Source organism: Lepisosteus oculatus, chromosome 3 (genome assembly GCF_040954835.1).
Source record: "Lepisosteus oculatus isolate fLepOcu1 chromosome 3, fLepOcu1.hap2, whole genome shotgun sequence".
Classification (NCBI taxonomy): Eukaryota; Metazoa; Chordata; class Actinopteri; order Semionotiformes; family Lepisosteidae; genus Lepisosteus; species Lepisosteus oculatus.
In genome coordinates, this window is record NC_090698.1 from 35,153,184 (window position 1) to 35,283,922 (window position 130,739).

A 130,739-nucleotide genomic window follows, 5' to 3' on the forward strand; every position below is an offset into this window, starting at 1 on the left:
TAAAATAATTAAAAGTCTAAACAGTATCAACTTGAATTCTTATCTCTATTAATATAACTATCAAATGGTATTAAATAAATACAACTTCTTAGTATAGATTACACTTTTCAAAAAAATTATTTAAAAAAAAAACGACTTCAATCTAATCTTTCCACGTGTGATCCCAAGAGGAGTCACAATATGCTCCTGCTTTGTTTAGTGATGGTATGAAAAATTAATCTTAATGGAGAGAAAGCTATGCTGAAAGTTGATTAAGATACTTGGAAGACAAAGATTTACGTTGCATTATCAGATTGTCAATCAATAAAGGCATTTAATTAAACACGCGTTTATGTTTTAATTTAAAATGGGGCTAATGGGGACTATCTTATTATTTTTCTGTTCTCTCTCTTATTGTCAAAACTCATTCAGTTGTGGTTCTATTGGTTTCCGGTTGCTTTCTATTGCAGATGTGCTCCTGCGGAGACTTTTTTTCCTCATAGCACTTTACACTTAGTTAATACTACTGAGTGAAATAGGTTTAATACGGGTGGGTAGCCATGTACAGCATGTATAGTCTGCAAAGGAACAAGTAAATAGGTTTATTTCATGCTGAAAATAGAAGAAAGACAACACAATGTTTCGTCCGTTTCAGGCTGCGCTGTTCTGCTTCCTATAGTGATATACAGGTTTTTTGCACGAAGTCGTATTTCTTGCATTGTGAACTTGTGTACGCAGTGGTCCCCCCGGGTTCTAGTTAGTGCATAATTATGCATCGATGAAAAACCAGAGGTTTAAAAAAGAGAATTATCTCACTGATAGTTTTATTTTGAGGCTGTGAAGATGTTCACAAGTTGTGGTCTTTAAAATGCATTTGGTTTAAGGCTTTCTGTGTTTCCCATCCAAAGATATGGACGGAAGAATATTCAGCGTGATAAAAAAATGGCTTAAAAACGACACATTAAAGGCTGTGAAAACAGCTACATGTATTTTGTACACACACCAAGTGTTTTCGTAACTCTAGGCGTTATCGTGAAAAAACTACAGTCGTGCCAATTGTAATTGTTTTTATTTTTAAAGACATTTTAGAAAAGTGTCATCTATACAAAAAAGTTGCATTTAATACCACTCGATATTAATATATTTACAGAGATAAGCTCTCTCTTAAAGCTCAGATCAAAGATCAAGCACAAATACAACAACAAGATCTCACACACTGGGTGAGATCTGTTATCTGTGATGTGGTAGATTGTGAATTCTGGTGCTCTAGCTGTGCTAAAAAAAAACGGTTGAACAACTCTTAAGCATACTGTAGTTTTTGTTAACACACATATATCAGTGAAAAGACCATGGGCATTTTTCCTCCCCCCTTCATTCTCAGAGTAGAATAGAATTTATTATTAGCACAATTTATTACAGTGCTAAATTTAATATTATTGATTACTAATAGTTTATGCTAACACCTAACTTTCTTAACGCGAGAAATACTGCTCAATACGGCTTTGTGCGAAAAACCTGTATATCACCATAGGAAGCATAACAGCATAGCCTCCAATTACCCAGATCACAAAACAAAGGAATAGTAAGCAGGATTTCAGATGAAAGGCAGTGACCCCAATCAAGCCCAAACCATAGTTAAACCCGTTCAGAGCCTACATTACATTTTAGTGTTTCATTTTGAGCAGAAGACCCTCACACCTGAAGAAGACTTCACAGCCGAAACGTTGCGTTTTCTCTCTTCTCTTTTAAGCATGTGTACGATGCTTTGATACAGTTTCAAATAATTAAGTATAAACAGTACCCCCTTGAATTCTTATCTTTATTAATGTAACTATCAAGTGGTATAAAGTGGTATTAAATAAATGCCCCCCAACCCCCCTCAACAATCCTAGGGAGAACACGAAACAGTCTGTTAATAAAATTTTTGCATAATGTATTGTTAGGAAGTGTCTTTAGTCTACAATGCGTAATATCTGGCTATGTCAACTTTTCCCATTCTTGGGAGCTTCAAAACAAGGGGATGTTTGCTGAGATGTAGAGGTTTGAGATTCAGTGCTTAAAGCAATTGTAAAATGTACAATAATTTGCCTTAAATAAATTCTGGTTAAATTATTTAAGTTCAGTTCAGTTAAATGATCAAAGCTCAGTAACAGAGCATAAAACATGCAGACAGAAGGGAGAAAGAACTGAGGAAGAGAGAGGAAAACAGGAGAAGATAGAAAGAAGGCAAGAACTCTTTGTCCTTATATTCCACAAAGAACTGATTGAAGTATCTGAACCTTGTAAAGAGAGCCTGCTATTCTGTCTTAATTAGGAACTTTAATTCTGTGTAAATAATCCCTTAGTTAAAAGTAGCCTCTCCTGCTTAGTGGGTTCCCCTAAGGGAGAAAGGTTCCCATTGATTTTGTAGCATTGGGCTTTACAGAGAAAGACATTTAACTGGAGGTCATATTCTGTTTGATTTACAGTACATATAGAAAGTCTACACCCCCTTGGACTTTTTCACATTTTGTTGTGTTACAGCATGGAACCACGATGTATTTAACTGAGAATTTTTGCAACTCATCAACAAAGTATTCACCCCCTTGCTTTGACACACCTAAATTACCTCTGAAGGAACCAACTCTCTTCTCCAAGTCACATACTTACTTGACTGTAGTCTACCCTGTGTGCAGTTGAGGTGTTGACATGATTTCAGAATAAATACACCTGTGTCTGGGAGCTTCCCTACTTAGTGCATTTCCAAGGAAACACTACACCATGAAGACCAAGGAACATTCCAAGCAGATCCGAGACAATCAGGGCAAAGATATTAGAAGCTTAATAAATAGAATAGAATAGAATAAAATGCAGGCAAACAGAATGAATGTACGTGTAATGGTTCAGCCTAAACATGGAAAAAGATATCTTACACGGTAGTAAAAACTATCCACTTTCCTTTGTTGAGGTACAAAAATTAAATTTAAAATGGCAAGATATCTATAGTGCAGTTACTGTACATATTTGGTGTTACACTGTTAACATTTGAGTTCCATTCTGTTAGTATTCCATTTGTATATTCATACTGCATGTAAAGCAGCATTTTGCTACACAGAAACGTACCACCTTGTACTCAATTAAAGATGGAAATAATCTACTGGGTTATGCCCCTTTATTACTCCATGGTACTTCACGAATCTGAAGGAAAGGAATCTGACCTATCCAAAAATATTAAATATTATCACCTTGTCAATGCAATGATGGTGGTATTGTTTCTGATTTGTACAAAACACAGCAGTATACCAGGGGCTTCATTTTAACCAAATTAAAATAAACAGAACTTTACTTATTTGTGAATAATTCTTAGTCAAACAATACAGGGGTTCCCACTCAATATCCTGCTTTTATGCCTTGGACGTTTCGTGACCTTTGGACATAAAAATTATCTGACTTTATTTATAAAGGATATAAACTCCACCCTTAAAATACAGAGCGTAAGCAAATGTGGCAAATTTGTAAATTAGCTTATATAAAAATATTATAGATATATTATTACTGTTTTATAACTGTTTATTTTTTAGATGTTTGTCATTTTTATCTCTTCTATGCTCCAAATGCACAGGATCCTAACAAGTTCAGAGAAATGTTGAAAAGTGTGGACTACATTGCTAGATTAGTTAAAATATAATTGTACTCTATACATTATATTTCTCTATCATATAATAAATACATACCACATATATGTACAGTATTTAATGTACATTTGCATATTATATAATACTAAAAATAATAAATTTACACTGTACATTGCACTTCTTGTGCATTGCACTAAACTATCCATTACAATTAAATTTTTACGTTTAATGTTTAAGTAAGTGTAATGTTTAAAAATGTTGTTCATTACTCACACTGCAAGCTTTCATTCATTGCTGATTTTTATTTCAGTTTCTAGAATGTTTCAGACAAGGTTTATGCATTACATTGGAATGATTAATAGGAAAGTAATCATTCTGTTTATATACAAATATGTGGATATTCTGCTTATAGACAGAAAACATTAATGTACAATATCGTTTACTTATGTTGTCATGTCCTGGTCCCTATTACAGTTGAAATGTGTTGATTCTTATGGAGAAATATGTTGCATTTAAAGTCCTTCAGGGAATACTTATACCCTTCTGTTTCCTTTCCACCAATTATTTATAATGGGAAATTATTATTTGCTTAACATCCATGTTTTAAGTACTGTAGTTCAGGCAGGTAGCTGTATCAGCATGTGTAAGCTTCAAAGGAACAAGCAATAGGTTTATTCCATGCTGAAAAGAGAAGAACGAAAACACAACATTTCGGCTGTGCCTTCTTCAGGTGTGATGTATCCATGTTTTGAAGTCCCTATTAAGGATGTTAAACAAGAACCCCTGTATATTGTTATATTTAAGATACAAATAAACCATTCCTTTTCATCAAAAGTCAAGGAACAATTAAACTCATGAAACTCATGCCTTTTCTGAGATATGGAAAAATCTACTGGATATAGAATCACAGTGTAGCTAATGTGTCTTTGACTCTAGTGCACCTCTATTACAATAGGATAATAACAATTGGAATTATAAATGGTATTTATCAAAAAGCAAAAAATAGGGGAATTTTATTTTTTACAAACATACTTTAAGTGGATGAAACATAACATCTGATTTCTTTTAGATAAAATGTCTACTTATTTGTAATTGCATAATCACCATTGATCACTGAACCAATTCAACCATGCACAGAAATGGAAGGAGGTTTGTGAACCTTCAGCAAATTATATTACTGTGAAAAAAAATCTACTTATCAAAAATATCTACTTTTTCAAGATATTTATATATCCATGAAGATACAAGCCTTATTTTCAGATTAAAGTAAATCCAAAATTTCCCATTTTGAAAAAAACAAAACTCATGTGATTAAAAAGGATGCATTAACTTTTAAGCATTTTTTTTAAATGAGTGGTTTCACCACTGAACCAGCAAGGCTTTTCACAACATAACAAAACCACAGGACTGAGTGTAAAAAATAAAAATAAAACTGAAACCTTTTTCTGAAATCTTCACGTAAATCAAATCTAGGAAATCAAGATCATATACTGATGATTATTAAAATGAATATGGGCAAATAAAAACAAAAACAATAATTTAAACACAGAAGTTAAATGATATAACTACTATACCTTTTACTACCTACCAGTTGAGATACTTTAATGTATAGAATTGTAATACCCAATTCATTGAAGGTCTACAAATAATTTACATCTCTTCTGTTCAGATTTTTCTTCAAAATAAGGTACATCCTGAGAAGTATCTCCAGTCTTATGTCTACATGCACTTCCTAAAAATAATGAAATCAGTTATAATGTACTTACTGTACTTACAGACAAGGGAAACTACAGATGCAGCCATTCAAAACGAGCGAGGTATGCTGCGGTACAATGCGTGTCACATCCAAATGCGTCATATCACGTCAAACCGCATTATACCACATGCAAATTGATTATGTTAGTAGTATCCAGAATCACCTTGTAAAACCGCCAGGTGGAACTAATAAAGGTTAACCTCTCAGCATTTGAGCGGTCATCAGAAAATACCAGGTTTTGAATCCCTATCACTGCTGAGGGACAATCTTTATTAAGAATTTAAGTTGTATACACTTTAGACTTTTAATTTTAAACTGTGTATTTAAGCATGTTAATCATTAAACATTAAAAAGTTGGTATATTTTATAAAAGCAAGATTGATCAGTTGGACAAAAGTACACAACCTACCACCTTTATCATAAGTATTTGAATTATGCAGTAATATGTTACTCCAGCGTCACTCAACAGGGATGCAGCCAGTCAAGCTACAGTAAGATCTGCCCTCAACACAAACGGACCAGGTCCCTCCTATTCATATGAAAGGCAGTGACGTTACCGCGCTGGTAAGCCCTCCTTCACCTGACTAGCAGATGCACTGCATCAGAGAGAGTCAGTATAGTTTCTGGGAAATACATTTTTCCTGCATCAAAGTTGAACTCGTTCAGAGCGCCCTGCATTACAAACTCCAAGCCTTTCATTTTGAGCTGAAGACCCTCACACCTGAAGTAGTGTCACGAAACAGTTCTTTCTGGACCCTATGCAGATGACACAATCTGGGGATGAGTGAGAAAAGAAGGGGGGAAAAGTCATGCAGGAGACGGGAATGAAGACAGGGGGCATGTCCTTGGTGCGCTGGTGTACGGGGAAGGTGTGGCCAAGGCAAACAATCCAAAAAATAAGTCCATAGGTGAATGCAAAATACGGGCAAAAGTCCAAGGCCAGGTGATCCATCCAAGACAAAAGATTAAAAACAGGAACTGGGTCGGAACTGGCAAGGGGAACAGGAACAGACATAGAAACTTAAAAACATAACGGAGCCAGGTGCAACCAGGTCCCAGGCTCGCATGATATGGAAACCAATGCAGAGCCTCGAGTGAAGTGAGCGTTTGGCTTTTAAGGGTGAAGTGAAACGGGGTAGGAACAAGGACAGGTGCGGGGAATGAGGCAAACGAGGGGTTTGCAATCGTGACAGAAGGCTTCACTGCTGAAACATTGCATTTTCTCTCTTCTCTTTCCAGCATTGAATAAACATCTTACTTGTTCTTTTGCAGACTACGCAGGCTTGATGTGGCTACCCACCTAAGTAAATGTATTGCAAGGCGCTCTGTTTTATTAACAGTCTGACTCCAGTGTTGTACAGTGATAATAGACGTGGGTAATGTCATCCCCATCAAACAATGTACTTATCGCTCAAATCCTGCAAAACAAAAAATTAAACACAAGGACAATGTTGTGAGTGTCTGGTGGAATTTCTCTGTAAACTGAAGAGTTATAGAGGAGACACATATCACCTCTTTTTACACTTGTAAATGAGAAGATTCCACTCAGTGGGCGATGCATTGTTATCTCAATCACCTGCTAATTTGTTTTACACCACGGAAAGACAGGAGAATGTGACTGTACTGTATCTGTACGGAATGTGTGTTGCGTTTACAAAATTAAAGTGTTTAAAGTGTATATTTAAAAAGTTTTAAAATACTAAAGCTTACACAAAGATTTTAAGATGATCACGAGGAAGGGTATTGCATGTCTAATGGTCTAACCCCATTACCCCCATTTTGATTAAAATCGTAAATGCGTGTTTAATTAAATGCCTTTATTGATTCACAATGTGACAATGCAAACCAGGGTAAAGTTAGCTTGAAGTTCGAAAACGATTTTGGCATGCCTGTAGCATTTTCATGAAACCTCCCAGAATTGTGAGAACACTTGATTTGTGTATAAAGTACATTGTGAATGTTTTCACAACCTTCACTTTGTCATATTTATGCCATTTGTTTGACCATGCACGAATATTCTTATGTCCATATCTTCGCAAGGGAAACACAGAAAGCTTCAAACCAAATGCATTTTAAAGAACACGAGTTGTGAAACTTTTCACAATTCTGGGAGGTTTCATGAAAATGCTACAGGCATGCCAAAATCGTTTTCGAACTTCAAGCTAACTTTACCCTGGTTTGCATTGTCACATTGTGAATCAATAAAGGCATTTAATTGTGAAACTTTTCACAACCCCTGCATAAACGTATCAGTGAGCTAATTATTTTTTTCTGACACTCTGGGAAATTCTGGGTTTTGATTGATGCACAATTATGCACCATCTGGAGCACACTGGGGTGAAGTTAGCTTGAAAATGATTTTAGCACACCTGTAGTATTTTCACGAAGCCTCCTAGAGTTACGAAAACACTTGCTGTGTGTACAAAGTACATTGTGAATGTTTTCACAGTCTTCCTAATGGGATTTTACATTTCTACATTTATACGTTGTTACACAAATATTCTTATGTCCATATCTTGGCAAGGGAAACAGTGCAAATTTTAATACTAATTAATTGACCGCGAGCACTTTCCACCCCCTCTACATTCTCATAGTAGAATAGGCTAACCTTCTAATGAAAGACAGTCCACCCCCCCGCCACCAACAGGAAAAGTGCCCGCAGGCACTTAAACTTAATATGGTCAGTAACAGTAAACAGTAACATGGTCAGAAGGAGCATGTAAAAACGTTTCCGAAATAACCACATGTAAGACTTTGATGTTTAAAATGTTTAGGGAGAAAGTGGAATACTGGTGTATATTATTTCTTTAAAATACCAATACCAGTCATATACAGTTTACATAATATGTTTATGTTCCTAAATTCATATTGTTTATGACTATTAGATGCGTTATGCTACTCTTTTCACTAACGACCAATACACCACGAGTGCCCCTGTCGGTCATTTTGGCCAACCAACCACATACCACGGTATGCCGCGGTGGCTTGTGGGTAGTTGTGTTAGGGATTTGTACTGTGCAGTTTGAATGGTTGCATCTGTAGCTGAATGTTATGCACAGTAGTGAGTAATATTGCAAGCTTTGAAACAATTAATATAAAAACTACATATCTAAAATACATTAATGACAACCAAGCATTGTGTCAACACAACCTTTTAACAATAAACACTTTATCAGAGAATCAACAGAATGAACAAGGTTGAAATTTTAAGTTTTTCTTTTCAATTAAAAAATACAGATTTGTTTCAAAGTACAAAGGAGACAGTTAAAATTCAATGAGCGAGGTATGCTGTGTTGCAACGCGGTGGATGTGGCACAATATACTGCATCATACCGCATTTTTTTTTAAATAGAATAATAGCATCCGGAAGCACCTTGTAAAACTGCTAGGTTTCAAAGCATTCCAAAAAAGCCTAAAAAGGCATTATTATACTTGGGAGGTCTACAAACTCTACAAGGATATGGGTGGGGAACACAGACATTTAAAACAAGGTACTGAAATGAAGAAGGCAGAGGTACAGTAACAGGACTCATGCAGAAAAGCCAGAAGGGTGAGATTGCTCAAATAAACCGTAATAAGTTTTTTTTTATTGTTGATGAAGTTGATTAGTATGACTGCCTTGTTTATTGTTTATAGACTGGGTGTTGCTGGAAGGCAGCATAGACTGGTTAAGTCAGCAGCATTGTGAGACATTCTAGCAGCCTGGCACTGAAAGACAGACTAGAATAGGTGACATCTGGAAAAATGAACTACTAAGCTTGGCACGTGTCACTCAACAAATACAGGACCTATAATCAAATTTAAAAACAGGTAGGTCTAAGCTTTACCGAACATAAAATGGCATTCGAACTTAAAATATTGTATCGACCGCGGGTTTCGGTATGGAATGGAGCAGGCGTGGGACTCAGGGAATGGGGTTGAACAACACATTTATTAACTCGAATCAGGAAAGGTACACACACAGGGACAGGGGTTACAGTGCTGCACCTACACTAACAGACACACACAAAAGGAAGAGACTGTATCCCAAGGTGCTGTTCTCAGCCTGCCCTGTGTGGTGCTACATTGTATTACATGTTACATGTTTCACGTTCTTTATGGAATTTAAATACAATTTAAACCCCACCCCAAAAGTACTAAAAGAGGGAGTATAATTAAAACATTTGACTTATGAATATGAAATTTACCCAAGATGACTAATAAATTAATTACTGTATAAATAAATGTTCTTTTTTCAAATTTTCCTCTTACATAGTACAACAAAATATCAAAATCCTTAATATAAAATTTGAGTATTCTATATTTCCAGAGAATTCCCATGACGTGAATTGAATGTGCTCTTTCTGGCGATCTCTGTCGTTAAGGTTGGCGCAAGAGGTAGCCAGTTTAAGAAGCACTTAGTGATTAACGAGTGGGTCGGGGAGCATGTAGATTACAATGGATTTAACGTTCTACTTTAGTTACGATAGGTTTTGGGAAACACTCGTAAATTAACGATCGACCTTAAGAGCAAGTTTACGATGTTCTTAGCGCTATGATGCTTTCGGGAAACTCACCCCAGACTAGTTAAGAGAACGTTGGAAGTTTGTGGAGTGTAGCGGCCAAACTTAATACCTGTACTTTAATAAGCCTGGCCGCTACATATCCCCCCTTTTTGAAGGTCATGAGGTCCGGAGACGTTGTTGTCTTCAAACCAAAACAGGGTTAAGTGATGTCCCTTGTTTCATTAGAACATTAACCTTAAATGTCCACATTACTCCTCGAGAATTCATACAGAAACCAGCATTGGATACAAGCATGATGAATAACATCTGGAGTATGTATAAACAAGGTAGGAGACATCATATCTGTCTAAGCATTACACATCAGGAAGTTCACTGTCAATATCTGATACCTCTGTAGCAGGCAGATATTTGGGAAGAAGTCACTTCCTTTCTTTGACATGCTACCTTTGACTCATTCATGCTACCCAGAGTACATGTTCATGTAAGAGTACAGCATCCAGAGTACCCCGCCAGTCATGATCCAGCTACCCAGCAGAAGTGTTAGAATAACCACAGTTCCTGTTCCCAGCCCCCTGATGAACCACAACACTGTATTTGGTACCTACCAGGGTGGTTTGGAGGTTTGTTCCATTAAAAGCCTCTTCAAGGCTACTGTTTCTTGGATTTCTATCCAATTCAATAGGGTGGCACCTGAAGGCATCCACAACCTCAAGTTTGGTCTTATTTCTCTGGTTCCAGACCGTAGAGTGTTAAGTTACCAAGCTGCACTGTGGCCTCCTCGGGAACTTACAGGAAAATTGTTTGATTAGGCAACTGCATTGTGGTAGCTGTATCATGCCTGTCATAAGTCATAGTGACAGTTAAATGTGGTGTGCTGACTAGCCATTTACTTCCCACCTGCTCTCCATGGGGTTCATTAACCTCCCTCTGTTAGTACCTTTACACCCTTCATTGGTTGATCAGTTAGACACAGCCAATGGATAGCTTTGGTAGCCATACCCATCTCAATATTTGGAACTGAATTCAATCTTGGATCGCCTTCTGGGTGAGCTATGAGAGAGGGGGTAGTTAACGTCACATGCTCCTCTACTGAGAAGAGTGGAATCAAGTGGGTTGGGAATTGTGCCATGGCTAGACTGACTACAGTGGCACTAAGCTCCCTTAACAAGTCTTGTGTCAACATTCTGGCCTGTTGCACACAAGCGTAAACCCACTGTATAACACCGACAAACATCTCCACTGGGTGGGGGATAAGATTCAACACTGTTGCATAGAAAGTTGCCTGTAGAGTTTTCCCTAGGCTTTCCAGCTTTTGCTGCTGTTGTTACAGCCTGTGTGAAATAGCGTGTAAAAAAGTGGTAGTGGTAGTTGAAATAGTGGTAGTGGTAGTGAAATAGCGTGTAAAAAAGTGGTAGTTTTAAGCTTTTCTGCCAATATAATATGGAATCGTGTACCTAAAAGAAATTAATAACTATATATTACTAGTACTATATTACTAATAACTATATGGACTAGTAACCCACTGGTTGTGTGTTCAAATCCAGCCGGCGCCGCGACTTTTCTTTTAACAAAGATTTATTTGAAAAAAAAGAATAGCAATATTATGGACAATTAATTGACTTTTTATATTTCTAAATATCACAACATGATCGAATTTAAGTCAATTTTAATAACAATGAATAGTCACCTTCTTTCCTTCTGACAACTGTCCCTGCTTCTGCTTCCTGCTTCTATCGTGTGTGTGTGTGGGGGGGGATACCTTTAGATCTCCCTTCAGATTTAAAAGGTTATTAATCATATCTTTGGTGTCGCATCTTCCCAGTGTAGATGATCTTTTGCTGCCTGGGAAAACTATCACAAAGCTTTAGAGAACTTAACATTTCTATTATTAACAAATTGTAAATACAACGCTTACATTGGCATTATTAATTTTTCACTTGAGTGTATGGAGGATTGTCAGCTGTCGCTGAGAGTAGACCCCCCCCCCTCTTAGGCTGCGCAAATGATTGTTTAACTTTTATAGAGAAATGGAGGCTGTACAGTATGCGTTACAATATAAACATTTATATTGATTTAAATCGCGTTTTGATTTAAATCGCAAACAAGTGTTTAATTACCTGTAAAGCCCTTTGAGTGGAGTGTCCAGAAAAGCGCTATATAAGTGTAAGCATAATAATTATTATTATTATTATTATTATTATTATTAATTATATGTGTTTTTTTGATTCACAATCAGACAAATGCAACATAAATTGTTATCTTTGTCTTCTAAGTATCTTAATAAACTTTCAGCATAGCTTTCTCCCCATTTAGATTTATTTTTCTTGGGATTTTGGGATCAAACGTGGAAAGATTAGATTGTAATCGTTTCTATTTTTTAAATGCATTTTAGGAAAGTGTAATCTATACTAAAAAGCTGTACACTACAAGCTATATAGATACATATTGTATGTTTAGATATTTCGATATTTAGATCCGGCGCGGTACTGAGAGAGGGAGGAGGCGCGGAGCTCAGCTCTGCTGCCTGGGGCGCTTAATACATCAATCGCGTCTGCATTTATAACTTCATTTTTAAAATTAGTCAAGCAATATGAAGCATCTCTTAATTATCCCCTTAATTAGTCCTTTAATTATCATTAAGCACAGCTTTCTCACCACTTAGACTACTTTTTGATACCATCCTTAGACAAAGCAGAAACTTGTTGTGCTTTCTAATGACATACAAGTGGAAAGATTACATATTTTAATCGTCTTTAATTTTGTTACGTTATACATCTTAGAAACGTTTCATCTATACAAACACCACAAAACTATTCTCAATTGTATTTCTGAATGTTATGTTACACTTAGTTCATTGTTTTAAATACATCTTATTAAGAAAGTTAGGTGTTAGCATAAATTATTAGTAATCAATAATATTGAATTTAGCAGTGTAATAAGTTGTTGCACTTTCCCCAGCATCTTGTAAAAATATATTTTCATTATTCAAATATACATTCAATCTGACTATCATATAAGAAGTTTAATACAAAACTAAAGAAAAATAGGGTAAAATATAAATAATATTTTGCTAACAATGTTAACTTTTTATAAATAATAAAATGTATTAACCAAGGAGAAGGATGGCACAGTTGTTAGTATGCTTTTTGTTTTGTTTCTTTTTCATAAATACAACAGTAGTACCTGATGTCTCAGTGGCTTTCAAAATTAAATTATGCATGCAAACCTGTGAACTAGAAAGATAACTAAAATATCCATCCATTTCAAATGGTGACGAGGTGGTTAGCATTGCAATCTTGCAGCACTGGGGTCCTAGGTTCAATTCCTGCCATCCTGTGTGGGTGGGGTTTGCATGTTCTCTCTGGGTTACATGGTTTTTCTCCATATGTGTGATATGACTCCCTCTCGCACTCCAAAACATACTGGTTGGTTAATTGGTTTATGGGAAAACTTGCCCTGGTGTGTGTGTGTTTGTGTCTGTCTGTCCTGTGATGGACTGGCGCTATGTCCAGGGTGTATTCTGCCTCGTGTCCGTTGCTTACTGGGATAAGCTCCAAATCTTCTGTACTGGATAAAGAGATTAGAAAATGGAAGGAAGTAAAGGCACTGTGTGGATGGAACTATACACACTGTTAGAAACCCACTATGAAATGGCCCCATTCCTTCAATTCATGTGCATCCAACACACAGTTCAATGCTAGCAACTACACAAAATCTAAAATACAATCCTCATTTCAGTATCTATGTAAACATACAGTCTGTTAACTTCATCATCTTCATCAAAAGTATGCCTAACCCCATTAGGAAGAGTTCTTGTTATCAGTGTATTCCTCAACTTTCCCAAAATTATCTATTAATTATTAGTCAGGCACGTAGACCAGCAGGCTACTGGGGAAGTCACATCAGCAGAGGTGAAACAACCCTGTCACAGTACACGAATATAATTATTTGTTATTAATTTCTTTAGATACGCGATTCCATATTATAATAGCAGAAAAGCTTAAAACTACCACTTTTTTACACGCTATTTCACGTTAGTTAACGACTTCGATGCTTATAATGTTTAGGGAGAAAAGGAATACTGGTGTGTATTTTTTCTTTAAAGTACTGAGACCAGCCATATACTGTATGTTTATGTTCCAAAATTAATATCGTTTATGGCCTTCACACACGTTACAGTATGGTCCTATTCTTTTTATGCTCAGCTACTAAGATTTCCCTTCAGTGGTAAAATTACATTCAATACTAAAACAGGCACAGTAAAGACATTTAAATCTTTCTAAACAAACCAACGCACCACGAGTGCCCCTGTCGGTCAACCAATCACGTACCGTGGTATTTTGTCACGATGCACGAGGACGTAGCCAATTACCCGCAGTATGTGTCTGTACCGTGCATTTTGAATGGCTGCATCTCTATATTTATATAGTTTAAAGTAATAATATTCTACTCAATGTTCTTATATACATTTGCACAACAAGACATAAGTAGAAAAGCCATTTGGTAAAGAAGGTAAAGAAAACAAGGCACTCTTGCTCAGCCCACCACCCATGGATGAAATGCAAAAAATTAGAACATGTAAACAAGAAATAAAAGGTAATTTATTTACCTTTAAGGAACAACTCCCAAAGCTGAGATTCTCCAGCAACCCTAATAAATGGTCATCTCTGGTGCCTCACTGTCTGGGAGATTCCAAGGAAAGTCTCATCCCAAGTTGTTTACAACTCTAAGTTCAGAGTGCATTGTTACCCATCATCAGCCAATCACGAACAGGTAGGGCAGGTTAACTCCACATGGGTCTCGGATGCCCATGAAACTTTCAACCAATGAACGACCGTGGTTCCTCCAGGTAAAACATGCAGCACCGAGCTAGAGAGCACCTCCTGGACATTCTTGACTGAGCCCTCCTGGACATCCTCAGACTCAGATCGGACAATCATGTAACGGCCAGTGTGTCCAAGTGCAGGACTTAACTTTTGTTCTAAGAGTCGAGAACTGAGGTTGCAAGCGTGTAACCAAAGGATCCACCCGAGGTTAGCTCCAGCAGCAAGCCTTGTGAACCCACCGCTAACGCTCACCTGATCAACAAGTGAACTACGGTCGGAACTGTGGACAGCTAAATCTAAGTATTCAGAACTAGCGCTACATTAGGAACGAACCGGTCTTCTTCCTGCCTAAAGAGTGTGACCTGCTTGGACCCACTGTCACTTTTCTCCTATGCACAAACTCTGCTAGTGAAACCAGAACTAACTAGCCGGTCTTCAGAGAGCATCAGCAGCGCACCGTCGCAAGCTGCACAGCACAGCCTGGCATCAAGCCAGAGAGCGCGGATTGGACAGCAACAAGCCTGCAACTGTTTTTTTGTGCCCGCAGGAGATCTGAATCCCTAAAGATTGGATGAGTATTCAACTTCACTGCATTACAGCTCGAGAATTCAATTGTTATCCAAACCAGTTGATATCAATTTAATTCCTAAGAGTTATGTACTTGTTTTGAGTATCTAATGTAGAAGGTATAACCAAGTTCATTAACGAAACGGTCTAAATGAATGATATACCGAACGTATGTCCTCTTGATATGTGTAGCTCTTCGTAACTGAATGAATATATATCTTTTGTATTCTGATAACCCTCACAATAAGATCTGTTAGGTTTACATGCATATTCTATGTATTAATAAATGTATCCTCGTGTATTAGTACCCGTGTGTGTGCATTGTTTGAGTTATATCGCATGGTTGGATTCTAAGGCCATTAAAAGAATTAATTTCGTGATTTACTGCCACAATTAATAATTGTCCCAGTAAATGCCCAAACCTACAGAACTGGTGCCTCGTGAGAGCACACTACAGCAGAATATCTTATGCATCAAAGTCTTTACTAATAGTATTAATAATGAATGAACTTGGACAAGCTGTAAACTCAAAGTATTACCCTGGTCCACATTCTTTGTAACCATCTTTGTAAACGAAAAGACATTCACAAAAAGTAACACCACAGCATTTCGTTGATCCGATTACACATTTGTTTCCAATCATACAAAGTAAGTCTTGGGAATCTCCTATTCACCATGCCTTTCTCATGCTCATAAAAGATATTAATTTAGGAACATTCACATAACACTGTATGTAAACTGTACTGTATATGGTTGGTCTTGGTAATTTAAAGAAAAATTACACACGTGCGTATTAAAACGTGCACAGTAAAGACATTAAATGATTAAATCTTTCCACGACCGACCAATGCACCACGAGTGCCCCTGTCGTTCATTTTGGCCATCCAATCACGTACCGCGGTATGACGCGTTATGACGCTCTGTGACATAGTGAGTTGCCCGCAGTACAGGTCTCTACCGCGCGCTTTGAATGGCTCCATCTGTATGTGAATAGATTTGTGTCAGTGTACAGATGAATGATAGCAAAATGGAGCCCTGGTGTATTAAAATGAGTATTCTCAATAAAGTGGAAGTAAGTGTTATACACTTCCATACCGCTGGTAAAAATGCATGCCTTAAGCAACAAATGTTTCATGATGCACTAGTCCAAGCCTAAAACATGTTTATGTCAGCTCAATCTATTACAGTGTTTTCTTGTAGATATATTCTCTCTCTGTGAAAGGCACATATTTTAGTACGGTAGGACTAGGTAGATTCAAACAATTCTACGGGAATAAAAATGTATACTTAATCAATTTTTAGGAAACTACAGACCAAATATTTTCTTATTAACTGTTTTAACTTCAACACCCCAACTCTGAGCCCGTCCAGATTCTTACCGGCAGCTCTCAGCTGCTACCACCACCGAAATGATATCACAAAACAGTAATATTGATGACTGAAGTAACAAAAACAACATTTAAGGGCTGTATCCAGAACAAAGAACAGAGAATTTGTTAACTCACACTTAAAGAAGCATAAACATGGATTAAATATCAGCACAAGTTTTTCTGATTTCTTTATTTATTAATTCAGGTTGGTAGCTGCGTCAGCATGCGTAGGCTGCAAAGGAACAAGTATTAGGTTTATTCCATGCTGAAAAAAAGAAGAAAGAGAACACAATGTTTCGGCCTTGGAGCCTTCTTCAGGTGTGAGAGAGACAGGGCAGTAGGCAAAGGTAAAGTAGCGGGAGAACAAAGGTTGGGAGGGAGGAGGAGTGAGAGGCGGGAGCAGGGGACAGAAAGAGAGGCCAATCAAGAGGTGTGAAGTCAGAATGGGTGCAGAGAGGTGTGAAATGAAACTTCCAATGAATGGAGAACATTTAAAAGAACAGTAGTCTGTCGTTAAGAGAAGGGCGAAGGTGTGATCCTAGCTGCAGAATGATTTTAGTTTCGGTGGTCTTTCTGATGTATGAATTCGGAAAACCGTCTTTGAGAACACAGACGGAGAGATTAGAGTGGTCGTGGCTGTCAGAGGTGAAATGAGAAACAATGGGGTTGGAGAGATCTTTAATCTTCACAGCCCTGATGTGTTCTCTGAAGCGGTCTCTGAGTCTCCTTCCTGTTTCTCCAATGTAGATGGCTGGGCATTTACTGCAAGAGATAGAGTAAGTAATAATAATTGCTTACACTTATATAACGCTTTTCTGGACACTCCACTCAAAGCGCTTTAAAGGTAATGGGGACTCCCCTCCACCACCACCAATGTGCAGCATCCACCTGGATGATGCGATGGCAGCCATAGTGCGCCAGAACGCTCACCACACATCAGCTATTAGTGGGGAGGAGAGCAGAGAGTAATGAAGCCAATTCATAGAGGGGGATTATTAGGAGGCCATGATTAATAAGGGCCAATTGGAAATCTGGCCAGGACACCGGAGTTACATCCCTACTCTTTTCGAGAAGCACCCTGGGATTTTTAATGACCACAGAGAGTCAGGACCTCGGTTTTACGTCTCATCCGAAGGACGGCGCCTTTTACGGTATAGTGTCCCCGTCAGTATACTGGGGCATTAGGACCCACATGGACCGCAGGGTGAGCGCCCCCCTGCTGGCCCCACTAACACCTCTTCCAGCAGCAACCTTAGTTTTTCCCATGAGGTCTCCCATCCAGGTACTGACCAGGCTCACACCTGCTTAGCTTCAGTGGGCTGCCAGTTGTGAGTTGCAGGGTGATATGGCTGCTGGCCATATCAAATAAGGCCTTATTTGCTTGTACCTCAGCAAATAAGGTTGCTGGAGGTACAAGATGCTGTCTGGGTGATCCAGAATTGTCCTGAGAGGCCTTGAATGAGTGTGGTGATGGATGTGTACTCCTCCAAATGCCTTCCTCCAAATCTTTTTCTAGATCTCTTCGTCATACCTTCTCTTCCTCCCTGGGCCACTTGCCCGCTTCTCTCACTAAACCAGCATTCCGTCTCTTCACAGCTATCTGTTCCAAGACCAGGCTTTCTAACCACCTTCTATTCCTTTACAGATGTCGTCGACATAATATCATCCCTAAAGGATTTCGCCTTAAATTTAATACCTTTTCTTTTGACTCTGATACCACCCAGAGTAACACTCAGAGACTTCTAAAACAATTTTCTAGGAAACTAATGCTCTCTACCATTTTCTCCCTCAAAAAACAGATTATCCTTTCCGACAACAACATCAAAGAGGCTAAGGAATTTCTTTGGCTGACAGCTCCACATCATCTTCCCTTCATAACTAACCTCATTAGATCTCTCAACTCTAAACAGTTTCTCACTACAGAGAAGGACAAAAAACTCAGTCATCTTCTACAGAACAAAACCATCAACACCCCGAACACCCTCACCAACCCTAACCTTGTTGTCACCATACCTTCTGACCTTTCCCTTTCACAGGATGAGCGATCCCTCCTCAACAAAGGGCTCCGTTTTGTATCAGTTCCCAGGAAGCTGGACATCCCCCAGACCAATGTTGACCTTAACCGCTTTTACCGCAGGATCCGTCTCAGAGCACATTTTGCTGACAATTCCTCTTCACAGGCAGCTGATAACAGCCCGGTTATTGATGTCATTAACAACATTAATCCCAAACAGAGCTGTTGGACTCCCCCCTCTGGCCGTTTTCCACGAGTTGATTATTTCATCAACCAATGCACTAATCAAGGAGGCGCTGTTGTGCTGTGGCGCAAAGATCTATCTATCTTTGAAGCCTCTAGACAACTAACTGACACTTCTGCCTACCTCCCTCTCCAACAGGACCCTACCACTGACTACCAAAAGGAAGTGGTATCCACCATTTCTCTTTTTATCAGCAGTAATAAGCTCCCCCAGGTGGCGAACCGGCTCAACATGGAACATCCACAGGTATCTCAATTTTACCTCCTCCCCAAAATTCACAAACCAGACACCCCTGGACGCCCCATTGTATCAGCATGTAACTGTCCAACTACTTACATCTCAGCCTTTCTCGACAGCCTAATGAGACCACTGGTTGAAGCTTCCCTCATACATCAAAGACACCAACCACGCGCTCCAACTTTTTAATGATTTCCAATTTCAGGGTACCGAATGCTACATTTTTACCATGGACATCAAATCTCTGATCTCAAACGCACAGTGCTGGATCCACCCACCCACACCCTGGTACGCCTTGCAGAATTCGTCCTCACACTGAAAGCATTCTCTTTCAATAATCTTTTTTACCAACAGGTCAGTGGAGTTGCCATGGGCACCAGAGTGGGACCCAGTTATGCCAATATTTTTGTCGGCTGGGTTGAAGAACGCTTCTTCACTTCCTACACTGGCCCTGACCTCTACAAACGATATATTGATGACTGCGTCGGTGCTGCCACATGCTCCAACGATCAGCTTGAGTTCTTCCTGCACCATTTCACCAACATCCGCCCGTCCCTAAAATATACGGTTAACATATCTTCCACTACTCTTCCGTTTCTAGACATCAACTTCTCTATCAACTACCCCCGACTGTCCACTTCAGGTTTATTACAAACCCACTGATTCACACAGCTACCTCCTGTACAGCTCATTTCACCCCAACCACACTAAAAACTCTCTTCCTTTTTCACAGTTCCTTAGGCTAATACGATTATGCAGCGATGACATCGACTTCGAGAACCAAGCCCTCAAAATGTACTCCTTTTTCATCAACAGAGGATACCCCAGTGGTGTGATTGACAGGGCCCTTGCCCGAGCCAAAAACAGCCCCCGGACCATCAACCAGATCAGGAACTCCCGCTATAACAACCGCATTCCTTTGGTGCTTCCTTACCACCTAACACACTTCCTATCCCCAGGACCATTAACCACAATTTTTCCATCCTACAGGATGATCCCTCCATTGGGGCCCTCTTTTCTGATCGCCCTATCATCTCATATCGCCGACCACCTAATCTGCGTAACCTCCTTGTTCACAGCTCCCTTGACCGCCCTCAACAACCATCCACACTAGGCACTTTCCCTTGCAACAGAGCTCAATGTATCACCTGCAAGTACACATCCACCACCACACTCATTCAAGGCCCCTCAGGACAATTCCGGATCACCCAGACAGCATCTTGTACATCCAACAACCTTATTTACTGTATCTCTTGCAGTAAATGCCCAGCCATCTACATTGGAGAAACAGGAAGGAGACTCATGGAATTATTGAAATGAAGGATTATATCAAAAGTACGCTGACAGAGCGCGTTAAGATGAGCAGATGTTTTTCACTGCAATTAGATGAGTCTGTAGTTGAATGGCCAATTTGCTCGTTTACGTTAGATACGAGTTTGAGGGTACGTCCCGTGAGGATTTTCTGTTCTGTAAGCCGCTACCAACAGGAACTACAGGAGAGCACATATTTCAGCTTCTGAATGAATTTATCAAAGAGAATGGCATTGACTGGATAAAATGTGTCGGAGTTTGTACAGACGGTGCTAGAGCAATGACAAGCCAACACAGCGGTGTAGTTGCACGAATTAGAGAGGTTGCTCCAGAAATTAATGGTTTCATTGCAACATCTACCGCGAGACCTTTGCCGTCAAGAAAATGCCTGACGATTTAAAATCTGTTAAGACTGTTGTGAATTGTATGAAGGCTCAAAAAATGAATTCACATCTGCTTTGTTTGACTAAACAGGCTCACCCCTCTCACTGAAATGGTGCTTTTTTATTTTTATTTGTTTTTTTTTTTCTGTAAAACACTTTGAGAAGCCACATTTTAATATATCAAACAAAGTTTATGATTATAATATTTATTATATGTATGTGTGAGTGTGTGTGCACATGCGCTCATGTTGGTCATTGAGACTTTCTGGGGTTCCTATGAGAAGATGACTTGTAGGTGGTACTTGGATGCTTTGGTTGGATTAGGGGTGGTACTTGGTCCAAAAAGTTTGAGAACCACTGCTATATACTATATACAAAAAAAAAAACATTTTTAGACTCACTGATTTAATTCAGTCTTGACAAATTTGCTTGTTATAGCAATGCTCACATTGGCTTAATATGGAATGTATGGTCTAAATGAAATATATTCTTTGATTACATAGAATGTACAACAAAACTGTAGGATAAAGCACAATGATTTTTTAAAGCAAACCCTACTGTAAAGCTTTTGTATTGACACTGACTAAAGAAAATGCAAAATGACCATATTCTTGTTGCCTTAGATACAAGCCATTCACAATACCTCAAATTTAAAATTCTTTACTTGATACAGTAATAAGGCTTTTTTTTTTCCTGGGGTTTGTCGATGCTTATCTACAGTGCCTTGCGAAAGTATTCGGCCCCCTTGAACTTTTCAACCTTTTGCCACATTTCAGGCTTCAAACATAAAGATATAATTTTTTTATTTTATGTGAAGAATCACCAACAAGTGGGACACAATTGTGAAGTGGAACGAAATCTATTGGATTTTTGAAACTTTTTTAACTAATAAAAAAATGAAAAGTGGGGCGTGCAAAATTATTCGGCCCCTTTACTTTCAGTGCAGCAAACTCACTCCAGAAGTTCAGCGAGGATCTCTGAATGATCCAATGTTGTCCTAAATGACTGATGGTTATAAATAGAATCCACCTGTGTGTAATCAAGTCTCTGTATAAATGCACCTGCTCTGTGATAGTCTCAAGGTTCTGTTGAAAGCGCAGAGAGCATCATGAAGACCAAGGAACACACCAGGCAGGTCCGTAATACTGTTGTGGAGAAGTTTAAAGCCGGATTTGGATACAAAAAGATTTCCCAAGCTTCAAACATCCCAAGGAGCACTGTGCAAGCGATCATCTTGAAATGGAAGGAGTATCAGACCACTGCAAATCTACCAAGACCTGGCCGTCCCTCTAAACTTTCAGCTCAGACAAGGAGAAGACTGATCAGAGATGCAGCCAAGAGGCCCATGATCACTCTGGATGAACTGCAGAGAACTACAGCTGAGGTGGGAGAGTCTGTCCATAGGACAACAATCAGTCTTACACTGCACAAATCTGGCCTTTATGGAAGAGTGGCAAGAAGAAAGCCATTTCTCAAAGATATCCATAAAAAGTCTCGTCTAAAGTTTGCCACAAGCCACCTGGGAGACACCCCAAACATGTGGAAGAAGGTGCTCTGGTCAGATGAAACCAAAATCGAACTTTTTGGCCACAATGCAAAACGATATGTTTGGCGTAAAAGCAACACAGCTCATCACCCTCAACACACCATCCCCACTGTCAAACATGGTGGTGGCAGCATCATGGTTTGGGCCTGCTTTTCTTCAGCAGGGACAGGGAAGATGGTTAAAATTGAGGGGAAGATGGATGCAGCCAAATACAGGACCATTCTGGATGAAAACCTGTTGGAGTCTGCAAAAGACCTGAAACTGGGACGGAGATTTATCTTCCAACAAGACAATGATCCCAAACATACAGCAAAATCTACAAAGGAATGGTTCACAAATAAACGTATCCAGGTGTTTGAATGGCCAAGTCAAAGTCCAGACCTGAATCCAATCGAGAATCTGTGGAAAGAGCTGAAAACTGCTGTTCACAAACGCTCTCCATCCAACCTCACTGAGCTCGAGCTGTTTTGCAAGGAAGAATGGGCAAGAATTTCAGTCTCTCGATGTGCAAAACTGATAGAGACATACCCCAAGCGACTTGCAGCTGTAATCGCAGCAAAAGGTGGCTCTACAAAGTATTAACGCAAGGGGGCCGAATAATTTTGCACGCCCCACTTTTCATTTTTTTATTAGTTAAAAAAGTTTCAAAAATCCAATAGATTTCGTTCCACTTCACAATTGTGTCCCACTTGTTGGTGATTCTTCACATAAAATAAAAAATTTATATCTTTATGTTTGAAGCCTGAAATGTGGCAAAAGGTTGAAAAGTTCAAGGGGGCCGAATACTTTCGCAAGGCACTGTATATGAATCATTTAGTTACAATAACATGGGTATCAGGAGTGCTTATGTGTCTTATGAATTATATCCCTTTTCACATTTCTTCCTTTCATTCTATATATACTTTATATGTAATATTTCATCATCACAGAGAAAGAGAGAATGTCTTTCATCCATTCACATGACATGCAAGTAGCAACAGGGGACTGTGAAATTCCATATTGCCATCTTTTGGAAAACCTCCCAATTATCTCAAATGCAAGTGTGTCATCTCCCAGGGAAAAAGTCTGCCAACTCCCCTTTGTGTCAGCCTTCAGTTTGGCAAAGTGCCAGCATACCAGCTGAAGATTATATGATTTGACAGAAATTTTAACACCCAATGATTTAAAAAGGCAGCCATTTCTAACCTCATTTCCATTACTTTCCAACAGACCACTCATCTTTAGGCAGGAAATAACACCTGAGCCTGCTGACATAAAAAGTATTGTTTTTTTAAAGTGGTGAACCCCCCCAAATGTCTTGCAGCTTTCACCAGAGCCTCTTACTAATAGTTTATGCTAACACCTAACTTTCTTAACGCAAGAAGTACTACTGTAAGGAAAAAAAAGGGGTTTTGGAGGGGGGGCAGTATTTCTTGCGTTGTACAGCTTTTCAGCTAAATATATTTAACGCTTATGCCTGACATTTGAGGTGCTTGACATTGGATTTCCCTCTGAATAGCTACTGAATAGGCAGTGAAAACATTTGTCTGTCTTTCTGTGGGGGGAAGTGGGACTGTCTTGATTGGAAAGCACAACTATTCTACTCTGAGAATGCCCGTTGACTTTTCACTGATAAACTTGTGTTAACAAAAACCACAGTATGCTTAAGAGTTGTTAAACCGGTTTCTATTTATTTTTCGACACAGCCAGCCGGCTGTCAAGTGGTCACCGCGCAGGCGGGCACTTCAAATGTCAGGCGTAAGCGTTAAATATATTTAGATCTTTGAATTAATATCGTTATTGATTTCTTTAGCATCACAGCATTGTCCAATAATACTCTTCTTGTGTCTAATTTTTAATTAAGCAGGATTTGAGCTACAGACCATAAAAACCACGCTTTTTGACCATGCTCGAATATTCTTCTGTCTATATCTTTGGAAGGGAAACAGAAAATCTTCAAACCTGTTAAGTTCTCTAAAGCTTTCTGTCAAGTATGATAGTTTACCCAGGGAGCTGTGTAAGCATGCGTAGGCAGCAAAAGATCAGCTAAGCTGGGAAGATGTGACACCGAAGATATTATTAATAACCTTTTAAATCTGAAGGGAGATCTAAAGGGATCTTAATACTCTTAATACCCTTTATTAATAGGGATCAAGTGAATTTGCGCCCTACCACTGTGTACATACAGTACGAACATGTTGTGACATTTAGAAATATAAAAAATGTCAATATAATGCCAATAATATTAGCTCTCTGGCTCCGTGCCAGGCTGTGCTGCTCGGCTTGCAACGATGCGCTGCTGATGCTCACTGACCGGCTAGTTAGTGTTGGCTTTAACTAGCAAAGTTTGTCCTCCGGAGAAAAAATGACTGTGGGTCCCAGCAGGCCAGGAAGAGAACCGGTTCGTTCCTGATGAAGCTAGTTCTGAATACTGATTCAGCTGTCCACAGTTCCGACCTGTTCACAAGGTTTGCTGCTGGTGCTAACCTCGGGTGGATCCTTTGGTTACTCGTGGCAACCTCAGCTCTAGACTCTTAGAACAGAGGAAAGTTCTGGCACTCGGGCACACTGGCTGTCCATGGTTGTCCGGGCTGAGTCTAAGGATGGCCAGGAGGCGTGCTGCGAGAATTTCCTGCCCTTGGGAGCCTTTCTGCTCCTGGGCCGTCCTGCCCTGGAATTCTTTAGAATAGTCTCGCACCCCTGGAATTCTCCCTCCAATTCTTCTCTGTGTTGCCAGTTTTTACCTGGAGGAACTTCAGCTCATTCATTGGCTGAAAGTTTCATGGACATCAGAGACCCACGTTACTTGGCCCTACCAGTCCCTGATTGGTTGATCAAGGTGAGATATAAGTCACTTACTCCTGACACTTAGGAATGCAGTCCAGATGTCCATCTGGCACTCCCTAGACAGATAAGCGCCAATGGATGACCATTGATCATGATAGCCAGGCTTACCTAAGTGCATCCCCATTTGGGAGCTGTCCCTTATCAAAAGAAACCTTAAATCAGCCTGCATGAATAGCTTCTCTGTGGCTGCACCACAGAGATGAAGAGAGAGATTGGGCCTCATTTGGGAAAGCACAGCAACACTTAATTCTGTCTTATTAACAAGCATTGCCGCTACAGTAGCTACTAAAATTTCCCTTCAGTGGTAAAATTCCATATAAATATTAAATTCTAAAACATGCACAGTAAAGACATTACAGTAAATTAAATCTTTCCACTACCGACCAATGTATCACGGGTGCCCCTGTCGGTCATTTTGGCCAACCAATCACGTACCCCAGTATGATGCTCTATGACGCATTGTGACATAGTCAAATGCCCGCAGTACGTGTTTGTGCCGTGCACTTTGAATGGCTGCATCTGTAACAAGCCCTTCTATATTAAAACGATCATTCCAAACAAAGTGAAACTTTTTTGGCTTCCCCCTAACCCAAAGAGCGTCTGTATCAAGCCCTGCAGATGCACACAGGCAAGCTACTAGACACTGCTTTTTTCTATCTACTGTCACGTTTGTAAAACCCTCCTCTTAAGGACGCTCCAGCCCTTCCTTGTTTTTTACTCATCTCCCACACCTGCTCCCTGTTCCAGCCCCCTTTTCAGTTCCCCTGAAAAGCCAGAAGCTGACTCTGTTCCGGGCTTTGCATTGGCTCCCGTACCAGGCGAGTCCGGGAGCTGGAAGCACCTGGTCTCGTTAAGGTTTTAGTTCCCGTTCCCGTGCCAGTCCTGACCTGGTTCTTGTTTTAATTTCGTCTGTCTTGGATGGATCGCCTGGCTTTGGACTTTTGCCCCGTCTTGAATTTCCCCCTTGGACTTATTTCTGGATTGTTTGCCTCAGCCACACCTCCCCCGAACACCAGCGCACCATGGACACGTCCCCTGTTTTCATTCCCGACTCCCGCTTGCTTTTTCCCCGTGTTCTGCTCACTGTGCCCCAGATCGTGTCATCTGCATAGGGTCCTGAAAGAACGTTTCGTTACATCTACTCCATTTGGGTTTGGTGTTCAGTCATGGTTACATACTTTAATGTAACATTTTACAACATTTACAACAACTCTACAACATTCTCTCACACCTGAAGAAGGCTCCACGGATGAAACAAGCAAAAGCCAGCCTTGCAGGTTAGTAAATCACACCAAATGAATCCCAGGAGATGAAGACCCAAAAGTACAATAAGTAAATGTCAAAAGTTAATAAATCTGAATGTAAGTAAAAAATCACAGATGTTGAGAATGCTAACTTAGGATGTACTAGTTTTCATTACAAATGAGCTTCCAATATCAGTTGATGGGTTTTACCTGAGTACAACGTTTAACATCACAAGAACGGCCATTTGTCTGGATAAAAAGTGAATATGAATGCAGGGATGTATATCTATTTCAGGCTGACTGTGTTGTAAAGATTACCACACACTAAATTATATATTAAAAAGTACCACAGTGATAATTGTCAATAATGTAAAAGGAACAAACAGGCAAATAAATTGTCAAAACAACTTGCCAAAATGACATAGCTTGTTCAATCCAGAAGAGGGCATCTGTTGTCTTCCTCAATAATGTCTGTTGAATCAAACATTCAGTTTTGGATTTCACCATATATTATTATTTTTTTAACATATGTGCACACCATTGAGCAACAAGGATCTGCAAGTCTGTACTTCAATGTTTTTCACAATACAGTGCATTACTAGACTGTCATAAAATGTACCAAACAATCTATAAACTGTTGGTGATCTCTGGATGGAAATGACTATATTCTTAACTTTCCAGCATGGAATAAACCTTTAACCTGTTCCTTGGCATGACTATATAGAATGTATTATTATTAAATTATTATTATTAATACTCTTATTCTTATTATTACTATGGATTTAGAAATCCTTATAGAAATATTCAACTAAATGTAAGATTTCCTTTTTTAATTGGTGGTACATGCAGAATGTCTAAATGTTTACTGTTTCAAATGTGATCAAATAATTAAAGTCACCAATAAGGTGCAGTAGAAAAACAGACAGTCAATGTAGACAAAATGTAAATAATTATTTGGTTAAGGCAGATTTGTATTTCTCACCCAAGCACTTCTGACGTTCTTGCCTGATGGTGGGTATTAATGTGAATCTCATGCTCAATGTAATAGCACAGTAAAATGACTCCTTCAGACATCCTCACACAGGTAATCTAAAGGCGATCTAAAAAGGATCTATTTCACACAATATACTTGGTAGATATGTATACATCTCTTATCCACATGGAAAAGTATCAATGTTAAAACCAAAAGGAAATTGAAACTATTAAAATAATTGAACACTATAGTTTCATAAGGTGTCATAAGCCATACAGTGTATACTCATTTTGTTGAAGTTGATCACGCAATTACCTCTCTTAGATACTGTACAGATCCAGCCATTCAAAAAGTGCAGAGTACGCTGCGTTAAAAGATGGAGCTAATAAAGCTTAACGTCTCTTATATAGCACTTGAGCTGCCCAGTTTCGAATCCCGGTCACTGTTGAGGGATGATCTTTTTCCAATTAAGAATTTAAGTTGTATACTCTTTAGACTTTTAATAATTTTAAACTGTGTATTACAGCAGGTTAATCATTAAACATTAAACATTAAAAAGTCTGTATATTTCATAAAAGCAAGATTGCTCAGTTGGTCAAAAGTACGCAACTTTCCACCTTCATCATAAATATTTTATGCATCAAAGTCTTTAACTTTGTAAATTACAGTGGGTTCTGGGTTCAATGTGCTTGTTCTAACATGTGCTTATACTCTCTAATTCATAAAAAGTTATAACGTTTTTTCCTTTTCTAAGAAAAACACCACTTGCTGTTATTGTAAAAAAATGGTGTAGTGATTTAACATCACTTGATAGTTATATTAATATGGAATCATGTAACTAAGCAGCTAAAGTATCACAAATGGACGTTTTGGAAACATTTTGACATTTGTTTCTTTTTAAAAAACTTTTATTGTCTTTGTAGTGGTAATGCACAAAGCACTGCACCCAATGATTTAAAGCACATTCAGAGTATTATTTTGGTTTGTTTCTTATATAGTGAATACATAAAAATAGTCCACTATTATAGCTTGTTGTTGGCTCTGGCATGAATTTGAATGAATATGAAGTTAAACAAAGGAGGGAAGAAGGGTTATTTTTACAATTGGCACTCCGAGATTCTGAGCGATTTAATTCCCCTCATTTAGCTGAAACGGATAAAGAAATCATGCAGTAGTTATAGGTATTGGAAAGCGCTCTGTTTTATTAACAGACACTCAGACTCAAACCTGTGTCATACAGTGATATAGACTTGGGTAGTGTCATCCCCCATTTAACAATGTGCTTATCGTGCAAATCCTGCTAAACTAGAAGGATTGCAGAAGGTGATGAACTGTACATTGTTTACTGGAGTGCAGTTGAGTTCAAAGAAGGAAGTCTGTGAAGCCCCCCCTGTTTATTGGTACCAAACATTGATGAGACATCATGGTTCTATACAGATTACAGAAAAGTGAATGCTGAAACTCCACCCGACATTATAATGTACTGTTTAACCATAGTCAAGGGCTGCTGTTCCCTTTTGTAACAGAGTTACTTCCTGGAAATTAGACACAGGAAGAGTATTATTGGTCAGTTTTGTTTTCTCTGTAAACTGAAGAGTTATAGAGGAGACACGTTGTGTATCGCCTCTTTTTACACTTGTAAGAACATTCCAATGTGCGACAGTGTTAACTCTACTTCACACCTGCATGTCAAGATCATGGTTTCAAAATAGAAAAAAACATCAAACCTTTGATTGGACAACTGTCTTGATTATTTCTCTAGGATGTGAAACATGAAAATTTGTTACATTCACCATCAGCAGAAAAAAAAGTTTATTTTTTATTTATTTGTGGCTACAGTTGAACCCTTTGCAACGGCTGGATTGGGAGATGTCCTTGACAGCTGACACTCCTCCATACGGTTAAGTGAAAAATTAATAAAAACACCAATGTAAACATCATATTTACAATTTATTAAAAATAAAAATGGTTGTAAAGTTCTCTAAAGCTTTCTCAGTCAAGAATGAGAATTCACGTGGGGAACTGTGTAAGCATGAACAGGCTGCAAAAGATCAGCTGAATAGGAAAGAAACACTTTCAGAGAAAACAGTTTCAGGTGTGAAGAATACAGATCCTCAATTCAATTGTAGCCTAAATGTTTCCCCACACACCCTGCCCCCACTGAGATTGGAATATACACAAACAAAGCACTGAAAACCTCATAATAGATGGTCAGGTGTTATGTAGGAATAGTGTGTAAATATGGCTTTATGAATTCACATCTGGGGTTCGATTAATTCAAAATAAGTTGTATTTTTTTAACTGAACCAGGTAGTAGATCTTGTTTCCATAAAAGTTATACTTAAATAAATGACAAGAACTACCACCTTTTTTCCCTTCCCTCTGGCACGAGATGATAATGCGCTGGCTGGCATGAAACATTCCCTCCCATTTTTAAGCATTCTGCGTTTGAATCAAAGCAGGTGAGATAGAGTAGGAAGAGACACAGAAAAAAGTGTATCCTGTCTTAATATCAAATTATATTTTTTTACTTTATAAGTTTGTATTTTACTTATTTTTTATAGTAAGATTCAACATATATTTGAACAAATTCTTTTAAATGTTAAAAACATTAGGAAAAGTTTTATCTACAGTATACAAACTCCACAGACTATTCTATATTGTTTTTTCTGAATGTCACACTTACTTCAATATTTTATTTACATATAAATAAAAAAGTCAGGTGTAAGCATAAACTATTAGTAATCAATAATATTACAATTTGCAATGTAATAATTTGTTGTATTTGTTCTACATCTTGTAAAAACATTAATTTACCTGATCTCGAAGTCAGATTGAAACCATCCCCAATCAAACTAATGTTTTTAAAAGAGGCTGTAGAACAGTCTTTACGGTTAGTGGACAGTGCGCTATTATGTCAGTTACCTGCTAATCTGCTTAACACCTGTAGAAAACGATTTTATTTATATTTTTTAAAAATTAAAGTGTTTAAAATGTATAATTAAGAAGTAAAAAGGATTTTGATACAGTATAAATAAATGTATTTCCCATAAGCTGTACTGTAGTGGCTTTAAAACTATACAACATTGCGTTGTTTGCTTGTGGCACGTCTTTATTCAAATTCTAAAACTACAGTATGGAAAAATGAGTGTTAAAAAAAACAGGACATTTGATTGCTGGTTGCCTTATGTTAAACAGCAATGACTGGTGCAGCAGCGACTGATTTCCAGAACCAAGCCTTCAAAATGTACTTTTTTTTCATCAACAGAAGATACCCTAACAGTGTTATTGACAGGGCCCTTGCCAGAGCCAAAAACACCCCTCGGACCATCAATTCGAGCAGGAACTCCCACTGTAACAACTGCATTCCTTCGGTGCTTCCCTACCACCCCAACACACTTTCTATCCCAATGACTATTAACGACAACTTTTCCATCCTACAGGATGATCCCTCCATTGTAGCCTTCTTTTCTGACCGCCCCATCATCTCATATCGCTGACCACCTAATCTGCATAACCTTCTTGTACACAGCTCCCTTGACCGCCCTAAAAAAAAACATCCACACCAGGCACTTTCCCTTGCAACAGAGCTCGCTGTATCACTTGCAAGTACATATCTAAACCACACTCATTCAAGGCCCCTTAGGACAATTCTGGATCACTTAGATGACATCTTGTACCTCCAGCAACATTATTTACTGTATCTCTTGTAGTAGGGGAAACATTGGGGAAACAGGAAGGAGACCCGGAGACCGTTTCAGATAACATGTTTAGAGCTGTGAAGATTAAAGATTTCTCCAAACCTATTGTTTCTCATTTCACCTCTAATGGCCATGATCACACTAATCTTTCCGTCTGTGTTCTCAAAGATGATTTTCCTAGCTCCTACGTTTGAAAGACTACAGAAACTGAAATGATCCTGCTGCTAGGATTACACCTTTCCCTTTCTCTCAATGACAGACTTATTTTCTTCTAAATTCTCTCTATTCTTTGTTGGTTTCATTTCACACCTCTCTTCACCTATCCTGAATTCACACTATCTGACTGGCCACTCTGTCTGTCCCCTGATCCCACCTCCCGCCCCTCCTCTCTCCCTGCTTTTATTCTCCTATGCTACATTACCTTTGCATACTGCCCTTTCTCACACCTGAAGAAGACTCCACGGCCAAAATGTTGTTTTCTTTCTTCTCATTTCAGCATGGAATAAACCTATTACTTGTTCCTTTGCAGTGTACACATGCTAATGTAGCTACCCACCTGAACTACTTCATACTACCAGCTATATAAAGACATATTAGATCCTTAAATTAATATTGTTATTAATTTCTAGATAAGTGATTCCATATATATTCCCTATTTAGCGGATTCTAAAAAGTATGAGGTTTATTACTGCGATAACGAGCACAAGTACTCATAGAAAAGGATAAAACATTATAACTTTTTATGAAGCATATAAACTTAATATAGTTAGAAGGAGCAAGTAAAAACCTTTTTCAAAATTACCACAGTATGTAACCAAATAAAAGACTTTGATGCTTATGAAGAAAGTGGAATACTGGTGTGTATTTTTTTATTTAAACTACCAATACCAGCCATATACAGTTTACATAATAGGTTTATATTCTTAAATTAATATTGTTAATGATGTTCAGAGACGTTATGCTCCTCTTCTTTTTTTGCTCAGCTATTAAAATTTCCCTTTAGTTGTAAAATTCCATATTATATTAAATATTAAGCAGATTTAAACATGCAGAGTAAAGTGATGAAATGAAGGAAACGTTTCACTAACAACCAGTGCACCACAGGTGCCGCCTGTTGGTCATTTTGGTCAACCAATCACGTACTGTGCTATAATGTGCTAAACTGCAGATAATTTCGCGCAGTACGGGGCTTTACCAAGAATTTTGAATGGCTGAATCTATATTTAGCAACATCTGATGTGCTTATATTTTCTGACACATTTGTGTTTGATAAAATATGGAAAATCAGCATATTATGAGCATGCATTATCAAAAAAACTATGTAAAGCCAATTACGGTCATAGCTGAATGATAGAAAAATACAATTAATCTACTATAAATAGGACTGCAACTTTCACTTGTACTTTTGCTCAGTAGATTTTAAAATAGTTTGTTTAAAAAATTGCCATGTAATCTGCAACATAGTGGAACCAAAACATTGAAGACAAAACAAAATGAATAAAAATTCACATTGTTTAAAGTACAAGCACAAATAAGATAGGTAGCTGGTTTCAAGGCAGATGGTGCTACTACCTTACCTTGATATAAAAAGTTTCCAGACAATGCTTGAAAAAAAAAACAACAAATAAAAATTACATAACTTTTTTCTTAAATAAAATCTAACAGCTGTTAACAAGGATTAACATATTAAAATAACACTGCCCATCGAACATTTTGGGAGTTCTGTCTTTGCAATTTCGTATATTGTGGGTCTGTGGTGCACAAACACTGATTCTCATAGCCCTTGCAGCTCTGCCCTGAGCTCCCAGTAACTGTGGTTAATTGAAAAAAACACAAGCTAAATGGAAGAAAGCAGGAATTGTTACATGATTTTAAGCAGGTGTCACCTTACAAATACCCATAAAACCTATCCTCCAGTAAAACCAGTTTTCCCATCACTATTTTAGGCAGTGCTGCTACTAGATATTTAAAAAATAGGCACATATAAAAGTGAGAGAATATCATCCAAAATGTATGTTAATTTAACAGTACAAATGATTGGTATTTGTGCCATGACTGGTAAAGACCAATGGGAAATTTGGCCAGGATGCTGGGGAAACACCCCTATTCTTTTCGAGAAAAGCCCTGGGGCTTCTTAATCACCACAGAGAGCCAGGACCTCGGTTTTATCTCATCTGAAGGACGACACCGTTTTATGTTATAGTGTCCCTGTCGCAACAATGGGGCATTACCCACACAGACCGCAGGGTTAGCATCCCATACTGTCCCCACTAACAGCTCTTCCAGCAAAACCTTCGTTTTCCAATCCAGGTACTGGCCAGGCTCCATCAGCTTAGCTTCAGTGGATTGTCAGTATGTGAAACATATGCGAAATCTAAAGCAACTGCTATAAATTCTCATGTACTTGCATGATTCCAGATCAGAATGTTTGTTGTGTACAATTTATTTAAGTTTAGCCTGCAGTATCTATGTTTTTTCTCATTTCATCTAGCCTGATTGTCCAATTTTAAATAAGGAAAAACAAATGATATGATATGATATGTCAGTTGTAAAGGCAAATAAATGTACAAATCACTGCACATATGTACATCTTTCTTTGTAATTGCAAATTATTTTATTATATATCTTCCTAATTGTTTTGCCTACTTCGCCAACTCTTTGGCAAGACACTGTCCGACATGGTGGATGCTGCACATTGGTGGTGGTGGAGGGGAGTCCCCATTACCTGTAAAGCGCTTTGAGTGGAGTGTCCAGAAAAGCGCTATGTTAGTCTAAGCAATTATTATTATTATTATTATTATTATTATTATTATTATTATTATTATTATTATTACATGGAACAGAAATGTATACATCCTCCTGCATTTGGCATTTACAGGATCTGCAGGACATTGAGCTCAAACAGGAAAAGCAGCTTTCTATGTACTTTTGTCACTGCAAGTCAACAAGGGCATTGCACAGTGTGACAGGAACCACTGTCTGATGGAAAAGTTGACAGACCTCAATTAATTTCTATCCTTCCATTACTGCTCAGTCTTTTGTGTGGCACTGTGGGATCAATGACCCCAATGTGCTCTTCAAGTGAGTGCCTTTATTGGTTCAGCCATTTGGAATTTCCTGAACAAATTTTCATGATCCATATTATATGTTTGTTTTACTGTACAAACGCAAACAAAATCCATATCTTGTTCTGTGCATGAAATTAAAAACTTGTAATTTGTTTGTTTTAATTTGTTTAGGAGGACAACTATTTCTTTTGAGAAATGCACCATGTGACTTGTTATAAGACACAGAGTGCAATATGTAGTGGGGAAAATCCAAATAAACAACCTCTTACACTAACAATTATATTAAAAATGGCAAAAGAAAGTAAATCTTAAAATGAGTACAACACATTCCCCATAGATTTTCTGTAGCAATAATTAATTATAAAAAAGAAAAAAACACTGTCTCTGTGGTTCATATACAATCATTATGGGTAAAGTTCAAGTTCCACAGTCTACAAAAATACATGGAGTGAATTATAGGCAGAACATATGACCACAATGCAGGTTTAATAAGTTTTACGTGAAATCACAGGCTCTATTTGTTAGAAGTGACATTGAAGGGGAGGGAATTAACTAAAAGTTCTTACTAAAAGTTTGTATTATATTTTGTTAACTATGTATCTTTTTACTTATATTTAACTAAATCTGTCTCAGGATATCTGGTCTCAAAAGATAACATAGCCACATGATGTCTTTATGCACAGCTGACATAGTTCTCAGGGAAATGACTGAGTGACCTCTCCTGGAACAAATGGTCTATTCAGCAGAAGGGGCTGCTTGTCACGCAACCCAGTAGTAAAGAATATATATGTACTGGTCAGCTTTTTAGAATGATCATACACAGTGCCTTGCGAAAGTATTCGGCCCCCTTGAACTTTTCAACCTTTTGCCACATTTCAGGCTTCAAACATAAAGATATAAATTTTTTATTTTATGTGAAGAATCACCAACAAGTGGGACACAATTGTGAAGTGGAACGAAATCTATTGGATTTTTGAAACTTTTTTAACTAATAAAAAAATGAAAAGTGGGGCGTGCAAAATTATTCGGCCCCCTTGCGTTAATACTTTGTAGAGCCACCTTTTGCTGCGATTACAGCTGCAAGTCGCAAATGTCCAATGAGTTTTATTTTTACTTCAATTGTCAATTATCCTACGTTACCTTCTTAAAATACAGACTCTATGATACCTTCTATAACAAAGACGTTTTATTCGTAAGATCAAAATTAGAAAGAAAAAATCTGAACAGATTAAAAACATTGGTTTGATGCCAAGATTATCACAAAGCAAAAGTAACCCCAAAAGTGTAAGAAAATATTTTTGGCTAAACTGTATTGCTGTAGAAGCTGAAATTCAAAACAAAAACAATCCCCCAACTGAAACTTTCTAGCTGTTATGGTTGGGGGGGTTAACATTTGTGCTTCAAAGCAATGACAAGACAGGTTGGCAGAAGCAGAGAGAGAAAAACAGACAGAAAAGGAAGACAAAAGAAGAAGAGAGGTGTATCAAGCAAGGGGACCTTGTTCGCATCAATCTTGGAGACCAGATATAAGCTAAGTTTCTGGACGTTGTTCAAGAGAACTTGCCATTCTGTTATTGCAGGAAATTTCAAGCTAAAGATGCTCTTTCCAGGTTAGTGATGCATTTTTAGAAGAGGAAGATATCCACTCCATTCACTTAGGAGCATCCGAATTTATCGGGAGATGTTAGCTCTACATCATATTCTTCTTTATTTAGGACACAGGCTCTCTTTCCATAAATCTAGATGCCCCAGATTGAATGGGAATCTATCTCATTAACCTGGAGTGAACATCTTTATTTACCGAGGAGTTAATTAACGAGGATAAAAACACTAAACCCTTTGATCGTCTCCACCTACCTACCACCCAGTAAATCTCCCAGCCATAACACAGTTGAGACCATTTAAAAAGAAAATTACATTGTTGTAAAATCTGAATAACTGGCTCATTTATTCATTAGATCCTATATTTCTACAACCTCGGTAACAAATCACATACAAAAGCAAAGCATGTTCTATTGTCCACATTAATAGATTCTAATAATGTGTTCACATCCAAGCTGACAACATTTTTAATATACATATCAACTGTACTAAAATATCCATTATTTGTGAACAATGATAAAGTGTAGAGTAACATTTTCTTCTTTATCATACTAATGCTGGATATTAAGTGAACCTTCAAAAAGAAAGATTGCGAACATTTCTAGTTACCTGAATAATTATCAAGTACACTTTAGATGCCATGGCAACTATTTTGATTACTGTGGTGTATAGAATTTAAACCTATTTAAATGTGTTCAAGGTGTAGTAAGCCTCTTCATTAAAAATGTCCCAAAGATAAGACATAACAGTGTTTATTTCATTGTTGATAAAGTGCCCTTTAAAGCTGAATATTGATTTAACTTCACTTGGGAAAGACAAAAATTGGAGAGAAGAACTCCTTTGCTGGAAACCTATTAGACAATTTTTCTTTTTCATTAAACTGCTACAATTTCACCTCACAAGACTGCAGTAGTGAAAATGGTCTGCTTTATTCTCACACTGCTAGTAAGTAAAAATAACATGTAAAAATTGCATAGCATATAGAAATAGACACTGAAAGCAATAAGAAAATGCATTTTTTCTTAGCAAGTAGGGTTGGAATCTTAATAGTTATTGTTTTTCCAAGCATACTGGTAAATCATTTGTTTTTTATCTAGAGTAGTAATACAGAGGAATTCATACAAGTTCCAAGTCCTTTTTTCTCGAAATAATATTCTAAATGTGGATTTCATGGAAACGTGCCCATGTTATTGTCAATAAAAAGCACCAATAACTAGGGCAAATATATATAAATATTATTCCCTTTACTGTAAATTAAAGTATTGACATTAGTTATTCAACGCAAGCATGTTTTAGGATTTTTAAAAAAAGAATCCCATTCCTAATTTGGTAACAAGCTTGAAGAAGAAAATACAATGCAAGTTCAAATATTAAAAAGGAGTTGACTACCAAAAATCAGTTAGAAGGCAATACTTCACTCTTGCTGTTAGTTCTGCATTTTGACTTTACATCTGTACATATCTGTAGGGAGAGGCTCCAGTCTTCCCGGTTAGGCTCCACTACCTCTGGATGGGCAGATGCAGGCCATTGACAGATGGCAGGCGTGGATGGAGCTCGAGCTGGGTCAGCAGTGTGAAGTGGTCTGAGGGGATGTGGGGGTGAGGACAGCCTGTGATGATGTTGTCTATGAGCCACTGAGGGTCCAGGGGTCCCAACAGTCCAAGCACACTCATGTGTGTGCTGGAGTAGAAAATGTAGTCAATCACACCCTAAGAATACATATGGAGAGAGTGTTAAGGTAACTTCAGGAATATACATGAACTATGGTACTACAGTTGGTTAAACCATTATGATGCCTGAAAACTAATGAAAATATGATTTTTTTTAAATCAAAATCTTTTGGTTGATTGCTTAACCTAAGGTGATGTTATTAGTGGAGGTGTACCAGAAATATAGGAGGAACAATCACTGTAGAAGCTGTAAAAGATGTACTGTAGACAGAAGACTGGGCAAACACCTGGATGATTATGTTTAAAGAAAGAAAAATGGAAATTAACCTGAAGAGGCCAAGTATTAAAAAGACCTACAGAAGATGTTTAAATGGATAATTATATATAGTTTCTAAAGGGTCTCTCAGGAGAGAATACTTTGAAGGAAATGGTAATGATAAATTAAATTGTATTTTTTATCACCTTAGTTATGTGGTGGTTTTTATTGGATTTTTTATATCAATATGCATTTCCAGCTCCATTTAAATTCTACCTAGATTAATTTTGATCATACCAATAAAAAAATACTTCTTGTAATGAAAAAAATGTCCCTTATTTACATTCACTCATATTACAGTATTGCACCAAACTGACTGTCCCTATTCAGATTACTTCAGTATTGACTTGTTTATAGTGAAATATATATTAAATGCTAAACTATAAAATGAATAGATGATTAAGACATGGAATGTTGAAATGAACAATTTCAAACAGTAATGGAAAATATTGAAATGTTATAATCTAGCCAGCAAGAAAGTAAATAAAATATTGAGCTCGCAAGATGAGAACACAAAGGCTCTTGTGTTGGCCTCAATAAGTGAGGAATTAATGACACACATGGTTGGGCACCATGCTTGGGAATAAGGCTAGAAAAGTGAAGTGTGTTGATGATCTTAATGACTGAAGCAAGTTATCAAAAAAAAATATTTTGTTCTACAACTAGACGAGTACAGATGCAGCCATTCAAAATGGGTGAGGTATTTCGCGGCATACCCCGGTGGGCGTGTCACAGTATCACGCAGTATCACGCGGTATCACGCGTTTCACGTGTGTCACGTGACTAACTATCCGGCGTCGCCTTGTAAAACCACCAGGGGGAGCTTAACCTCTCATGTACAGCATTTGAGCCTTTAATTTTGAACTGTGTATTACAGCATGTTAATCATCAGTCATTAAAATGTTGGTATATTTTATGAAAGCAAGATTGCTCAGTTGGACAAAAGTACACAACCTACCTTTATCAGAAATATTTATGCATCAAAGCCTTTACTGAAGATATTACTAATAGTATTAATAATGGATGACTTTGGACAAGCTGTATACTCAAAGTATAATTTCTTTAGCACATTTGTACAAGCACTTGGAATCTGTCCAAGCCATACTTTGTCAGGCATTTTGTTTTACTTCAACGGGGCATAAAAACTTCCTTGCTTTTAACAGGGCGTTTCATAATTTCTAGCTACGAAAATGATTTAAAATGCGACACCTATCATTCAACTAGAGCTTAAAATATCACAAGGAAAAATACACACCGGTATTCCATTTCTCCCTAAACATTGTAAGCTTCGAAGTCTTTAACTAACGTGATACCGGAGTCAACAAGCATACTTTTAGAATTTGATTAAAAGGGAATATAATATGGAATCGCGTATCTAAAGAATTTAATAACGGTATGATTATATCCGTGTACTGCGGCAGAGCTATGTAGGGCTGTTTCGCCTGCCTGATCATGCGAGCTCTCTTGTAGCCTACTGGTCTAGGTGCGTGACTACCAACTGGCAGGTTGTGTGTTCGAATCCAGCTGGTGCTGGACTTTTCTTTTAACAAACATTTCTTCTAAAAAATAGGTAAGCGATATTATGGACAATCAATTGACTTTTATATTTCAAAATATCGCAACATGATCGATATTTGCGATATTTTGAACATATCTTCCCTTCTGACAGCGGTTCCTGCTTCTATTGTCTGTGTGTGTGCAACAGTAAATTTTTATAGAAAAAATGGAGGCTGGACAGTATGCGTTACAATATAAACATTTATATTGATTTAAATCGTGTTCTGATTTAAATCGCAAACGCGTGTTTAATTATGTGTTTTTTAATCATGATCAGGCTAATGCATTTCTACATTTTCTGTATGAACCAGCTTAGAGGTTCATACAGAAAGACAGCTTGTGTTTAAATTGAGTGTAAGGTAATTTATGCTTCTAAAGTCATGGTCAGTATTGTTGTACTGTGCTGTACTGTCACATTATTTTATAGCGTTTTTATTGCGTTATTAAATCTGGTGGCGCTGTGTTAGTTTCCTGACTCACATTATTTAAACTGCGACACTGATCATTCATCTCTAAATAAACTTTATTTTATATAGCGTTTTAAGCGAATAGGTAATTAGATTGCTCATAAACCTAATCACTTTTTCTACATAAACACAGCGTGATTGCTCTCTGAAAATGCTTTTCCTTTATTTTTAAAGTAGGCTCTGATTTCAACTATAGATCGTATTATTATAAACTTTCTTGGAAAAAAGTATTTTATGTAAACCATGTTTGCTATTAATTCATTTAGGGCTAAAATACGTTCATTGTCTTCTAATCGAGTCGAGTTGACATTGGAAGCCTGCCACACCCGGACCGTTAAACCAACGCATTAGCACGTCAAAGCCCATTGAGCCAGTATTGGCTTTAGTATCCCCCCCTTCTCCCCTCAATTCAATTCAATTCAAGGTGTTTTATTTGCATGACAGATGGGTACAAGCAGTGTTGGGTACTGTATGTATATTGTAACGCTTACGGCAGACAGGCACTGTGTAGGAGCCGACGCACCAGAGCAGTGCCTGCAATTTTTATATTTATAACTTAGTTTTTAAAATTAGTCAAGCAATACGAAGCATCTCTTTTTACTTAGTGCCTGAGCATACTGCAACTTAACTTAAACATACAGTATATGGCTGGTCTCGGTACACACCGAAGAAAGAAAACATACACACCAGTATTCCATTTCTCCCTAAACATTTTAAGCATCGAAGTCTTTAACTAACGCGATACTGGAGTCAACAAGCATACTTTTAGAATTTGATTAAAAGGGAATATAATATGGAATCGCGTATCTCCAGAATTTAAAGACCAGACAATCGCAAACTCGTTTTCAATAAAAGTATTTTATTCATTCAGCAGTTTGTGAGAGGGACATCCAGCAGGGAGAGACACACACACCGGTTTTCATTGACAACATTGGTTTTTTTTCCAATTCCTCTTGTCTAACAGGAATGTTTTGTTTGTGGACAGACTGTTAGACAAGAGGAAAAGACCGCCTCCTCCTACGAAGCATTTCGTTGATCCGATCACGAATTATTTTCCAGTCGTACCCAGCAAGGGTTGAGAACCTCCGATTCACCATCGTACTAATGGTTTCCCGGAGATTGGGTTAAAAAAAAAAAAACATACTAAAAACTGTGCCATCCTACTCCTTAGTTAATACATTTTATTATTCATAAACAGTTAACATTGTTAGCAAAATATTTTGAATTATATTTAACCCTATTTTTTCTTTAGTTTTGTATTTAACTTATTATATGATAGTCAGACTTAATGTATATTTGAACAATGAAAATATATTTTTACAAGATTTTACATTAAGCACTTAAAATTAATATGGTTAATAATAGTAAACTGTAACATGCTGTAACAAGATCGGTTAAACTGCGAAGAAAATGCTTTCAGAGAAAATGTTTCAACCAAACCTGTTCCCACACACCCTCCCCCCACTACCATTAGAATATACACAAACATTTTAGCGTTTCATTCTGAGCAGAAGACCCTCACACCTGAAGAGTGCTGGCTGTGACGAATTAAACCGGTTTTACAGGTTTCAATCACAGACCATGTGACATGGTAAACTACAGTAACACCGTATTTGATAACGCTTTAAAAACGCTATAAAATAATGTGACTTGGCACAGAACAAGTTTACAGCACAGTACAAAAATAAATGCTGACCATGACTTTAGAAGCATAAATTGCCTTACACTCAATTTAAACACAAGTTGTCTTTAGCCCTCTAAGCTGGTTCATACAGAAATGTAGAGATCTAGGCTCAGAACACACAGCTTCATTAGCGAATACATATGCAGGACAACTAGAGAAGACGTTTTACAGAGGATGGATTTTTAGAAACATCCCATCAGACATCCCATCATATTCACAACGTGAAATCTAGAAAATAATATTACGTAACCAAAATCCGCAATATGGAAACAGAACCTGTGTAATTGTTGATAGATGATGTACTCGTAACATTTTTTCAAGACGAACTACAACATTTAAAAAATGACTTGTATGTACTTGATATCTCTAATCAATCCACGGGTCCCAGCACAAAACGAAAGTAAAACGCATACCGTTTCGCGCTTCTTATTGCTCAAAAGTAATTTGACCGTATGAAATGCATAATATAAACCTAGAAACATATACGTAAGCAGTACTTAAGCACTGTAGTATCGGTGTTAAGACATACCTCTCAAATACTGTAAATCAAGTTAAAAATATCTCAAGACCGATTCTGGTCGTAATGAAACCATGCAAGGGAGTTTTTATGTCCGTTGCAGTTCTTTTGCAACATGAATATAATTATATCGTTATTAATTTCTTGAGATACGCGATTCCATATTATATTCCCTTTTAATCAAATTCTAAAAGTATGCTTGTTGACTCCGGTATCACGTTAGTTAAAGACTTCGAAGCTTACAATGTTTAGGGCGAAATGGAATACCGGTGTGTATTTTTTTCTTTAAAGTACCGAGACCAGCCATATACTGTATGTTTATGTTAAGATTTCCCTTCAGTGGTAAAATTAGATATGAATATTCAATACTTAAACGGGCACAGTTAAGACATTAAATATACATATACATATTGTATACAGTACAGTTTGCATACGGTAATATGTTTATGTTACGCGATTAAAAAATAAATAAATAAAACAGGAAGGTCCAGCACCACCATTATGTTTATATGGTTGTTTTTGTTGGTTGGTTGTTATTATGGTTATTAATAATACGATCTATAGTTGAAATCTGAGCCTAAATAAAAAGAAAAAGCAAGTGATTAGGTTTATGAGCAATCTAATTACTTATTCATTTAAAACGCTATATAAAATAAAGTTTATTATTAATTTGCTGGACAGAGCGGTGAACATTATTAGGCATAAGACAAAGATAACGATCCTGATCAGTTTAGAAATCTGTGTACGCTGTAAGGTTTTTACTTCTTAAACTTTTAAAATACACGTTTTGAATAGAAAGAAATCCTCTTCCTGGTAGTGTGTATAGCAAACCAGCACGTCTTTTTTCTCCAATCAGAGGGGTGTCAGATAGTGTCAGCCAATCACCATTCTGCGTTGGGTAGCAACGGGTGACTGTTCTCAGGCGGAAGATGTAAACAGCTTAATGTTCGTGTTAAATATTTTTTTTTTAATTCAATTAAACGGGCACAGTTAAGACATTAAATATACATATACATACTGTATACAGTACAGTTTGCATACGGTAATATGTTTATGTTACACTGGATTCGAACACACAACCTGCCAGTTGGTAGTCACGCACCTAGACCAGTAGGCTACAAGAGAGCTCGCATGGTCAAGCAGGCGAAACAGCCCTACATAGCTCTGCCGCAGTACACGGATATAATCATACCGTTATTAAATTCTTTAGATACGCGATTCCATACTATATTCCCTTTTATTATGATTAAAAAACACATATAATTAAACACGCATTTGCGATTTAAATCAGAACACGATTTAAATCAATATAAATGTTTATATTGTAACGCATACTGTCCAGCCTCCATTTCTCTATAAAAATTTACTCTGTTGCACACACACAATAGAAGCAGGAAGCAGAAGCAGGGACCGTTGTCAAAAATGACTTAAAATCGATCATGTTGCGATATTTTGAAATATAAAAGTCAATTGATTGTCCATAATATCGCTATTCTATTTTTTCAAAGAAATGTTTGTTAAAAGAAAAGTCCAGCACCACCTGGATTCGAACACACAGCCTGCCAGTTGGTAGTCACACACATAGACCAGTAGGCTACAAGACAGCTTGCATGAACAGGCAGGCGAAACAGCCCTACACAGCCCTGTCGCAGCACACGAATATAATCATACCATTATTAAATTCTTTAGATACGCGATTCCACATTATATTCCCTTTTAATCAAATTCTAAAAGTATGCTTGTTGACTCCGGTATCACGTTAGTTAAAGACTTCGAAGCTTACAATGTTTAGGGAGAAATGGAATACTGGTGTGTATTTTTTTCTTTAAAGTACCAAGACCAGCCATATACTGTATGTTTACGTTCCAAAATTAATATCGTTTATGGCCTTCACACGCGTTACAGTATGCTCCCATTCTTTTTATGCTCAGCTACTAAGATTTCCCTTCAGTGGTAAAATTCAATATCTACAACGGGCACAGTAAAGATGTTTACAGTAAGTCTTTCTATGACAGACCAACGGACCACGAGTGCCCCTGTCGGTCAACCAATCACACACTGCGGTATCGCGTCATCATACCTGCGGTATCTGTACTGCGGTGTCTGTACCGCGCACTTTGAATGGCTGCATCTGTATATGGCACTACTGAACTCGATAATATTTAGTGTCAATAATATTTATTGTCAGTTATAATATCAGTAGCAGTAGTACACTTCTTATGGGTGGTCGACCAGGAGTGTACCAGGAGCCAGACTGGTAAGGGCACATGCCAGAGACCAGCCCAAACGTAGAGTGTAGGGCAGACTGTAGGAAGACCGGTCCAAAAAGTACAGTAAGTGGCTGCCTGCTTCTTTTGGAGTAGAGTAACTACAAAAGTCGCAGCAGTGTTTGGCTGTACCATTTTTTCGCCATTTTTTTTACCACGCACATATATTCTTATATGAACAAATAATAAACAAAGAGATGAACAAATAATTCAGGCACACTTGGTTAAACAAATATTTATTAAAAATGAACATACACACTAAACAACAGACAACAACAACATAATAATAATTGCTACACTTATATAGAGCTTTTTCTGGACATTCCACTCAAAGCGCTTTACAGGTAATGGGGACTCCCCTCCACCACCACCACAAATGTGCAGCATTCCACCTGGATGATGCGATGGCAGCCATAGTGCGCCAGAACGCTCACCACACATCAGCTATCAGTGGGGATGAGATAATGGGTATTATTAGGAGGCCATGATTGGAAGATCCAATGGGAAATTTGGCCAGGACGCCGGGGTTACATCCCAACTCTTTTTGAGAAATGCCCTGGGATGACCACAGAGAGTCAGGACCTCTCATCCGAAGGACGGGGCCTGTTTACAATATATGCGCATAAGGACCCACATGGACCGCAGGGTAAGCTGTGGGCACGATCAAAGTCTTTTAAATCAGGTAATCTGGACCTTTATAAGATGGCAAGGTATGACCTGCAGAGAGCCATCAAGAATGTTAAAAGGCAAAATCGAAATAAACTAGAAATACAAGCTGCCTCTTTCAAAGTGTGCCACATGTGGCGGGGTATTCAGTCTATAACAAATTGTAAAGCTAAAATAAGCAGTGTTATATCTAGTGTTAAATCAGTATTTCTCTTTAAAGGATGAGCTGAATGCCTATTATGTTCGGTTTGAGAGGGGAATCATGGAACCACCGGCGCCAGTGTTCCCAGCCACTGATGATATGGCAGTGTCTGTCACAGAGGCTGAAATCAGGGCAATTTTCAGAAGAGTGAACATATGGAAGGCGACCAGCCTGACAGCTTTTCTGAACAGGTCCTTGAGTCCTGTGCAGATCAATTGGTCATGGCTTTTACAGATATTTTTCATCTTAAACGTTTACAATTTTCCGCTCCCATGTGTTTTAACAGGACCACGATCGCACAAGTAAAAGTACTGCAACCTTTTTTAACAATTGCAGACCGATAATGCTCACATCTACCATAATGAAATGCTTTGAAAAGGCTAGTTACGAGGCATGTTAACACATACCTACGTAACAGGTCCAATGAAGATGCTATTTCCCTGGCTTTACACACTGCCATGGCTCATTTGGATGATAAATACACATATGTCAGAATGCTATTCATTGATGAAGTCAGGAACCTGATGGACTGGTGCTTTGACAATAATCTCTCCCTCAACGTCAGCAAAACCAAAGAGCTGATTATCAATTTCAGAAATCAGGGCACACATTCACATCAATGGGGTGGCTGTAGAAATGGTTAGCAGCTTCAAGCTCCTGGGTACCTTTATTACTAGTGAGATAGTGTGGTCCCAGCATGAAACTGGAGCTACAAAGAAGGCAGAACAGCTCCCTTAGTTCATTAGACATTTGAAAAAGTTGGTCTATATTCAACTATCCTTACTACATTTTACAGGTGCGCTATTGAGAGTGTGCTCACGGGTGGTATTACAGTGAGGTTTGTGAGGAGTTCATCAGGCCTGCACAGTCCATTATTGGAGTACAGTGGCTTCTGTTGTGGACATTTTTACTATTCACTCTCTCAGGAAGGATGGAAGTCTTGCTAAGGATAACAATCATCCTGGTTACTCGCTTTTATCTTCCCTGCCCTTTGGTAAGCATTATAGGAGCATAAGGCATGTACCTCCAGATGCAAAGACAATTTATTCCCACAAGCTGTCAAATTATTGAACTCTATCTCTACACCTGACTCACACTGAAGTTTTTTTTTTGTCTCAAACTGCTTGTGCTGAGTTGTTTTTCAGTTATTTTAGCTGTATTTTGCATTTAACTTTGTTGTTGTTATTGCTGCTCTGTGTTTACATTTGTGGTATTTCTTTAATGTCTTTGCATTGGAGCATACAATGCAAATAAGCATTTCAGAACACGTTTACAAATTATTACTATTAATTTCTTACTTATAAATGATTACTACAAATTATTTAGAAATGCTTATTTCTAAAGATTTGCATTTATTTAAACAAAACCATCATGTTAAAGCAAGTTTTGGAACAAATGCACAAGAGATCCATGTGAAAGATCAAGATCTTCACTTAATCTAATTTTTTATTACATTATACACAAATAAAATAACTTACTACAGAAATAAATAATTATGTAAATTTACATTTACATATGTAATTCACATTTGGCATTGTCTTGCCTTTGCTAGAATTTAATATGGAACTTCAGATGTTAGAAATCTTAAGAGCAGTACCATTTATGGACATCAATATTTATCAATGTTGGCACATACATAACTTTGAGCTGATGTGGAAAAATACTGCAGTGCACTTACTCCAGAAGCCACATCAAGAATATTGCAATAACCTAGCTCAGAGTTCCTTGTAGATGTACAAGTAAAAAAAGTAAAACAGTGGTGGGCATAGTGTTATAAGGAGGGAAATGTTATGTGTGAAAAACATTTTAAATTACGCTATTACTGGCATTAATAAGAAGCTTCTTCTTATTCTAAAATTACTTTAAGGGATCTATGTCAACACATAAATGTTAAATAGCATAAATGTCACATGGCCCAGCATTACAATAAACATAAACTGGTTAACAGAAAAGGAAAAGACAGCTTTATAAAACTTTTGATGGGTTTTCCCCCATTGAATCTGCATGTAACGAAAGATACCAAATCTTACCTTGAACACATAAGTATAATTGGTATAAGGCATCAAATTACTTTCATAAGCGCTCTTGAGCTGGAAGTTGTGTGTGAAACACCCATCTGAGTTCCCATTTTTTCCATTGCAACTGAAGTTCATTAGACATTCATTGTATCTTAGCTCCTTGAAATCCTTGTGATTTTCGGCTACTCCACCATTGCTCAAATATTCAACAACACCTTAAGGAAAAAAATGCACAAATTTGGCTGTTTCTTAATTCTACTATCAAAACATTAGTAAAACACTATAAAACTATAGTCTTTCAGCAATAATGAATGTAAAAAAATTACAACTAGATATTTATGAAATTAGAATACAACGACAGTATTAAAAAGTTTTCTCTTAATTTAAAAGGGTTCTAAGACAGCCAAGACATTTCATTCAATGCCTGAGCTCTGTGAAATTCATTGTTGTAACCATTAAATCATTTTTTGCTCAACCATTTAGTTAAATTGAGCAGTTTATTGTGGGAGGACTGTACTGCTACTGTCAAGTTACTCAAACTTCGGAATCAATATGTTTGTCCTGACGTTTTAACTTCTTCTTTGCCTAACATACCTGAATCTGGCAGTGAATTGAGATCTGCACAGAGGACTATTGGGATGGATCCAGGGTCACAAGCAGAGTCTGACTTTGCAGAATTGGAGGCCTTCTTCACAATGTTCTTCAGTTCAGAGATGAACATCATTGTCTGAATCAACTTCACATCAGAGTACTCAGGGTCCCAGTGCATGTGCGCATTAGCCACTAGAAGGAGCTGTTTCTCAGGAAAAGGTTCCATACCTATTTCCAAAAATCAGTGCAATAAATCAAATAATTAAATGACTCAAAAAATGAACAAAACTTTAAAATGTGTTATCTTTAACATTTACGCCATCAACTTTTATGTATCTCATTTGGGGAAATCTAAATATAACTATTAAACTAATAAATGAAAATGGAAATGTTCAAAAGTTTGACATTTTAACTGACTGCCTCACCATAAAAAACAGAAATATGTTAATACGATTTCAAAAATTTAAAAAAAGCTCTAAAAATACACCTAGCCAAACCCTGTCCCATTAACTTACATTCTTCTGACTCATCAAAGCTACCATAGTAGTTTTCATACCATGTTAAATCAGTATTACCGTCTTAAATGAAAGAAAAAAAATCCTACCTCCTACAAAGATTTCCTTCACCTCCAGCAATACAGCAACACCAACATTGTCTTTCGTCATAACTCGATTCAACATTACTTCAGAGCCTTCTGAGTTTGCCATGGCTACCTGATTGAACTCTACTGTGTGTTTCTGCACAAGTGTAAATCTGAAAAACAAAATTTATCAACTTGTGCACTGACATGAAACAAAGTACAAAAATCTTTTTCTAGGATGAAAATAATCCAAAATAATTATTTGTAGAAATTTTGCTGATGACAAGATAGGATGGTAATTAAGTTCATAATAACATAATATGTTGCTAATAAAATATATTTTAAGGTCTTAAAACAAAAATAAAAATATCAATGCTGTTTTTCTTTTGTACCACGTCATGTATGCACTTCTATTGGAGGGTACAATGTCCACTGTTAAAAATCAAATCAAACTATGGTTTATAAGCTTAAATTGTCTATGCATCACTAGTGATCCTCAAATATGTCTTCCAGTAATAGTTTACACTAATAGTTCTTAAAATATTTAATTATTTATACAGTAAATCCCCTTTATTTGTGAGGGTTCGGTACCTTGAAGACTCTGTGAATTGCATTTAATACCTTATGGAGAAAATAAGGAATGCCTTACAAATCAAGCATTTTCAGGCTAGTATTTTTCCTATAATTATTTCAGAAATAGTGCTGGGATTTTCTGATAGGATGTTAAATAGAAATGTATAATGTAAACATAAAACAAAACATTGTTTTCCCACCTGTAAAACAAGTTACTGCATGTGCAAACAAATAAATTAGATGACTGTTCTGATATTATAACTTATCTTATATACCTTGTATTAGAGTTATTTTCTTACTATAGTGCATTTTCTGTACTTTACACATTGCTAGAATTAGGGGGGTTATGAAAATAGAGAACTATTAGAAAATTACCAAGCAGATTAATAAATACATAAATAGTCATAACCCCCAACTTTTTTTGGCCAAGAATATACCTGAGTTGTCTTTATAATTAGAGGCACGTGAGCTCTTTGTTCTATGAAACAGCTTGGGGGGTAAGAGTATAATAATTCAGGCACACTGGGATAAACAAATATTTGTTGACATTGACAATACTCACACTAAACAACTCAGTACATAAACATACAATACACAAAATGGAATAAATGGCAACTCCTCTCCCCACTAACAAAGGAGAGACCATTTTAAAACCAAGGGATTGTTCACACAGGAAAATAAAGTTCCTAACAACAGCAGAATAGTAAGCTCTCTTAACAAAGTTCAAATACTTAGCTCCAATCTGGTCTTTCCAGATAATAAGAAGCACTTGCCTTCCTCTTCTTATACCTCTCCCTTTTCCTCTACCTCTGTCCATCATCTCCTGTACCTGCCTGTTTTATGCTGTCTTCCTGGACTGTTCATCGACACTATTGACACTAGCCCATTGTATCTAGATTGACTTAATAACATGACTTCATCTTGTTTTTATTCCTATAATAAACTTTATTATATGACAGTACTGCTGCATTTATTACAGCACAGGGATAACAGAATAGAAAGTAAATTAAACATACTCAGTTCCCACTCATTAAAATAGTTTCTGAAGTGTACAGATGCAGCCATTCAAAATGCGCGGGCGATACCGCATTATTTACCGGTACGCTGTACGCAGTCTACCGCAAGCTTCAGGTAAATACTGCGAGTTACCGGTAAATACTGCTAGTTACCGTAAATTCTTCTATAATACGACAAGCAAAATAATAGTATCCGGAATTTCCGCAAGGTGGAGCTAATAAAGCTCAACCTCTCATGTTTGAGCTGTGGCCATCAGTCTTTAACGAAGATATTACTAATAGTATTAATGATGAATGACCTTGGACAAGCTGTAAGTGTAAACTCAAAGTATTGCCCTGGTCAACATTCTTTTTTTCATTGACCGTCTTTGTAAAAGTAACACCACAGCATTTCGCAATCACGCATTTGATTCCAATCATGCAAAGTACAGTGATTCACCATGCCTTTCACATGCTCATAAAAGAGATTGATTTAGGAATATAAACATATTACCGTATGCAAACTGTACTGTATACAGTATGTATATGTATATTTAATGTCTTAACTGTGCCCGTTTAAGTATTGAATATTCATATCTAATTTTACCACTGAAGGGAAATCTTAGTAGCTGAGCATAAAAAGAATAGGAGCATACTGCAACGCGTGTGAAGGCCATAAACGATATTAATTTTGGAACATAAACATACAGTATATAGCTGGTCTTGGTACTTCAAAGAAAAAAATACACACCAGTATTCCATTTCTCCCTAAACATTTTAAGCTTCGAAATCTTTAACTAATGTGATACCGGAGTCAACAAGCATACTTTTAGAATTTGATTAAAAGGGAATATAATGTGGAATCGCGTATCTAAAGAATTTAATAATGGTATGATTATATTCGTGTGCTGCGACAGGGCTGTGTAGGGCTGTTTCGCCTGCCTGTTCATGCAAGCTGTCTTGTAGCCTACTGGTCTATGTGTGTGACTACCAACTGGCAGGCTGTGTGTTCGAATCCAGGTGGTGCTGGACTTTTCTTTTAACAAACATTTCTTTGAAAAAATAGAATAGCGATATTATGGACAATCAATTGACTTTTATATTTCAAAATATCGCAACATGATCGATTTTAAGTCATTTTTGACAACGGTCCCTGCTTCTGCTTCCTGCTTCTATTGTGTGTGTGCAACAGAGTAAATTTTTATAGAGAAATGGAGGCTGGACAGTATGCGTTACAATATAAACATTTATATTGATTTAAATCGTGTTCTGATTTAAATCGCAAATGCGTGTTTAATTATATGTGTTTTTTAATCATAATCAGGCTAATGCAACATAAATTGATACAGTATCTTTGTCTGCTAAGTATAAACTTTCAGCATAGCTTTCTACCCGTCAAGATTTATATTTCTTGGGATTTTGGGATCAAACGTGGAAGGATTAGATTATAATCGTTTTTATTTGTCAAATACGTGATTGTATTTCTGAATGTTATGTGACACCTACAGTAGTTCACTGCTTTAAATACATCGAATTAAGAAAGTTATGTGTAACTCTTTTTTCGGAACCAGGGAAAATCTGATCATGTTTCTCTATAACAATAATAAAAAACTTTATTTTACATATTGCCTTTAAAAGTGGCATCTCAAAGCAATACAGTAGATCGAAAAACAGTTAAAAGGGAACAAATTAAATACCAGACAATTGCAAATGCGTTTTCAATAAAATTATTTTATTCATTCAGCAGTTTGTGAGAGGGACATCCAGCACACACCGGTTTTCATTGACAAAATTGTTTTTTTTCAATTCCTCTTGTCTAACAGGAATGTTTTGTTTGTGGACAGACTGTTAGACTAGAGGAAAAGTATACAGAGTATACAAAGAGGCAGAGTTTCGAAAGCTCCTCAGAGTTTCGAAAGCTCCTCCTACGAAGCATTAATCGCGTATCTAAGGAAAATTGCAGTATACCTTTGTTCATGCACATCATTATACAGTATCTCGATAAAAAAAATCGTTTGCCCAGCCACTACTGTTGTTATTGTTTTTATCCTGTAAAGCGTTTCCTTTTTCTGCGTTTTCCATTTCCTTTTTCTGATCACTCGCTTTCTGGATACACATCTCATCTGTCCTGTTCTTTGTTTTCCTGGTTTGCTGATTATGCCTGCTGCGGTCCACTCCTACCCTCACATCTAAAGAATACTATTTTAAATTTCTTGGCGCAGTTCATTAACCCTTGTATGTGCTGTCCGCGCACAAACTGCAATTAAAAAAAAGTCAAAAACCGCGCTCAAAATGCAATTTAAAGCTTAATAAAATACACTCCACAGGCAAAATTATAGACATAATTAAAGACGATTAAAATCTGTAATCTTTCCACTTATACTGTGAGTCATCGGACAGTTTCTGCTTTGTGTAAGGATGGTGAGAAAGCTGTGCTCAATGTATTTAAGGGACTTAAAAGTAAAAGGAGATGCTTCATATTGCTTGACTAATTTTAAAAACTAAGTTATAAATGCAGGCGCTCCCTCGGTGTGCTGCTCTGGTATGCCGGCGCTTACACAGTGCCTGTCGACAGTAAGCGTTACAATATACATACCCAACACTGCTTGTACCCATCTGTCATGCAAATAAAACACCTTGAATTGAATTAAATTCACACACGTTGCAGTATGCTCCTATTCTTTTTATGCTCAGCTACTAAGATTTCCCTTCAGTGGTAAAATTAGATATGAATATTCAATACTTAAATGGGCACAGTTAAGACACTAAATATACATATACATACTGTATACAGTACAGTTTGCATACGGTAATATGTTTATGTTCCTAAATCAATCTCTTTTATGAGCATGTGAAAGGCATGGTGAATCACTGTACTTTGCATGATTGAAAACAAATGCGTGATTGCGAAATGCTGTAGTGTTACTTTTACAAAGACGGTCAATGAAAAAAAGAATGTTGACCAGGGCAATACTTTGAGTTTACACTTACAGCTTGTCCAAGGTCATTCATTATTAATACTATTAGTAATATGAAGACAATACTGCCAGTTATAATTCAAACGGAATTAAAAACTACACATCCCAGTTACCATGGTGGTGCTTGTGATCATTGCGTTTAACCAACAAAAAAGGGCGAAAAATCAGTCACATGACTTTGGGGCAGAGTTTCGAAAGCTTAACCTATCAGTAACAAAGCGAAATTTACACGATAGGCTACCTCAAACTGTCAGTTACACGACTTTTAAGTCCCTTAAATACATTGAGCACAGCTTTCTCACCACTTCAGATTGCTTTTGATACCATCCTTACAAGGGATACACACTCCATAGGAATCAGCGTTTTTATACAGTATATCGCCTTTAAACACATATATTTAAACACGCGTTTACGATTTAAATCAAAACGCGATTCAAATCAATATAAATGTATATTTTGTAACGCATTGGTGACTATCCATTGTTATTAAAAAGACTTAAATTCGATCATGTCGTGATATATAGAAATATACATTTGTTTGGTGCGAGTGAGGTTTTATTTAATCTCTGACCAAGGGAAACGTTTCATTTTTTCAAAGAAATGTTTGTTAAAAAATAAAGTCATAGTTCCATGGGATTCAATCACAGACCATGTGACATGGGAGTCAGGAAACTAACACAGCGCCACGGGATTTAATAACGCAATAAAAACACTATAAAATAATGTGACTAGGCACAGAAAAAGTTTACAGCACAGTACAATAATAAATGCTGACCATGACTTTAGATGCATAAATTACCTTACACTCAATTTAAACACAAGCTGTCTTTCTGTATGAACCTCTAAGCTGGTTCATACAGAAAATGTAGAAATGCATTAGCCTGATTATGATTAAAAAACACATAATTAAACACGCGTTTGCGTTTTAAATCAGAACACGATTTAAATCAATATAAATGTTTATATTGTAACGCTTACTGTCCAGCCTCCATTTCTCTATAAAAATTTACTCTGTTGCACACACACACACAATAGAAGCAGGAACCGCTGTCAGAAAGGAAGAAGGTGACTATTCATTGTTATCAAAAATGACTTAGAATTGATCATGTTGCGATATTTTGGAATATAAAAGTCAATTGACTGTCCATAATATAGCTATTCTATTTTTTCGAAGAAATGTTTGTTAAAAGAAAAGTCCAGCACCAGCTGGATTTGAACACACAACCTGTGCGTTGTTAGTCAGGCACGTAGACCAGTAGGCTACAAGACAACTCGCATGAACAGGCAGGCGAAACAGCCTGTAGATTAAGCCGACTCAGGGACGCCAAATAATGTAGGGAAAACCGGTTCAGGGACGCCAAATATGTAATCATAGTGGCTCTCTGAAGGCACCAGTTCTGTAGGGTTTGGGCATTTACTGAGACAATTATTAATTGTAGCAGTAAATCACAAAGTTGATTCTTTTGATGGCTTTAGAATCCAACCATGCGACATAACTCAAACAACGCGCACACACAGGTACTAATACACGAGGATACATTTATTAATACATGGAATATGCATATAAACTTAACAGATCTTATCGAGAGGGTTATCAGAATACAATAGGTATATTCGGTCAGTGACAAAGTGTTACACATATCAAGAGGACATACGTTCAGTATATCATTCATTAAGACCGTTTCGTAAAGTGAACTTGGTTACAACTTCTACATTAGATACTCAAACAAGTACATAACTCTTAGGAATTAAATTGATATCAACTGGTTGGGATAACAATTGAATTCTCGAGCTGTAATGCATTGAAGTTAAATACTCATCCAATCTCTGGGGATTCAAATCTCCTGCGGGCACAAAGAAACAGTTGCAGGCTGTTGCTGTCGAATCCGCGCTCTCTGGCTCCGTGCCAGGCTGTGCTGTGCGGCTTGCGACGGTGCGCTGCAGATGCTCACTGACCGGCTAGTTAGTGTTGGCTTAAACTAGCAAAGTTTGTGCACAGGAGAAAAGATGACTGTGGGTCCCAGCAAGTCAGGAAGAGGACCGGTTCGTTCCTGATGAAGAGCTAGTTCTGAATAGTGATTCAGCTTTCCACAGTTCTGACCTGTTCACGAGGCCTGCTGCTGGTTACTCTCTGGCAACCTCCGCTCTAGACTCTTAGAACAAAGGAAAGTTCTGGCACTCGGACACACTGGCCGTTCCGTGGTTGTCCGGGCTGAGTCTCAGGATGGTCAGGAGTCGCGCTGCGAGAATGTCCTGCCCTTGGGAGCCTTCTGCTCCTGGGCCGTCCTGCCCTGGAATTCTCCTTTGAATTCCCTTTAGAATCTTACTGAATCTTGTTGAATCTTCCCTTCTGAATCTGAATCTCTATCTGAATCTCTCAGGCTCTCTGTGTTGCCTGTTTTTACCTGGAGGAACTTCAGCTCATTGATTGGCTGAAAGTCCCATGGGCATCAGAGTCCCACGTGGGTTACTCGGCCCTACCAGTCCCTGATTGGTTGATCAAGGTGAGATATGAGTCACTTACTCCTGACACTTAGTAATGCAGTCCAGATGTCCAACTGGCACTCCCTAAACAGATAGGCGCCAATGGATGACCATTGATCATGATAGCCAGGCTTAGCTAAGTGCATCCCCCTTTGGGAGCTGTCCTTATCAAAAGAAAACATCTTGCATGAATGGTTTCTCTGTGGCTACACCACAGAGATGAACAGAGAAATGGGGCCTCATTTGGGAAGGTCAGAAACACTTAATTCTGCCTTATTATTAAGCCTCGCCGCTACAAGCCCTACACAGCCCTGTCGCAGTACATGAATATGACCTTCACACGCGTTACAGTATGCTCCTATTCTTTTTATGCTCAGCTACTAAGATTTCCCTTCAGTGGTAAAATTCAATATCTACAACGGGCACAGTAAAGACGTTTCCTGTACAGTAAGTCTTTCTACGACAGACCAACGGACCACGAGTGCCCTGTCGGTCAACCAATCACGCACCGCGGTACCCTGCGTCATCTTACGTCATGATACACGACACCGCAGCCAATTACTTGCGGTACGTGTCTGTACCGCTCACTTTGAATGGCTGCATCTGTATATTCTTCAAATGTATTTTCTTATTAACTGCCAGATACAGGAAAACTGAGACTGATAACTCAGGGGCCAGTGGAGGTTTTAATTGTAAACATTGCTTTTAAATTACATAAAGGCATAATTCTCATAATAGTTCTACACACAACAAAAATCGAATGATTTCGTGATCGAACCTGAATAACTAAAAGCATAATCCATGAAGGACTTCTACATAAACATTAACTCTTTGCTAACAGAAGTCGAAGCAGACGGAACATGAGCAAGGGGGCATCCACATTTACTCTCCTTACTGCGCAGCCTACAAATAGGCAATTTTAATCTGCGAATGCAGAAAAAATTGTGAATGCAGAACTCACAAATATTAAGGTTTTACTATAATCCAAAACCTCTTTCAATTCAAAAGTTCACAACCAACACTGCGATATGAAAAAAAAATAGACAATGAGTTTTCATGCTGTACAGCAATAAGTTTAAAAACTAGCACAAGGAGCTCAAGAAATACGCTACTGTTATGCTAAACATAATGCAACATATTTCTAAACAATACATTGTTTTCATAATGGCATGCACTAAACTGGAACTACAAATCTGAATTTTTGATCAACTATATCCTACAGAATATTTAATAAACAGAATTATTCATAATAGGTAAATCAGAAAGAAGTGCAAAAATTCGTTTAAGAACATTTTTAATCATAATATGCATATGAAATGTCTCTTCTAATTTTTGTTACTGGCATAAAAACATTTATTTACAAAGTACAAACATTCTTACTTTAAAAACATTAAACATTGTGTTTATCATGGTTATTATTCATGATAAAATGCTACTGAGGGTGGTACACAAGACAAAAACATCTGAAACAATGCTCTATCACCATTCTAAAAATCAATACTATAAAAAGTATGGAGTATATAGGAAAAGGAAAATTAAATATTGATTTTTACTCACTTGTCTGTTTTGAAGAATATCGCACAACCATCCACGTGTTTCCTTTCCTGGTCCGACACCAATTTGGCACGAGATTTTGGACAAAAAAATCCATCATATCCACGTTCCTTTAATGCTTGCAAAAAAAGAGTGTAGTATTGCTCTGTTTCAACTTCCTAGAAAACAAAGCTGTTAGTCAGTCAGTGTTCACATTCATTTAAACAAAGTGTAAACATAGGCTAAAATAATCACCTTTAAAAGCACATTTAAGTCACTACTGAAAAAAGTATATTGTGTGGAACTAGAATCATACCTGTAACCATACTATAACTTGCTTGAGAAGACCCAAAGATGTCTGTTTCAGGAGCACAATCAAAATTTTAAACTCCGCTATTGTGAAAAAAAGATTAACTACTTAAGGGAGAACACTGTAAAGCATGAGAGCTATAGAGGTCAATTAGTGTAAATCTCTATAAAGATAATATATGAATCAGAAAAAAAATACATCTGATTGTGCATCAAAACTGTGCCTGTTTTTAGCTTAACAATTCTATTTAAAAGCAAAGAGTAATTTTATTTTTCTCATTTAGGGACAAATTTACAAACATGGAAATTTAGTCTAATATTTCAACCAACTTTTGCCATTCCGGCTTAAGCGGTATCTTACCTGAAGACTTATGATATCTGCATCAGAGTTGACCATTTCCTCCATAATTCCCTTTTTTCTGTACTCCCAATTCAGTGCCCAGGAAGGACAGTAGCCATATAGCTGCCTTGTGGCATATTTGTCACATAGCACATTGTAACACATGACTGTGAACACAGCTGTATGGTGGGAAAAAAAAAGTGTTCCAATTCTCTTGCACATGTAAGATGCAATGAAATTATTATACTTAATGTGAGATTTGTCATGTTGTCAGAGAAAAAAGAATATATGGTACAACTACCAATAAAAGCACCATTCATTTATGTAGCGCTAATCTTTACAAAGAAATCTAAAGCACTTCACATTCAGGAAGGGCTTCAACAAAATGTATCTCTTGTAAGAGGTGTGACGCTATTACATACCTGCAATTCCCTTCACAATAGAACAGTCTGAATAAATGAGGAATTCTGGATGTCAAACTGAGATACCCTGAACTGGGATACAAGCAGGGCACTGGGTTAACAGCCTGACTCTTCTGAAATGTGCCAAGGACAGGCTTTAGTTTAACATCCCAGCCTAAAAAGACTACCTCCTACAGCCCAATGTCATCAAAAATACACTGATATAGAGATGTGAATCTTCATTTCTAGGGTCTTGTTCTAACCTGAACAGTAAATTCAACAACTTAATTACTTTAGAGACTAGATAAATTTACTGCAGTTAAGTTGGTAATTAAATCAAACAGACCAACTATGTAACTGACAGCTTGGGTATAACAAAAACCAGAAGACACTAGGCTAGGGGTGTCAAACGTACAATCACAAGGTGGGTCCAGCCTACCTAGTGTTAGGATAATGTGTCAGGTAACTTCAGAGGATTAGTCTGGATTCAATTCACACCTTTTCTGAGCCTTCATAGGCCACATACCAGGCAAGTGTCTTTGGTGTTATAATTGCATGCTTTGCCAACACAACACTCTCTGTAGTTTTCTACCATTATCCTTATGCTCCCTGTTTGATACTGTCAGTAAACTACTCTGACTGGGGTATGTCCTTACATGAAAACACTAGGAATAAATGGTACAACAAAACCTGGCCACTTCCTTTAAACTAATGCTAAAAGATTCTGGAGTATCCTCACTGACTAAGTCACTGTGGGTGAAACTGAACCTAATGGGTTTTTATGATCACAAAAGAATATTTCTTGAACACAGGGCTTTCAAATTTGCAATGCGGTTGAAGAGAAATGGAGAAATCTATATTTACCTGAATGGAAAGTGGACATTTGACATGTACAACAGGTAGATGTTGTCAAAGACCAATAGCAATAGTTGTACAAGTCAAAGTCATTCCTCTTTTATATTAAGAATGTCTAGCAAATGTTCATTTCTGGTGTTTATTTCATATTGTTAGATATTCCTTTAACCTGGCCTTTTGATTGTTTCATTTCAGTTAAAGTGCTAAAAACCTGTTAAGAAACAAGTTAAGTGAAAAAAATACTTCTCACTTGTCATCACAGCCCCTATGTTATTTGTACCAGTCCCTCAAACCTTACAGTAGATTTCTGATTACTAATCCCAGAGCCAATATAACTCTTGAATCAAATCCTATCGATAACAATTGATAACTAGAGACCTTTAACTCTGTCATCTTTTTGTGTTAGTTCCTTAGTTTCTTACATTTACATTAGGATTTTTTTCCTCTTATATATAGACCATACTTATGTTCATTTATTATTGGAAAAAATAAATATTAAAAATGGTATCACATACAACAATGAACAGATGTGAACAATCAACATGGTACGGCAGACTTGGTACCTAAACAAACTGTATAAGCCCAACACTGATATTAAAACAGGAAAAGAAGAGAAGAAACAAAAAAATAAATCAGGGGTGTAGAAGAGGAAATCAAAGAAGGGAAAAAAAATGCAGTGAAAGGACAGAAGAGGGAAGCCACAGTCCTTAAAGTCTGTCAAATGTCTGGGTCAAACTGCAAGCTCTTAAAGTGCTGCTAGGCAGAATCTTTTTTTTTTTCCACGAGGGCCACAGAAGGAAAACCTAATTCTTTCAATTTTTTTTTCCAAGGTGGAGAAAGCGCATCATATCCCTTACCCAGTGAGTGAAAGTGGGTGCAAAAGGTGGTTTCCAATGGAGCAAAATCTAACATCTCTTAGATAAAATTAAAAGGGACACCAAAGAGAGCAGTAAGGCTCAAGAGGCCCATATTAAATTTTTTAAGATATTTAAATCTCTTTAAAAAACTTTAGATTTCTAAAATGGTTGCAGTGCAGGACAAGACCAGTATATGTGGAGGAGAGTAGCAGGGGCCTGCTTGCCCTTATCAAACTTAGGATAGATGTTTGGGGAAATTTTAGCCAGTTTTACCTTACAAAAGTAGGTTTGGTGAACTATTTTGAACTCTATTAAATAAATTCTTGAACAAATAGATGAGGAATGTATTCAAGGCTATACCTTTCCATATCTCTTACAAAGTTCAAATCCTAATTCCTGTTCCCACAAAACGTTTACCAATGAAACCAACGTAGTGCAATCAGGAGACAATATAGAGAAGTACTGTACATTTGGGAAATTTGGCACTTTGTTTCGGACAGTGTCTGATCGAAAGGTAACAAAAGAAGTGTGATTTTGGTAGCTTAAATTTGGCTGATAGCTGCTCAAACAAAGCAAAACAGCCATCAATGATCTCTACAAGAGGTAACACCTCTACTGCTCCAAAAGAGGAATGCTTGGTCTATAACAGAAGGAGGAAACAAATGATTTACACAGAGAAGAGCACAAACACTGGAAGACTGAAATCGAAAGTGTTTCCTAAACTGTACCCAAGTGCTGATGAGACTTCCTAACCAGGTGATTACTGATAAATTGGGAAATCGAGAGAGGAAGGGAGGGCAGGTAGTAATGAGGAAGAACAGGAGGAAACTTCCACATGTAACCAAGATGGGCAGTGCAACAGGGAATAGGAATGCATCCAGTAAGAGGTCACCCATTAATCAACAAAAATTTGGGTAATATAAGGTCACCATCCTTTTTTGATCTTTGATGAAATCCTTTACATGATCTCAGGGACTTACTATTCCAAATAAAAAAGATGTATTTTGATCACGAGATCTTAAAAGGGATTTGGGAATAACTATTGGGATGTGCTAAAATAAACATTTTGGTAGGATGCTCATCTCAACAGTGTTTATGCAACCAACTAAGGACAAAGGAAATGGTAGGCCAATGAGCCAAGTTCTGTTAAGTGCATTCTAATAAAGGCACAAAAAATTGATTTAAAAAGGGGGACAGACTTACCTTTATGAACCATTTTTCATAATTCTAAAAAGAAACTAAGAGGGCACTTTTAAGAAGTTGGGTTTATAGGAAACAACTTACAACTAAACAACTACATTTATAACTAGATGGAGATTTCCCTGTGTATATATTGAAGTCATGGGCGTACCCGTTTGTGGCATCAGCCAGCACGAAACATCCGGAGCCCCATTTTTTGGGCTTGTTTTTCATGTAGTGTATGAACCCAAATCTGCCTTTTGAGGACACCAAGCATTCGTCAATGGAAAGGTTCTGTCGGGGTTGGTAGAATGCGCTACAGGTCTAGAGCAGGGACTCCAGAAGGCGTTTTAGATGGAAAAGGGGATCATATTATGGGGCTTCTTTTTTCTGGTCATTCCATCTGTCCTCCGTGGGGTCGCTGATGTGCAAAGTCCAGGAGATGGCCTCAAATCTCTTTCTGGGCATTACACTGTGGCAAAAAGGAAGTGCATACGGCACACGGAGACTCCAGTAATCTGTGACATGGTGAGTTGTAAGAGTCCTCATAAAAATCTAAATGACAATTAGAGGATACATGTCCATTATTGTCACTGGATCCCACTGGTATTTTTTGCCATGTGCGTTCCTCTTTTTGCCATTGCTATTTGTGTTTGTGGATAAGCTTCAGATGACACCAAAATACAGCAAAAAACAAGCTGGGCAAGGAATATTGTTTTGTAGTGTCCAGGTGTGCTCCCGTGCCAGGAAGCAGTGCTATACCAATTCTATATCCTCTTCATGCTCACTCCCCTATCTCTCTTTAGGGTATTTGGCTGGGGGGGGGGGTATGTGTGTTTGCTGTCCTGTGCACCATTGATTTTGCAGCCTGGAGTGGGGTACTATGTGGAGGAGGGGTGGGAATCATTCTCCTTCTTTTCCCAGAAGGGACATCTGCATTCTCACTTGTAGAGGAAGTGATGGTTTCTTCAAGAATCTCACGGTAAATAATAAAGAAAATTGAGAAGAAAATTATGAAAATAAGATCATAGAGCTACAAGACAATCTGGTTTCTAGACTGAAAACATCAAGCTCTTTTTTTCTCCAGTTGACAAAGAAGAAAATTAACATCTTTATAATCACTGAAAAGAGAGGAAAATGGTAGCTCTGATAACCTCTCCCATCCCCCCCCCAGAAAGAAATTTAAATTGAAAAACAAATGTTTTGTGCATTACAATGACTGTACCTGCAAAAACCATACTTCTATGGAGACCAGGAGAATAAAACTGTCAAAAAAATAATAATGTAGAATATTTTACAATTATTATAATACTTGTAAACAACTACTTACAAATTGAGAAGTGAATCCAAGCCTTCCTCAAAGGCTGCCTCTGACTTGGAATCAGGACTGTCTGGTGCAGAAAGTGCATCATCGCTCGAAGTCCCAAAAAAACTTCAGCAATACTTAGAAGTCTTCCCTTGTTCAACTCCTTACATGCCATTTTTTTCTGAGTAGTGGCAGTGAACAAATAGAAGTGCTCCTGTTCTCTCTATTGACATGTGCCGTTAGGGTAGTGCGCAATCATAGCAGTTGGAAGGTTAGTCTATAGACCACCTTTAGTTCGGTTGCTTTTGACCTCCACTGAATCTCTAATATTTTCAGATTTTACTGAATGACAGCTATTTTTTCACCATACACAGCATGAAAGCTCACAGCAATTCTAACTCTGTATTGGACAGAGCTGTAATAAACAAAAACAAATAGACCTCTTTATTGGTCAGACTTGTATAGACTAGTCCATGAAAACATTTCAAAGCAATGGTGGGGTGCTTATAGAAAATGCACTCACTTTTTCAAGGTAAGAATGCTGAATTATTTATATTTAGGCACTTTTTTTACTGAAGTCATGTCAATAAAGTCACATTTATTTGTGGTATACTGAAGAATGCATGTAAAAAATGCCTCCTATTCCCATGCTCATTGGAAGCCTCCTGCTCCCTCACGACAGCCACTGGTCCACTGATGACAAGCCTGTCCTTGGACATCCAGGTCTGCTTCCAACCTCTGACGTCCGCATTTGATGCTATCAGGCTGGGTCTTATATACAGTCTCCAATGCCTCACTCCTGCACTCAGAACTCTCATTTTAAAAAATCTCCCTCTCAAACTAAGACTCAATATACTTTCTCTCCTTAAAATGTACACAAAACCTCCCTAGCACCTAATTCACTTGCCCCAGGCTGTGTATTTGCCATTGCTGGCACACCATGAAACTGTGCCCTGCCACGACTGCATCATCTCACACACAGCTGGCACACTTTGAACCCATGGCCGACCACCACTGCCTTTTGACCAGAGGTGTGGTGCCAAATCCAAAGCCGTGGTTCCCAATGCAATGCATCGCTCTCTATTGAGAGCTCTGTTTCTCCACCGAACACACCCCTATATTCTCTTAGTATTTTAATACCTAGTATTTTACTTGCCTTTTTATTTGCTTCATTGTCTTAAAGATGTAAATGACATGACAAAAGCACCAAATTTTAAATACTATACAATCATCCCTTGGTTTATGAAGGTAATTGTTCCTAAAACACTGTTAGCAATGTGAAAATTTGTATAATGAAAATTAAATGAATCCAGGGTATATACTGTCTTGTACCCATTGCTTGCCGGATGAGGCCCTACTACCTGTATTGGATAAAGGACTTAGAAAATTGATGGATGGATAGAAATTCCCATTACTTTATATGTAAGAGCTTATGACTCATTTCCATGTATTAAAAATCACTCAATATTAGTCAAAATGAATGATCAAACTAAGAATTCTATTGCATGTGTATAATAGCAAAAACAGTTAACAAGACACACAAATGTGTAAAAATTCTAACTTTTTGAATATCAGCATAGTGCAACTAAGTTAATAGCTATGCAAATGACTTTCAACCCCTCTCATTTTTAATCCTTTAAGCCTGAGAAATGCTTTCCTTATTTTTTTATAATATCTAAATCACTTGGAATATACTGAATACTAATACTGAAAATAAGGAAGACAACATTTTCTACAACTAAAATTGTTAAATAAACAAGATCACAACAGAAGCAGCCATGAAGGGAAGCATTCCTATACCAAGGTGTGGATATATATAGTAGCACTTGTTTTAATGGATGTTGAGTAAGATATATTGACAATATTCTTTTCAACACAAGACAGATTTAAATAGTGTACGATGACAAATATATTTTAAATAATTATAGTTAATTTAGCTAATATTGCACAGGATGGAATGAGTAGGTTTTCGCTAAACCATTTAAATCAAATCTGCCCCACCATAGCAAAAGAGTTTGACACCCCTATACTAGGCCCTTCAGGAACTGAGTAACACCACAATTTCAGAACTTTCAGCACTGTCTTGAAGGAAGTGGGTCACCTAGTAGTTCAATTTACAGCACCAACTGTTTCACCATCCAAGTACTGACCTACGTAATACTATATATTTATATTCAAAATAAGGTTTATGTCTAAAAATGATATACAATACACTTTAAGACATAACATATAATGCTGTAATGATGATATGTACTCCATATCATCACTTAATATAAAAATATAACAATGACGTGATAATTAGACTATTTTTTACAATAATGTAGTACAAAATCCTATATTTCGAAACTCAAAAATTATAGCAACGTTATACATTACAACCCAGTTCCCCTTATTGAAGTACAACTGTCGTACTGCTTCTTCTGGTCAGAGGATATTTACCAACCAAATAGAAGATATTTGGTGAAAAGATAGATAACCACTCTTTGTCTAATGAAATACATATAGGAATGTCATAAATCTATTTACATACACAGACTTGGTAGTCGAACAAAACATCAGACTGAATAACTGTGCTACAGAACACAATTGCCATAATAACATGGTATGTTAAACAGAGTGAATAAAAATACTACGACTTAAAAGCAGTAATGATATGCTCCCAAAACAAAATGAATAACATTGTACCCCCAAAACTAAAGTAAAGTCTAAAAAAGTCAGGAATTTTTGTTTAAAGGTCCTGTTTGTTTTGCTCCCATTGCTACCAAACATTTAAAATTAGCTTATCATGATTTGCTAAATCTTGTCCTGATTAAAGCAGGATTTAAAAATGAGAAGTTGGAAAAGCAGCAACTGCTGCAGCTTAACTGTGTAAACTCCTAGATTTCTTTAAAAAATAGTATGGAATACCTATGTGGCAAAATATGGCAGCAATCCAACATGTATAGTGGGGAAAAATATTACAGATGTACAGATCCAGCCATTTGGAATGAGAAAAGCATATTGCTTCATAAATGCTGCATTACAATGCATTTTAATGCTCAACACCATTTTATTTTGTTAAAATAATGTGATGCAGGACTGTACTACTTTCCAAAACCATCAGGCGGTGCAGTGAATGCTTAATGTTGCATGTGGAAGAATTCTGGGCTGTCAAACGAAACACATGGGCTTGAATCCTGGCAATTGCCCACCTTTGTCCGATAATTAAAAAAAATAACTTGCATATCATATAAACGTTGAATTTGATATATCATAGTGTAAAATATTAAATTAATATTAAAAATAAAGGTAGGACTGTTTCACTTAGCAAGATTTCTCAGTTGGATAAATAAAAATCTTTTTTTTTTCTTCATTCTTTCTTTTGTTTCTGTTCTTAGTCCTCAGTTTCCCTCTCCACAATGTTCACGTATATAAATTATGATCCACAAACACTTTTAGACATCAGAACAAGATCCGCAGGACTATCACTTAGTCTGGAAGATCTAGATTGCATCAGCTCGTACAGACTTCTCCGACAAGGCCTGGAAACCACGGTATCACCTGGACAAGGTAACCAAGCCAGGAAGCGTCGCAAACAACGTTAACGAAAACGGAAACGCGGTAAGCAAGCTGGGCTACAAACAAGACTAAAGACCGAACAGAACAAACATCCTTTACCAACCATATTACTCGCCAATGTCCGATCCCTCAACAACAAACTCGATGATCTCAGACAGACTCTACACACAATGACACAATGAAAAATTAAAGAATGCTGCGCTTTTATTTTTACTGAAACATGGCTAACAGACAGTATTACGGACGCGGTGATACACCTAGACAGATTTTCTGCCTTCCGCATGTACAGAACTACAGAGTCCGGTAAAACCAGGGGTGGGGGAGTGTGCATTTCTATTAACAACGCGTGGTGCAACAATGTATCTACCATCATGAAACACTGCTCACCTGCTCTGGAATCACTACATTACTCTGTTTCTCCTCCCGGCATACAGACAGCTGCACAGGCGAGTGAAACCAGTGGCCAGAATGATGAAACTGTGGCCTGAAGGAGCTGTATCAGTCCTGCAGGACTGTTTAAAATGCACTGACTGGGGTGTGTTTAAAGAGGCTGCCACACAGGGATCATACACCGACGTACAGGAATATGCACTGTCAGTCACTAGTTACATCAGGAAATGTTACGACGATGTTACACTCACAAAAGAAATAAGAACCTTTCCTAACCAGAAACCATGGATGAAAAGTGAGGTTTGCAGCCATGAAGGGATGCAGCATTCAAATCGGGCAATCAATCAGAACTAAGGTCAGCCAGAATCAATCTAAACAATGGTATTAAACATGCAAAAAACACACTCAAACAGGAACTAGAGGAACACTTCACCACTAATGACCCAAGGCGCATGTGGCAAGGTATACAGGCCCTCAAAGACTATAAGAGGAAGAACATCTGTGCACCTGCCGATGATGCCTCCCTGCCTAACGAGCTCAACACCTTCTATGCTCGGTTTGAAGCCAGCAACACACAACCAGTCAACAGAGCTGCACCCTCCGCAGCTGACCAGCTGCTCTCACTGTCTGCAGATGAGGTGAGGAGATCTCTGCTAAAAGTGAACACACGCAAGGCTGCAGGACCCGACGGCATACCCAGTCGCGTCCTCAGAGCCTGCGCCAATCAACCAGAGGGTATAATCACAAACATTTTCAACATGTCTCTGGCCCAAGCCTTAGTCCCCACTTGCTTCAAGACAACCACCATCATCCCAATACCGAAGAAAAGCACAGTGACATGTCTTAATGACTACCGACCGGTGGCACTAACACCTGTCATCATGAAGTGCTTCGAGAGGCTGGTCATGAAGCACATTAATGACACCATTCCAAACACACTGGACCCGTACCAATTTGCCTACCGGCCCAACAGATCCACAGATGACGCAATCTCCATTACCATACACACTGCCCTATCCCATCTGGATAAAAATAACATATACGCAAGACTACTATTCATCGACTTCAGCTCAGCTTTTAACACTATCATTCCAGAGAAACTTGTCAAGAAACTCAGTCCACTGGGTCTCAGCACCACCCTCTGCAACTGGAGAGTTTCTGACAGGCAGACCAGGCTGTCAGGCTTGGAAACCACACCACACTAACTCTGAACACTGGGGTCCCCCAGGGGTGTGTGCTTAGTACATTGCTCTACTCCCTCCACACCCACGACTGTAAGGCCAAACACAATACCAACCTCATCATCAAGTTTGCCAATGACACCACAGTTGTAGGTCTGATCACAGACAATGATGAGAGGGCCTACAGGGAGGAGGTCAATCTCCTTACAACGTGGTGTGAAAACAACAACCCCACCCTCAACGTCAGCAAAACCACGAAGCTGATCGTTGATTTCAGGAAAATGCAAAACGGGCATGCCCCTATCCACATCGACGGGACTGAAGTAGAAAGGGTCAGTAACTTCAAATTCCTTTGCATCCATATCACCGAGGACCTCACATGGTCTCTCAACACCACCTGTCTGATCAAGAAAGCTCAACAGCACCTGTACTTCTTAAGACGGTTGAAGAAGGCCAAGGTATGTCCCCAGATCCTCACTAACTTTTACAGGTGCACTACAGAAAGCACACTGACAGGTTGCATCACAGTGTGGTATGGCAATTACAGTATTGCTGACCGCAAAGCCCTACAGCGGGTTGTGAAAACTGCCCAGTCCATCACTGGGGTTGCCCTTCCATCTACAGTGGTGTGAAAAAGTGTTTGCCCCCTTCCTGATTTCTTATTTTTTTTGCATGTTTGTCACACTGAAATGTTTCAGATCATCAAACAAATTGAAATATTAGACAAAGATAACACAAGTAAACACAAAATGCAGTTTTTAAATGAAGGTTTTTATTATCAAGGGGAAAAAAAATCCAAACCTACATGGCCCTGTGTGAAAAAGTGATTGCCCCCCCTGTTAAAACATAAATCAAATGTGGTTTATCACATCTTTAGAAAGCTGAGTTCAATTTCTCTAGCCACACTCAGGCCTGATTACTGCCACACCTGTCCTCAATCAAGAAATCACTTAAATAGGACCTGCCTGACAAGGTGAAGTAAACCAAAAGATCCTGAAAAGCTAGACATCATGCTGCAATCCAAAGAAATTCATGAACAAATGAGAAACATAGTAATTGAGATTGATCAGTCTGGAAAAGGTTATAAAGCCATTTCTAAAGCTTTGGGACTCCAGCGAACCACAGTGAGCCATTATCCACAAATGGCAAAAATATGGAAGTGGTGAACCTTCCCAGGAGTGGCCGGCCAACCAAAATTACCCCAAGAGCGCAGCCACGACTCATCCAAGAGGTCACGAAAAGCCCACAACAACATCCAAAGAACTGCAGGCTTCACTTGCCTCAGTTAAGGTCAGTGTTCATGACTCCACCATAAGAAAGACTGGGCAAAAATGGCCTGCATCGCACAGTTCCAAGACAAAAACCACTGCTGAGCAAAAAGAACATAAAGGCTCATCTCAGTTTTGCCAGAAAACATCTTGATGATCCCCAAGACTTTTGGGAAAATACTCTGTGGACTGACGAGACAAAAGTTGAACTTTTTGGAAGGGGTGTGTCCCATTACATCTGGCATAAAAGTAACACAGCATTTCAGAAAAGGAACATCATACCAACAGTAAAATATGGTGGTGGTAGTGTGATGGTCTGGGGCTGTTTTGCTGCTTCAGGACCTGGAAGACTTGCTGTGGTAAATGAAACAATGAATTCTGCTGTCTACCAAAAAATCCTGAAGGAGAATGTCCGGCCATCTGTTCGTGACCTCAAGCTGAAGCGCACTTGGGTTCTGCAGCAGGACAATGATCCAAAACACACCAGCAAGTCCACCTCTGAATGGCTTAAGAAAAACAAAATGAAGACTTTGGAGTGGCCTAGTCAAAGTCCTGACCTGAATCCGATTGAGATGTTGTGGCATGACCTTAAAAAAGCGATTAAGGCTCGAAAACCCTCCAATGTGGCTGAATTACAACAATTCTGCAAAGATGAGTGGGCCAAAATTCCTCCACAGCGCTGTAAAAGACTCATTGCCAGTTATCGCAAACGCTTGATTGCAGTTGTTGCTGCTAAGGGTGGCCAAACCAGTTATTAGGTTTAGGGGGCAATCACTTTTTCACACAGGGCCATGTAGGTTTGGATTTTTTTTTCCCTTAATAATAAAAACCTTCATTTAAAAACTTCATTTTGTGTTTACATGTGTTATCTTTGTCTAATATTTCAATTTGTTTGATGATCTGAAACATTTCAGTGTGACAAACATGCAAAAAAATAAGAAATCAGGAAGGGGGCAAACACTTTTTCACACCACTGTATACAGGACATTTATGACAGACGGTGCTTGAGGAAAGCTCTAAGCGCCATCAAAGACCCCACACACCCCAGCTACAGACTGTATGACCCTCTACCATCTGGAAAACGGTACCGGAGCATTCGGGCCCAGACTACCAGACTCGGAGACAGTTTTTACCCCCGCACTAGCAAACTAGCAAACTCCCAGCCTCTCTCACCTCACCTCTCACCTATGATCTGAACCTCATAGTGCCTTCTTTCTTACCAAAAACTCAAATACACATTGAAATCTACCTCTACCTTACATGTCAAAAAGCTCACTCCCCATTATTTCTATCCTTTTATTTCATTCTGTTGATGCATGTTTTTGCACATCTGATGTTGTTTTGCACATTACCTGTTACCTTTTGTTGTTTTGCACACTGCCTCTTGTCTCTTTCTTTTATTATACAATTGTATTGTTGTTTTTTTGTACTTCTTATCATCTGAGAGCTAGCTAAATAGCATTTCGTTATACCATATACCTGTATACGAGTATAACGACAATAAACCTGAACTTTTTTTTACCCTTTATGGTGACACTCCAAATTGAGCTTCATAGTTCACAGTGCATGGGAGAGTAAAAACCAAGCCCTGAAGTCCAAGGAACTCTCTGCAGACCTCTGAGATAGGACTGTGTCAATCTGTCAATCTGGAAAATGGTATAAATAAAATTGGCAAAGCATTGAAGGTACCCAGGAGCACAGTGGCATCCATCATTGTCAAATGGAAGAAGTATGGAATGACCAAGACTCTTCCTAGAGCTGGCCGTCCAGCCAAATTGGGTATTTGGGCAAGAAAGCTATTGTTCGGGGAGATGACCGAGAACCCAATAGCCACACTAACAGAGCCTCAGAGTTCCAGTGTAAAGATGGAAGAATCTCCCGGAAGGACAACCATCTCTGCATCACTCCATAACTCAGGTCTCTATGGTAGAAAGGCTAGACGAAAGCCACTCCTGAGTAAAAGGCATATGACAGCACACATAGAGTTTGCCAACTGGCACCTAAAGGACTATGAGAGCATGAGGAAAAAAATTCTCTGGTCTAATGAGACAAAAACTGAACTCCATATCTGGCAAAAACAAGGTACCGCTCATCATCTGGCTAATACCATCCCTATGGCAAAGCATGGTAGTGGCAGCATCATGATGTGGGGATACTTCACAGTGGCAGGGACTGGTAAAACTGGTCAGGATTGAGGGAAAGATGAACAGAGCCAAATACAGAGAGGTTCTTGAAGAAAACCTGCTCCAGAGCCCGCACAACCTTGGACTAAGGCGAAGATTCACCTTTCAGCATGACAACAATCTGAAACACACAGCCAAGACAGTGCTGGAGTGGCTTCGGAACAAGTCTCTGAATGTTCTTGACCCAGCCAAAGACCGGACTTGAACTCCACACAAGATCTGTGGAGAAACCTGAAGATTCCAGTTCACCAAAGCTCTCCATCCAATCTGACAGAGTCTGAGGGAATCTGCAGGAAAGAATGGGAGAAACTGCCCAAAACAAGGTGTGCAAAACTGGTAAAAGCATACCCAAGAAGGCTCACAGCTGTAATCGCTGCTAAAGGTAGTCCTACAAAGTACTGAATAAAGGGTCTGAATACTTATGTAAATGGGAGATCTCAGTTTTTAATTTTTTATAAATTTGCAAAAATTCCTAAAAACGTGTTTTCACATTGTCATTATGTGGTATTGTGTGTCAATTGATGGCAAAAAAGAATTAATTCATCCATTTTAAAATAAGTCCACAACACAAAGTTTGGAAAAAGTGGAGGGGTCTGAATACTTTCTGAAAGCAATGTATATGGCATATACTGTATATTTATATACCAATTAGATCATACTGCAGCTTATTTACGTGTTTGGTAATGAATGGTTATTTGTGGATAACTTCATGTGATTTGTGTGCGTGGCAGGTAGGAAACTGTAGTCTTTGTTCAAGTATTCGATTCACATTGCCGACATTTTACATTCTACAATACACGCTGTGAAGGAAATTGACTGTATCTGACTGTACCTTTAACTATACAATCTTACAGTGTTTGTGCTGCTTTCATCTCAATATATAACTGTTATAACCAATGTTGTACTGCTTAATACAGTGCCAAAATAATACATGAAATTACGGTATACATTGTTGTCATTAAGTTTAGTTTCTAAACTAACAATTATTAGTGCTCTTTTTGTGCTGATTTGTGCCGTTTCCATTTCCGATTTTGGGGGGGGGCTGGGGGAGAGGGAGATGTCACTTAGCCATGCTATAAAGGCGCAGGAGAACCAAATAATTCTCATTTGTCAGTGTTGCATTTGTCCCATTGAAAGTAGTTCAGTGGAAATGGTTCATTTCCAGGGGTACTCTCTGTGTAGAGTTTGTATGTTCTCCCTGTGTTCGTGTGGATTTTCTCCTACAATCCAATCCAGAAAATGCTTGAATGCCAATGCAAAACATCCACCCCAACCCCTAGTATTTTAATATTTAACATACTAAAGCATGATCTGTCTCTCTTTTTTCATTTTTGTCTATCACACAGCTCCGTGAACTTGCCCCACCACCCCCATCTTCTATTTCAGGCTGTGATATCACCCTTTGACCATTGAGTTAATTTGATCACCAAATCCTAGCGGTGTTTTTCATTGTTCAAAAATAACCCTCTTCATGCACTTAAGGGGGTGACTGCCATCAGTTGAAAAGTCACCCAATGCTTTTGCGTTAAGTTTTTTCAGATACAGACGTAGTAGAAACTTTCCACATATTTGGTACAATACAACAATCAAATAGTGCCAGATTTAACTGAATTAGAAATTCCCAAGTTAATAAGCACACACCTTCAGCACTTTTCCCACCAAATCATCAGGTTCTTTGAATTGCCTATTTAAAAAGGATATAGTGAGAAAAGGATTACTTCTTCAGTTCTAGAAAGTAAAAAAACATATATTTTGGAAAATATTGTCAATTGGTGGCATTAAAGAACTGGAGATTGTTGGTCTGATCCGGCTGGTAGAATTGGGTTTTACTCTTGCCATTGTCTGTATTCACTTTTGTTCATTCACGTTCATGAAGTTTTTAATATTAGTTCAGGTAGGTAGCTGCGTCAGCATGCGTAGGCTGCAAAGGAATAAGTAAAGGTTTATTCCATGTAAAAAGAAGAAAAGAGACACAATGTTCTGGCTGAGGAGCCTTCTTTGGGTGTGAGAAAGAAAGGGAAGTCAGCAGTTGATATAGCATGAAAGAACAAAAGCCAGGAGTGGAGAGGGGGCGGGAGCAGGGGGGAGGCTATTAATATTATTTTCATATCTCCAAATACATAGTGATATATAATTAATAAAGATTTTAAAAATATTATATACATTTATTTAAATATTACATGAAGAGTTTTTATTTCTTAAATGTACAGGTAATGTTCTTCAACAAACACAGGACCTTCTGGCTCTCAGACAACAATGCTACCACAGAACCAAATCATCACTCAGTTTGTTTGGACAAGCTTTTCATTTTCCATTGCAACAATCACGACAGCCAAAATATTGTCAATGACATTCAGACACTTTATTTTCAGCTACCCAAATTTCTTTGGTTACATAATTCCACATTAAGTGGACTTAAAAAAAACTTTTTTTACAACAATGACGACAGTGAGTATTCACAGAAAAGGTTAAAGCTTTATAGTGTTTTATTAAAGTATAGCAAATTTACAGTCGGAACATGCACATAAAAAAAAATCTAAAATAACCACAGTAAGTGACAGAGACCTTGATGTATGAAGGAAGTAATACTGAAGGAATATTCTTGTGTATTTTTTTAATTTTGAGCTACCACTACCAGCCATATACAGTATGTATACTATATTTATATTCCTCAATTAATATTGTTTATGACGTTCAGAAATTATTTTTATTCTTAGCTACCAAGACTTCCCTTTAGTTACATAATTCCTAATTAATATGTCATATTAAGTGGATTTAAAGAAGTACTGTAAGAAAACGGATTAAATGAAGCAATCGTTTCACTAACATCTAATGTACTACAAGTGCTACCTATTGATAATCCTTGGCCAGGCGAGGTATACTGCACTGTGCATTTGTTTTGTAATAAAATAACAAAACTTGTTTACCTGTTGGGATCATTTGGTCTCGTTCTTTCACTGTGATCCACGGCCTTTGAGGAAGTTGTTCTGGGTAAACTAATGAAAAAATAGGATACACGGATACCTCGGACAACTCAGGAACATTTCTGACTGTTCACAAATTGCTGGCATTTCTCTTACTTCAAATATGGACCAGATTTTTAACATTACATTTTTAACAATTTTAATTTTTGAGTAATGATTTTAAACAATTTTCAGATGTACTGTTAGGTTTGTCCATAGTCTGGCCCTTTTCCTCATCAACAGTATATAACAGCAATCACAGCAATAATAGCACGGCTTTAAAAAGATGTTAACTCACAGCAAACATAGGGACAGATTCAACACAAAAAATTCAAGTTCTGAAGCATATAAATATAATTTAAAGATTACCCCTTGAAACTAGAAATGTAATTATTATATTTTTGTTAGTTGTGCGGTTTACAATGTTTAGTGATGTACACTCCTGTAGTACTGATTTTTTAATTGAGATGTTAAGCAAACTCATTCACCTCACAACATGCGAAGTAAATCAATCAGTTTTCTTTATATTAAAAATTAGCAAGAAAAACACTGTAGGGTATTTCTCAATTCAGATATTTATAATTTAATGAAGGATGCAAAAAATCAGCTCTTGATTCTAAACATGAAATGAATACATACCTGCTAGATTATCAAGCATATAATTCAGTAGCTTTCTTGTTCCATTGGGTTCTTGGTATAGGTTAAGAATATCCTGTGACAAAGGATTACCTGGAGCAGATTAGAAAAAAACACTTAAGTTTTCAAATAATTCTTAAGAATGTTTGCTTTTTTTTAGTAATTGTTTTATACTTACAAATATCAAATACAATATTATATTGCTGTTTGTATTATTTTTGTAGTTTAAATACTGGATAAGGTCATGGTCTATGATCTCAATCAGTATTTGAAAAATAAAAACAAACTTAAAATATTTATTGGTTTTAAGTTTTGTTTTCCTGTTTTGGTGAAATAAAAGAGTAGCAAAGATGTGAATAAAATGATACAATTGTGAATTAAAATCTACCATAGCTCCAGTGATTAATAATACAATAGTATATTTTTAATATACATGCTGAATTTTACCATTGTTCCAGTGATCACTAATAATACATTAATAAACTTTTAACATACAGGTTGAATTTGTTTAATAAGCACCCATTACCTTCTTATTAACACAGCTCAAGCAGTTAATATGAAGCTCTCCAATATTCTACAACCATACTGGCATCACTGAAAACAACATCATGATAAATCAAATGAAACGTGCCCACTTCATTAAAGTTATATTGTGTAGCACTGAATATCAGTCTCTTCCGTCTTCTAGGCATTAATGAAGCTGTCTCAAGTGTGTCACTAGCCAAATTTATCCTGTTTTTGCTAGGAAACTTGTTAAAGTTTTACGTGATAAATTACTTTTTCACATTTAAATTACTTATTACTTTATATAAATTACTTTTTACATTACAATGTAGGATACTCATTCAGCCCAGTTTTAAAACTTTTGTAGTAAAAGTATAACTTAGTGTTGCCAGTCCACTGAAGACACAAATATCTTAATGGGGGCAATAAGATCCAACCAAGATGGAATGAAAAGCAGAACTAAATACAGCAACAGAGCGCAAGAACTACCTAATCCAGCTTTAGTGCAGGAAAGAATAGTAATATATTGCCTTCCTGATAAGTGATTCTATGGGAGGGGCAGTCAAATTTGTTACCTGGATTACATACCAGCAAATAATTACGGCATTCATCTTCTATTACGGAGTTCAGCACTTCTGAAATGATGTCTTAACCTACAGATGCAGCCATTTAAAGTTCGCGGTACAACCCCGTACTGTGGCAACTACGCGTGCGCATCCGGGCCGTACCACAGTACGTGATCAGCTGGCCAAAATGACTGACAGGGGCACTCGTGGTGCTTTGGTCGGTAGTGGAAAGATTTAATCATTTAATCATTTTAATGTGCACGTTTTAATCTGGTTAGTATTGAATATTTATATGGAATTTTACAACTAAAGGGAAATTTTAGTAGCTGAGCAGAAAAAAAGAGGAGCAAAACGCATCTGAAGGTCATAAACGATATTAATTTAGGAACATAAACACATTATGTAGACTGCATATTGCTGGTCTTGGTAGTTTAAATAAAAAATACACACCAGTATTCCACTTTCTCCCTAAACATTTTAAGCATCAAAGTCTTACATGTGGTTATTTTGGAAACGTTTTTACGTGCTCCTTCTGACCATGTTACGGTTTACTGTTACTGCCTGCACTTTTCCTGTCTGTGGGGGGGGAAGGGTGGACTGTCTTTCATTAGAAGGCTAGCCTATTGTACTCTACTAATGTAGAGGGGGTGGAAAGTGCCCGCGGTCATTTAATTAGTATTAAAATTCACACTGATTCCCTTGTGAAGATATGGACCTAAGAATATCCGTGCGTGGTCAAAAAATGGCAAAAAAACAACAAAGTGAATGTACTTTATACACAAAGCAAGTGTTCTCACAACTCGAGGAGGTTTCATGAAAATGCTATAGGCCTGCCAAAATTGTTTTTGAACTTCAAGCTTACTTTAACCCGGTTTTCATTGTCAGATTGTGACTCAAAAAAGGCATTTAATTAAACACGCGTTTGCGATTTTAATCAATTACTGTATTAATGGAAACACATTCCGTACAGATACAGTAAAATCACATTCTCCTGTCTTCCCATGGTGTAAACGAATTAGCAGGTTATTGAGATAATGCATTGCCCACTGAGTGGAATGTTCTCAAGTGTAAAAAGAGTGATAACTCTTAATAATTCTGTGTCGCATTAACTCTTCAGTTTATTCCGCCAGACAGTACATGAATATAATTATATCGTTATTAATTTGCTTAGATACGCGATTCTATATTATATTCCTTGTTAATCTAATTCTAAAAGTATGCATTTAAGCTGATAACGAGCAAATTCACAGAAAAGGTAAAAGACTATCACTTTTCACAAAGTATATAATCTTAATATGGTCAGAAGGAGCACGTAAAAATGTTTCCGAAATAACCACATGTAAGACTTTGATGCTTAAAATGTTTAGGGAGAAACGGAATACTGGTGTGTATTTTTTCTTGAAACTACCAAGACCAGCAATATACAGTTCAGTTTACATAATATGTTTATGTTCCTAAAGTTTATGAGCATGTGAAAGGCATGGTGAATCAGAGATTCTCAAGACTTACTTTGTATGATTGGAAACGAATATGTGATTGGATCAACTAAACGCGGTGGTGTTACTTTTTGTCAATGAAAAAATTTAGTCTTTTCGTTTACAAAGACGATTACAAAGAATGTGGACCAGGGTAATACTTTTATTTTACAGCTTGTCCAAGGTCATTCATTATTAATACTATTAGTAATATGTTCAGTAAAGACTGATGCATAAAATATTTCTGCATAATTAAAATATTTATGATAAAGGTAGGTTGTGTACTTTTGCCCAACTGAGCAATCTTGCTTTCAGAAAATATATAAACTTTTTAATGAATGATGATTAACATGCTGTAATACACAGTTTAAATTTAAAAGCTCCAATGCTGTACATGTGAGGTTAAGCTTTATTAGCTCCTCCTGGTGGTTTTACAAGGTCATTCCGAATACTTTTATCATCATCTAATTTACATATGGTAATTTCCGGAATGACGTGTTATACCACGTTATACCACAGTGTACCCCGCTTGTTTTGAATGGCTGCATCTGTATGTGCTGCAGAAAAAAATGTAAATAATTAAGGATTCGATGAAGACTTGCAACTGCATAGAATCCAGCTGTCAATATTTAGTACCTCAGGTCCAGAGATCGTTGTGTTGAACAGAAATTACCAATGTTTTTCATTCTATTTGATCTTAAATATCTTATTGAAGCCTTAATTAAACACAAATTGCTTGATTGGAATATTTGAAATATTTTTCTACTCAAAAAGTTTGGACTTTTTAAAAATAGCTAGAAGGCAACCTCCAACATGTTTAAAAGCTGAAAATGAATCAAATTTATTAGGGCAATTAAGATTTCAGATTGTGAAACACATTTTTCCTGGGGCAAAGTCCAGCAGGTTTATGGGCCTCCAAGTCCAAGATTGGAAACCCCTAGTGTAGATAAATCATCAGAATTGTTCTGTTCACAGATGCCCCCCCCACCACAAGAATCCTGAAATTTTGAATTGTACTGAACATAGTTTAAAAGGTGCACTAAATTAAAAAAATATAAAAGATAAATACCTTTCAAACCCAAAGTTTGCAACTGGAACAGCCGTCCAAGTTCATAAGGCAAAAAACGTAACAGATTGTTATTTAAAAGCAATTCCCTGAAAGAAAATAAAACTTATGCGTGACATTTGTGTTTTTCTTTAGAACAAATAGCAACAGAACCACACATGGGTGTTACACTTTTAAAACCATAACAGCTATGTTTTATACAATTTCCCTACCTCTATGTAATTATATAATTTATATATAATTTAGGCTACCAAGTAAGAAAGTTTGCAGAGTTTTAGAACACAAGAAAAGTTACGAATGGGAGGAAGGCAGTCGGGTTACCTTGCTTTTTTAGTTACTATTAGTGTAATGTTTTCAGAACTTCAGCTTTAAGAACTTACTATGGAATTAAGAATTCCATAGTCAGGTTTATTTCCAGAACTTGAGAACGAATCTCTTTCTGGCTTGACTTTTCACGTGCAATCTTGGAAGGAGATAGAATTGAATACAAAGATATTAGCTACTTTTTCTACATTAAGAGTAGTTTGCAGGATGTTTTAGCTATAGGCAGGAAGGTTAACAGTTTTTAAGCCATTTTTAATATTTTTGCTTCAGCTGGATGCACAGAAATAGGATGTGGTAGTATTTCAACAAAAACAACCACAGATTTTCTGTTTTGCTTATTACCTTACTCTTTAAATTTATTGTGCAGATACTTTAACTATGCTGGATCCAATAAAGACCTTGTATCAGTTGTAACCACATGGGACTCCCTGTCACTAGTACATATAACTATCTATGCTTCTAGTAATTGAATCCCCTACTATTTCTGATTCTTCTGTGTGTACCTAAAATAAGTAAAAGTACATAAAAAAGTAAAACTATAAAGGGCACAATAAAATGTTTCAATACAACTGGAAGATTCTTAAAATGCTGAACTACTGGACATAAAGAATGGGTTGAGATCCAGACGTTCTTGCTAGTTCCTCTATTTGAAAAAAGCTATTAATGTAACATGGCAAATTCAGTAAACCAGTTTATTAAGCCATACAATTAGGAAAGAATCTAGACAATTATTTCAGATTTCACAAATTTTAATAAGATTTATAACTTCAAATTATACAAAATATAATAAAAGGAAACGCAATTTAGTTGTTTGGCTGATGTGTAGACCTTTATGAGATGAGGCGAGACGATAAAAAAAAATGTTACGATGCAAGGAAGGGTGCTGCAAAGTGAATGGCTCTGAGGTTTTTCTAAATATTCAGAGATCTCAGGTCTCCCCATTGGTCCAGCCACTAGGAATTTAACAAACTTAGAAGACACTAAGGCCCCAATGGTCACTGTACACCTCTAACCCTCAGAGCTCAAAAGGGCTCAAATGATTCAATTCCTTGAGGAATTTCTCAAACCACAAGAACCCAAAAACCTATTGCTCTGGAGACTGCAAAGGGGCGTTTGAGTACCAAAAGCCTCAAGCTTTAATAACCTTCAATCCTTAAGGCTTTGGGGAACATTTTGCACCTCATCAAACTCAAAGTCCTGAAACTAGTGAGTAAACAAGGATCCTGAGACTGACACACCTAACAAATTAAAACCAGACTGAATACCTTGAAATCTAAGAGCCTAAGACTAGCATTCCAAGCCTCTAGGACTCTAGTATTCAATCCTGGGTGGTTCTAGACTCACAGAACCTCACAGATCCCCAGATGTCACAGATGGATGTATCCCAGGCATCTTGCAGAAATGTCACTCCAAGTTTGGAGGGATTCAACAAACATACAAGGTGTTCCAAGACACAAACAACTTTCCCTATTTGCACAGAAACAGTCCTAGCTCCACTCCACCTCCAGCAGGCTTCCCCCTTCCCCGTTCCATCAATGATGGACTCATCTCCTCCTAAATCTTCTTAATTCATGTGCAGATTTTGGCTTTCCACTCCTCTCCTCCCATTCTCCCTGAGTTTGGACACTCATTTTCAACTGCCCATTTACTCCCTGCACCACACCACACCCTCACTAGTCTGTCTTTTGTTCCTTGATGCTTTACTTATCTGATAGTTTACTTCTCTCCCTCACACCTGAAAAAAGGTTCCATAGCTGACACATTGCATTTTTTCTTTTCCTTTCAGCATGGAATAAACCTTTACCTGTTTCTCTCCAATGGGTTTGCATACTTAATAATTCAGATAACTGACACCTCCCATAATACATCAGGCACTCTACACACAGGTGTTTCATATGCTCTTGCACCTGATGGATCATGAGCTAGCAGTGAACTGGAGGAACAGCTACAACACCCTCACAAAGCACCTTAGGTACATCCCTATTTTCCACATCAATGATGTAAAGTTGATTGCAGCTCAAACGCTAGGTGCTCCCCGCTATCCTCGTGCTTCAAAATCAGCCCATTTCTATGAACCTTCCATTTTTAACAGTTGCTTGGCTTGATAATGGCAAACTGCCAGATCCCCCTATCTTACATGTGAGCTCACACATTGTGGCTCAACCAAAATTACAACACTACACCACTGGGTAATTATCACCTGCTCCACAACCTGGGGACGTTTTGCACAAAACTTGTAGAAGGCTTCTTGGAGTGGTGCACACAAATTAATGTGCTGCAGTTGGGAACAATTGTTCTGGTGCTCCTTCTGGACCTTGCAGCTCCTGTCATTCCAGTAGCTTGTGTGCCAACTTGAGCGAGGCAGAAGGTACTCTGGCACCTGTGACCCAAGATTTTCAAGCTCAAGACCTCTAAAGATCAGTACTGAGGGCTCTCCATCCTCCAGTATTTGCATGAATAGGGAATATTTGTCTCCTGCTGCACTATCAATATCTATTGGTGTGTATTCCTAATGATTACCTCTGCATGTTACAACAAAGGGTAAAGGGAGCCTGCTTGCTCATTATCTTGATGCCTAGTTTTTCAGTCCCTGTGAGAGTAGCCTTTGGAATCCAGAGGCCCTTTGGAATACAGTTCTTTAGCTCTTTTTGAGCTCTTCCAAGAAGTACAATGCCACAAATCCACAAATACAGCAAAGTAAAATCTTATTTTTGCTTTTTAGTCAAGCAATTTGCATTTATGGTCATAATGTAAATAAACACAATATAAGTTTAATCCTATTAGATAAAAAATACACCAGTGTTTTTAAGATACTATAAACATCAGAATACCTTCATTTGAAGTTCAGAGTATAAAAAGTCTTGTTTGCATATCCATTTAAGAAAATAACTGCACGAAGTTTGTGACCCATTGAGCTTACCAAACAATTTGAGATGCTGTTTAGCAGGTACTTTTAATTTCTTGTCTACTCGTGAGGTGTTATGATTTAAATTATTTCTTCAGCATTTAAAATGTATGTTCAATTGCATTTAAATCTGAAGACTGAATTATCCAGTGTAAAATTTCCCAATTCTAAACTCCACGGTTACACTGCCCATATGGTTTTGGTCATTGTGATTCATAGTGAAGTACAAGTAAGCATGGAAGCATTTTGGTTTACAAAATATGTCTGGAAACTTCAGAGGTCATGCTGCTGCTACTACCATTAGTCATATCATGAGTTTTGGATCGCTATCATTCAGGTCATTTTAAGGTGATCTCCAGATTCACAACATTGGCAAAAAGTTATCTCTGACAGCCAATCTTAAGTCTTTTGAGGGGAAGAAGAGCAGAACTAGGTGCTGTGGCAGAGTCCAGCAAAAGTTTTGTATACCGTCTCAGCGATAAAGCAGTGACATAGCATTTCCTATTGAAGATGACTATTCCTTTTCAAGGAACCAAACGTAATGATAACAAAATAACAGTTTTATAAACATCTCACACACTAGTGGATATTAAATAAACTAAGAAGCATTTAAAAAAATGTTAGTAATGCTGTTTTCCCCACTACCCCACTCTGGTACACAGAATTCCACATGTATATTACTACATAACTACATCTTCTGACAATATAGCAATTCAAGGATAACGATGTTTCCAATCCCCGACAAACTGTAATCAAATCGTTAGGAGTTGGTATAATAACTAAAAAAACATGTGTAAATGCAAATATTTAAATAACATGTAAAACTAGGTGTTTTAATTTATGGAATTCTACCTCAGAGAGCACCATTCAACAGGTCACCATTGAAAGATCTCCCAGCAAATATGCTAATATATCCATCATGAACAGAGAAAAATATTTTCTCACATATATTTAACCCTGTAAACTTCACTGAAAAAAAACAGAATGGCCATGTCACTTGGGATACAATTAGAAATTTGAAGACATCATTTTATACAGATGAAAATGCTTTGAAACTCATTAACACATCACCTATTAATTACACCAGATTAGTGTCATTTAAGCATCAAGCTGAAGATCACCATTTCAGATAAATTCCTAAATGAAAAGAGCATTTTAAATAACATAAGGTAAACTGCATTATCCTTTTGAAAAAATAAAGGGTTACAAATAAAAGCTAGAAACTGAAGCTGTCAAATGTTTAACTTCTGAAAATTAATATACAAAATCGGCGTTTGTTCTTTAAACGATCTACTGTAAATTTATTTTTCACCAAATAATTTAATTTTATATGTGTAAATTTCAAAAATCCCTTGTGTCTCTAAATCTTAACCCAAATACTTGCATGAAAAATTGTCTTGATTCTTGTCATCTTGAAAGATAACAGATAATGTATTATAAAAATAAATTTTCTTCATGAATTTGACAGATATGCAGTTCAATTTCTTTGGGTTTCATTGCTTATTCTACGCTTACCTGAGAGAGACCATATTTCCAAGTTCTGCTGGAAGACTACGGAGTTTATTAGACGACAAGTTCAGGTAAACCAAGTTTTGGAGCTTAGCAATGTCTGGTGGAATGCGGGTAAGGCTGTTGTCATTCAGATGTAGTGCAGTTAAATGTGTTAACATCCATAGTGAGCTACTCAAGCTCCTCACCCGTCCTGTAATTATAAAAAATGGTTAGTTTTTACATATTTAAATGGTGCATAAAGACTAAAAGCTATATTTCTGTACTATTTATTAATAAAAAAGGCTAAACAATAATGGGGAGTAAGAGCATTAGTAGGATCCAAGGTGAAACTCAGGAATGCACTACTATTGCAAAATTGCCTACAGACTCAAGGCAGATACGGACTGTCTGATGACTATCAGTATACAATTTCTGATCTTAAGGTCAGTGTTTTTTACCCAGGACTTATGATTACTACAGTATAAGAAACTGTACTACACAGCACATAGAACTGAAATACTATGTACTTTATTGCCAGAAAAAAAAACTACTAATTTCCTACTCACAGGTAAGTCAGCTAAACGTAGTCACTTAAAAATGGGATAATCATCTTGTGAGGTAAGTAAGACCTCAAGTGGTGGTACAGTTTTATGCATACTGTATGTTTGGGCACCCCTGGCCAAATTACATGTTTTAGTGATTTTCTAAGTGAAAAGAAATTAACACAACCTCTGTAGCAAACAAACTTAAACTTGACATATTTCTGCAAATGTTAATGCACAGTTACTTTTTATTTGCTAAATTTAATAGATTGAAGAAAATAAAACATTAAATGTGGCATGTACAAAAGTTTGGGCACCCTTCCAGGTGATCCACTAGTGTTATTTGTTTGTAAAGTCTCAGAACTTAATTGACTCATTTGACTTAATCCAAGCCAGGTGATGACAATTACAGAACTTGATAAATTCTCTGACTCTTTGAACTTCTCGGGGTGTCGGGCTTACACTCAACAACAACAGGCTCCTCTAAGCAGCTGACTGAGGATTAGAAAATAAAGATAATTGACTTTTACAAAGCAGGGGAAGGCTATAAAATATATATATCTAAATGCTTCCTGCTTGCAATTTCCACTATCAGAAATGTCATAAAGAAATGGAAGTTAAGGGGAACAGTTGAAGTCAAGACAAGATCCGGAAAACCAAGAGAAATCTCCAATAGAACATTTCCAGCAGCCATATCACCTTGCAACACACTGAAGCTAAGCAGATGTGAGACCTCCTGGGAAACACTTAGGTTGCTGTTGAAAGAGCACTTGGCGGCACGCCACGTACCACTGCCGGTACGCGTACCACAGTTTGAGAACCACTGCTATACTGTAAAAGGCGCCGTCCTTCGGATGAGATGTAAAACCGAGGTCCTGACTTTCTGTGGTCATTTAAAATCCCAGGGAGTAGGGGTGTAACCCCAGCGTCATGGTCCTTACCAATCATGGCCTCCTAGTAATCCCCATCTATAAATTGGCTACATCACTCTGTTCTCCTCCCCACTAACAGCTGATGTCTGGTGAGCGTTCTGGCGCAATATGGCTGCCGTCGCATCATCCAGGTGGATGCTGCACATTGGTGGTGGTGGAGGGTAGTCCCCATTACCTGTAAAGCGCTGGGAGCAGAGTGTAAGTGTAAGCAATTATTAGATTATAAATTAAAGGTACATTTGGAGGAAAAAAAGGAGAAGCACCTTACCAACTGTTAAGTATGGGGGTGGATCTGTTTTGCTTTGGGGTTGTGTGGCAGGCAGTGGCACAGGAAATATTGTGTGGGTAGAGGGAAGAATGGATTCTACTAAGTATCAACACATCCTGGAAGCTAATGTCCCACAGTCAGTGAAGAAATTGAAACTGAAAAGAGGTTAGATATTACAACAAGATCAAAATCAACCATTAACTACTTCAAGAAATGAAAGATTAAGGTTTTGGAATTGTCTTCACAGTCCCAAGACTTGAATATTACTGAAAATCTGTGGGTAGATCTCAAACATGCAGTGCATGCAAGATGACCTAAGAATATTTCTTAACTAGAAGCGTTCTGCAAGGAAGAGTGGGAAAAAATTCCAAAAGGAAAAAGGCTGTGATTTTTGCCAAAGGGGGTGTTACTAAGTACTGACAGACAGGGTGCCCAAACTTTTGCACATGCCACATTTACCATTTTATTTTTTTTACAATCTGTTAAATTCAGCTAATAAATAGTAACGGTGCATTTAAATTTGCAGAAATATGTCAAGTTTAAATTTGTTCGCTGCAGAGGTTGTGTTAACTTCTTTTCACAAACAAAATATGTATTTTGGCCAGGGGTGCCCAAACTTTTGTATACAACTGTATGTGAATACTGCTTAAAGGAGTTGCTGAATATAGTTAACGTATTGTTGTAAGCACACCTGCAAACACAGGTGACCCACAATACAGAAAAACAAAAATAATAAAATATATCACCTGGGCCAGATGTACTAAAATAAAAAGGGCTCAATCTGATCTGCTGTGGGTGAGAACTTAATCTAAAAATGTTTTTAAGAATGTGAGGGAAGTTTAACTGATCTGTGCGATACATCCTTGCAAAGTAAAAGTAAAAATGAAACATATCAAAATTTAAATAAAGGTCCCGTGGAAGTAGATCTTTTGGTGAGGTGAACACATACATACTCTATAGATAAACACCTTCAACAGTTAATATAACAGAAGTAAACAAGTTTGTAATATGTCATGATGGGCGCAAAGGACGGCACAGCGATTTCAGTGGTCAGCATTAAATCATCAATTAAATTGGGGTACTATCAGCATGGAATGTTTACAGATGCAGCCATTCAAAATGCACAATACAACCCCATACAGCGCAAATTTATCTACAGGTCAGCACGTTATACCACAGTACGTGATTGGGTGGCCAAAATGACCAACAGGCGGCACTCGTGGTGCATTGGTTGCTTCATTTAATCTCTTTACTGTGCATGTTTAAATCCGCTTAATATTGAATGGCGCTGCACCTCAGTCGGCACCAGGGCCCAGAGGAACGCCTGGAGCGTTATCTCCCAGTAGGCCTCCTCCGGGAGAGCAGGGTAACCCTGGCGGACTAAGTAGGCCACGTCTGCGGCGACTGGACCCAGTGGCTCTCCTGCTAGGCAGCAGCGTTGGACCAACCTTGCCCACAGCAGTCACCTCCCCTCTCCTGCCAAAAAGCCTCCAGAGGGCCGCTGCGGCCAACGCCGCGTAGTTGTACCTCTGGTCCCCAGGTACAACCAGCAACGCCTGGCAGGCCTTCCCCTCCATGACGGCGGCAAGGTGGCTCATCTCCACCTGAGACCAGCCGTTTGCCCAGGCCGCCATCTGGAACTGGGCCTCAAAAATCTGCCATGGGATCTCAGGTGCCATTATAACGGCTCGGTCTCACCGGCGCAGGCTGGAGCAGGGGTGGCGTGCTAGACCCCGCTGGTCTGGTATCTCCTTCCTGCCACACGGCCTGAGGCAACCCGGGAAAGGGCCCCCCTTCCGCTAAGTAGGTCACTGTGGGGTAGCCCTGATAAGGGCTGTGGCCACTGGCAGTGCTAAGGGGTCATCCCAGCCCCTGGCGGCTGCTGCTCGCTCCCAAAATGTGCTTTAGGGGATCACTCGGCTGGTGGGGACACTGGCGCTTCTCCGACTCCAAAATCATCGGCCGTTCACTGTCCATCCTCCCGCTTCTGACACCAATGTAATGAATTTGGGTTCGTTGAGGATGAACAGAGACTCAAACTTGTGGAGTTAAAAACTGTGCTTTATTTCTTCTCTGTCACCACCCGCCAGCAGCACTCCCGCACCCAGACGAGAGAGAAACACAAGACAAGCCCGCCAAGAGCGCGAGTCCGAGAGAGAGAGAGGCAGAGACCAAGGGGGTGCGGAACCAGGGAACTATTTACATGGAAAATGGGTGATCTCCCCAGACTGTACGCCTGTTTCACCTGGATACCTCTTGGGGGGAATATCCTCTTGGGGGATATTCTAACAAGTGATTATAAGACGATCTGTCAAAGTGCAATGAAATACAATATGATGGACAGTATGCTTCTCAAAGCGCTTTACAGGATAAAAACAATAACAACAACAATTTTACAAGTACTGGGAGGAAGAATATCATCAATATTAATAATAATAAACTTTATTTTATATAGGGCCTTTAAAAGGTGGCTTTTTTTAAAATGCATTTGCACACAAAGCAGTGTTAACTTGAACATGGAGATGCCATACTGAAAAATTCCTGCACACAACCATTGCAGCGGAATTTGCATGGTTTGGCAGGGCTATGATTCATACAAGTGGTGGTGGATTTGGAGACAAAATGTATTTACATTGGGTTGCTGTAAGTGGAGCACTAATAATATGCTGGGCAAACGTCCCGAGATCGAATTCTTCCGCGACGACGGCACCGAAAATTTTTGGCGCGCCCTCTCTTTAAAGCCCTGGCCAAATACGAAGACAGTACGTACAGTTATAATTCAAACAGAATTCAAAACTACACATCCCAGTTACCATGGTGGTGCTTATGATCATTGCGTTTAACCAACGAAACAGGGCGAAAAATCAGTCACATGACTTTGGGGCAGAGTTTCGAAAGCTTAACCTATCAGCAACAAAGTGAAATTTACACGATAGGCTACCTCAAACTGTCAGTTACACGACTGTGTATGTCGCTTAAGCCACTCCTATTTGGCATTTTAGTTATGGAGGCGAGAAGACGCCCCCCCTCTGGGTGTCTGATTTGCCGCCATGTTTAACCGTCCGTGTCCGAATCGCAGTAGCTACGCGTACGAAATAAAGTTCATCCCAGCTACAAAACATATATATTTTTGTGGTAAGAGGGCGCAAAACATCAGTATTTACTGCTATTAATTACTGTACGATTTATAGTTGAAATCTGAGCCTAGATATAAAGTTAGATATAAAGTTTAAATCTCGACAAAGCAATGTAGGAAATACAGAGAAAAGAAATCCTTTCTGACAAATCCTTTCTAAAATCAGTTTCGATCAAGGTCTCTTAAAATGAACAAGAAAAAGAGGATTTTCGGAGGGCAATAACGCTGTGTTTATATAGGATAAGTGATCTATGAGCAATCTAATTTCTTGTTCGTTTAAAACAGTGAAATGTCAGCTGCAAAAGATCGCACCAGAAACAGCACTCTCTCTGCCTGTCATAGACGTTCAGGAAAGGCTGAATGAAGTCATGTCAAGAACAATAATTCGGTGATCAATAATAACAGTTGTAGGACAAGAAACAAAAGATAATGAAAACTTCTTTAGGCTAAAACTCAAGTTCATTCTACAAATTAAGGCAAATGAAAATTCAGGATGTTAAAGTGCTAGAGGTGTAAAAAATACAAAAATGCACATGAGTAAAAAGTTTTAGAAATGGAGCAGGTGTTGCTTTGAAATAAGCAAACAGAAAAAAAGCCATGACTAAAGTGCAGAAGAGGGATGCAGGAACACTTGCTTAGATATACAAAAAAAATCACAAAAAGGTGTATGTTACAAAAGAACATGCAAACATGTTCATCATGTACATCAATTTCCCGTCACGATCAATAAAGTCTTATCTATAAACATGAAACAGAGTGAGGAATCAGAAAATTAGCATGCATAAAAAACAGCAATTCTGTCAATAAGCCCTAAATGAATTAATAACAATCATGGTTTCATGGAGGGCTTCTCAGATAGTTGGGCATTCAGGTAGATTGCCAGGTGAAAGGATTTGTAAACATACTTTGTTAAAGCAAGTCAGTTTTTTCTGCAACACATAAAACACATTTTTCCAAGAAAGTTTAGCCTTTGTCACTAATGAAACCACTAAATAAAGACATAAATATAGAAATCTTAAGATTTTGTTATTCAATGTTGGTAGCAGGATGAACTGTGCTAAGTGTATATTTTGTCGCAGCGTTGCTGCAAGATGTTAACAGTGAAAAAAGGTATTTAGAAATGAGTTATTTCAAGAAGAAAATGTTCAGAATAATTTCAAATCTAGCAGGATAGAGAAAGCACAGAAAGCAGGCAGTTAGATTGATCAGATTAGTATGAAAAGTTATTTAGCAAAGGGAATGAGAAGAGTGACAAACTAGTATGCTTTAGATCTTTTTATCTGGACCAGGGAAAACTGATCATGTTTCTCTATAACAATAATAAAAAACTTTATTTTATATATCACCTTTAAAAGTGGCATCTCAAAGCAATACAGTAGATATAAAAACAAATAAAAGGACCACAGATTACAAAGTAAAGACATATAAGAAAGACAAGCAGTTAGAGGTGCTACCAAAATTAGAAAATGAAGCAGATACAGACACTAAGTCTTCTGAAAAGAAAGGTTCTGAGGTTAGATTTAAATGCACTCAGGGTACGTGACTGATATCACTGGGAATACAAATTGAGAGCTCTGGGGTGCAGCTAGAGAAGACCCTGTCACCCACAGAATGTAGATGTTCTTGAGGACAGCTAGAAGACCAGAGTCAGACGGACAAAGGTGGGGAGTAGACAGATAATAAGCCATATACTGTAGGTACTGAATGAGGATGAGGATTTTGAAGTTGACTCGAAACCTGATAGGTAACCAATGCAAGAACTTGAAAACAGGTGTAATGCATCCCTGATAGGATTCTCGCTGTCATATTCTGAACATATTGAAGATTGCTCAGTGTGGATTTAATTTCCCCAGTGAACAGGATGTGCATTTATTAATTCTAGAAAAAAAACCCTTTCTTGATTTCTCTAGTTCTTAGTTTCTCTAGTTCCCTTTAAAATAAACTATTATCCCACAATGCAGAGTATTACATGGACAGTATTTACACATGATATTTGTGATTTAAAGAAATGAACACAAGCAGCTTTTTGAGATTTAAGTGTTGGCTGAGTTATTGCAGGATAAAAAACTAGAGATGTTGGTAAGAAGATAATTTTGGGATAGCTGAGGAATACACTGATAACAAGAACACTTCCTAATGGGGTGAGGCATACTTTTGATGAAGATGATGAAGTTAACTGACTGTATGTTTACATAGATACTGAAATGAGGATTGTATTTTAGATTTTGTGTAGTTGCTAGCATTGAACTGTGTGTTGGATGCACATGAATTGAAGGAATGGGCAAACATCGCTGATGCGGATCCACAGAGCCAGCATATTAAGATGTTTATAATTAGAGGCAATTTGTTTAAATAACTAGGTATGGATACTGATGTGCAAGAGAGGTGGAAAGGCTGTTTCCTTAAGCCAGCACTATAAAATATTTTATTCTCAGTGAGATGCTGCCATTTCATAGTGGGTTTCTAACACTGTGTATAGTTCAATCCACACAGTGCCTTTACTTCCATCCATTTCCAATCTCTTTATCCAGTACAGAGGATTTGGAGCCTATCCCAGTAAGCAACGGACACAAGGCAGAATACACCCTGGACATAGCGCCAGTCCATCACAGGACAGACAGACACAAACACACACACACCAGGGCCAGTTTTCCCATAAACCAATTAACTTACCAGTATGTTTTGGAGTGCGAGAGGGAGTCATATCACACATATGGAGAAAAACCATGTAACCCAGAGAGAACATGCAAACCCCACACACACAGGATGGGACCTGGGACCCCAGTGCTCCAAGATAGCAATGCTAACCACTTTGCCACCATTATAAATGGATGGATATCTTAGTTATCTTTTTAGTTCACAGGTTTGCATGCAAAATTTAATTTTGAAAGCCACTGAGACATCAGGTACTACTGTTGTATTTATGAAAAAGAAACAAAACAAAAAGCATACTAACAACTGTGCCATCCTACTCTTTAGCTAATACAATTTATTTTTTATAAACAGTTAACATTGTTAGCAAAATATTTTGAATTATATTTAACCCTATTTTTTCTTTAGTTTTGTATTTAACTTATTATATGATAGTCAGATTTAATGTATATTACAATGAAAATATATTTTTACAAGATGCGGGGGAAAGTGCAACAAATTATTACAGTGCTAAATTTAATATTGATTGCTAATAGTTTATGCTAACACCTAACTTTCTTAATTAGATGTATTTAAACAGTGAACTAAGTGTAACATACCATTCAGAAATACAATCGAGAATAGTTTTGTGGTGTTTGTATGGATGAAACGTTTCTAAAATGTATAACATAACAAAATTAAAGACGATTAAAATCTGTAATCTTTCCACTTGTAATGTCATTAGACAGAACAAGAAGTTTCTGCTTTGTCTAAGGATGGTATCAAAAAGTAGTATAAGTGGTGAGAAAGCTGTGCTTAATGATAATTAAGTGACTTAAAAGTAAAAAGAGATGCTTCATATTGCTTGATTAATTTTAAAAACTAAGTTATAAATGCAGACGCGATCGCTGCCATAAGCGCTCCAGGCAGTAGAACATTCGTTCTGTACTGCTGCGCTCCGCGCCTCCTCCCTCTCTCGGTGCCGCGCCCCTCTCTGACGGAGCGCAGTGGGCGGTACGCTATTTTCAGAGCCTCTGATTGGGAAAAAAAGACCTGCTGATGAGTTTCACACACCAGGAAGAGAAAAGAATGGGATTTTTTCTCTTCGAAACGTGTGTTGTCTTTATGAAATTTGTGTATTTTAAACGTTTAAATTAAGAAGTAAAAACCTTACAGCGTACACAAAGATTCTGAGCTGATCACGAGGAAGAAAAATCACCCATTTTTCGCGCATAAAAAGTGGTTTTTAACTCTCGAAACCTGTTTTTATATGTTTTAAAGTCGTGCAATGTCTAAGTTAAGCAGGAACACATCATTATATCTCATTATTTATTTATTTTTTTAAAAATTTAAAAATCGTTTGCCCAGCCTACTAATAAGCCCAAAGCTCTACTTATTATTTTACAAGAGAATGCACCTAACAAGCTGGACAGTATGCTTCTCAAAGCGCTTTACAGGATAACAACAACAATAACAACAACAATTAACAAGTTCTGGGAGGAAAAATATGATCAATATTAATAATAATAATTTATTTTATATAGCGCCTTTAAAGGTGGCTCCTCAAAGCTCTTTACAGGATAACAACCGATGAAACAACAGTGGCTAGAGGTTGGAAATACCTGTGAAACCGGTTGGTTCACAAACAATGTACTGTAGACACAGAGACTCAGTAGCAATAGCAATTAGCAATATCAAAATAGCAATATTATGGACCCAATTGACTTTAAAAAAAAAAATTGACAGCTGTTTTTTGTTGACAGCTTGACAAGTTTACCAGTGAAAAGACCAAGGGCATTCTTCCTCCCCCCTACATTCTCAGAGTAGAATAGAATTTATTATCAGCACAATTTATTACAGTGCTAAATTTAATATTATTGATTACTAATAGTTTATGCTATCACCTAGCCTTCTTAACGCGAGAAGTACTACTGTAAGTACAGTATAGTAAGTACTTACTGTACTGTACTTAAGTACTACTACTGTAAGCAAAATAAAAGGGTTTTGGGGGGTGACTTGCCCCCTTCTACTTTGAAAATACCTGTGAAACCGGTTTAATTCGTCACAGCCAGCACTCCCGCAGAGAGTGATGAAAACCGCGCAGCGTCAGGCGAATGCACCTTAATATGTTGGACTTTTAGGTTCGGGTGGATTTGCACCCTACAGTGCAACCTGCGGTACCGCTGTGTACTGTACATACAGTACGAACATGTGTTATTTTGAAATATAAAAAATGTCAATATACTTTAGGAGAAATTGAGTATTGGTGTGTATTTTTTCTTTAAAATACCAATAACAGCAACATACAGTTTACATAATATGTTTATGTTCCTAAATTAATATCGTTTATGACCTTCGTTATGTTCCTCTGCGTTTTATGCTTAGCTACTAAAATGTCCCTTTAGTGGTAAAATTCCATATAAATATTCAATACTAAGTGGATTAAAATGTGCACAGTAAAGAGATTAAATGATAAAATCTTTTCACTAACGACCAATACACCACATTATCTACCGTGTCACATTAACAGTGGAATGTTTTTTTTTTACAAGTGTCAAAAGAAGCGATACACAACCTGTCTCCTCTATAACTCTTCAGTTTACAGAGATGTTCCACCTGAGCCCCACAACATTGTCCAAAACTCTTCTCGTGTCTAATTTTTAGTTAAGCAGGATTTGAGCTACTGACCATAACAGACCAAAAAACAGAATCCACCTGCGATTCGGGTGTTAACAAAACATGTTTACAAAGAAAGTGAAATAAAGTAATACTACCAGCTATATAGATACATAGATTTAGAAATTTAGATCCTTAATTAATATCATTATTAATTTATTTAGATACTTGCTTACATATAAAACAGATAATTCCGGTTCTGGAATCTGACTAGCTGACACCCTTCTGAAGCGATACCATAATCTCTGGTATACTGATGCCCCTGAAATTTGACTTGTTACTGTGTGATACATTTTAAAGACATAGATAAAAAAGCTTGGATTCTCATGTATCTGGTACAAATATCTTTTAAAACAGTCTTTGTTGTGCTCTTGAGGATCCTTGTGATATTTTGAGCTCTGGTTGAATGATAAGTGTCGCAGTTTAAATAATTTTCGTTGTTAGAAATTATGAAACGCTCTGTTAAAAGCAAGGGAGTTTTTATGTCTGTTATACTAAAAGAAAATGCCCAACGAACTAGGGATTGGACAGTTTTTCAGTGCTTGTACAATCGATGGAAATGTTCAAATAAATGTGCTAAAGAAATAAACAAAAAAAGTAATTTATTCCTTTATCATATTGGCTAGCTAATGTCCCGTCCTTGTTAGTTAGATCAACGAAATGCTGTGCTGTTACTTTTTGTCAATGAAAAAATAAAGTATTTTCATTTAAAATGACGGTTACAAATAATGCGGACCAGCGCAATACTTTGAGTTTACAGCTTGTCCAAGGTCATTCATTATTAATAATATGAGTAATATCTTCGGTAAAGGGTTTGATGCATAAAATATTTCTGCATAATTAAAATATTTATGATAAAGGTAGGTTGTGTACTTTTGCCCAACTGAGCAATCTTGCTTTCATAAAATATACCAACTTTTTAATGACTGATGATTAACATGCTGTAATACACAGTTTAAATTTAAAAGCTCAAATGCTGTACATGAGAGGTTAAGCTTTATTAGCTCCTCCTGGCGGTTTTACAAAGTGATTCCGGATACTTTCTGGTATGACGTCAAATGACGCGATACACCGCGTGATACTGCGTGCTACTGCGTTTTGATGCGACACGCCCACCTGGGTATACCGCGAAATACCCCACCCGTTTTGAATGGCTGCATATGTATAAAGTTATAAACACATACACAAGAGATTATAGTGGATGTAATTTTGCCGTTCTCTTTGGAATTCATGCAATATTAGATTACATGTGTGGTGTGAGCTACCATTCAAGAGGTCACTAACAAAATTTCCAAACTTTGATACCAGTCCAATTAAACTTTCACGAAGAGAAAATCCTGATAGCCACCCATGATTCTCCAAATTGTCAGCTCCACATCTTCGATGTATTATGAATTGAGAACAGATTCCATCATTTCTACTATATTTGTGATTGGATGACTGAAGAATTAAAATTAAAATGTACTGCAAATTGTCTGGTTCAACCCTAAATCATTTCCATCTGGTTGATATGCATTTGATTCTAATTAACATGTTTTGGTTTCAGGTTGCCATGTGTGTGTTTCCTACATTGTACTGATGCAGCCATTCAAAATGCGCGGTAAAAACCCGCGGTACAGTAACCTACCCACAAGCCACCGCAGGGCACCGGAGGGCACTACGGTAAGTGATTGGCTGGCCAAAATGACCGACAGGGGCACTCGTGGTGCATTGGTTGGTAGTGCAAAGATTTAATCATTTAATGTCTTTACTGTGCACATTTTAATCCGCTTAGTTTTGAATATTTATATGGATTTTACCACTAAAGGGAAATTTTAGTAGCTGAGCATAAAAAGAAGAGGAGCATAATGCATCTGAAGGTCATAAACGATATTAATTGAGGAACATAAACATTACTGTATGTATGTAAACTGTACTGTGTATGGCTGGTCTTGGTAGTTTAAAGAAAAAATACACACCAGTCTTCCATTTCTCCCTAAACATTTTAAGCATGAAAGTTTTATGAAATGGTACCCAAATATGCGATTGCTGTATAGAATTAATTTTAATTTAAAAAAATTATTTAACACGAACATTAAGCTGTTTACATCTTCCGCCTGAGAACAGTCACCCGTTGCTACCCAACGCAGAAACACAGCCACTAACTAGCAAAGAGAGGACATTAGCTACCCAATATGATAAAGAAATAAATGATTATTTTGTTTATTTCTTTTGCACATTTATTTGAACATTTCCATCGATTGTACAAGCAATTGGAAACTGTCCAATCCCTAGTTCATCAGGCATTTTACCGGTCTGGCGCCGATCTGTCTTCCAGGATATAATGCCAGCGAACTCTTGTTTTTATGTCCACTATAACAGACAACCTCCTTTTCTTTTAACCGAGCGTTTTAATAATTTCCTAAAATGAAATGATTTACTTTATTTCCCCCACGGGATCAATAAAAGTATCTATCATCTGTCTAAACTATGGGACAGAATTCTGGGGTCTCCCCATACCAGAGATTATGGTAGGGCTTCAGAATGGTGATTGGCTGACACCATCTGACACCCCTCTGATTGGAGAAAAAAGACGTGCTGGTTTGCTATACATACTGTACCAGGAAGAGGATTTCTTTCTATTCAAAACGTGTATTTTAAAAGTTTAAGAAGTAAAAACCTTACAGCGTACACAGATTTCTAAACTGATCAGGATAGTTATCTTTGTCTTATGCATAATAATGTTCACCGCTCTGTCCAGCAAATTAATAATAAACTTTATTTTATATAGCGTTTTAAACGAATAAGTAATTAGATTGCTCATAAACCTAATCACTTGCTTTTTCTTTTTATTTAGGCTCAGATTTCAACTATAGATCGTATTATTGATAACCATAATAACAACCAACCAACAAAAACAACCATATAAACATAATACCAACCAAAAACATAGATAACAACCACAATACAAAATCAAATAATCAAACCATTTTACTCTCGCAAAGTCCTCCAATTATCATAATCCCGCCCCTTATGCAAAACCAAACCTTCCTCCCATCCCAGTTTATCCTGTTTATCATAAACAAAATCCACCTCAATTTTCAACATAAAGCATTACACAAAATCAATACCTCAACACTCCATACTCAACAACGATAATTCACAAACAGCCAGAACATGTAACTACACATTCCCAAATAGACCTAATTTCCATAGCCCCGCCCCTTATGCAAAACCAACATCCCTCCCCTGATCTCTCTCTCCCCTGGCGGTTGTAATTGTTTTTATTTTCAAATAAATTTTAGCAAAGTCATGTCTTTTAAAAATCTTAAGACTTTTATATTTATGTCTTTATTAAGTGGTTTCATTAGTGACAAAGGCTAAACTTTCTTGGAAAAATGTCTTTTATGTAAACCATGTTTGCTATTAATTCATTCAGGGCTAAAATATGTTCATTGTCTTCTAATGAAAGAAGGGTTCCTTTCGCCTTAGTCGGGTAGAAATTAGAAGCTTGCCACGCCCGGACTGTTACACCAACGCATTAGCATGTTAAAGCGATTTCATTGAGGAGCCTAGCCTTTAACTAGTAAGTACTGTACTTACTGGGTTTTTTTTGGGGGGGAAGGTGTCTTTCGCTGGAAATCTCGCCTCCTATTTTCCCAGCCTAACAGTATTGTTTTTAACCTGTAAAGCGCTTTGAGGAGCCACCTTTAAAGGCGCCATATACAATAAAGTTCATTATTATCACTATTGTAAATTTGCTGGACAGAGAGGTGAACATTATTACACAGAAGACAAAGATAGCGATTTACGTTGCATTGTGTATCGTGCTGCTTTAATACAGTTTTAAATAATTAAAAGTCTAAACAGTATCAGCTTTATTTATGGGTTTTAAATAAAGGTGATTTAAACGCGATTTAAATCAGTATAAATGTTTATATTGTAACGCATAGGTGACTATTCATTGTTATTAAAATGACTTAAATTCGATCACGTTGTGATATTTAGAAATATACATTTGTTTGGTGCGAGTGAAGTTTTATTTAATCTCTGAGCCATACTGATTCGTCTGGAAGCCAGTTTCCGCCAGGGAGTAAAAAAAAAAAAAAACACACTATGGTATTCTCTCCAATGCAATGCAGTTAAAAACATACCTCTGATGCTGCTCCTAAATGAATATCGTTTATGACCATCAGAAGCTTTATGCTCCTTTTCTTTTTTCCAGTGGATTGAACAGGGAGAGGCATTTCATGATGTACTTTTAGCTGATGAAACAACAGTGGCTCTGGAACAGTTTTCAACCATGTCGTTTTATAAAAAGGGGAGATATGTACACGTTACTGAAGCTAAAAGTTTAGCCTTTGTCACTAATGTAACCACTAAATAAAGACATATAGAAATCCCTACGTTACAGACTGTATACGGCTGGTATTGGTAGTTAAAAGAAAAAATACACACCAGTATTCCACTTTCTCCCTAAACATTTTAAGCATCAGTCTTACATGTGGTTATTTCAGAAACGTTTGTACGTGCTCCTTCTGACCATGTTACTGTTTACTGTTACTGACCATATTAAGTTAAAGTGCCTGTGGGCACTTTTCCTGTCCGTGGGGGTTGGACCGTCTTTCATTAGAAGGTTAGTCTGTTCTACTCTGAGAATGTAGAGGGGGTGGAAAGTGCCTGCGGTCATTTAATTAGTATTAAAATTCGCACTGATTCCCTTGCGAAGATACGGACATAGGAATATTAGTGCGTGGTCAAAAAATGGCATAAAAACGACAAAGTGAAGGCTGTGAAAACATTCACAATGTACTTTATACACAAAGCAAATATACCCCCCCCCACCTCTCAATTCAATTCAAGCTGCTTTATTAGCATGACAGATGGGTACAATCAGTGTTGGGTATTTACTTTGCTTTGAGATGCCACTTTTAAAGGTGATATATAAAATCAAGGCTTTAACTTGCTTTAACTCCGCAAATCTGAGTTCTTGTGTCTGTCCTATCCGAACCCGAAAGTATTACAATATTTATCTTTATAGCAGGTGGTGTACAGCTTTTTAGTATAGATTACACTTTTCTAAAATGTATTTAAAAAATAAAAACGATTACAATCTAATCTTTCCACGTTTGATCCCAAAATAAATCTAAACGGGGAGAAAGCTATGCTGAAAGTTTATTAAGATACTTAGAAGACAAAGATATCAATTTATGTTGCATTTGTCTGATTGTGAATCAAAAAACACATATATTTAAACCCGTATTTGCGATTTAAATCAAAACATTATTTAAATCAATATAAATGTTTATATTGTAATGCCTAGGTGACTATTCATTGTTATTAAAATGACTTAAATTCGATCATGTTGTGATATTTAGAAATACAAATTTGTTTGGTGCGAGTGAGGTTTTATTTAATCTCTGACTCAGTGATGGCCTGGCATGGTGAGGTGCGCTGGCAGCTATGTGGTGTTACGCAGTGGTGGCCTGACACGGTGAGGTGCCCTGGCAGCTGTATAATGCAGTGGTGGCCTGGCACGGTGAGGTGCGCTTGCAGCTATGTGACGCAGTGGTGGCCTGGCACGGTGAGGTGCGCTGGCAGCTGTGTGATGCAGTGGTGGTCGTGTATGTAGAGGTGCACTGGCAGCTGTGTGTTGTGACGCAGTGGTGGCCTGGCACGGTGAGGTTCGCTGGCATATAATGAATATATTTCCATGGATATAATACAACTGTTATTATTGATCACCGAATTATTGTACTTGACATGACTTCATTCAGCCTTTCCTGAACGTCTATGACAGGCAGAGAGAGTGCTGTTTCTGGTGCGATCTTTTGCAGCTGACATTTCACTGTTTTAAACGAACAAGAAATTAGATTGCTCATAAATCACTTATTCTATATAAACACAGCGTAATTGCCCTCCGAAAATCCTCTTTTTCTTGTTCGTTTTAAGAGACCTTGATCGAAACTGATTTTAGATGTCAGAAAGGACTTATTTTCTCTGTATTTCCTACATTGCTTTGTCGAGATTTTAACTTTATATCTAACTTTATATCTAGGCTCAGATTTCAACTATAAATCGAACAGTGATTAATAGCAGTAAATACTGATGTTTTGCGCCCTCCTACCACAAAAATATATGTTTAAAAAAATGTCATGTTCCCATAAAAAAGTCATGCCTTGGAGTATAGACCCCCAAAGGAATGCCATAGACTCAAACTGCAAAATAAACACATACAGAAAGAAAGTATTTGTATTGTAATTGCAAATCCTGGTACTGTATGAGTGATTGGTATGACTTTCCTCATTACAAATCTCTTATTAGAATTTAAATTTCTCTGTAACTCCAGGTCAGAACAGAGAAAATGTAACTGCCTTAAGGAGTTTACGATTATGAAAAATAGAAGAATAAGCATGATACGTATGTCTTCTGTCATTTTCTAAGTCATGTTACTGAGCACCAAATCTTATTGAGAATATGAATCCATTTAAGGTTTATACCATTAAAGTAACGGTTTATTCTATGCTGAAAATGTTTGTACCAGACTTTTTTGAGGCCTGTTTAATTGTGTCTGAAGTCTGATGTTGTAAATTTTATTGTTAAAAAGATCCATGAAAATGTCAGTACTAAAGTTAGCTGGTACTGTTGGTATTGTAAGTGGCAAGTAGAGCTCATATTTTAGATTTTGTGTAGTTGCTAGCGTTGAACTGTGTGTTGGATGCACATGAATTGAAGGAATGGGCAAACATAGCTGATGCGGATCCACAGAGCCAGCATATTAAGATGTTTATAATTAGAGGCAATTTGTTTAAATAACTAGGTATGGATACTGATTTGCAAGAGAGGTGGAAAGGCTGTTTCCTTAAGCCAGCACTATAAAATATTTTATTCTCAGTGAGATGCTGCCATTTCATAGTGGGTTTCTAACACTGTGTATAGTTCTATCCGCACAGTGCCTTTTAATTCCATTTCTAATCTCTTTATCCAGTACAGAGGATTTGGAGCCTATCCCAGTAAGCAACGGACACAAGGCAGAATACACCCCGGACATAGCGCCAGTCCATCACAGGACAGACAGACACAAACACACACACACCAGGGCCAGTTTTCCCATAAACCAATTAACTTACCAGTATGTTTTGGAGTGCGAGAGGGACTCATATCACACATATGGAGAAAAACCATGTAACCCAGAGAGAACATGTAAACCCCACACACACAGGATGGCAGGAATTGAACCTAGGACCCCAGTGCTGCAAGATAGCAATGCTAACCACTTTGCCACCATTATAAATGGATGGATATCTTAGTTATCTTTCTAGTTCACAGGTTTGCATGCATAATTTAATTTTGAAAGCCACTGAGACATCAGGTACTACTGTTGTATTTATGAAAAAGAAACAAAACAAAAAACATACTAACAACTGTGCCATCCTACTCCTTAGTTAATACATTTTATTATTCATAAACAGTTAACATTGTTAGCAAAATATTTTGAATTATATTTAACCCTATTTTTTCTTTAGTTTTGTATTTAACTTATTATATGATAGTCAGACTTAATGTATATTTGAAAAATGAAAATATATTTTTACAAGATTTTACATTAAGCACTTAAAATTAATATGGTTAATAATAGTAAACTGTAACATGCTGTAACAAGATCGGTTAAACTGCAAAGAAAATGCTTTCAGAGAAAATGTTTCAGGTGTGAAGAACATAGATCTCCAATGCAATTTCAACCAAACCTGTTCCCACACACCCTGCCCCCACTACCATTAGAATATACACAAACATTTTAGCGTTTCATTCTGAGCAGAAGACCCTCACACCTGAAGAGTGCTGGCTGTGACGAATTAAACCGGTTTTACAGGTTTCAATCACAGACCATGTGACATGGGAGTCAGGAAACTAACACACAGCGCCACCGGATTTGATAACGCTATAAAATAATGTGACTTGGCACAGAACAAGTTTACAGCACAGTACAAAAATAAATGCTGACCATGACTTTAGAAGCATAAATTGCCTTACACTCAATTTAAACACAAGCTGTCTTTAGCCCTCTAAGCTGGTTCATACAGAAATGTAGAGATCAAGGCTCAGAACACACAGCTTCATTAGCGAATACATATGCAGGACAACTAGAGAAAACATTTTGCAGAGGATGGATTTTTAGAAACATCCCATCAGTGACATCACTGAAGTCAACTCCTAGGTACTGTAACTGTCGTGTGGGTAGTTTCACAAGAATCAGACAAAGGTTTAAGCATCGCTTGTTCTAGATAAAACTGCAAAAAATGTACTTCTTTGCGGCTCTGTTTGCCCAAATCATATATTCACAACGTGAAATCTAGAAAATAATATTACGTAACCAAAATCCGCAATATGGAAACAGAACCTGTGTAATTGTTGATAGATGATGTACTTGTAACATTTTTTCAAGACGAACTACAACATTTGAAAAATGACTTGTATGTACTTGATATCTCTAATCAATCCACGGGTCCCAGCACAAAACGAAACTAAAACGCATACCGTTTCGCGCTTCTTATTAGTTGCTCAAAAGTAATTTGACCGTATGAAATGCATAATATAAACCTGGAAACATATACGTGAGCAGTACTTAAGCACTGTAGTATCGGTGTTAAGACATACCTCTCAAATACTGTAAATCAAGTTAAAAATATCTCAAGACCGATTCTGGTCGTAATGAAACCATGTTTCGTGTATGTTTTCTTTTTCATCTTGAAATAACTCATTTCTAAATACCTTTTTCACTGTTAACATCTTGCAGCAACTCTGCGACAAAATATACATTCTGACAGTTCATCCTGCTACCAACATTAAATAAAACAAATCTTAAGATTTCTATATTTATGTCTTTATTTAGTGGTTTCATTAGTGACAAAGGCTAAACTTTCTTGGAAAAATGTATTTTATGTGTTGCGGAAAAAACTGACTTGCTTTAACAAAATATGTTTACAAATCCTTTCACCTGGCATTTTCGTAGTTAGAAATTATGGAACGCTCTGTTAAAAGCAAGGGAGTTTTTATGTCCGTTGCAGTTCTTTTGCAACATGAATATAATTATATCGTTATTAATTTCTTGAGATACGCGATTCCATATTATATTCCCTTTTAATCAAATTCTAAAAGTATGCTTGTTGACTCCGGTATCACGTTAGTTAAAGACTTCGAAGCTTACAATGTTTAGGGAGAAATGGAATACTGGTGTGTATTTTTTTCTTTAAAGTACCGAGACCAGCCATATACTCTATGTTTATGTTCCAAAATTAATATCGTTTATGGCCTTCACACGCGTTACAGTATGCTCCTCTTCTTTTTATGCTCAGCTACTAAGATTTCCCTTCAGTGGTAAAATTAGATATGAATATTCAATACTTAAACGGGCACAGTTAAGACATTAAATATACATATACATACTGTATACAGTACAGTTTGCATACGGTAATATGTTTATGTTACGCGATTAAAAAATAAATAAATAAAAATGAAAAGTCCAGCACCAGCTGGATTCGAACACACAATCTGCCAGTTGGTAGTCACGCACCTAGACCACTAGGCTACAAGACAGCTCGCATGAACAGGCAGGCGAAACAGCCCTACACAGCCCTGTCGCAGTACACGGATATAATCATACCGTTATTAAATTCTTGAGATACGCGATTCTATATTATATTCCCTTTTAATCAAATTCTAAAAGTATGCTTGTTGACTCCGGTATCACGTTAGTTAAAGACTTCGAAGCTTCGAAGGGAGAAATGGAATACCGGTGTGTATTTTTCCTTTAAAGTGCCGATTCCTGGAATCTGACTGGCTGACACCCCTCTGAAGTGGTTCCATAAAATCTGGTATACGGAAAAGAAAGCGTTGATAAATACAAGTGTCTTTTAATACACTCTTTGCTGTGCTCTTGAGGATCCTTGTGATATTTTAAGCTCTAGTTGAATGATAGGTGTCGCATTTTAAATCATTTTCGTAGCTAGAAATTATGAAACGCCCTGTTAAAAGCAAGGAAGTTTTTATGCCCGTTGAAGTAAAACAAAATGCCTGACAAAGTATGGCTTGGACAGATTCCAAGTGCTTGTACAAATGTGCTAAAGAAATTATACTTTGAGTATACAGCTTGTCCAAAGTCATCCATTATTAATACTATTAGTAATATCTTCAGTAAAGGCTTTGATGCATAAATATTTCTGATAAAGGTAGGTTGTGTACTTTTGTCCAACTGAGCAATCTTGCTTTCATAAAATATACCAACATTTTAATGACTGATGATTAACATGCTGTAATACACAGTTCAAAATTAAAGGCTCAAATGCTGTAAATGAGAGGTTAAGCTCCCCCTGGCGGTTTTACAAGGCGACGCCGGATAGTTTCCAGCAGAGCGTCAAATGATACGTGACACCACGTGATACCGCGTGACACCACGACACGCCCACCGGGGTATGCCGCGAAATACCTCACCCATTTTGAATGGCTGCATCTGTAAATAAACTGCACTTGGTTTGTACCTTGTGTGTCTGTTTTAGGCCTGCATTTTTTAAACTCCCATTACCACACACCCAGTATGGTCTCACAGAGGTTACTTAACTGCAGTATTTGATTTATGAAATTGTAGAGGCAAGACATTACAACACTGTTATTAAAGATTTCTAATCTTTCAGTAGACCAGACAAAAACTCTGTGTAAAGCATTAGAAATGCAGCAGAAAGTGATATCTATGAGAAACAGGATGTTCTCTAACACAGAACACTGTAAATTCAGTCCATTTTAACACTTCCCCTAAATAAATACACAACTTGACCCTCAACTCCTCTTAGTCTGGAACACACCAAGAGACATCTGGACTGAGACCCTGGTTCAAAAGACCAACCAGCAAGGAAAATTCAGGGTGGAGAAGAACACTGCCTGATGACATTACCTGAAGCCATAGGTAATGTCAATTTATGCCTGAAGCTATAAATTCTGTTCATTTTCACTTCTCAGTTCTGCACTCATAATCAAACCCCGGCAATCTGACAACATAATCAAACACAAAACCTCAACCATTGCTATCCAAGTCTCAGGACTTTTCTCCAAGATGCCAGGCTGAAAGTGAGACCATACAAAAGTAGAATCTTTCTCCAAATTCTCACTACACAAGGAATATTTTAAACTAGCTATTTGACTGTGATTTTGCTTTATCACTGCATTCAATATGGATAAATTTTTGATGACACACCCTAATATTCACATTAATATGTCCATGATCTGAAGTAACAGCTATTTCTCTCCACCTATCTGATTTGGTTGGACTAAAGTTAGGGCTGGGTGATATGGCCAAAAACATTATCACGATAAAAATGTTCATATCAGTCGATATCGATAATTATCACGATAAAAGTCAAATCATTATTTCTTTCAAGTTTAAAGGCAGATTTTTTCTCCCGAGTGAAAGTTGAAGAAACCAGACAGTTAATTGGTCAATTAAACAACTCTTTATTCTAAGAACACAACAAACACTTGCCAAACAGCAGAAACATTAAACAAATCTGAGGTAGAGAGCATTCAAGTCCTTTTATGTCAAAATATGCATGAGTAAAATTTACAAAATAAATATCTTAATAGAAAAAATAAATACTGCACTGTGATAAAACACAAATAGAAGATGGCTCAGATAGACTGCAAAGTTTAAAGTGCTTTAAAGGATCATATCAGAAGTAGTGGCAAAGAGTGGCACCTTTTGCAACTGCCGCTCTACCATCTCCCTACACTCTGCATACAGCCAGGGAAGTGCAGTCAGTGCAAAATGTTTCCGACCAGGTAGCTCGTATCTGGGGTCAAGGACTCTGATAAGCTTCTTGAATCCCTCATTTTCGACAGTGCTAATGGGAAGCATGTCTTTTGCAATGCAATATGCAACTGCATTTGTGATGTCTTCATGTCTTTTCGTTTTTTTGTCGTAAGGCACGGTGCTCGAAAGTGATGCTACTATGGTTTGCTGCTGTGTAGTCGCACTGAATACTGGCCTGGTGCTTATAGATGGTCCCCTTACACTAACAACACTAGTTTGTGACTATAATTTTTTACTTTCTGCGTGTTCTAACGGGTGATGTTGTTTAAAATAGTGAAATAGGTTCGTGGTGTTGCCTATCTTTGCTGGCACGGATCTACGGCACAGTTTGCAGTGCACACCGCTCTGTTTTATGTCTGATCGTAAAAAGCCAAAATATCTCCAAATTACCTAAGTTGAATGACCTTTTCTGTCGACGATGTCATCGTCCTTCGAGCTGGTCGTCGGCAGCACTACATTTGCTTCAGTGTCGCTCATTTCTCCACTCTAACTACAATCCTGTCAGCCACCACGGTGTGGGTAAACACCACCACGTTAGCTGCCCAGTCTGCAACACGCACACGCATATCATGAGCAAAGCATAAACATATATTGAACATTTATTGAACTTTTGTTAAAATTATATCGAGGAAAATTATATCCCGATAATTATCGTTAGCGAATTTTGCCCAGCCCTAACTAAAGTCAGAACTTTAGTGCAGAAACTACTGAAAAGCCAAACTACTGGAACTCAGCAAAACAACTAAGCAGGAATTGCTTACAAGAACTATATTCAGCACAAAGCTAACAAACACCCTTTCTATCTACGTCTCTAAACTCTGCAAGAAGGAGACTGTGACACAGTAGTTCACTTTCTTTGGTGCTAAAAAATCACCTGGCTTTTCAATAACAACACACAGATCAGCTAAACAATCTGCTTAGATTATTTGTACATTTGTACATTTGCATTAATTTGCTAATGCATCTATCACATTTCCTGGCGTATTGTGTTAATTTTCAGTATTTTATATTCTGTTCAATTCCAGTAAATAAACATTTCCTAGATATTAGCTCGTCAGTATAGTACACGTTTATCTGTACCATTTGTCGGGACAGACAATTTACTGCACTACAGCTTTGGTACGGAGAAAAACTATGGCCAAAATCAAGAACACTCTCTCACACCAAATAATGAAGAGGAAAAGTAACGGGAAGCTGAAAAGAGACAGCTTGTGAAAACTGGGTGAAAACTCCAGCTGAATCCCCAGACATAAAAGCAATAGAGACGGTATGGCATTCCCTACTCAAACAAGTGTTGTACAGTGATACAGACTAGGGTAATGTCATCCCCATTAAACAATGTACCTATAGCGCAAATCCTGCTAAACTAAAAATTAAACACAAGAAGAGTATTATTGGACAATGTTGTGAGGCTCTGGTAGAATTTCTCTGTAAACTGAAGAGTTATAGAGCAGACTACTGACTTATTTAGTGTCCATCTCTGCTTTTTCTAACTTCCGTAGCACTTCTAACTGCTTCTTTTTCTTATATGTATTTACTTTGTAATCTGTGGTCCTTATAACTGTTTTTACACCTACTGTTTTGCTTTGAGATGCTACTTTTAAAGGTGCTACGTAAAATAAAGTTTCTTATTTTTGTTATAGAGAAACATGATCAGATTTTCCTGGTTCAGAAAAAAATCTAAAGTATACTAGTTTGTCTTCTCACACCCTCTTTGCTAAATGGCTTTGTATTCTAATCTGATCAATCTAACTACCTATTTTCTGTACTTTCCCTATCCTGCTAGATTTATAATTATTCTTAAAATATTCTTGAAATGAGTCATCTTGCAGCAACTCTGCGTCAAATATACACTTAGCTCAACCTGACAGTTCATTCCGCTACCAACATTGAATAAAAAAATCTTTAGATTTCTATATTCATGTCTTTATTTAGTGGTTTCATTAGTGACAAAGGCTAAACTTTCTTGGAAAAATGTATTTTATGTGTTGCAAAAAAACTGACTTGCTTTTACAAAACATATTTACAAATCCTTTTGCCTGGCAATCTACCTGAATGCCCAACTATCTGAGAAGCCCTCCATGAAACCCTGTTTGCTATCAATTCATATAATTCACAGAATTGCTATTTTTTATGTGTTTTTTTGACGACTGCGCAGCCAGAAATTCACCTGATTATTCAAGCCCCCCACTCTGCCAAATCTATTTAATGTTTGCATGTTCTTTTTTAACACACACCTTTCTGTGATTTTTTTTTGTACGTCTAAGCTTTTGAAAGTGTTCTGGCATCTCTCTTCTGCACCATGTCTAATCATAACTTTTTTCTGTATGCTTATTTCAAAGTAACACCTGCTCCATTTCTAAAACTTTTTGCTCATGTGTATTTTTGTATTTTTACATTTACACCTCTAGCACTTTAACATAGTAAATTTTCACATTTACTTTTTAATTTTAATTTGTAGACTGAATTTTAGTTTTAGCCTTAAGAAGCTTAAGTTTTCTCTATCTTTTGTTTCTTGTCCTACAAATGTTATTATTGATCACTGAATTATTGCACTTGACCTGACTTTCATTCACCCTTTCCTGAACATCTATGACAAGGAGAGATAGTGCTGTCTCAGGTGCGATCCTTTGCAGCTGAAATGTCACTGTTTAAACGAATAAGTAATTAGACTGCTCATGAACCTAATCACTTATTCTACATAAACACAACGTAATTGCTCTCTGAAAATGCTCTTTTTCCTGTTCGTTTAAAGTTATACTGGGCAGAAGTGAATGGTGTGCTATTTTGTCAGCAACCTGCTAATCTGTTTAACACCTGTAGAAAGCATGATCTTATTTCTGTATGGAATGCATGCTGCATTTACAAAATTAAAGTGTTTCAAATGTTTAATTAAGAAGTAAAAAGAACTTACAGCTCTTAAGTAATTTCCAATAGCATGCAATGCTGTCATTGTTAAGGAACAAGTAATAGGTTTATTCCATACTGAAAAGAGAGAAAACAATGTTTAGTCTGTGAAGCCTTCTTCAGCTTTTTGCAAACATTCCCGATACATAACCATTTTATGTATGCATTGTTGTTGTTCATACTGTGACAGGAGAATACACACTATTAATTACTGTTGTTGCTGGGCTTCGAGCTTTGAGTCGCCTACTTACTTCTTCGACTAGCTTGCAGAGAAAGTCATTGCTCTGCTTTTTGTCTATCCCACTGCATTCTGGGGAATGTAATTTTGACAAGAAACCTCCATCTATCACTCTCACAATTCAATATGCGTGATTGAGTCAAATTAAAATACAAAATGTTTTTACAAAGAAAGTGGATTACAGTAATACTACTAGCTATATAAATACATATATTTAGATCCTTAAATTAATATCATCATCAATTTCTTTAGATACGTGATTCCATATTATATTCCCTAATAATTAAATTCTAAAAAGAATAAGTTTCTTTTACTGCAATAACAAGCGCAAGTAGTCATGGAAAGGTTAATCACTTAACTCACTTAATTTTGAACATTTTGGGATATTTAGAAATGCCAACAAATTCAATATAGTATCAATATTTACTATTTTAAATAAACATTTCTTTTTCTACTAGTTAAAAGAAAACTCATGGCGACAGCTGGGTTCGAACCCCCGACCTCAGGCATGTAAGGCACATGCCTAAGCCATTATGCTACACATGTAGGAATAAGTTAAACTGATGCAGACATTTCCAAAGAAAGTGTACTACTGTGATAAGTTGAACTACAGTATATGAATATAATTATATCCTTATCAATTTCTTTAGAGACACGATTCCATATTATATGCCCTATTAATCAAGTTCTAAAAGGTATACGTTTTTATGAAGTAAACTTAATAAAGTCAGAAGAAGCACGTAAAAACTATTAAAAAAAAAACAGTATGTAACTGAATGAAAGACCCTGATGCTTAAAATGTTTAGGAAGTGGAATAGTGGTGTGTGTTTTTTTTTAACTACCAATACCAGCCATATACAGTTTACATAATATGTTTATGTTCCTAAATTAATATCGTTTATGAGAAATCTCAGAGAACCCATTATAGGGATGGTGAATCGGAGATTCACAAAACTTGCTTTGTATAATTGGAAACACACATGATCGGATCAACGAAATGCTGTGGTGTTACTTTTTGTCAATGAAAAAAGTCTTTTCATTCACAAAGACGGTTACAAAGAAATTGGACCAGGGTAATACTTTGAGCTTACAGCCTGTCCAAGGTCATTCATTATTAATACTATCAATTATATCTTCCGTAAAGACTTTGATGTATAATACATTTATTCATAATTAAAATATTTATGATGAAGGAGGAAGGTTGTGTACTTTTGTCCAACTGAGCAATCTTGCTTTTATAAAATATACAGACTTTTAAATGTTTAATGATTAACATACTGTACACAGTTTAAAATTATTAAAAGTCTAAAGAGTATACAACTTAAATTCTTAACTGGAAAAAGATTGTCACTCAGCAGTGACCAGGATTCGAAACCGGAAATTTTCTGGCAAAAGCTCAAATGCTGTACATGAGACGTTATCATAACTGCGGTATAATGCGTTATGATGGGTTGTGATGCACCACGCCTATCGCGTTTTAGTGCAGCGTACTCTGCGCATTCTGAATGGCTGGATCTGTACATATCTCTGGAAACCATGTTTTTTTCTAATTTTTTAGAAAATTAACTTTAAAAAGGGGTGTCCTGTGCAAGGTATTCATGCGCTTGCCAGTGACTAACCACGCTCAATGGTAAAGCTGCCAGCACTGGGAAGGACCCACAGCCGTCACAACAGCCAGGCAGAATAGGGACTGTGATAAAGATATTGTCAGAAACTCGGGCAGTGCGTTTAGGATTTGTAGTTCATAAGCTAACGCTATGTCCGTGCGCACGTGAGCAACTAAAGCCAGTTCTAAAACACAGCTCCCCTTAAGAGAGGGTTACATTTTCCTTACTGTATTAACTAATATTCTTACTTTGGCATTGTCAACATCCTACATTTTGTATTTGTTAGCTACAGTTAACATCACTCTTGAACTTTTGAGACATTTTACTATAGCACCCAACACAAAACTCTCTCCTTAATTACCACATGCTGTGCTTAATATTCATTAATATTAATATGCTTAATATCTATTTGAGTATGATCCTAATCCACTTGACTGAACAAACTTTTTTTTATGATCCATCTCAGTTGGCCTGGATCTCACCCCAGTTTTATATCTGTTTGGTATAACTCTGCTGTTGAATTTCAATTTAATTTCCTTTTAAGGATGTACAATAATATTTGTAGCTTGTACTCGTTACCAACGGAAGAAATGTTCTGTAGACAGTCCTAGGTCTATCGCTTTATCTTCTCTGTGAGGCATTTATTTGTTAGTTTGAAATAAGCGATTATTTATAGATGACTCAACCTGGATATAAATAACAAATATATATATAATTTTTTTGAATATTTATATATATATACACACACATTTCTAGAGTTCTACTTTGAAATGAAACATGACTCTTGACAGTTAATTAACAAAGGTACTTGGGTAAGAAGGAAAGAAATTAGGATACGTAACTTTTTTCAAAAAAAATATTTTAAACATCAAAATTAGCCAATCACTTATAATTACATAACTGTAACTTTTACCACCAATAGATGCAAAACAGGTTGTCCATCTGTGATGCATCCTCTGAACCAGTTTGCAGGGGCAGCCTTTGCAGGGGCAGCATGTACTTGTTAACTGGTCTCTGAGCACTTCATGCTACACATTGTATACCCACAAATGTTTACGCGAGCTTGAGTGCAGAGAATAAGGGCACTGTTATATTGTTATATTATTATATATAAATATAGTTGTTATATTCTTATCTCACAAGAAAACCACTGTTATATAAGTAGCATAAAGACATGCTCTTATTGGAATAACATGTCTGGATTAACACACTGGAACACGTTCCAGTAAGGCCATGATACTTGATCAAAGCAGTGCCATCCATTACAAGTAAAGTTAATGGCAGCTCCACTGCAGACAAGTCTACCTAAGGTTTTGCTACAACATGCAGACGGCATAAAGGAGTTGTTCTCTTAAGTGAAGCAAATATTTTTTTTTAAATGTTATACATGTTTTTTAATTGGCATTTAACAGTTCAAATATTCTTATACATTTATAAATCTCTCTTCTGCAACAGACAAAATCACTTGAATGTATCAGGGTCAGACATTAATTAAATTTTAGTCAAAATCCATTTATTTTTCTAAAATATACAAGCAAAAGTGATCAGCTTATTTTGATGCTCATTATACAACACAAAATAATACACAAAAGGTTATAATTAAAGTATACATGTACAGCAAAACACTGATGCAGTTGAAGGTAAAAGGTAAAAAATGACCAACCAGAAATTTTTAATTCAGCCCAGTGTGACTTCTTTCCATTGGCTACCTCCTCGGCTGACATGATGGTATATAATTTCGGGGGTTCATATTTTTCCTTTGGCATACCTATTAGTCTGGAAAAAGAAAACATATGGCAGCATGTTACATAAAAAACTTATTTAAAAGATTTTAAAACTCATACTTAAGATGGTGATGCTAAATAAGACATACAAAAGAATATACAGACGCAGCCATTCAAAATGCACGGTACAAACCCGCGGTACAGTAACCTACCCACAAGCCACCGTGGGGCACCGGAGGGCACCGCGGTAAGTGATTGGCTGGCCAAAATGACCGACAGGGGCACTCGTGGTGCATTGGTTCGTAGTGAAAAGATTTAATCATTTAATATCTTTACTGTGCACATTTTAATCCGCTTGGTATTGAATATTTATATGGAATTTTACCACTAAAGGGAAATTTTAGTAGCTGAGCATAAAAAGAAGTGGAGCATAACGCATCTGAAGGTCATAAACGATATTAATTTAGGAACATAAACATTACTGTATGTACGTAAACTGTACTGTGTATGGCTGGTCTTGGTAGTTTAAAGAAAAAATACACACCAGTCTTCCATTTCTCCCTAAACATTTTAAGCATGAAAGTTTTATGAAACGGTACCCAAATATGCGATTGCTGTATAGAATGAATTTTAATTAAAAAAAATTATTTAACACAAAAATTAAGCTGTTTATATCTTCTGCCTGAGAACAGTCACCCGTTGCTACCCAACGCAGAAACACAGCCACTAACTAGCAAAGAGAGGACATTAGCTAGCCAATATGATAAAGAATTAAATGATTATTTTGTTTATTTCTTTTGCACATTTATTTGAACATTTCCATCGATTGTACAAGCACTTGGAAACTGTCCAATCCCTAGTTCATCGGGCATTTTCTTTTACGCTGCGGGCATTCTCCCGGTCTGGCGCCAGTCTGTGACTTCTAGGATATAATGCCAGTGAACTCTTGTTCTTATGTCCACTATAACAGACAATCTCCTTTGCTTTTAACCGAGCGTCTAACCCCTCTGATTGGAGAAAAAAGACTGGTTTGCTATACATACTGTACCAGGAAGATGATTTCTTTCTATTCGAAACGTGTATATTAAAAGTTTAAGAAGTAAAAACCTTACAGCGTACACAGATTTCTAAACTGATCAGGATCGTTATCTTTGTCTTATCCATAATAATGTTCACCGCTCTGTCCAGCAAATTAATAATAAACCTTTTTTTATATCGTGTTTTAAACAAATAAGTAATTAGATTGCTCAGAAACCTAATCACTTTTTCTAAATAAACACAGGGTAATTGCTCTCTGAAAATGCTTTTTCTTTTTATTTAGGCTCAGATTTCAACTATAGATCGTATTATTATAAACTTTCTTGGAAAAATGTATTTTATGTAAACCATGTTTGCTATTAATTCATTAAGGGCTAGAATATGTTCATTGTCTTCCAATCAAGTCGAGCTGACATTAGAAGCTTGCCACGCTAGGACTGTTACACCAACGCGTTAGCATGTTAAAGCGATTTCATTGAGGAGCCTAGCTTTCTTAACTAGTAAGTACTGTACTTCCTTGGTTTTGGAGGGGGAGGTGTCTTTCGCTGGAAATCTCGCCCCCTTCTACTTTGAAAATACCTGTGAAACCGGTTTAATTCGTCACAGCCAGCACTCCCACAGAGAGGGGGATTGTACTCGTTAATGTCTTACCCGAACACATCATTATATCTCATTTTGTATTTTTCTAAAATAATCGTTTGCCCAGCTTAACACTATTGCTGTTATTGTTTTTATCCTGTAAAGCACTTTGAGGAGCACAGCTTTCTCACCACTTAGATTACTTTTTGATACCATCCTTACACAAAGCAGAAACTTCTTGTACTTTCCGATAACATACAAGTGGAAAGATTACAGATTTTAATCGTCTTTCTTCTGAACCAGGGAAAATCTGATATTTCTCTATAACAATAATAAAAAACTTTATTTTACATATCACCTTTAAAAGTGGTATCTCAAAGCAATACAGTAGATGTTAACCACAGATTACAAAGTAAATACCCAGACAAACGCAAACGCGTTTTTAATAAAATGCTTTTATTCATTCAGCAGAGAGAGAGTGTAAAAGCTGGGCGTAACAGCTGTTCCTTTTCTGATCACTCGCTCTCTGGATAAACGTCTCACCTGTCCTGTTCTTTGTTTTCCTAATTTGCTGATTATGCCTTCTGCGATCCACTCCTGCCCTCACACCTAAAGAAGGCTATTTTAAATTTCTTTGCGCGATCCATTGTGCAATTAACCCTTGTATGTTCTGTCCTTAAGGTGATATCACATAAAGGTGATATGTAAAATAATTATTTTTTATTATTGTTATAGAGAAACATGATCAGATTTTCCCTGGTTCAGAAAAAAAGATCTAAAGTATACTAGTTTGTCACTAGTATACTTTTAATAGAGTCTTTGCTGTGCTCTAGAGGATCCTTGTGATATTTCGAGCTCTGGTTGAATGATAAGTGTCACAGTTTAAATAAATTTCGTAGTTGGAAATTATGAAACGCTCTGTTAAAAGCAAGGGAGTTTTTATGTCCGTTGCAGTTTTTTTGAATCCCCGGCGGAACACATTCCATAAGAATCAGCGCTTTTATATATCGCCTTTAAAGGTGGCTTCTCAAAACACCTTACAGGATAAAAACAGCAATAACGGCAACAACAACAATATTGTATTTCATTGCACTTTGAAAACCAAGTAATCACTTAACTATATGTGCAAATGTTTTATGATATGTCGCTGTTGTGAATGTCTGTGGAGTGTATCTTATTTGCCTGTCTGTCCTGGCTCTCTCGCTCACCCTCCCCCCCTCTCTCCCTCAATTCAATTCAACTCAAGGTGCTTTATTAGCATGACAGATGGGTAAAATCAGTGTTGGGTATTTAGTTTGCTTTGAGATGCCACTTTTAAAGGTGACATAAAATCAAGGCTTTAACTTGCTTTAACTCAGCAACTCAGACACGAGTCTGAGTTCTCGTGTCTGTCCTATCCGAACTCGAAAGTATCACAATATGTATCTTTATAGCAGGTGGTGTACAGCTTTTTATTATAGATTACACTTTTCTAAAATGTATTTAAAAAATAAAAACGATTACAATCTAATCTTTCCACGTTTGATCCCAAGATCCCAAGAAAAATAAATCTAAACGGGGAGAAAGTTATGCTGAAAGTTTATTAAGATACTTAGAAGACAAAGATACAGTATCAATTTACGCTGCATTTGTCTGATTGTGAATCAAAAAACACATATTTAAACCCGCATTTGCGATTTAAATCAAAGCGCAATTTAAATCAATATAAATGTTTATATTGTAATGCCTAGGTGACTATTCATTGTTATTAAAATGACTTAAATTCGATCATGTTGTGATATTTAGAAATATAAATTTGTTTGGTGCGAGTGAGGTTTTATTTAATCATTTTTTCAAATAAATGTTTGTTAAAGGAAATTCATGGCTCCGGTGGGATTCGATCACAGACCATGTGACGTGGGAGTCAGGGACCTAACCCACTGCGCCACCGGCAAGGTCACATGCAGGGTGCTAAAAAAGCACTACAGAAACATTATCAACAGACAATGTACAGCGTGTACTATTCTTGTGTTGTGGTACATGAATATAATTATATCATTATTAATTTCTTTAGATACGTGATTCCATATTATATTCCCTTTTAATCAAATTCTAAAATTATGCTTGTTGACTCCGGTATCACGTTAGTTAAAGACTTCGATGCTTAAAATGTTTAGGGAGAAATGGAATACTGGTGTGTATGTTTTCTTTAAAGTACCGAGATCAGCCATATACTGTATGTTTAAGTTCCAAAATTAATATCGTTTATGGCCTTCACACGCGTTACAGTATGCTCCTATTCTTTTTATGCTCAGGTTCTAAGATTTCCCTTCAGTGGTAAAATTCCATATAAATATTCAACACTTAAATGGGCACAGTTAAGACATTAAATATACATATACATACTGTATACAGTACAATTTGCATACGGTAATATGTTTATGTTCCTAAATCAATCTCTTTTATGAGCATGTGAAAGGCATGGTGAATCGATTCTCAAAAATTACTGCATGATTGGAAACAAATGCATGATTGCGAAATGCCGTGGTGTTACTTTTACAAAGACGGTCAATGAAAAAAAGAATGTGAACCAGGGCAATACTTTGAGTTTACAGCTTGTCCAAGGTCATTCATTATTAATACTATTACTATTAGTAATATCTTCATTAAAGACTTTGATGGCGACAGCTCAAACATGAGAGGTTGAGCTTTATTAGCTCCACCTTTAGGAAATTCCGGATATTATTATTTTGCTTGCGCTATTATAGAAGAATTTACGGTAACTCGCGGTATTTACCGGTAACTCGCGGTAGACTGCGTAAAGTGCACCGCAAAATAATGCGGTATCGCCCGTGCATTTTGAATGGCTGCATCTGTAGCATTGTCCATTCATCCTGTGACTTTTGAAAATTTAAACTGAATTAAAGACAACCAAAACAAAAACCGAACATATCAAAAATATCATATCATAACTTCATAACTATCATATCAAACTCTAATTAAAGCATCACCACAGCAATTAAAATGTCTTTTGCACTGTCTTAAACCAAAAATATCATAAATGCAAGGTCCAGACTTTAAGACAAACAAGGCCCTCTCCATCATCTTCCTTTTCTATATCACTTTTCTTTCTCTTTTAGACATTCTCTCAGCCTTGGTATTCCAGAATTTCTATATATATTGGGGCCAACATTTACAACAACGCTTACATAAAAAATAAACCCTTTAAACATATTTTTAAAGGATACTTTCAATACACTGTTCACAACCAATTAAAAATAACCAATCAATAACCAATTAGAACTAAGTTCAATAACAGTTTCTTTAAACAGCCCTATTAAGCCATATTATAATTTACTCCAAATTACGTACCACATGTAACAATTGCCTGAAGGCATATTCGCTACTTCGTCCAGTTTAAAAAGAGGAAACTACCACAATCCACACCGAGACAGATTGTCTGTGATGTTACTTGTCATGAAAATATGCACGGGTCGCTGATGTCTAGTATCGAGTATAGTAACCTACCCCTGACAGACACTTAAAGACTGAAGTCTGTTGACATCAATCAATACAGACTTGTAAGAAATGCGTTTGGGGTCATATGCCCAAATGGTGTTGCATGAGGCGATGAAGGAAGACCAATCAAACACTTGGAACTCTTGATCACCATTCAGTTACTAACATAGCCAACATAGTCTGGGTTCAAAAGCATTAGATGTAACATAGATTACATTTTCAAGTATGCCTTAAAACACCATTAAAAAGAAAGAGGAGCATAATTATAATTTTTTTGTAGTAACATCTTCAGAAGGATATAGGCAGAGTAAAAACATCAATGTTAAACAAGTTGATGTATAGCTGAGAATTTAACTGTATTGAAAGAGTGAAACAGTCAACAAAATCACAGAAATTGTTTTATTTCATTTAAACTATATTTTACATACAAATAATTTGACTTGTGCCTGGAGACAATCTGTAAAAAAGATATCTAGTACTCTACATTTCACTCTCAGAAAGCACCACAAACGAAGTAAATTGTCCTGTAGTGTGTTACATTTCTCTTTGAGCTATCTGCTTGTCAAAGCAGTTGTCGGCAACCTTTAACACAAACCCATGCAATGAAGCCACAGACCTTTCTAAAGCCATAGGCCTTTTTTCCCTTTGAAACTAAGCTTCAAAATGCTTATGTTCTAAAATGCTGTTACCATATTTAAAGTACATTTTAGAACACGTTGTTTAAGAGGAGCGTTTATTTTCTTATCGAAGTATATTTCCATAACCAGAATACTGCATTTTAAGTGAGAAAGTTCAGAAATAAAAAACTCCTCTAAAGAATGCATCCCATTGTATTAAGACCTCTCGTAAACTCCATTTTAAATTGATCATAAAGACAGAAATATATTACTATATCTTTAAAAATTAAACTGTGAATAAGTATATCAAAAGTAGTTACATTATTATAAAGGTTAACGTTAATTTCAGTTCAAAATACACCGAATAATATGTATTTTACACATAAAATACAAAGATGTTTGAAGAAACATTAGAAATTAGACATTTAAAAAAACTAACAAGATATCCGAGGGTTTGAACGCATGACGTACTCATTAGAAGCGTATCATCAAAAACGTTTGACTAAGCACTTCCTTCTTAAGTTCTGAAAGTTCTATTGCGGTATGTGTATTGTGATGCTTTATGAAAAACGGCAAAAGACGTTGGCATTCTGTCAAAAAGCCTTGTGTGTCTTGTGTCCTTTCACAGTACGAGGTGGTGGAAAAGAAACGGTATTTTATTAATTATTATTAATAATTTTTATTTAAAAATATTAAATGGTACAGACCTTTTTATTTTGTAACTTTGTCTTCTCGATTAACATTGAATTTGAATTTGACATTTTCAAAGAGAAATAGATTTGCAAAGATAACAAAACATGGAATCAATATTTTCTTTCGTTAAATTCAGTTATGTAATAATGTCCCAAAATATAAAGTAAATAGACTAAAAGATAAATTGCATTTATTAAAAAGTTTTAAAAAATATACAATTTGCTTCCCTCATATAAGAGGTTCGACAGCAAATACCTAGAAAAACACAATTCGTTTCACCTAGTTCCTAAAATACGGAGTACACATCGGGCCTGTTTATTCGAGCCAATTAAAATGACTCTTGATTGTACTTACTCTAAAGTAAAAGTATCACGCAGTCTTTGACATAAGAATAAAATCATTTCTTAACCTAAGTTAAATCATAACTACTGTTTTACTTTCCAAGAATTCCCATCTTCAAGTTAAAACCTGGGCCTTGAGCACTAAATGACCCCAGCAAAATAGATCCTTCCATCGAGTCGAAGGGAAGGGAGAAAATAACAAGTAAGTCAATGCACAAGCCAGAAAACCCGAATTCGCTACAATATCATGGATTCAAAACTACAACTATGGTTATATTAATAATAATCTAAAAGTTGTCTCCCTACCTGCATTCGGTGAATAGAGATGATTTAGCGTTGAATTTACAGGCATACAGACGGATTTTTCTAAAGTCCTGCTGCTGCCCGTTCCTGGCTACCCCTCCCCCTTTTGCAAGTTCCTGTGAGAAATGCAGTTTCATTTCTTTGTAAACGGTTCATGTGCACGTCAAACGTACCTTAACATTTTTGTTACTTAGTGAAGCAATAAATATTTGGACTTTGTAATGTGCAACTTGCATGTGACCTGTCATCTTCAGCCATCTAAAAATTCTGATACAAAAGCATATTGTCTCGATGCTCCTTTTTATCAGGAGAAGTTTTGCAGAATGACAGGGAGAAGCAGCTTCAGGCTGGCTCAAACTCTTTGTCCCTCAAGAGCACGGGTGGATATGCTATGCAAGGAAAGGTGTAAAGTGTTTAGATAAAGAGAGAGATACATATGCTTAATGAAACACAAGGACCAAGAGGAAAAGACATAACTCCCTTCCTTATTAAGGTGGGGAAGAGGTTAAAGTAAGCCCGGCTAAAGGTGACAGAGTGAAGATCAAGGGGCAGAACGCTACACAATCTAGAGTGAGAACTGAGGTCTTGAGAAGCACCTGGATAGTTGGTAGGCAACGCGGTATACAGTAAAGAGGTGTAGAGAAAACCGGTTCAGGGACGCCAAATATGTAATCATAGTGGCTCTCTGAAGGCACCAGTTCTGTAGGGTTTGGGCATTTACTGAGACAATTTTTAATTGTAGCAGTAAATCACAAAGTTGATTCTTTTGATGGCTTTAGAGTCCAACCATGCGACATAACTCAAACAACGCACACACACAGGTACTAATACACGAGGATACATTTATTAATACATAGAATATGCATATAAACCTAACAGATCTTATCGAGAGGGTTATCAGAATACAAAAGATATATATTCAATCAGTTACAAAGAGTTACACATCAAGAGGAAATACGTTCAGTATATCATTCATTAAGACCGTTTCGTAAAGTGAACTTGGTTACAACTTCTACATTAGATACTCAAACAAGTACATAACTCTTAGGAATTAAATTGATATCAACTGGTTTGGATAACAATTGAATTCTCGAGCTGTAATGCATTGAAGTTGAATACTCATCCAATCTCTGGGGATTCAGATCTCCTGCGGGCACAAAGGAACAGTTGCAGGCTGTTGCTGTCCAATCCGCGCTCTCTGGCTCCGTGCCAGGCTGTGCTGTGCGGCTTGCGACGGTGCGCTGCTGATGCTCACTGTTGGCATTAACTAGCAAAGTTTGTGCACAGGAGAAAAGATGACTGTGGGTCCCAGCAAGTCAGGAAGAGGACTGGTTCGTTCCTGATGAAGAGCTAGTTCTGAATAGTGATTCAGCTGTCCACAGTTCCGACCTGTTCACAAGGCCTGCTGCTGGTTACTCTCTGGCAACCTCCACTTTAGACTCTTAGAACAAAGGAAAGTTCTGGCACTCGGACACACTGGCCGTTCCGTGGTTGTCCGGGCTGAGTCTCAGGATGGTCAGGAGGCGCGCTGCGAGAATGTCCTGCCCTTGGGAGCCTTCTGCTCCTGGGCCGTCCTGCCCTGGAATTCTCCTTTGAATTCTGTTGAATCTGAATCTGAATCTGAATCTCCCAGGCTCTCTGTGTTGCCTGTTTTTACCTGGAGGAACTTCAGCTCATTGATTGGCTGAAAGTTCCATGGGCATCAGAGTCCCACGTGGGTTACTCGGCCCTACCAGTCCCTGATTGGTTGATCAAGGTGAGATATGAGTCACTTAGTCCTGACACTTAGTAATGCAGTCCAGATGTCCAACTCGCACTCCCTAGACAGATAGGCGCCAATGGGTGACCATTGATCATGATAGCCAGGCTTAGCTAAGTGCATCCCCCTTTGGGAGCTGTCCTTGGACCTTAAATCACCTTGCATGAATGGTTTCTCTGTGGCTGCACCACAGAGATGAACAGAGAAATGAGGCCTAATTTGGGAAAGCTCAGAAACACTTAATTCTGCATTATTATTAAGCCTCACCGCTACAGAGGGAAGCCTCACTTTCATCAGTAGACATCACGGGTCCCTCAAGGTCAGACACATTCTGTAGCTGGTTTCACTCACCTGCTCGACAATAGTGCACAGTCCCACCAATCAGGTGCTGAGTCTTAGATAGCATCTTCCATTGAGGCCCATAGACTCCGCAGGTCTTAGTCATGTTGAAGTAGACAATCCCATGGTCCATGGTGGGTTTGTAACACCTCAGGCCACAGTGCAGAAGATTACACAGCACTCCACAGGAGGCAAGATGCATCCTAGGCTGCTCAAAATCCATGCTGACAATTTACAGATCTGGCTAGTCTGCCCAGTGTACTTTCATGGAAAGAGGGTGTCCCTTGATTGGTATGTTCCACCATCACCTAATAATGGACCAGCTTGAGTTCCAGATTGATCTCCTGACTGTCTTCCCAAAAGGATTCAGATAGCAGGGTTTGGCAGATTATGGATGGTGGGGGACAGGACCCCAACACTTGCTCTTTGTACTCTCAATGTGCATAGCTCTTATCTCCACACAACCGCAAGGATACCACAAGGATACCACAATACCTTCATGATTCAGTGGGCCGACCGCTCATCAACTTATGGTAGGGGTAGGTGTCCTAACAACAAAAATAACAACATTCACTTTGGTAGTCAATGCAAAAAGGCCGTGTGCCATCCTCACTGTGAATCATCACAATGAGTAACTGCCAGGGGCTAGCTGATGGCTTTCTCATCTCCATTAGATCCCAGCACTTGCCTGTCTTCAAATGTCAGAAAGCCAGCGAGGTAATTGCCTAATGGGGCAGGAATGCAAAAGGTCTATAAGGTGCTCACTCTTCAATCAGGTCCTTAGGATTTGTCACCCATCACCACCTTCCTAGGGTAAAGTCGGTAACGTCACATTTATAGCACAACATCAATTTGTACATCCTCAAAACTGTGTGGAATTTGATAAAGAGACCCACAGCTATTTGGAAATTGCAGTTCTTCATTCACTTTTGCGTTCTTGTAATCTTTTTGGTGTTTTTATATCACTTCCTCTTTGCAAATTGACACAGTCCTGTGAACTGCTACACAGGGAAAAGTCTCATTCCTGACTAAACCAAAATTTGTGCCTCTCCAAAAGTATCCCATTCTATAGATCCACAGCTAATAGGAAATCACCATGGTTTTGTCAGATAAGTGTCTTTACCAATGTTGCTGGGGTTTATAGACCACATCCTATTCCAAGGCTGGAACTATGCAGTGCTGTACAAAGAATGGTCTCACTCCCGACAAACAAAAATGTGTGCCTCTCCAAAAGTAGCTCAGATCTTTTCTACAGACTCAAGCCTATTAGTACTGTATATAATCATGGTTTTGTCAGTTGTTCCCAATGTTTATAGTCCACTTCCTGTTTCCAGAATGGGACTGTACAGTGATGGACAGTCAAATAGTCTTGAAATGTTTCCTGGTGTGGGGATGTTCTCATGCAGTAATACTGAAGTAGAATTTATTATTGCATCTGCTGTGTTACCCAAGGAAAATGTTCCTGATGTAATTCCCATTGATTTGAAACATACTGAAAGGATGCTTACAGTAGGGGTGATAAAATTTGTGTCAACAGTATATTTGTATCAATTGTTTATTAAAAAATACATAAAAAGCTGTTTTGAGATCACCACCACTAAGAGTGAAACTCTAGTAAAAGTTAAGAAACGTAGATGCCACTGATTACTTGTCACTAGATTGCAAGGACAGCAATAATTTTCCAAAACAAACAATAGTAAGCCAGGAAATACAGTATTTTATCATATAAAGTAATAGTATGCTTTTTCAAAAGTCCATTGGAAACAATGGCTTTATTGAACACTATTCTGTACCTTCCATGAACAGCTACTAACCTTAACTACCTCCCACCAGAAACACGTAACATAAACCCCATACATCCCCTGGGAAAAGGGAGGTACAACTAATGCTCTGTTCCATAGTAAACCGCAAAACTCTATTTGAAAATACATGTATACTGTGGTCATACATTCCACATGTCCAGATGGCGCATGGGCTGGGCACCATCTGAGTTGGATGCTGCATCACTGCCATGGATCCAAGAGGGACATTGTGGATATAGCTATGGTTTAGGAGGATCTTGCTGGCCTACTGAGATCTGCATGGAGTACTGACATACAGAAGACATGATGGATGGTTTAACCTTTTTTTAAATCATATAATGTTAGTGTGCCCAAAGGGGTTGGACAGCCAATTGACCTTGGATCACTAGAGTTTTTTTTTTCCTCCTTACTAAGGAGTTTTTGGTTCCTCTTCTCCGTTGTTGTTTTCTGGTCATTTCTGTTCTGTATTCAAAACATGTATGGTCACTTGCTTTGTTAAGAGGCTTGGGGCAACCTTGTTGTGCAAGGGACTATGTAAAAATGAATTGAATTGAAATACAGCTTGTCAGATGACTTTCCTTAACACTCTTGAAACACCATAAAGTCTGTCCTCTTAGGTTGTCTACAGAGGGCAGGTAGAGTGTTCTAGTGACATTTTAGCATGCGAAACAAGAAAACAAGATAGACAGACAAGTGACATGACAAATATCAGACCCTCCAATTTATATAATGATATTTTGAGAAAGGTATAAATAACATTTTTAGCTTTTTTTCAATTGAAGTGGTATTGGTTCAAGAGTATCTACTCAAAATAGAAAAATAAAATCAGAACATTTAAGCCAGTAAATTACTTTATACTGATGAACTAACTGCACTTTGAATTTTGAAGCATACACTAGAAAGCTAAAATAAAATGAGCAAATATGTCAAAGGATTTGGACAGATTACTATGGAAAAATATTATAATAATAATTGCTTACACTTCCAGTATATAGTGCTTTCCTGGACACTGCACTCAAAGTGCTTAAAAGGAAATGGGGACTCCCCTCCACCACCACCAATGTGCAGCATTCACCTGGATGATGTGATGGCAGCCATAGTATGCCAGACACATCAGCTATTAGTGGGGAGGAGAACAGAGTAATGTTATTAGCGCCACTGAGAAATGTATACGTTTATACGAGATAGGATATTGCTTAAACAAGAAAAGTATCTATTTTATATGAAAAAAGTATAGTGTTATGTCCTGCAGTTGTTTTTCCATACTGAGGGCTGCATTCACATGTTTTCCACTGTTCTTTTACCCTCTGTTGCCCATGCCATCCTGCACTCTAGATTAATTGGAATTGCCTATTTCAAAACCAACACAAAAATTAAGGTACTTGTCTGTGCTTAACCCATCTTATTTAACTGTCATAAGGTTTACTTTAACTCTTGGTACTGTAGAAATCACTCAATGATCAAGTTCTTGAGGTGAGCAGGAAAGCAGATTTATATTGTATGAATACTTTGCCAAAATGCTTAGGCGTCCCATATATGGAAAATACACGATATGGAAAATATCTTTGTGATTTTACTATGTATTGTGAAAATCAACATGTCTCATGTGAGTCATACAATGTGTTGTAGCATTCATGTAGTATGGAGCATTACATGCAAGAAGCAGTTTTAAGCAATTCACTGTGGATTGCATTTGGACTGTCCCATCATTGTGATATGACATTATTCTACACTTTACTTAATAGGATGCATTTCATTACATTTATGTTTAATATTGTAGCATCTTTTCCCTTCACATGACACATTTCTGGTCATTTTGTGTAAATCCAAGGTCAAATGTATTCGATATAAGCATAGGTTTAAAGCTTTAGATGTATTAATGCATAAATACTGTATACAGTAGAACAATCAGCTGTGAACCAACAGTAGGCTTACTGTTAAAATCTTCCTCATTGGATTCTGTTCCGTGTTTAAAAAACAGGCAACAACCTCTCTAAACGTTTCTGTTGTTACACACAAAAAAGGAAAGCTGTCTTTTCTGCTTTTCACAAAAAAGGTGAAAATGATATGTTAAACTCAGGAACATGTTATACTTGACCTACTCAAAAAATATTACGCATGATCTCTAAGACTAATTTTTAAGCGGAGTGTGACAATTGTTTTTGTAATGTTAATGGTACTTTGTTTGAGGCAATAGTTTTGTCTAGGTGCTGTGGTACCCCCATGCTTTGCAATTTTGATGATACACTGGCTTCTAAACCATAATTTTTAAATTAACTTGCAAAAATTTATGGTCCATGTTTTTCAGGGGTTTCATCTAACATTAAAAATGGCATCTGATGGCATTATCAGGATGTACTTTCAACTAGGGTTAGGACAGAAGGAGATTTTGTCTTGCTTGGTGCATTAACCATGGCATAATCCTGAGTCATCTCACTTTGCAAAGGTATCTGAAGAGACTGCAGCTGTATTGCCGCCAAAACAAAACAGATGTTGTTGACCAAGCCATATCTCTTTAGCAAGAAATTAATAAATCTGGCAGGCTTCATGGGTACAAATGGATGAATACCAAGGGCTTAGCTGAAGGATTTGTTGCAGACCGTGAAACCATCCAGCATCCACTAAACATACTGGACTCTGAGGGTTTTGGGCAACGTAAATGTTGCAATGCATCTACATAAATGGATGCATTGATGGAATTTCTCATCTAATAATCTGGCTAGAAGCAAGTGGCAGTGGAAAGGCCAGTGTTGCAGCATACTGTACATGTTGTCAAAAAAGGAATGCCTGTCCACAAGTTATTAGAGCTGACCTGGGCATAGAGAACGCCTGTGTGGAACAAATGCAAACTTTCCAAAGAAGAAACCACACTGATAATAAAGTTGCGGGAAAAAAGGTTTTTGTATCGTCAAAGCAAGACAAAACAATTAATTTTGGTGGGGAATTCTAAGGAAAAAAAATCTTCAGTTCTGGATTGATTTATTTAAGCAAATTCAAGAGGCCGGCAACTTCTCTAGTGATTACCTGGACAAAAATTTGATACAGTTCTGCTTTCTCAAGCTAATACAAATATATACATATATTTAGTTTTTGCCTTTACATGATTCTGATTTTAGTTATTTCAAATAAATGTATTAAGTAAATAAATTTATAATGTTTCAAAGACAACTGGATGTAAACAAATACTTAAAGTTTGTTTCTATCATGTTTTTCAGGAGGAGCTGGATGATATTGTTGCTGTGTAGAATAGATCACATCCATCTGCCAGTCTTCCTTGTGGAATACCAGATCTCCTTTACACTCTCCCACAAATGCATGAATGTGAAGATTAACTTGTTCCCATTGACCCGGTTGAATTTGAAGCTTGTGAAGAAGAAAGTACTCCAAAAAGTGAATACTTCTGTGACAAGGACATATCTGAGTTATGTTGCATTTTAATGGGGAAAACCGGAATCCACCTTCTGATCATTTGGAGGCTGTCACGTGTGCTGAGTGAAAAGGTAGGGAAATAGACCTTGTGTGGAGTCAGAGAGAGAGAAAACAACTGAATTCCTAAGGCAAACATAATCCAAAACGTCAGGCTAGAGCAAGGTCAGGGATCAGAAGCAAAGAGTCAGAAATCCAGAGGGTCACAAAAAAAAAGAAGGGGGTGGACTAAGTCGCGAATTGGATGCGTAGCTCTGGCTGAGGAAACCTCAATACTGAGTGAGGACAAGTTGCAAAGTGGGAGTTTAAATAAACAAGGTGAGTGAAGTCAATTAGTGAGTGATCGGGTGCTCTTGGGAATGCGATGGTGTCAGCAAACCTGCATGTGGTTTGTGACACATTTATGTGATAAATGACTCTTTTTTAATTCCTAAGTAAGTGATGGCAAAGAAAATGTCTTGTTCTGGTTGTTATCGGTAGATTTTCATTCCTGGGTTTCGGTGATTTCAAAACTTGCACTACAGTTACAACGAAGGTGTTGCTCAGTGTATGAGATCTTAAAACCCTACTGAATTATGTTGTCCTGAAGCAGAAGGATAAACACTGACTCATGTGAGGAGCTGCTGAAACAGTGACATCCCCACTTGTGACTGTTGATTGTTAACTGAGAACTGTTCAGTCACTGAGTGGATGTAAGTTTTGAACTACTCTGTCATAATATTAAATAATGGAGGATTAATTTTCATCATTTTCTAACAAACTACAAAGGTCTTTAAGTACTGGGTATGCAAAGAACTTTCTACGTGTGTCTGCAGTGTCTGTAGATCAGGAGCCACAATGTTAGCAAGGATGCCTAGGAAGTATTAACATTAAGGTAACTTTGTATGAAATGACCCAATACTGTACTGGGGACAAATCCGTCTTTACACAGTTTACCTTGTGTATGTTAAACCTCTGAAAATGATGTAAAGATTAAACACACAGACTAAATATTATTTTATTATCAAAATAATGAAAGTACAACTACCCATCTGTAGACCAATAAAAACGTAAAGAAATAATTATTGTTCACTTCCGTTTTTGCACTTAATCATAGTTCTTTACAGACTTTCCTTGGTAAAAAAATATAACACTAAAAAATGCATATATCTTTGGGATCTAAAATGAAAACATGCACACAGCGGAAAGATTCAAACAGAGCATCTTGGATTTTGTAACAATAACGCTACTAACCATGCTAGACTAACAAACGTGTTCAACATTAAAAAGGATGTGATTCGTAAGCTTGAAGTAAGCTGGCAGTCCGTAAACCTTTGTTCTTCTCTCAATGAAAATCATTCTTACACCTTCAATCCCACTCTATCTCTCTTAGCCCTTCTTGTTCTCCCTCTGCCTTCTTTCCCCTCTTCTCTTGGAACACTCTTTTTAACTGCTTTCTGACATTCCCCTATCTTTTCTTTGGCTACCCCAGCTCTTTCATTAAACCTTTTCCATTTACTACTTTATTCTCCACCTCCATCTGTCTCTACCTCTCTTCCTCCTTCTCTCTTCACCTTTACTGAAACCCTTGTACCAAAACTTCCACCACTCAAAAATAGTGATATTGAATTGTAATCATCAAGTGTAAAAGACTGTAAGCACAACAATGATGGAGAACATTCAGATGCAATGGTAAACACTCAGAAAAAACTACTCAGCTATCTGACATTGTCAAATTTCAAAGTTTTGTCAAAGAATACAGTTAATAAAAAAATATAAATATACTTTTACAACATTAATGGGAATAAAGGGGTGTTATTTAAAATTAAAATTGGCAGGCTGACTAAGTAAGTGGACTGAGTTAGTACCCTATTAAGTTTACTGTGTGTCCATTACTCTAACACCAGACTTAAGAACAGCTAAAAACTCACTTCAAAATTCTCAATATCCTTGCTAGTTCTCAGGCAATTCCAATGTGCATCCACAAGTGTGAGACAATGGACGTCAGGCTAGTCCTTCAAGTTTTGAGAATGTAACCTCAGTGTAATTAATGCATATAATATTAGCACCTGTGCAGAATCTGAGGAAATAAGTCAACATCATCTAGTTCCTTTATAAACATCAGTAAGTAGCTTGACACATCTCTTTGGAAAGAACTCATGTACCTTGGTGTAGCATCCTCATAAATGTTTTTTAACATTTCTTCTGCGAACCTCAGACTTTTCCAGATTTCAGTCCTATTATCAATCACAACCATTGCTTCTTCTACTAACTCTTTGTGTGCAATTTCCACAGCAATCTGTCTGATGTTGTCAGTCTGGGGTAACTTTTTACATGAATGATCTGCTAGTATCTCTGTGAACTCAGAGCTATCCACATTTATGAAATCCAACAAAGCAGTTTGGATAATATCTGCTTCTTGAAGGAGAAATAAACTTTAGGAAACTGTCTAACAATATGTCAGTTTCCTGAGACTGAATCTTTCCAAACAGCACTTGCTGACTTGCTGAAAGCTGGTGCAAGTCGAATTGGGAAATACCCACATTGCTTACAACCCACTAAGATAATTCTTGCTATGGCTTCTCACTTCATCTTTCCAAAATCATGACACAGATAAGGCACCTTGAAGGTTTTCCCAAGTGTGCACCTGCTAACTCCTCCCAGAACTCTGCAAATGTGTCTTGTGAGACTCCTCCCAAATGGTTCGTCTCTTCTATTTCACCTGTTGGAAGGATTCTTTGGATTCTCAGGATGTCTGGATGGTTTTCAAAAGCTTCCATCAGATTATCAATTGCATTCCTACGTGTTCAGTGAGACAAGAGAGAGAGCTTGGAATGCTAAAGGAATGTTATCAGATAAATCATATGTTTCATTAAAGACATGTCCAAACATGATCTCATTGCTGTCATTAAGCATGGATATATGTGTGCTGGTTCAGGAAAATTTTAAGGCAACAAATCAGTATATGTTTCAAATGAAGCAACAAAAGTTATATCAGGACTTTCACAAGAAAACACAGAATACTTTTTTTCTTGCAACAGATTCTCACTTAATTTGGATGTACTGTATGAGGGTTTTGATCTGCTGAATCCCTCCTTTCATTTATCAATGTGCGTGGACATTTAGTTGTCCATGTCTCACATGAAAGGTGCTGCTAATCAGGTGGGTCTTTTTCTTTTTCTGCAGGTGTATCACAGTTACAAATTAACTGGATGTACAGTGGTTTAAAAAAGTGTTTGCCCCCTTCCTGCTTTCTTATTTTTTTGCATGTTTGTCACACTGAAATGTTTCAGATCAAACAAATTGAAATATTAGACAAAGATAACACAAGTAAACACAAAATGCAGTTTTTAAATGAAGGTTTTTATTATCAAGGGGAAAAAATCATCTTCATCTTTGCAGAATTGTTGTAATTCAGCCACATTGGAGGATTTTCGAGCCTTCGCTTTTTTAAGGTCATGCCACAACATCTCAATCGTATTCAGGTCAGGACTTTGACAAGGCCACTCCAAAGTCTTCATTTTGTTTTTCTTAAGCCATTCAGAGGTGGACTTGCTGGTGTTTCGGATCATTGTCCTGCTGCAGAACCCAAGTGCGCTTCAGCTTGAGGTCACGAACAGATGGCTGGACATTCTCCTTCAGGATTTTTTGGTAGACAGCAGAATTCATGGTTCCATTTACCACAGCAAGTCTTCCAGGTCGTGAAGCAGCAAAACAGCCCCAGACCATCACACTACCACCACCATATTTTACTGTTGGTATGATGTTCCTTTTCTGAAATGCTGTGTTACATTTACACCAGATCTAATGGGAAACACACCTTCCAAGAGGTTCAACTTTTGTCTCATCAGTCCACAGAGTATTTTCCCAAAAGTCTTGGGGATCATCAAGATGTTTTCTGGCAAAACTGAGACGAGCCTTTATGTTCTTTTTGCTCAGCAGTGGTTTTCGTCTTGGAACTGTGCCATGCAGGCCATTTTTGCCCAGTCTCTTTCTTATGGTGGAGTCATGAACACTGACCTTAACTGAGGCAAATGAAGCCTGCAGTTCTTTGGATGTTGTTGTGGGGTTTTTTCTGACCTCTTGGATGAGTCGTTGCTGTGCTCTTGGGGTAGTTTTGGTCGGCCAGCCACTCCTGGGAAGGTTCACCACTGTTCCTTGTTTTCACCATTTGTGGATAATGGTCCCAAAGCTTTAGAAATGGCTTTATAACCTTTTCCAGACTGATAAATCTCAATTACTCAGTTTCTCATTTGTTCCTGAATTTCTTTGGATCACAGCATGATGTCTAGCTTTTTAGGATCTTTTGGTCTACTTCTCTTTGTCAGGCAGGTCCTATTTAAGTGATTTTTTGATTGAGAACAGGTTTGGCAGTAATCAGGCCTGGGTGTGGCTAGAGAAATTGAACTCAGCTTTCCAAAGATGTGATAAACCACAGTTGGTTTATGTTTTAATAGGGGGGGCAATCACTTTTTCACACAGGGCCGTGTAGGTTTGGATTTTTTTTTAATAATAAAAACCTTCATTTAAAAACTGCATTTTGTGTTTACTTGTGTTATCTTTGTCTAATATTTCAATTTGTTTGATGATCTGAAACATTTCAGTGTGACAAACATGCAAAAAAATAAGAAATCAGGAAGGGGGCAAACACTTTTTCACACCACTGTATCTTCTGAATCTGATGATTTTTCACCCTCAACATGGGAAGTTTTGTTCGTTCATTACTTATGCAACAGTTTCTCCTTCATTAAGAGGATTCTGTTGAAAATAAAAAAATAATTCATCCTCACATCCTCCATGTTCCAATTCATCCTCCATGAGCTGTTTTTACATTAGGAAAAAATATTTCCCTACCAGTCTTCAAAATCTCTGTCTTCATACTGTCTTTGGAAACAGAATATCTTCTTGCCCCCCGTTTTCGTACACACTTGTTTCAGGGTTTCAGTGTCACTGTTTTTATCAAGCCACCCTATTTCAATTTTTGCGTAAAGATTTTGTTGCAGTTCTGTTTCCAGATTGCCACATGTACTTTGCCTTTATGTTGGAGTCTTCATCCTCTTCATCTGAATGTGTTTTGTGGTGTTTGGATTTTATCCCCAATTTCATATGCAGTGTACAGTATGCAAAACGTTTTCTTTTCTGGATTTCTCCTGAGACTGAGATGCCTGTCTTTTGCAGAAGTCAACAATAGATAATTGGTCACCAAACAGGGGAAAATTATGTCTCATCATCCATTAGTCAGAT

General features: G+C 37.4%; 1 protein-coding gene across 4 annotated transcripts; it reads right to left on the reverse strand.

Moving 5' to 3' along the window:
• Positions 1-29,193: 29,193 nt before the first annotated feature.
• Positions 29,194-118,476, reverse strand: cnot6l (CCR4-NOT transcription complex, subunit 6-like). 4 transcript variants are annotated; one of them, XM_006626753.3, is made up of 12 exons: positions 118,194-118,475; positions 111,061-111,173; positions 82,646-82,832; positions 77,905-77,990; positions 74,294-74,383; positions 73,619-73,687; positions 57,535-57,692; positions 56,889-57,043; positions 48,326-48,474; positions 47,725-47,949; positions 47,143-47,345; positions 29,194-37,475 (listed from the first exon to the last, which is right to left on the reverse strand). In XM_006626753.3, exons 1-12 carry the CDS (start codon positions 118,325-118,327, stop codon positions 37,266-37,268), a joined length of 1,779 nt encoding a protein of 592 aa, XP_006626816.2. In that variant the 5' UTR covers positions 118,328-118,475; the 3' UTR covers positions 29,194-37,265. The 4 variants fall into 4 exon arrangements, with proteins under 4 accessions (XP_006626816.2, XP_015220186.1, XP_015220178.1 ...); XM_015364700.2 differs by lacking the exon at positions 118,194-118,475 and adding an exon at positions 107,560-107,630 and having other exon boundaries at positions 111,061-111,121; XM_015364684.2 differs by lacking the exon at positions 29,194-37,475 and adding an exon at positions 44,464-45,821 and having other exon boundaries at positions 118,194-118,476.
• Positions 118,477-130,739: the final 12,263 nt, after the last annotated feature.

What these genes read in the sequence shown, in the direction of transcription:
- cnot6l (XM_006626753.3), bottom strand. Translation starts at nt 118,327, where the DNA reads ATGAAACTGCATTTCTCACAGGAACTTGCAAAAGGGGGAGGGGTAGCC. An exon ending in GAAGGAAATCTTTGTAGGAG is followed by an intron (nt 47,950 to 48,325) that starts GTAGGATTTTTT and finishes TTTTGGAAATAG; the next exon opens with GTATGGAACCTTTTCCTGAG. An exon ending in CAATTCACTGCCAGATTCAG is followed by an intron (nt 47,346 to 47,724) that starts GTATGTTAGGCA and finishes TTTTTCCTTAAG; the next exon opens with GTGTTGTTGAATATTTGAGC.